The sequence below is a fragment of the Aquarana catesbeiana genome, linkage group LG11 (assembly GCF_042186555.1).
Source record: "Aquarana catesbeiana isolate 2022-GZ linkage group LG11, ASM4218655v1, whole genome shotgun sequence".
Lineage (NCBI taxonomy): Eukaryota > Metazoa > Chordata > Amphibia > Anura > Ranidae > Aquarana > Aquarana catesbeiana.
The window spans coordinates 80,951,180-81,095,358 of record NC_133334.1 but is presented as its reverse complement, the minus strand read 5'-3'; the positions used below and the strand labels follow the sequence as shown (position 1 = coordinate 81,095,358).

At 44.3% G+C, this 144,179-nt stretch overlaps 1 protein-coding gene and 1 pseudogene across 1 annotated transcript; both read left to right on the top strand.

The window, feature by feature from the left end:
* Positions 1-29,570: 29,570 nt before the first annotated feature.
* Positions 29,571-129,891, top strand: LOC141112117 (PRKC apoptosis WT1 regulator protein-like). The gene is made up of 7 exons (XM_073604584.1): positions 29,571-29,730; positions 84,050-84,457; positions 87,765-87,836; positions 89,791-89,825; positions 94,602-94,689; positions 115,126-115,230; positions 127,865-129,891. The coding sequence occupies exons 2-7, from the start codon at positions 84,059-84,061 to the stop codon at positions 127,949-127,951; spliced, it is 786 nt and encodes a 261-aa protein (XP_073460685.1). The 5' UTR covers positions 29,571-29,730; positions 84,050-84,058; the 3' UTR covers positions 127,952-129,891.
* LOC141113118 (5S ribosomal RNA) lies at positions 71,200-71,318 on the top strand (annotated as a pseudogene).
* Positions 129,892-144,179: the final 14,288 nt, after the last annotated feature.

Genomic DNA, 144,179 nt, shown 5'->3' with positions numbered 1-144,179 from the left:
CCTAGGACTCTTGGAGACACCCAGGGTTATAAATTCCACTGTTTCCCCACCCTCAGGTGCTCATGCCTGATGGGACAGCAGGGACTGGACATGTTTGATTTCACCAGGTGGGGGGTCCTCCTTCATTTTTCCTGGTGTTCACAGTCTGCAGGATGAGAGTGCAAGAGCATGCAGCTCCAACATAAGCCTCGGTCACTTTGGTAGGCTCTGTACTAGCTGGCCCCAAAATACTTTGCTTCCAGTGGGGTGACCTTGTATCTTCAACTACTCCTTGTACACCCATCTTTGGGATTTCTGCCACTCCCTGGAAATCCAGACTAGAGACACTCGCATTTACATTGTGCAGCCTTTCTGCAGATCCCTGTGGTACCAGCTACCACCAGCTATCTTGTGAGAGAGGTGTTACTCCTGCCCCCCTCCCCCAGGGAGTTGCAAGTAACTGTTTGCATCAGACGGAACTGTACTGTGCTCTTACTAGTCATTTCTTCTTCTACTCTGTTCTTTTAGATCCTGTTGTTCTGTATTGTGCTTCCACCTCCCAGCCTTTGTGGGAAGTATCACTACGCAACCCTGCACTACAATAATTACACTGCCTGTTATACTTTTTCTTTTGCTTATTACATGCTTTTTTACCATTTTTTTGTTGACATTGTCAATTTATCTTTTTATCATATAGTAAACTTCAAGTTACACATTACTGTTTGCTGATGATTTAGGTGATACCTCTACATAACTATAGCATCCTGCCCTAGTTAAGTTAAATTAAGTTTTTGACTCTGCTGTAGTCATTTCAGCAGCAATCTGTTTCTATGTCTGATCAGGTTTCCCTAAGTTTGGTGGCTGATTGCTCCTGTCTGCCTCTGGAGGAAGCTTCCAGCGATAGAGTAGGAGGGCCAGTCACTGAAGTTATAAATATCTATCTGACCTCATCCTATCCCTGGGAGGGGAACCCAGAAGATGGCTGAGGGAGAAGATACATGTTTAGGAGGCATCCTCAGAGTGTCTTTTGTTCTGGGGCTGCTGCCCCTAGGATGCAGCCTGTGTACTGAAGAGCTGAAATTAAGGCCCAGCATGTTCTTGGCTGATAGACTGATGGAATCTAGATTGAAAGATATTTGCTGGAGGGCATCATGTTTGGAAGCTGGCCTAAGGTGAGATCCTTTTACAACAGAACAGTGCTGCTTGGAAATTTGGGGGGCGACAGTTGTCCTTGGACATTGTGAGTAGGACCTATGTGTTTTAGGCTTCATTTACACTAGCAGCTCCTAAACTTGATTTTAGGAGCTTTTGGTGTTTTTTTGCCAGAGCTCCTAAACTCAACTCCATAAAAGCCTATGTCTCAATGTACATATAGGCTTTTAGCAGAGTTTAGGAGCTGCTGTGGTTAGGTGAGGTTCAAACTCCCTCTCCTGAACATGGAAGATTCGTGTTCAGGATAGGAACGTTTCGACTACTGGCCATGGGAAAACGCAAAACGCGGCAAAGCTGTGGATGCGGTAAATGGTGGCCAAGTGTACATGAAGCCTTAGAGGTTGAATGCCAGAAGTTGTTGCAAGGACTGGAACTGCTTATAAAGAGTTTCAGAATAACTGACTATGCCCTCTACCTCCTACAAAGACTGCTGCTGAGGGATTTGTGATTAGGAGACTGTTCTCCTGTTTGTTGTTTTGGAGTATCCTGCACCTGCATCCCTCTCTGCTGTTTGAAGAACTGCAAAAAATCTACAAAAAGACCTTAATTCTCTGGATTATGCCTGTCTTTGTTAATGTGCTTGTGTAGCGGTAACCCCGTAAGGGCTGCTATGTGAGCAGGTTAACAGGAGAGTAGACACCTGGCACAATATCTTAGGTGTCAGATCTTTCCCTTCTGCCTCCTCAACTCACAGGCCAGCAATCCTGCACAATATGGAAAACAGTATAAACAATATTATATTCAATAGGATGGCTCCCTTTAGCAGTTCAATGCAATTAGAACAGATGAGAGAAAATTATAAAAAGGTGAGAAATGGTATTTCTTGAAATCCATATATCTTCAGCTAGCCTCTTTTATGTTGTAAATAAAGTAATCCAAAATGGCAAGGTGTAGCAAAGTTGGCAAAGTTGTGATTTATCCTGGTAGTAGTAGAACTTCCTTCTTTTATAATCCTAAAGCTGTCATCTAAAATGGCTACTGAAATCAGTAATGTGTACTGAGCATAGGCATCTGCTTGCTGTGTCTGTTATAAACAGAGGGTTTAACTTCTGTGGGACTACCAGCTAAACTGCGTGGGTGTTATTTAACAGCACTGTCCTTAACTATAACATGGGCTATGCCCACTCACCACTCCCAATCTCAGATGGATTAGATAACGGTGCAGATGATGAGAAGACTCCAGCCGGAACTCCCTCTCTGTGTCTTGGCCCCTGAAAATGGCAGCTGCCGTGCTACGCTGCAGCTCACTGGAATCTGAATTGCAGGCGCCTCTGGATGAACTGAAACACCCCCCCCCCCCCGGTCCACTGCACTGAAGAAGTGATGCTGTCTGCAGAGATCCCTCTGGGTATAGCTGTCCGGCTCCCGCTGTGTAGGCCACAAATTGTCAGCAAACTCCCTGTCACGCAGATCTCCTGTTGGCAGAGTCAAAACAGCGTCCAGAGAGGCTGATCTAGGCTACGCCAGCCCTTTTTATACCCTCTCCCTGCAGTCTGTTCTGTGCACTCAGCATTCTGTTCCTTGTAGTTCAGATCAGTCCTTCTGGCAGAATCACTTCAGCATTCTGAACTACACGTCCCATGATTCTTTGCTCTACATCCTCTCCCAGGAAGAGAGGAAATTCACAGAGTCCAGCAAACACTAGAGGGAGCCAGCCCTACATTGACAACACAGAAAGTGTCTCTAACTTATAAGCATAATAGCTGACCTTGGCTACATTCTCCCCCCACTTGAACTCTTTGGTCCACAAAGACATGGAGATATCCACCCTAATAACTTGGTGAGAAGAAAAGGTTACTAACAAATTTATAATAACATCAACCACAGTATAAATTCAACAGGTATTGACACACCTTTGGATTTTGCTGAAACCATTTATATACACCCAGTTAACTCAAACTCAGTTTTTGAACAGGCCAGGGCAATTGCCGTGTCCCACCCACTGGTGTCAGAGGTCAGAGCAGAGTTGCCCCCTACCCAAATAACAGTAGGTGGTTTAGGCATGGGAGCTTGCCTGCCAATAGTATGAATCAATTCATCAGCATTCTCTCCTAAAGTATCGTAAGCGAGTCTCTTGGGAGGATGTACATCTCGTCTCAACCGAACTGGTGAATACTTCTCAGCAGGTTGAACAGGATTCTCTGTTGATCCCCTGGTATGATAAGGGCTGCAAGGCTCCAAAGGAAGATCCATGACTGCAGATTTGGAACTTGGCAGTGGGGAGGAAATATTAACCTCCTCAAGAGAAGCAGAAGTATCTGACATTCTCAATTCTCCACACCCATGCAAGGACCTCCAACCTCAGCAGGGCAACTTTCTTCAGGTACAGGCAAAGGCTCATCGGAAAAATGTATAAAATCTCTAGTTTCCTTCTCAGAAGTTGGTAAAGAAGTATCCCAAACAGAGGGGGAAAAGAAAAGCAGGGCTGAATGGAATAGCAATGACCAAACTTAAGTAACAAAAGGTAACAATTTATTGGCATGAACACATGTGACAGGCAACAGGGTGATGACCTAATACAGTACTGTAACTATTAAAATGACACCGACCACCTGTAGGGGTAGGTCTGTCGCGTCCACAAACAGGGGGAACAGAACAACATTAGACAGAAACATAAAACAAAACAAAAACAGCGTCCGGACGCACAGTGAGTTGATGCCAGTCCTGCTATCCAATAGATTATGGGAGAGCAATTGCTCAGTAGGGCTACAGGGCTGACATCAATCCCAAAGGTGGAGGGGCTCAGGGGAGGGGCATGGGCAGGGAGCTGTGGAGGGGGTCATGGAGAGTCCATAGGGCATCGGGGAGCTGAAGATTAATGACAATTGATGAAAATGTCTCACTGATGTCCGCAAGGCAATGTGTCTGGGCAGTCTGAAGTGAGGGGGCAAAGTATACCGGGGTATAGTGCTGTGTGGAAGTGCATCACTAATACAGCAGGTAGCCGGTAAAGTAGAATGCCCTGGGCTGAAAGTGATCTCAAAAAGCCGGTAACGGTCATCAAAATGTAGAAGTATCAAGAGAGTCAATAAATCAAGCTTTGTCAAAAGCGGTAAAAAGACCAGGCTACATTACCATCCCGGAAGGATGCCGTCATGCACTACAGGAGCTGACGTCTTCCCAGCAGGATCTGCTGCCGTCCGGAAATCGCTGCACCGCTATGCGGTATTCAGAGTCCTTACCCTGTATGAAGGATGTACGTGAATTGGCATTCCTGAGGGAATGGGATGGCCATCCCGGTATGGTCCACACAGCACTATACCCCAGTATACTCTGCCCCCTCACTTCAGACTGCCCGGACACATTGCTTGCGGACATCAGTGAGACATTTTCATCAATTGTCATGAATCTTCAGCTCCCCGATGCCCTATGGGCTCTCCATGACCCCCTCCACAGCTCCCTGCCCATCTCCCTCCCCTGAGCCCCCCCACCTTTGGGATTGATGTCAGCCCTGTAGCCCTACTGAACAATTGCTCTCCCATAATCTATTGGATAGCAGGACTGACATCAACTCACTGTACATCCGGACGCTGTTTTTGTTTGGTGGTCGGCGTCATTTTAATAGTTACAGTACTGTATTGGGTCATCACCCTGTTGCCTGTCACATGTGTTCATGCCAATAAATTGTTACCTTTTGTTACTTAAATTTGGTCATTGCTATTCCATTCAGCCCTGCTTTTCTTTTTCCCTCTGTTTGGGATACTTCTTTACTGTCTTATTTTGCGGTTGGAGTGCAATCACTGCAAATTTTTTTAGGCATTGAATGCTCACATAGGAGCCAAGCCTCTTCTTTTTCATTTATTTTCATATATTTTTTCTTCTCAGAAGTTGGGCTGATACTCTCCATTTTTATATCAGCTTCTCTAAAAGATGGTAGAATTTCCCATTCCCAGCTGAAAGATCTGCGCGTAGTCTTAGTCACTCCAATTGTCCCTCCAGGCAACACTTTAGTTAGCCTTTTTTTTCCCCTTCTCATTCATAATCCTGGCATCAGGTTAATTCTCTGCAAGCCACACCCAAAAGGGCACAGCCACTACATCTTCTTCCTCATCTTCTTCCTCATCTCTCCTTTTTCCTGATGATACAGTGGAACTAGGAACTCGCAGTGGTACATAATCTTCCTCATCTTCATCCTCTTCTGACAAGACAGGAGGAATAGAAACTTGTTTCTGTGAGCGATAACTGGGTGGAATTGGCTTTGGAGGAAACAAAAAAGGTACTTGAGGTACTCTAACTGCAGCAGACAATGGAAGCAGATGGTTTCGATGCCACATCTTCAGAGGCCCTTATTCTCCTTCAGGTCTGATTTCGTAGACTGGTAGCCCAGGAAGCGCTTTACAAATAACATACAAATAACATAAGGTTGCGGTCGCCATCAATTGAACAGCTTATTTTTCCCTGGTACCCCCAAGTTCTTCAACAACACACGATCTCTGGGTTGCAAATCATGTATTCTCACTTTTAAGTCAAAGTTCCTTTTGTTTCTTGATTCCCTAGCTGAGGTATGTTCCATAGCTTTCTCATATGCTTGCCGCAGGTTCTTCCATAATCTGTCAACATAACCTCTGTGAGAGGTCAAAAAAGTATTATCAATTGAGGTGCCAAAAAGTCAACAGGAAGACGGGCTTCTCTCCCAAACATGAGGCGATATGTGGCGTCACTCACAGTACTTTTGTAAGCATGTACCATGGTTGCAATATGATTTCCCCAGTGCTGCTTCTTTTTTCCGGGGGTAGCATCCCCAACATATTCAACACAGTTCGATTAAACCTCTCAGGCTGAGGATCCCCTTGTGGGTGGTATGGCGTGGTTCGAGATTTTTTTATGCCCAGCAGGGTGCAAATCTGATGGACTAGTCGACTCTCAAAGTCTCTTCCTTGATCGGAGTGAATTCGGACAGGCAACCCATAATGCACGAAAAACTTTTCAACAAGGACTTTAGCCACAGTGCTCACCTTCTGGTCTTTGGTAGGATAGGCCTGTGCATAGGAGTGAAGTAATCAGTCACCACCAGGATGCTATTTCTTCCACCTGTATCAGGTTCCAAGCACAGGAAGTCAATGCAAACCAACTTTAAAGGCTATTGGCTCTGCAAATGTCCCATAGGAGCAGCCCTGATTGGTAATGACTTACGCTGAATACATGCTAAACAGGAGTGACAATAACTCTCTACCTCTCCTCTCATATTAGGCCAGTAAAACCTCTGATTAGGCGGAAAGTCCTCTCTGACCCTAAATGCCCATGATCATCATGCAAAGAGGTCAGAACGATGCTTCTCAGGAAAGAATAACTGCCATTTCTCTTCTCTGTTTTCTGAAGGGCCTCGTCTATACAACACTCGATCCCTTAACTGCAATCTGTTCCATTCCCTATGTAGAACCTTCGCTCCATTCACAGGACTTTTCAACAGTAATCCAGTGTCCTGCTTTTTCAGAGCTTGAATAGCCAGATGGCATAGCAGATTCTGGTCCTGATCCCTCATTAAATCTCTTTTAGACAGCTGAGGTAGGCCCTCACCTCGGACTTGCGTCAGCCCACAGTAGCGCCTGGCTATCCCAGAGGGGCGAACTCCAATAGACTCAGCGGCAACACCTCCCTTTATCTTCTGAGCCATGCCCCGGCACAAGGCCCGCACACCTTCTTCAGTCGAGTAGGCCCAATCCTCCGACATTTCTTCTTTCCTATGAGGTCTACGAGACAAAGCATCTGCATCTCAATTTCCTGCACCAGGTCGGTACTTCAGACTGAACTTGAACCCAGTCAAAGCTGTCAGCCATCTGTGCCCTGTAGCATCCAATTTGGCTGATGTCAAGAGGTATGTTAAGGGATTATTATCTGTCTGTAGCGGTACTCCCGTGAGGGCTGTTGATTGACTCTATACCTCACTGGCTACCCCTACTCTGCAGATCCTCTCTTACCTCTGACACCTTGGGTTCCATTCTGTAATGGGAGGTTATCAATGAGAAACTCACACAATATCACTGAACCACTCAGAAAGTTTAGTAGAGTGAATATTAAACACAATGAACAATGTAATTAAACACAAACAAAAAATGACAGTTGATAACAATCAGTATAGATATGAAAACTGGATTCAATAACCACCGTAGGGAGTATATGTAGACAGGTGTACAATGGAACAAGTGGTCAATATACTCCAAAACCTATATTAAACACCTTCCCACTGAAACCTCAATACACACATCAAGTTGCAGAATAATGCTACTTACATTCAACAATGCAATATTTAACCTGTACTCAAGGGCTCCCCCTAGGTTGTAATTCAATGTTCAAACTACAAAATAGAACCGCAATTCTTTGCAGAAAATGATAAAAGTTCCTTGACTCCAGATATCTTCAGCTAGCCTGTAGTTTAAACTGCAGTATTTGTAATCCAACAGAGCAAATAAGAGAAAACAAACCGTATAATAAATGGTACATTGATAACTGGTTAACTGAAGAAATATGGCACTTGTAACTTCCTCTTTATGCGTGCGTGTAATACAGTACTGACCTTACAGCACAGGGAATAACGAACCCCAGAGTTCAGCTGTATGTTGCTTGTGAATAAGTACAAGCACTTCTGTGGAACTACAAGTCTCACCAGCAGTCTGTAAGTAACTCACTCAGCAGCATACTGAAATGGGCAGGTGCCCTCTCACCACAATAGACTCAGAGGCTGTGAGGCTCTGTCCAGACTCCCCTCCTGATGTCTCAGTCTGATGAAATGATGGCGCCGCCACGCGGTACCGCTTTTTCAGTTGGATGATGTCTTGGCACTGCAAACCGATCCGCTTGCTAAGCTGGCAGGGCTGTACTCTGAAGCACCTCAGAGGCTGGCAATCCCGCTCCGCGCTGCATAGGCTGCAGTCTCCTGGTCACACACACAGCCCTCCTGCTGGCAGGCATTGAATGGCGTGCAGAGAGGCTGAAAGATGGCTGCACGTTCCTTTTATTACTGCTCCCAGCATGCAGTGCTGCGCACTTTGCATTGTGTGTATTGTAGTTCAGGGCTGATCCAGCTAACAGAGTCACTTCCTCCTCCAAACTCTATCTCCTACAATGCTTTGCAGCACTGCTTCTCAGGAATTAAAAAAAAGTCCTAACAGCATTAAAAGGACACTAGGAGGGAGCCAAACTCATTTGCAACCATAACAACTGTAATACCTTATATTAGCAAACCCTTGGCTACACACTCCCCCCACTTAAACTTGCTGAAAAAAAATAGTAAATTATTGATGATTTCTTTCTAATCACAATCCAAATTTAACAAATCCTGACACACCTCTGGGTTTCTTTGAAACCATCTGTACACACTATCAGTAAATTCATAATCAGTTTTTGAACAGGCCAGGGCAATTGCCGTGTCCCACCCATTGGTGTCAGAGGTTAGAGCAGAGTCGCCCCCTATCCAATTAACAGTGGGAGGCGTAGCTTCAGGGGCTGATCTGCGCATAGTATGAATAAGCTCTTCAAAACTCTCTCCCAGGGTGTCATATGGGAGTCTCTTGGGAGGGTGCACATCCCGCCTCAACCGCATGGGTGAATATGTCCCAGCAGGCTGTGTTGAGTCCTTGGCTGCTTACTTGACATCAGTTCGAACACTTAATTTGATGGAGGGGTCTTTAGTTGCAGTTTCAGGAACTAATGATGGCTCCTCAACATCAGGAATTGGCAACACTTCACTGGAGAAGTCTATCAAATTTCTAGTCTCTTTCTCAGGAATAACTTCTACAGCCTTGGTTCTTTCTACATCCTGCCAAGGTGACATTGTCTGAAACTCTGGCCCAAGGGACCTACAAACCGTCTTATGTATCTCCATTTGCCGTTGAGGTACCATATTGCCTGTTTCTTTTGATTGTTGGGGTACCATTCTGACTGTTTCTTTTTGCTGTGGTGGCAATGATCTAATAGTTTCAATCTCTTTGATTCTCACTCGTATTCTCTTCAAAGAACTTTCTTCCACAGGCCAAAACCAGGCAGGCACTGTCACCATCTCATCCTTCTCAATCCTCCTTCTTCTTGATGAGGAAGAGGACTCCGGACTAGGAACTCAGGAATACACATAATCTTCCCCACATTCCTCATCTTCTTCATCAACCCCTTTTCCTCTAGTAAGGACACTGGAGTAGAAATTTGGGAATACGCATAATCTTCTCGAAATTCCCAATCTTCTTAATCCGTTATATCAGCTACAGTCGGCAAGTCCTTCTGTGAGCGTGTGCGAGGTGGAGTCGTCTTTGAGGGGGGTAATTGAGGTGCTCGAGGTACCCTCACTGCATCTGATATTGGTAGCAAGTGGTTCCTGTGCCACATCTTCATTGGTCCCTTCTCTCCATCAGGTCGGATCTGATACACAGGTAAACCAGGAAGTTGTTTGCACACAATATAAGGCTGTGGTCTCCACCGATCTGCCAGCTTGTGTTTCCCGGGTACTCCTAGATTTTTCAGTAGCCCCCGATCACCTGGTTGCAAGTCCTGAATCTTTACTCTTGAATCAAAGTTCCGCTTATTTTGAGACTCTCTAGTAGAAGCATGTTCCATGGCTCTCTCATAGGCTTGTGGCAGGTTCTTCCACAGTCTATTCACGTATCCCTTGTGTGATGTTAAAGGGGTATTATCAAGGGAGGTGGCAAAAGCCAGGTCAGCGGGATGTCGAGCTTCTTTCCCAAACATAAGTCGGCAAGGAGAGTAACCAGTGGCATCACTCTCGGTGCAATTGTAGGCATGCACTAGTGCTGCTATGTGATTCCCCCAATGATGTTTCTTGTCTGGGGTCAACTTTACCAACATGTTTAATAAAGTCCTATTGAATCATTCAGGTTGAGGGTCACCTTGAGGGTGATATGGAGTAGTACGAGACTTCTTGGTACCCAGTAAGGCACACAGCTGGTGGACTAGACAACTCTCAAAGTCTCTCCCTTGGTCTGAATGAATTTGCACAGGTAGTCCAAAGTGCACGAACAACTTTTCCACAAGCACCTTGGCCACAGTGCTAACCTTCTGATCCTTAGTAGGGTAAGCCTGTGAATAGCGAGTGAAGTGATCAGTCACGACCAAGATACTGTTTCTTCTACCTGTATTGGGTTCCAGGTACAGAAATTCAATGCAAACCAAATCTAACGGCTCCTGACTTTGCAAGTGGCCTATTGGGGCGGCCCTAACTGGTAGGGTTTTCCGCTGGATGCAAGTTAGACAAGAATGACAGTAACTCTCTACTTCTCCTCTCAAATTGGGCCAATAGAATCTATCTGTAATCAATCGAAAGGTTCTGTCTGTTCCCAGGTGGCCATGTTCGTCATGTAATGACACTAGAACAGTAGAACAATGTTTTTCTGGGAGAAACAGCTGCCACCTTTCCTCCTTGTCTCCAGTCGGGCAACGCCTGTACAGCACTCCATCTCTGATTTGCAACCGATCCCATTCTTGATGCATGATCTTTGCTCCCTTTATGTGGCTCTTCAGCAACAGCCCAGGATCCTGCTTGTTCATGGCCTGTAACACCAACTGACCCAATAGGTCCTGCTCTTGATCCCTCTTCAAATCTCTCTTGGACATTTGGGGTAGGCCTTCTCCTCTTACTTATGTCCATCCACAGTAACGCCTTGATATCCCAGATGGATGGACTCCCAGGTATTCGGCAGCCACTCCTCCTTTCATCTTCTGGTCTAGGCCCCGACACAAGGCCCGCACTCCTTCTGTCACATAAGCCAATTCCTTTGATTCCTCTTCTCTTCTATGAGGCCTGCGAGATAAGACATCCGCATCCCGGTTCCCAACTCCAGGCCGGTACTTCAGGCTGAACTGAAATCCTGCCAAAGCTTCTAACCACCTGTGCCCTGTGGCATCCAGTTTTGCTGTGGTCAGAACGTAAGTTAAGGGATTTTTGTCCGTCTTGACAACAAACTTAGTTCCATACAAATAGTCTCTTAACTTATCCACCATGGTCCACTTGAGTGCCAAACATTCCAGTTTGTGTACAGGGTAGTTCTTCTCTGATGGGGTGAGACTTCTACTCACATAGGTCACTGGTCTCAATCCCCCTTTCTGTTCCTGATACAGCACTCCTCCGAGACCTTCTCCACTAGCGTCTACATGTAGCTCATAAGGCAGGCTAGGATCAGGGTAGGCCAAAACTGAAGCCTCTGTGAGACTTTTCTTCAATTGCCAAAACGCTCTTTCACATAGAGGAGTCCATTGACTCTGGACAGACTCTCCTTTCTTACGAGCGCCACTGTTCTTGGGTTTCACTCCTTCTCCCTCTCCCGTGACCGCTTGCAATAATTCATTAAGAGGCCTGGCAATCTTAGCGAAGTTGGCCACAAATCTTCGCTAGTAGGAGCAGAAACCTAGAAAAGATCTCAACTCTGTTACAGTTCTTGGTCTAGGCCAGGTAGTGACAGCCTCCAACCTCTGAGGATCTGTGGTGACTCCTCCTGCAGAAACCACATGACCCAAGTAAGTAACAGTAGTTCTGTAAAACTGGCATTCCTCTAGTGACAGCTTCAGTCCTTCCTCATGAAGACGAGAGAATACATTTACCAAATCGGGCCTCATGCTCTTCTAGGGTCTTTCCGAACACAATGATGTCATCCAAGTACACCAGGACTTCTACAAGATTCATGTCTCCTACCATTCTTTCCATCAGGCGTTGAAAGGTAGCAGGAGCCCCCGACAGGCCCTGGGGCATCCGACTAAACTCGTAGAATCCCAATGGGCATATGAATGCCGTCTTCTCCTGGTCTTCTGGGTGCATGGGAATCTGGTAATACCCGCTCTTCAAATCAAGCACACTAAACCACTTAGCTCCAGTAATACACTGCCGAGCATCTTCAATACGAGGTGTGGTGTACTCGTCTGGGATGGTGCGCCGATTCAGGGTTCGATAGTTGATACACATGCTCAACGACCCATTCTTCTTCCTTACTACCACTATGGGAGATGCATAAGGACTCAGAGATTCCTTAATGACTCCTGACCTTTTCAACTCTGCCAGCTGCTCTCTTAAGTCTTCCAGGTCACAAAGGTATTCTCCTGGCCCGTTCTCGGAAAGGTTTGTCTTCCTGAAGGCGATTTCTGTGTTTGGCACTTTTTGCACATCCTACATCAAAATCGTCTTTGGAAAACAGCTTCTCCCATCTCATCAGCTGGGTCTTCATCCTGCTCTGCCAAACAGGAGACAGGACCTCTGTAGATCGCTGGAACTCTGCCTGTAACTGTCGGCCATTCTTCAAGTCCTTAACTTCTTCAGGGATAACAGGAGTGGCAGCACTCACCTGCCCCACCAACATACGGGCTCCCAACGTGATAGGCTGATCAGTCACATTCTTCAGCTGTATGGGCACTTTCCTTCCTGTTCTGTGCAGATTTTGGGTCTGGAACCAGCTCAGGGACAATTTCCAATCCAGCTGCTCTGGCCTGCTCATCCATTTCCAACACCACAAACGGGCCTGGTTGATCCCAAATCAGCTTGATGGTGGCCTTCACATGAGCAACCTCCCCCGGCTGTAGTACCCTCTCTTTAGTCTCCAACTTCCACAACCGCCCCACTCCTCCTTTCGGGGCCTTCTTCTCTCTTGCCACTCGCCGGCAAGCTTTCAGCAACTGCGGGTGAATCTTATTGTTAGTGGACCCATCTCCGTTCAGTACTGAGGACAGCAGTCTTCTCACTAGGTCATTGTTAGTTCCCACCAGTATGGAATTTTGCCCAGCCCCAGGTGGTCTGGGGCACACGACAGCCAAAGTGTCAAAAGCTTCTTTTTTTCCGACAGCAGCTGGCCCAAAGGATATCTGGATAGGAATGTAGCTGTCATATGGGCATCTGGTGGTTCCAATTCCCCAGATCTCAAGCTCTTCCAGCTTGCAGAGAGGAATGTGACTCAGGTGTTTGTCATAGAAGTCCCGGTATAGTAGTGTGACCTGAGCCCCTGTGTCCAGCAAAGCTTTGGTATAAACTCCCTCGATCTGTACTGGCACAATCGGGGACGGCCCCACTAGTTTTTCCGGGAAACTGGCAGTGGTATCCCAAGTGTGGTTAGGGTTACGGTTCTCCTTCTTCTTGACATTCTGTGAAGACCTAACAGTAACCCTAGATGGTGTTGCCAGACCACGTTCAATAGGACCAGGCCGACAATCTGTTATAGGGGTGTTCTGGTAGGAACTGACTGTGGCCCTGAGTGGTGTCCCCAGACTGCTTTGAATTGGGCCAGTCTGACAACCTTTGCTAGGGGTGTTCTGGTAGGACCTAACCGTGGTCCTAGAGGACGGTAAAGCATTGACCCTCTACGCCTGGCTCCCTGACCCCGGTGCCGGGTTACTTGACCGCCGGTATGGCCCAGGTGATTGAACCACTCTTCCTTTCTGTGGCCTCTTTCTGGCCCCTCTCTTCTTTTGCTTCCTGGAGCTCTGTTTCTCATTGGGGTTCTCAGTTGGCTCCCTCACTGAGACCCCCTGGAGTTTTCCACCGGTTGATCTTTCAGTAATGTCTTTAATGTTTTCATAACTCCTCCAATAGCTCAGCATTCACTTCCTTTTGTGGGCACTGGGCCTTGAAGTGTCTTGGATCACCACACTTGTAGCACTTCCAAATGCCTGTCCGTTCAACCTGATATTTGGCCTGTGCTTCCATCACTTGTAACAAAGCTTGCTGTACCTGTTCTTGAACTTGAGCTCCACCTTCTGGCAACTTGACAGGAGTGACTTTTGGAGTGGATTGCACTATAAGAATCTTGGTGTGCTCCCCTCACTCAGATTCCTCATTGCTCCCTTCCACGCTGCCATCGACCTGAACTGATTGTGCAGCGATCTTCTCGTTCTTCTGAAGTGCCCTTGCTGCCAGTCCAGCCTCCTGATTCTTCTCATCCAGAATGTCCTCCTCTTCTCTCACCAACCCCATCAACTCTGGGTAAGAAGGGACCTCTCTGGTGCCTTTCAAGAGCAATCAGAGCACGATGGGATGGTTCAGCCTAGCTCCTTGTAGGGTCCGATCCAACCGGACTTTGTCTGCCTCTCTTTTTTTAAGATGATCTGGTGAAGGATTTGGTCTTTTCGGACGATATATTCCGACAACTTCTCTCCTCTCAACTGGTGGGTATGCTCAAACTTGTACATCAGATCAGATAGCTTCTCTACCCTTCCGTAAATGGCATAGAGGGCCTCGATATAGTCCCTGGCCTCACAATCCAGTTTCCCCCGCTTTAAGCTCCTGATGGCTCTCGCCGATTCGCCGTCTTTCCACCGATCCTGACACATTCCATTCCTCTATGGCTTGCATGGCCTGATCCACCCAGCTATCCAATTCTTCTTCTCCATCTGGTCTAGGGACACGACCCGAGAAGGTTGGTAGCTTCCGATATCCCTCATTGGTGAATGTTTTGTGACTCTGTATCAGCCTGTCGACTAGGCGACTCATGTCCAGATAGAATGATGAAGGAGGTATCCCGGTTCCTGAGCTTTCCACTGCTGCACTGGTGGTATTTGGATTACCAACAGTTGGACTGCCTGTAACAGGGCTCCTTGGTGGTGACTCAGGGGACTTCTCACCCGCCTCCTCCGGCAACTGTACTGGGATCACATGGCCATCCAGGCCTTCTGCTAGGCTCACCATTTTTGGAGTTCCTTTTTGGAACTCTGCCGGGACATCCTCTTTCCACTCTAGAAGGGCATAGGTGCAATCTTCCTCCAAGTCATGTTTCAGGTCCAAGAGGTAGGACCCTTGTTCTGGGACAGCCTCTCTCATCAACTGCCGTACCTCTTTATCGAACAACTGGACTCCTGGTAGCCTCATAACTGTGGTTTTCTTCAACCGGCTCCCATACTCCTGGCTCCATTCGGTGGCCGTAACTGAGTCCATGACTTCTTCTACTCTGGACTCATCAATTGATCTGCTCGGGCACCCCAGATGGGATATCTCGGTGGGACCTCCAGCTGGCCTGTAGTTTAAACTGCAGTATTTGTAATCCAACAGGGCAAATACGAGAAAGCAAACTGTAGCGTAAATGGTATGTTGATAACTGGTTAACTGAAGAAATATGGCACTTGTAACTTTCTCCTTATGTGTGAGTGTAATACAGTACTGACCTTACAGCACAGGGAATAACAAACCCCAGAGTTCAGCTGTATGTTGCCTGTGAATAAGTACAAGCACTTCTGTGGAACTACAAATCTCACCAGCAGTCTGTAAGTAACTCACTCAGCAAACAGTGCACTTTCTTAAATGGGCAGGTGCCCTCTCACCACAATAGACTCAGAAGCTGTGAGGCTCCGTCCGGACTCCCCTCCTGATGTCTCAGTCTCATGAAAAGATGGCGCTGCCGTGCTGTACCACTCCTTCAGATGGCTGAAATGCAGGAAACTTCCAGATGTCCTTGCACTACAAACCGATCCGCTTGCTAAGCTGGCAGGGCTGTATTCTGAAGCACCTCAGAGGCTGGCAATCCCACTTTGCGCTGTATAGGCCACAGTCTCCTGGTCACACACAGACCTCCTGCTGGCAGGTATTGAATGGCGTCCAAAAAGGCTGAAAGATGACCGTGTTGTTCCTATTATTACCGCTCCCAGCATGCAGTGCTGCTCGCTTTGCATTGTCTGTTTTGTAGTTCAGGGCTGATCCAGCTAACAGAGTCACTTCCTCCTCCAAACTACATCTCCCACAATGCTTTGCAACGCTGCTTTTCAGGAATTAAAAGAAAGTCCTAACAGCATTAAAAGAACACTAGGAGGGAGCCAAACTCATTTGCAACCATAACAACTGTAATACCTTATATTAGCAAACCCTTTTTTTAGAACTAGATGTGTACCTCAAAATGGGATTTTAAGGGCAATGCAGAAATTGGCAGTGTTGAATTATAGTTAAAAAGAAGTTTATTGATACAAAAACGAATAGGATATACATGAACATACACATTGATCTAGTTAAGAATAATTATAAAAACATCAGATATATGGAAACATATGATGCATCCTACTGCTAGTTACAAGTACCACCCCCGATAGGTGTGATGGCGTCCTGATAGCAGATTTCCAACGCGTTTCAACTTATTGTAAGGATAAAGTCTTCCTCAGGGAGGGACTGCATCACATTATTTGCATTTAACTGTGAAAAATCGCTTTCCCAGTGCTGGCAGGGGTCCTAACACGTGATTGTCAATGCTGCTCAAATATCCTCTACGGGATGGCCTGGTATATTGTGAAGAAACCAGTATTTGGCAGTCGTGATAATTAAACAACTTAAATTGATTGTGTCAGGTGTATTGTTCCAAGTGGCAGGGAGCTCTGGTCCTGGAGTACCTCTCTGTAACAAAGCCAGTTGTGGAATGCATTCTTCGTCCTGACTCTGTCCTCTCCTTCTCCCATGGCCAGCTCATTAAGGGGCCAAGGAATCTTGGCGAAGTTTGCCAGAAATCGCCAATAAGAACAGAACCCCAAGAAAGATCTTAGTTCAGTCACAGTCCTTGGCCTGGGCCAGGTGGTAACAGCCTACAACTTCTGCGGATCTGTGGCAACCCCTCCTGCGGAGACAACATGACCCAGGTAAGTGACAGAGGTTCTGTAAAACTGACACTTCTCCAAAGACAACTTCAATCCTTCACAGAGGTGTGAAAAAACATCCTCTAACCAAGCTTCATGTTCTTCCAAACACAATGATGTCCAGATACACTAACACTTCCACTAGATTTATGTCTCCTACCGTTCTCTCCATCAGTCGCTAAAAGGTCGCAGGGGCCCCTCACAATCCTTGAGTTATTCGGCGGAACTTGTAGAATCGCAGAGGGAAAATGAATGCACTTTTTTCTCGATCTTTTGGATGCATGGGTATCTGATAGTACCCGCTCTTCAAGTCAATTACAGTGAACCATTTGGCCCCAGTAAGACACAGAAGGGCATCTTCAATGTGGGGAGTTGTGTACTGATCAGGGATGGTGCGCTGATTTAGAGTCCGGTAGTCAATTCACATGCGTAGTGATCCATTCTTCTTCTGCACCACCACAGAAGGGGATGCATATGGGCTTCTGGATTCCTGAATGACCCTTGACCTCTTCAGTTCCGCCATCGCTCTTAGCACATCCCACTTTAAAATCATCCTTCGAAAAGATATTCTCCCATCTCATTAATTGGGACTTCATTCTTTGCTGCCATACAGGAGGGTAAGACTTCAGCACAATGCTGGAACTCCTGCTGACCATCCTCTTGACCTTTGGTCTCTTCAGGAAACACAGGAGTGGCAGCACTCACTTGCCCCACCAACATGCATGCCCCCAATATGATTGGATGATCCGTAACATTCCGAAGACTAATTGGCATTTTTTTTACAGTTCAGGGCAGATCCCTGGTGTGGACCAATTCAGGAACCATATCTAAACCAACAGCTCTACCTTGTTCATCAGTTTCTAACACAACAAAGGGGCCTGGTTGGTCCCAGGTCAGTTTGACTGTAGCTTTCACATGAGCAACTTCTCCTGGCTGCAACACTCTTTTCTTGGCTTCTAACTTCCACAAGCGTCCCACCACTTCAACAGGGTCGTTCTTCTCTCTCGACAGGCCTTCAGTAACAGAGGGTGGATCTTGTTTGGAATGGAACCATCTTCTCCCAATACTGATGACAACAATCTCCTTACTAGGTCAGTATTTGTCTCAATTAGTATTGAATTCCATCCAGCCCCGTGGCCTGGGGCACACGACCGCCAAGGTGTCAAAGGGCTCCACTTTCCCGACAGCTGCTGGCCCAAAGAATATTTGAATAGGGATGTACCCATCATATGGGCACTTGGCAGTTCCAATTCCCCAGATCTCCAGTTCTTCAAGCTTGCGTAGAGGAAGGTGACTCAGGTACTTGTCATAGAAGTCCCAATATAAAAGTGTGACTTGGGCCCCAGTGTCTAAAAAGGCTCCTGTGTAAATGCCCTCTATTTGTTTGGACACAATCGGGGATGGCTCAATTAATTTCTCTGGAAAGCTTTCTAAATTGTTTCTGGTAGAATTGGGTTTGCAATCTCTCTTAGGTGTTTTCTGAGAGGACCTAACAGTAGCCCTAGGTGATGACACTAGGTTGTTTCTAGTAGAGTTGGTTTGCAATCTCTCAGGTGTATTCTGAGAGGACCTAACAGTAGCCCTGGGTGGTGACAAAACATTGACCCTCTGTGCCCGGTGACGGGTTACTTGGCTGCGAGAGTGATGAAGGCATCGATGCCAGGCCCTTCTTCTGAGACCTTCTCCTGACCCTTTTCCTCCTTCCAATTTTGGAGCTCTGTTTCTTGTCGGGGCTCCCAACTGGCTTCTTCACTGAGACTCCTGAAAGTTTCCCACCTTCTGATCTACGAACAGTTTTAGTAATATCTTCACAAGCACCGCCAACAGCTCACACTTACTTCCTTCTGCGGACACTGTGCCTTGAAGTGCCCTGTTTCTCCACACTTATATACTTCTGGATACCGGTCCTATCGGCCTGTGCTTTGGCCTGAGCCTCCATAACATGCAGCAAAGCTTGTTGCACCTGCTCTTGAACTTGGACTCCTTTCTCTGGTGACTTGACTGGAGTAACTTTTGGTGTGGATTGCGCCAGAGGAGCCTTGGGGCACTCCCCCCACTCAGATTTCTCGTCACTTTCTGGCACACTTTTTCTTCCCTCACCAACTTCATCAATTCTGGGTAAGTAGGGGCCTCTCATGTTCCTTTCAGTAGTAAACAAAGCACAATTGGATGGTTGGGCCTAACCCCTTGCAGGATTCTTTCCAATCTGGCTCTGTCCGCTTCCCAAGGATCAATCCCCTTTTTCAAAATAATTTGATGCAGGATTCGATCCACTCCAACAACATAGTCCAATAACTTCTCTCCTCACCACTGGTGAGTATGTTCAAACTTGTACATTAAGTCTGGTAATTTCTCCACTCCTCCATATACAGCACACAGGGCCTCAATGTAGTCCATAGCCTCACAGTCTGGTTTTCCTCTTTTTAGACTTCTGATGACATCCACTGCTGGACTCAGAAGACTTTCACTGATCCATTGTTTCTTTACGGCTTCAGACACATTCCAATCCTCTATCGCCTGCATGACTTGATCCAACCAACTGTCAAACTCTTCCTCGCCTTCTGGGATGGAGGCATGGCCTGAGAAAAATTGCAACCTCCGATACCCCTGATTGGCAGAGATGGCATGACTCTTTATCAGGCTCTCAACCAATCGACTCATGTCTGTGTAGAATGAAGCAGGGGGCATTCCAGCCATTGGACTGCCTACAGCCGTAGCTGCCAACTGTCCCGGATTTCCTGGGACATTCCCGGGACTTGGACTCCATTCCCGAATTTGTGGTGTCCCGGGAAATGTCCCGAAAAATCCGGTTCCCGTTTTTGAAACCACCGCCGCCGCCGCCGCCGCCGCCGCTAGAGGTTGGCGGCCGGCGGAGACATTGTCTCCGCCAGCCGCCATTTTGTGGAAGTTCAGGAAGACGGCTGGGGGGGCTAGACAAAGCTTCTGCGTCACCGCCCACCCCCTGCCCCGCTCCGCCTCGGCCCGCCTCGCCCCGCTCCGCCTCGGCCCGCCTACCCCCCGCCCCGCTGAGTGTGAGTGGGGGGGCACTGGGGACACCTGATGTGAGTGGGGGGGGCACTGGGGACACCTGATGTGGGGGGGGCACTGGGGACACCTGATGTGAGGGGGGGCACAGGGGACACCTGATGTGAGGGGGGGCACTGGGGACACCTGATGTGAGGGGGGGGCACTGGGGACACCTGATGTGAGGGGGGGGCACTGGGGACACCTGATGTAAGGGGGGCACTGGGGACTCCTAATGTGAGGGGGAGCTCCGCTGGGGACACCTGATGTGAGGGGGGGCTCCGCCGCGGACTCCTGATGTGAGGGGGGGCTCCGCCGGGGACTCCTGATGTGAGGGGGGGGCTCCGCCGGGGACTCCTGATGTGAGGGGGAGCTCTGCCGGGGACACCTAATGTGAGGGGGGGCTCCGCCGGGGACTCCTGATGTGAGGGGGAGCTCTGCCGGGGACACCTAATGTGAGGGGGGGCTCCGCCGGGGACTCCTGATGTGAGGGGGGCTCCGCCGGGGACTCCTGATGTGAGGGGGACTCCTGATTGTGAGGGGGGCTCCGCCGGGGACTCCTGATGTGAGGGGGGCTCCGCCGGGGACTCCTGGTGTGAGGGGGAGCTCTGCCGGGGACTCCTGGTGTGAGGGGGGCTCCGCCGGGGACTCCTGGTGTGAGGGGGAGCTCTGCCGGGGACTCCTGGTGTGAGGGGGGCTCCGCCGGGGACTCCTGATGTGAGGGGTGGCTCCGCCGGGGACTCCTGATGTGAGGGGGTGCTCCGCCGGGGACTCCTAATGTGAGGGGGAGCTCCGCCGGGGACACCTGAAGTGAGGGGGGCTCCGCCGGGGACTCCTGATGTGAGGGGGGGCTCCGCCGGGGACTCCTGATGTGAGGGGGAGCTCCGCCGGGGACTCCTGATGTGAGGGGGAGCACCGCTGGGGACACCTGATGTGAGGGGGGCTCCGCCGGGGACCCCTGATGTGAGGGGGGGCTCCGCCGGGGACCCCTGATGTGAGGGGGGCTCCGCCGGGGACTCTTGATGTGAGGGGGAGCTCTGCCGGGGACTCCTGATGTGAGGGGGGCTCCGCCGGGGACTCCTGGTGTGAGGGGGGCTCTGCCGGGGACTCCTGATGTGAGGGGGGGCTCCGCCGGGGACTCCTGGTGTGAGGGGGAGCTCTGCCGGGGACTCCTGGTGTGAGGGGGAGCTCTGCCGGGGACTCCTGATGTGAGGGGGGGCACCGCCGGGGACTCCTGGTGTGAGGGGGGGCTCCCCCGGGACTCCTGGTGTGAGGGGGGCTCCACTGGGGACATCTGTTGTGAGGGGGGGCTCCACTGGGGACATCTGATGCAAGGACGGACTCTGCTGGGACACCTGATGCAAGGACGGATTCTGCTGGGGACATCTGATGCAAGGACGGACTCTGCTCGGACATCTGAAGCAAGGACGGATGGCTGGTGGCAGGCGACGTGGCTGGTGACACGCACAGGGATCCCACTGATTCTGCATTATGGTAAGTTGAATGATTTCATTTTATATTACAATGTAATAATAGAAATAATGCGCTTCAATCATCCTGACACCATAACAACCATGGTGCCGGGATGATTGAAGTGCTAACACCAGGTGTTTGGAGTATCTTTATCTGCTGATTGTTAAACTTTCTAGAATACACATATTTCTATTGTGTAGGATCTGGGGCTGCTGTCCCGTCATTTCCCTCTCTCTCCCCCTCTCTCCCCCTCTCCCCCCCTCTCCATCCCTCATTCATTTCAGACTCTAACCACACCCTCTAGAGCCACTGCCATTTAAGCCACGCCCACAATTTTGCGTAAATCATGCCCATTTTTCACCGCGACGCGCTGCGCGCGCCGCACTTGTCTATTTTTGCTAGGCCACGCCTGCTGACGAATGCCCCGCCCCCTAATTATTGGACAGCTCCGCCTACAGCCACAAAAGTGTCCCACATTTTTTTTTTACAATGTTGGCAACTATGCCTACAGCTGAGCTGTCTCCAACCAGACTTCCTTGTTGCAACTGGGAGGAGTCTCCATCCAGATCACCTGTCAACTGTAATGGGATTACTTGACCATCAAGGCCTTCCACCAGGCTCACGACACTCTTCTGAAACTCAACTGGAATACTCTCCCTCCACTCCAAGAGAGCAAACGTGCAATCGTCATCATAATCATGTTTTAAGTCGGTAAGACCCTTGTTCTGGGACAGCCTTCCTCATCAATTAAAAGTGAAAGTCTATCAAGTGAACTAATACTGAAAAAGTCAATAAACTTACAAAACTGTGATAATCAGAAACTCAAAACTAGCTGCAAAACCTATTTGTGTTCACAATACACAGATAATAAAATAATAATAATAAAGTGATCTTGCGCAGTAATAAATTATCACAAACAATAATATAATATAAATGTGCAAAATTTGTGTACTAAATCAAGTCCCCAAAACATCTAATCCACATAGTTCTTCATGCTAGAAGTGTATATAATATGTATTCATTTCAAGCCTTCACACAACTGCTATGTGCTCTTAGTACCCTCTCACCATAAACCAGTGAATATCCAGCCTCAAATTATAAAGGAATATCCAGCTTTCGAATATATCACTCATAGATCCTCTTATGCCGTGTACACACGAGCAGACTTTCTACGGACTGAACTCCGAAGGACTTTTTGATGGACTTTCGACGGAGCTCCGACACAACGGACTTGCCTACACACGATCACACCAAAGTCCGACTGATTCGAACGTGATGACGTACGACCAGACTAGAATACGGAAGTTCATAGCCAGTAGCCAATAGCTGCCCTTGCGTCCCTTGGGCTTTCACACTGGAATGAAAGGAGCCGCTTTTTTCAGGCGCTATACAGGCACTATTTTTAGCGCTGTAGCGCCCGAAAAACGCTGGCAGTGTTAAAGGGGTCTAACATGGGCTATGCTTGCTCACCACTCCAAATCTCAGATGGATTAGATAATGGTGCGGATGATGAGAAGACTCCAGCCGGAACTCCCTCTCTGTGTCTTTGCTCTGGAAAATGGCGGCTGCCACACCACGCTGCAGCTCACTGGAATCTGAATTGCAGGCGCCTCTGGATGACCTGAAACACCCGCTGGTCCACTGCACTGAAGAAGCGATGCTGTCTGCAGAGATCCCTCTAGTTATAGTTGTCCGGCTCCCCTCTGTGTAGGCCACCAATCATCAGCCAACTCCCTGTCACACAGACCTCCTGCTGTCAGAGTCAAAACGGCCAGCAATTTTTATATCCTCTCCCTGCAGTCTGTTCTGTGCACTCAGCATTCTGAACTACATGTCCCATGATGCTTTGCTCTACATCCTCTCCCAGGAAGAGAGGAAATTCACACATAGAGTCCAGCAAACACTAGAGGGAGCTAACCCCACATTAACAACACAGAAACTGACTAACTTATAAGCATAATAGCTGACCTTGGCTACACTTGGAACCCATGTCTAGGCATGGCAACCTCTGAACTGGTGAGGGAGACCTGGGGCATTTCGAGGGGAAAGCACTACATAACAGATCTTTTTTTTAAATAGTGTTATCTGAACTTCACACATCATTCTTCATTCACAGCTTTTATTTGTGAAAAAAATTATATATATATAAAAAAAAAAATGTTTAAACTAAACTTAACCACTTCAATACAGGGCATTTTCACCCCCTTCCTGCCCAGACCAATTTTCAGCTTTCAGCGCTGTTACACTTTGAATGACAATTGCGCGGTCATGCAACACTGTATCCATATGAAATTTTGATAATTTTTCCCCCACAAATAGAGTTTTCTTTTGGTGGTATTTGATCACCTCTGCGGTATTTATTTTTTGTGCTATAAACAAAAAAAAGAGCGACAATTTTGAAAAAAAAACACAATATTTTTTACTTTTTGCTATAATAAATATCCCATTAAAAAAAATTTTTTTTTTTCCTCAGTTTAGGCCGATATGTGTTCTTCTACATATTTTTGGTAAAAAAAAAAATCGCAATAAGCGTATATTGATTGGTTTGCGCAAAAGTTATAGCGTCTACAAAATAGGGGATAAATTTATGGCATTTTTATTGTTATTTTTTTTTTTTTACTAGTAATGGCGGCGATATCGTGACTGCGAACACTTCGGACACTTTTGACACTATTTTGGGACCATTCACATTTATAAAGCGTTAAGAGCTATAAAAAATGCACCGATTACTGTGTATATGTGACTGACAGGGAATGGGTTAACACTAGGGGGCGATCAAGGGGTTAAATGTGTATCCTAGGGAGTGATTCTAACTGTAGGGGGAGGGGACTCACAAGGGGAGGAGACCGATCGGTGTTCCTCTGTACTGGGAACACACCATCGGTCTCCTCTGACAGGACGTGGATCTGTGTGTTTACACACACAGATCCACAGTCCTGCTGTGTTCACAGGCAATCACGGGTGCCCGGCGGACATCGCGGCCGCCGGGCACGCGCATCGGGTGCCTAGTGATGCGGCGGGCGTGCCCCCTAGAGACTCAGAAAGTAAAAGACATGATATGATGGTGGCCCGGAGGGACAAAGGGTTCCTGTCACCATCATATGACTATGCGCGGTATGGAAGTGGTTAAAGTGATTGTAAAGTCTTGTTTTTTTTCTTTTTCTTTAAATAACAAACATGTTATACTTACCTGCTCTGTGCAGTTGGTTTTGTACAGAGCTGCCCGGATCCTCCTCTTCTCGGGTGCCTCTTTGCTGCTCCTGGCCCCTCCCTTCTGTCGAGTGCCCCCACAGCAAGCAGCTTGCTATGGGGGCACTCAAGCGGAGCTGCAGCTTCATGTGTCCATTTAGCATGTGTCCATGCAAAACCATTGAACAGATCAGGTAATTATAACATGTTTGTTATTTTAGAAAAAAAACCTTAACAAATGCTCTAAATAATAGTATTAGGGGTCAATTCACTAAGAGTTAAATACCGGCCAAAAAAATGTGGTAAAATAACGCTTGCGGTAAGTCAGTTTTGACTTACCAATTTACCACATGCAATAATTTATGCAAATGAGTGACGTGACCATGTTATTGCATGCAGTAAAAGTCAGTGAATTTACCCCGCCTCCCCCCCCCCCCGTGTTGTATTTTTCTTAGAAATCCTATGTATAGTTCGGAATTAATAATGTACAGTACATATTTGCTTATGATATTTGCAGCCTTTGCTTCACAGTGGTTTTGCTTTACTGCTTCTCACTATGCAAGTCTACAGGTCTGCTGGCCCATTAAAAATAATTTTCATTCTTTATGTTGCTTATATTTTATCTGAATGGTCATTAGACAAGTGAGTGAGTTTTGTGAAATACAGAGCTCCCTCTTGTGGCTGTTTTGCAAATTCTTACATGTAAAGTGCTCCAGCTAAAACAGTTTTTTTTTCTTTTTTAATTTTGAGTAGCATTGAGATAGGTTGGACCCTCTTTCAGGTTCCTATTTCTGTCTGTGCCCTCATTGTGGATAATTCTCCTCAATTTATGTCCCAGCGACACAAAAGGAAGCAAATGGAAATCCCTACAATGTCAGAAAATGGGGTCATCTATTTGGGTGTGTCTGGTTGGGGTGCATGAGTCAAAACAGTCCTGATGAATGTATCAGTTAATGTACCAGACTGTGTATGACAGAAGGGTGTGGGAGACTGCTGCAGGTATGCACACCTCTAGGGGTTTGCGCTTTATACCTGGAGCTACGTTCCCTATGACAGAGTCTCTTTAAGCAAGATAGCTTATTTGCTATTATTATAGCAAATTATTTGCTCTGTTTCTTCGGTGCACAGAACTAGTTTAGGCTGTTACTAGGAGGCACATTTTTCTCACAAAAAACACTGGAAAAGGTACTCATGCTGGCAGGTATGGTATCATTTGAGACACAAGCACCAATACTTTGATTCAAACTACTAAAGTTTGCCATACATGGGCAGAGCAAGCTTCCCATCAGTTCTTCTTCTTGGCAGCAGATGGCCTTGCTTATCCATGATGATGGCCAAATATGACAAATAGTGTGAATACCAAGTGCCCACATAGCCTGAGGAACAAACATGGTCTATGAAAATTGTGGTGTCCCTGTATAACTGTAGCTTCCATCCGGGCCATTTCATTTCTAAGCAGATATGTATGATGCACACCTGGGCCAAATATCATCAGAAAAAGCATTATCTCTTATCTGTTATCAATTAGCCCTCCCTCTAACTTTTAAATATAGCAGAGATGTGAATAAATGTTCCTACAGTAGCTGCCAGCTGGTGTAACTGCTGAATGTTGGGTAATGCTGCTCGATGATGACATTAAAGTACAACTTTTGCCTACCCGTTCTAACTGTGATGATCAAATATGACAAATAGCGTGGGTGCCAAGTGATCACATTGCATGAGAAACACACAAAATTGCCTATGAGAAGTGCGGTGCCCTTGTAATATTACAGTTTCCATCCTGGCCACTTCTTTTCATATGCATGGAACATACCTGGGGCAATTAGCATCAGAAAGTACCTATGGTAAGTACTAGCTGCTAACTGGTGTAACTGCAGATTGTTGGGTAATGCTGCTTGATGACACTGAAGTGCAACTTCATTAAAAAAAAAAAAAAAAATCTAGCCCAAACTAATTCCTAACCTAAACTGACCAACAAACTTTAATGGGAACATTCCTAGAGCATCTCTAATCTCTTAGACTGGCCATACAAAGAACAAATTTCTTTCCTGTAGGCCATTGTCCGAAAGCCATTCCCCCCGGGAGAAGACAGTGATTATCACTAGCAGCTATAGCAGCCGCTAGCAATAATCGCAACAGAACCCGGCAGGCTGGTTGTACCCAAGTTGATCAACTTGGTACATTCAGCCTGTCCATCGGCCAAGATTCAAACCATGTATGGTGAGCCTTAAGGTATGATCTACATGGACTGTTCCCTCCCCAGACTTGCCAGTAGCCAGGCCGAGTGTTGAGAAGTAGTGAGCTTGGCCCAGGGCTATGAGTGACTCTTCCACCCTTGGTAGGGGGTATGCATCCTGGTGGGTGCAGGCATTCAGCTTGCGACAGTCTGCAAAAATCTGCAGGCTTCCATCTTTCTTCTGTACTAAGAGGACAGGAGCAGCCCACGGGCTGTGGCTCTCCCAGATTACCCCACTCTGTAGCATGTTATGGATCAAGTCCTTGACCTCTTGGCATAGGGCAGGAGGAATATGATACCACTCCTGGATGGGCAGAACATCCTCCTGTGTGAATTGGATGGTCTATTGCCTCAGTGCAGCCATAGGCCTCAGGGCTAGTGGCAAAGACCAGCAGGTGTTTCTCCAGTAGCTGATGGAGAAGAAGATGTTGCTGAGGCAGAGGATAGTGCCAGAAGGGAAACGCCAGTTGTTCCAGCAGCTGTCTGTATTGCTCATCATTCAGGGAGGTCATGGCAGCTTGTAATGGGGCATAGACAGCTTCCACTCCTGCTTGGGCCTCTGAGATGCAGTGGCCCGGTACCACATAGAAATCTGCAATGGTGGTGTGATTGGGGAGTGGGACTGGGGACGTTCCTAAGTTGATAAGCTGGACTAGCACCTTACCCCTGTGGGCTTTGGACAAGGTGTGGGCTGCCAACCACTCCCCCGGTATCCTGCTGCTCCACCATTATCGTGGCTCCTTGCAATTTTTTGTGAACCCCAATAGTCAGGGACAAGACTACCTCTTGGAGGGCAGGAGTAGCTTTTGTTTGGCGGGCATAGGGACAATCCTCACCAGTTCTATCTGATGTCTAGCTGCTCGCTGGTAGGCCTCAAAGGCTCGGATCACATTGAGCCATATAAAGGTCTCTTCAGTCACGTTTAGTGGTTCATGTCTCTTTGTCAATGCTCCAGTTGCTTCAGCTTCTTCTTGTTGCTGCGCAACCACAACCACTACAGTGTCATTGAAAGAGAGGGAGGATTGCGCCTTTAATCTTTCCTGCCGGGCCCTTCTGACGGGGCCGGCCTTCATCCTCATCACAAACTGATCCCTCAGTAACTTATCTATTTATTATTTATTTATTTATTTATTTATTTATTTCAGGTACTTATATAGCGCCGTCAATTTATGTAGCGCTTTACATATACATTGTACATTCACATCAGTCCCTACCCTCAAGGAGCTTACAATCTAAGGTCCCTAACTCACATTCATACATACTAGGGACAATTTAGACAGAAGTCAATTAACCTAGCACCATGTCTTTGTAATCTGAGGTGCTTATGTTGGCACAGCCGTGAAGATTCTTCTTCTCCAGGTGTTTCCACAGGTTCTGGAGGGCTACCGCAAAGTGGGTGGGGTGAGGCTTTCGACAGCCCTGGGACAGTTACATTTTCCCCAAACTGGCCTTTGAGGTGTGCAACAATTTGTTCTAGGCTGGCCAGGGAGTCCTTTGGTCACTGCTCGATGGGCATCATCCCTGAAGGAGTTAATTGCCTGGATCCCCTAGGCGGAGACCTGGTACAGGTGGGCAGCGCTCTCCAGCCTTTCCTCCCATTCTAATAGAAAGATGTTAGACAAATTAATCGTAGTCACCAGGGCTAATGGCGCCATAGTGGTCCCCATTACTCCTTCTGCACCAGCTGCAAAGAGAGGCATATCCTGCTGACTGCCACCAAGTGTGGACTAGTTGCAGCTTTATTCAGTGGGTAGTGAGCACATGAAGTCCAAGTTTGGCAATAGCAATATATTGTAGAAGTGTTCAGCAAGTACATACAGGCTCAGTGGAGAGTCACACCTACAACTGTAACAGTGGCGGAACAGCGGTTTGAAGAGTGACTGACAGCATCTGCCACAAGAAGCCGAAACCTTAAATAGACTCTGTCTGACCCAGGATGGCCACCAAAGACACGTGGGGCGCCAGCATCCAATCGGATAGCTGCCACCATGTGACTGAGGAAATCATTGAACCACCATCTGCATTGCCGCTGTGATCGAGCACCACCTGCAGTGGAGAATACAGACTGAACCTGCCTACAGGGAAGTTCATTAAAATGAATGGGCTGCCGTAACTGCGATGTATGGAAATGTGCAAAAACCTAAGGTTTAGGTTTTTGTGTGAATGGAGCCTTAAGTAACGCTTACAGGCCCTGTCCCTTCTCCAGCCTTTGATTAGACAGTATAAAGAGGAACAGCAGACTGATAAGCTGATCTTTCTATTACTCTGTGCTCTCCTCCTATCAGCATGCTCCATGCACTGAGCGGAATGGCTCCTTGTGCTGCTTCTACCTGTGCCAGTTTGAGCTGTGCTGCACTGAGTGTACAAGAGGTTGAAACCAGGTTAAATGTAGGTAATCACACTGCGGCCTGTAATAAAAAATAAAATTATTGATGTATTAATGAATGCAGAGCTGCACAACGTGTGTATTTTATACTTCCTTTGAATTTCACCTTTAAAGGACGGACAGAACACTGCGACAATCACAACTGTGCTAGAAGAGACCCAGAAAGCTGAGGTTCCAGAATGCCATTATCCAGGATGATGATGAGGTTAATGACTGTGTCAAGCGGGGGAGCTCATACACTGCCTATAACACTGCCTATAATACTGCCTATAACACTGTCTGTCCTCTGTGCTTCCCACAGCAACCTCCTCTAGAAATTCACATCCTTCAAACACTTGCTGGCTTCTGGAACCACAACAATTTATTTTTATATACATAGCTTTTTTTTTTTAAACCGAATAATCTGATTTCATTTTCCACAGCAAACCTAAGAAGCTTTCTCCCATTTTTGTGAAGTGGAGGAAATGATTCATTGCCTTTGGAAGTAGAGTATGCCAAGTTGCAGGCACTTTGCTATAAAAGGAGTCTGGGGTGTGCGGGAGGGGGAGAGGGGCTGCAGGCTCCTCCTGTTGGGATCACAGGGTTCTGCTCCTTTGGGAAGCAGTGTCTGTTCTGCACAGCTTCGGCCAGGGGGTCTCACTCCTCCCCCAGGGAGTTCCCACACTGCAGGCGGAAGCCGAGGAATCCTCTCTCCAGCAAGGAGGTATCAGACATGGGGGTCATCTCCCCCCCATTACTGGACTCATCTGAACACCCCATCAATCACATTATCTCAGCATCAGCCACATGCATCACATTGCAGGCATCTACATGTGTGCTATCATCACCCTCTGCTTACTTACTCTATGTATTCACCTCATACACTTCACCACTACACCTGTATACTGACATCACTGCACCTGTATGCTGACATCACTGCACCTTATGCTGACATCACTGCACCTGTATACTGACATCACTGCACCTGTATGCTGACATCACTTTATCTGTATACTAACATCATTGTACAGTATCTGTATACTGATATTACTGCACCTGTATACTGACATCACTGTATCTGTATACTGACATGATTGTACCTGTATACTGAGATTACTGCACGGTTTTACTGACAATAATGACATCACTGCACCTGTATACTGAGATTACTGCACCCCTGTACCGACAATAATGACATACTGCATCTGTATACTGACACCACTGCACCTGTATACCGACATCATTGTACATGTATACTGACATTACTGTACCTTTTTATTGACAATAATGACATCACTGCATCTGTCTTCTAACATAACTGCACCTGTATACTGATATTACTGCACCTGTATACTGACAATAATGACATCACTACACATGTATACTGACATTACTGCACCTGTGTATTGACAATAATGACATTACTACACCTGTATGCTGACATCACTGCACTTGTATACTGACCTCACTACACCAGTATGCTGACATCACTGTATCTGTATACTAACATCATTGTAACTGTAGAGTGACATCACTGCACCTGTAAACTGACAATAGATACATCACTGCATCTGTATGCTGACATCATTGTACCTGTATACTGACATCACTGCATCTGTATACTGACATCACTGCATCTGTATGATGATATCACTGCACCTGTATGCTGACATCACTGTATCTGTATACTGACATCACTGTATCTGTATACTGACATCACTGCACCTGTATGCTGACATCACTGCACCTGTATGCTGACATCACTGTATCTGTATACTGACATCACTGTATCTGTATACTGACATCACTGCACCTGTATGCAGACATCACTGCACCTGTATGCTGACATCACTGTATCTGTATACTGACATCACTGCACCTGTATGCTGACATCACTGTATCTGTATACTGACATCACTGCACCTGTATGCTGACATCACTGCACCTGTATGCTGACATCACTGTATCTGTATACTGACATCACTGTATCTATATACTGACATCACTGCACCTGTATGCTGACATCACTGCACCTGTATGCTGACATCACTGTATCTGTATACTGACATCACTGTATCTGTATACTGACATTACTGCACCTTTTTACTGGCAAGAATGACACCACTGCATCTGTATACTAACATCATTGTAACTGTATTTTGATATCACTGCACTTGTATACTGACATTACTGACATCACTGCATCTGTGTATTGACAATAATGACATCACTGCACCTGTATAATGACATCACTGTGCCTGTATATTGACAATAATGACATCACTGCACCTGTACACTGTTATTACTGCACCAGTGTACTGACAATGACATCACTGCATCTGTATACTAACATTATTGTACATGTATACTAGCATTACTGCACCTTTTTACTGACAATAATGACATCACTGCATCTGTCTACTAACATCATTGTACCTGTATACTGACATCACTGCACCTGTATACTGACATCATTGTACCTATATACTGACATCACTGCACCTGTATACTGACATCATTGTACCTATATACTGACATCACTGCACCTGTATACTGACATCATTATACCTGTATACTGACATCATTGTACCTGTATACTGACATCACTGCACCTGTATACTGACATCATTATACCTGTATACTGACATCATTGTACCTATATACTGACATCACTGCACCTGTATACTGACATCATTATACCTGTATACTGACATCATTGTACCTATATACTGACATCACTGCACCTGTATACTGACATCATTATACCTGTATACTGACATCATTGTACCTGTATACTGACATCACTGCACCTGTATACTGACATCATGATACCTATATACTGACAATAACGACATCACTGCACCTGTATACTGACAATAACGACAAACATAATTACACCCATACAATAATACACTGTAATATTACCCATGTACTGACATTACTGCACTTATATATCAACATCAATGTACCTGTATGCTGAGATTGTTACGTGTCTGTACATGGCTCTGTTTGTTTACTAATAATACTGTACCTGTTTACTGACATCACTACACCTGTATACGCAACTACACCTGTATACTGACATCACTGTACCTTTATACATAATTATATATTGACATAATTGTACCTGTATACTGACATCATTGCACCTGAACTGTATATCAACATCATTGTTCCTGTATACATACTGACATCACTATCTATAAACTGATATCACTGTATATGTATGCTGACATCTATGTGCCTGTATACTAACATTAGTGTACCTACCTTACATTGCTGCTCCTGTATACACAACTGTATCTGTATACTGACATCACTGCGTCTGTATACATAATTACACATGTATACTGACATCACTGCACCAGTATACTGACATCATGGCACCTATAAACATAATTACACTACCTGTTTACTGAGCTCACTCCACCTGTATACCCAATTACATTTGTATACTAACATCACTGCACCTGTATGCATAACTGTACATGCATACTGACATCACTGCACCTGTTTACTGACATCACTGCGTCTGTATACATAATTACACCTGTATACTGACATAACTATACATGATTACTGACATCACTACACCTTTATTGTATATTAACATATTTGTACCTGCTTACTGATATCACTGTATCTGAATGCTTTTTTCATTGTACTGTACTTGTATATTGACATCACTGAACATGTTTAGTAACATTACTGTACTTACAGTATCTCACAAAAGTGAGTACACCCCTCACATTTTTGTAAATATTTTATTATATCTTTTCATGTGACAACTCTGAAGAAATGACACTTTGCTACAATGTAAACTAGTGAGTGTACAGCTTGTATAACAGTGTAAATTTGCTGTCCCTTCAAAATAACTCAACACACAGCCATTAATGTCTAAACCGCTGGCAACAAAAGTGAGTACACCCCTAAGTGAAAATGTCCAATTTGGGCCCAAACTGCCCCAAGGTGTTAATATTTTGTGTGGCCACCATTATTTTCCAGCACTGCATTAACCCTCTTGGGCATGGAGGTCACCAGAGCTTCACAGGTTACCACTGAAGTCCTCTTCCACTCCTCCATGATGACATCACAGAGCGTGGGGATGTTAGAGACCTTGCGCTCCTCCACCTTCCGTTTGAGGATGCCCCACAGATGCTCAATAGGGTTTAGGTCTGGAGACATGCTTGGCCAGTCCATTACCTTTACCCTCAGCTTCTTTAACAAGGCAGTGATCATCTTGGAGGTGTGTTTTGGGTCGTTATCATGTGGTAATAGTGCCCTGCGGCCCAGTCTCCAAAGGGAGGGGATCATGCTCTGCTTCAGTATGTCACAGTACATGTTAGCATTCATGATTCCCTCAATGAACTGTAGCTCCCCAGTGCCGGCAGCACTCATGCAGCTCCAGACCATGACACTCCCACCACCATGCTTGACTGTAGGCAAGACACACTTGTCTTTGTACTCCTCATCTGGTTGCCGCCACACACACTTGACACTATCTGAACCAAATACGTTTATCTTGGTCTCATCAGACCACAGGACATGGTTCCAGTAATCCATGTATTTAGTCTGCTTGTCTTCAGCAAACTGTTTGCGGGCTTCCTTGTGCATCATCTTTAGAAGAGGCTTCCTTCTGGGACGACAGCCATGCAGACCAATTTTATGCAGTGTGCAGCGTATGGTCTGAGCACTGACAGGCTGACCCCCCCACCCCTTTAACCTCTGCAGCAATGCTGGCAGCACTCATACGTCTATTTCCCAAAGACAACCTCTGGATATGAGACTGAGCACATGCACCCAACTTCTTTGGTTGACCATGGCGAGGCCTGTTCTGAGTGGAACCCTTTCCTGTTAAACGACTGTATGGTCTTGTCCACCGTGCTGCAGCTCAGTTTTAGGGTCTTGGCAATCTTCTATTGCCTAGGCCATCTTCATGTAGAGCAACAATTTTTTTTTTCAGTTCCTCAGAGAGTTCTTAGCCATGAGGTGCCATGTTGAACTTCCAGTGACCAGTATGAGAGAGTGAGAGCGACAACACCAATTTAACACACTTTCTCCCCATTCACTAACAAGTCACATGACACCGAGGAGGGAAGATGGCTAATTGGGCCCAATTTGGACATTTTCACTTAGGGATGTACTCACTTTTGTTGCCAACGGTTTAGACATTAATGGCTGTGTGTTGAGTTATTTTGAGGGGACAGCAAATTTACACTGTTATACAAGCTGTACACTCACTACTTTACATTGAAGCAAAGTGTCATCTCTTCAGTGTTGTCACATGAAAAGATATAATAAAACATTTACAAAAATGTGAGGGGCGTACTCACTTTTGTGAGATACTGTATATACTGACATCACTGCGCTTGTATACTGATATCACTGCACCCGTATATCTAGCTACAGCTGTATACTGACATCACTGTGCCTGTATACATAACTGTATCGCTGTCCTGACATCAATGTACCTGTATACATAACTGCACCTATACTGTATACAAAATTACACCCTTATACTAACATAAATGTACCTGTATACTGACATCACTGTACCTGTATACTTAACTGCATCTGTGTACTGACATCACTGTTCATGGGTACTGTACTCTTTACATCTGTATACAGACATTGCTTTCCCTACATAGTGAAACTTCAATACTTACATGCTGGCATAATCATACTTATATGATGACATCGTCTTACCTACAAGCTGACATAACCTTCCTTATATGAGAACATAATCATACCTACATGTTAACATTACAATACATATATGCTGATAGTACTATACCTACATGCTGGCATCACAATATCTAGATGCTGGTATCACCTTTCATACATGCTGACATCACCTTCAAGATGACATCATCATTCCTACACCTTACGATAACCATGCCTACATACTGACATAATCATACTTGCATGCTGATATCACCTTTCCTACATGCTGATATCACTATTCCTAAATACTGGCATCACCTGTCCTACATGCTATCCCAATTATACTTATATGATGACATCACCTTTTCTACATGCTGAAATCACTATTCCTAAATACTGGCATCACCTGTCCTACATGCTATCCCAATTATACTTACATGATGACATCACCTTTTCTACATGCTGAAATCACTATTCCTAAATACTGGCATCACCTTTCCTACATGCTATCCTAATTATAATTACATGATGACATCACCTTTTTTACATGCTGGCATCATCAAACCTATGTGCTGACATCATCATACCTACATGCTGCTATCACCTTCTCTACCTGCTGACATCATCATACCTACATACTGACATAATTAATCATACTTACATGCTGACATCACCATACCTTCATGCTATTATTACAATACCTGCATGCTGATGTCAATATACCTACATACTGGTATCACATCATACCTACACCTTAAAGTGACACTAAAGGTTTTTTTTTTAAAATAAACATATCATACTTACCTCCACTGTACAGCTCGTTTTACACAGAGTGGCCCCGAACCTGCTCTTCTGGGGTCCCTCGGTGGCTCTCACAGCTCCTCCCCACATCAGATAACCTCCTAGGAGAAGCGTTCTCCTGAGGGGGTTAACTTGCGGGGCGCTCCCGAGTCCAGCATTCAGCGTCCATAGAGGCCAAATGCAGCACTCGGCCCCGCCCCCCCGGCGCCCTCATCATTGGTTTTGATTGACAGCAGCGGGAGCCAATGGCTGTGCTGCTATCAATCTATCCAATCAAGAGCCAAGAACCCCGGGCAGAGAGACAAAGTGTCCCAGTGGGTCAAGTTCCAGGGCTCAGGTAATTAAAATGGGGGGGCTGGGAGGCTGGTCACTGCCAGGTGTTTTTTCACCTTAATGCATTGGATGCATTAAGGTGAAAAAACACGTAGGTTTACAACCACTTTAAAGTAGAAATATAGGCATTTTTTTTTCATTTTGGATAAAGTAAGGGAAGATTATAACCCCTGTCAGATTTATTTTTCACCATCTGTGTCCCATTAGGGAGATTTCTCTTCCCTTCCTGTCCCATAGCCAAACAGGAAGTGAGAGGAAATCCTTGCAAATTAAGGGAATTCCTTGGGAACCCCAGGTCACCAGATCTAGTGTCCCCATTGGAAGATTTCCCCTCTATTACTTTTCTTGGGGCAACCCAAAGTGTGGAATTTTCTTTACTTTCACTTTCAATGATAATGGTAAACATGACAAATAGAGAGGGTGAATCTCCCTAACAGGACACAGACAGCAGTAAAAACTGACAGGTGTTCTAATCTCTCTCCACTCTATCCAAAACTGAAAAAAAGTTTTGCCTTTAGTTATACTTTAAGATGAACACACTTACATGCTGACATCATCATATCTACACCTTGAAGGGGTTGTAAACCCTCAATGTTTTTCACCTTAATGCATTCTATGCATTAAGGTGAAAAATCTCCTGTGACGCAGCAGACCCCCAGAGCCCCCCTTTTACTTACCTGAACCCGATTGTTCCAGGGTCGGAGGCGAACACACCAGCTTCAGCTGGTGTGTCTTCGGTCCTAATTGGATAGATTGATAGCAGTGCAGCCATTGGCTCCCACTGCTGTCAGTTAAGTCCAATGATGTGAGAGCCGGGGGGCGGGGCGGAGTCCTGCTGTCTGTTTCAAAGGACGAAGCAGGACACGGGAGCGCACCCGCACGAGTGCCCCGAGGGAGAGCGGCTCTCCAACGGGGCACTCAAGAAGAAGAGGAGCCAGGAGCACCGTTGAGGGACCCCAGCAGAGGAGGATCGGGGCCACTCTGTGCAAAAACAACTTCACAGAGGAGGTAAGTATAACAGGTTTGTTATTTTAATTTTTTTTAAAACGAAGCTTTACATATCCTTTAAGATAACCATGCTGAGATTATCATACCTACATGCTGACATCGCTATACATACATGCTGATATCAACTTACTTACATGCTAACATTACAATACCTATTGTACTTGCTGATTTTACTATACCTACATACTGGCATCACAATATCTACATGCTGGCATCACCATTTCCACATGCTGGTATCATCATAACTACACCTAAAACCATACCAACGTGCTGACATAATTATATCTACATGTTGACAATGATATCAACATACTTACATGCTGACATCATAATACCTAGCATGGTGACATCACCATACCTACATGCTGACATCATCATACTTACATTGGGACATCACCATACCTACACGGTGACATAATCATACATGATGGCATCTCCAAACCTACATGTTGGCTTGATCATAACTACATGCTGACATCACCTTACCTACATTCTGACATTATAATACCTACCTGCTGACATCACCATACCTACCTGCTGACTACAGCTATCTTCATGCTGAAATCAACCTCCATACAAGCCAACATCACTTTGCTACCTGCTGACATATCCATACGCAAGTTGCAAATCTCATTTTTCCTATATGCTATCATAATCATACTTACATGGTAACATCACCATACATACATTCTGACATCATAATATCTACCTGCTGACATCACCATACCTACATTCTGACATCATAATATCTACCTGCTGACATCACCATACCTACCTGCTGACAATAGCTATCCACATGCTGACATCAACTTCCAAACAAGCCAACATCACTTTTCCTACCTGGTGACATATCCATACTTAAGTTGCAAATATCATTTTTCCTATTTCCTATCATAATCATACTTACATGGTGACATCACCATACCTACAAGCTGGCATCATCATACCTAAATGATGATTTCACTATACCTACATGCTGCCTATATGCTGAGATCACTATACTTATGCTGCTCATAGCTTACTCGTTTTTTGTCGATCAGTCAGCGGGTAGATTCCCCCATTCACACAAGTGAAGTGGTAGAGGAATCCTCTCCATTCTGCCTTTGTATTCTGACAGTGGAACTCCACCACTGTCAGAATGCACTGATCAGCGGCTGCAGCCCATTAGCTGTACTTTACATCCTCAAATCATTATATCCAATTCTTTTCATACCTAGATGATGATGTTATCATACCTACTGTACATACTGACATACATATCTTGCTATATATAGGGATCTGCCAAGGTGTGATTTGCTAAAGATTTGGTGAATCCTGTTTGAAAATTCAGCAGACCCAAACCTAATGGAAAATCCCATTGAAGTCTGTAAGGGATGAATCTTGTTAGTAGATCCTGACAATTTTAGGGATAACAGGCAAAAAGGTGTAGGGAGCTAGGACATGTACCAATGGCAAAAAAAGGGTTAAAATACTGTACAGCAGGAAGGGTGCCTTTTTATGAGGCTTTGAGGGCAACAATATAAAATACACAAATTCTTCAAATAACATGCTTGGTGGATGACTTAAACCTGTATGAAACAATATGATGTCATGGACAGTCTCAGTGACAATGTGCACCAGCAGTGTATATTTGAATGAGGAAATAATTTTTTTGGTTTACAATTAGTTTGACTTGGATGGAGGGGGGGGGGGGCACGCTGTTTTAAAGAAAAAAAAATGTAATGCCTGCTCTACTTTTATTTACATTCTGCTGTCAGCAGGGAACTCCAGCTGACAGCAAATAAGTTATGGTTGCTAAGAACGCGGCTCGTACAGCGTCCTTAACAACCAGCTATTTCCAGGTTCCCTGGTTGTTAATGTCGTTGATATGTGTCAGTGTAAAAATACCACACGTTTTCACTACTAAAATACTGCATCACTTCAAGAAATTGCGCATGCGGGATTTTAGTAGCATTTTTTAGGGAATTGCAAAAAATTTCCTGCTGATCTTAAAGCAGTAGATAATGTTTCATGAATTGAGCCCACTGACTCTTTAATCATTAAAACTGGCTTATATACTGGCTTATATACTGTACATCTTTAGTTAGGTCATTCGACAATGGCAAAAAAGAAGAGACATCCTCCTATATAACCCCACCCACTTCCAGGTAGAATTCATTTTTTTGCCAGTGTCCTTTGTTGTGGAAAATTAAGTTGGACCTATTGTCTACTGAGAGAAGCCTACCTTCTTTTTAGTTATTTCTCTCTCCTCTTGGATGGGCTTCTACTTTTGAGGCTGGGAAGGATTTTTTTTCCTCCTTCCCAGTCCTCTGATGCAAAGTATAAGTCTGGGACATACTTTCTTAAGTAGACATGGCCCTCTAAACCAATCAAGACTGGTTACAAGAAGGCTTCCCAGTGATAGGGTGCCCACACTTCTAAAAGTGGGGTGATGTCTGTCAGCCTTCTGGTCCCAGAAAATCTCAGATGCCTGCGTTCATAGACTATAATAACTTTTCCAGGGGCTACAAAAAGGCAGAGTTTTGCACTCTACTTCCTCCATGCTTCATGCTGTCAAACTTTACCTGGCACAGTGGAAGGATCTTCTTGCTGCTGTCTGACAGCTCGTATCTCAAGGGATCGTTTTTCCTGTACCACCAGAAGAACACTTTTAAGGTTTCAAACCTTTTTATGATTCCCAAACTGAATGGAGGAGTCTGGCTCATTCTGGATCTGAAGACTCTCAACGTTTAACGGGTTCAAGAGTTCTGCATCAGAATGTTCAGGACGGTCATAGCCTCCCTACTTCCAGGAAATTTTCTGGCCTCAGCAGACATCTGGGATACCTTTTCTCACATTCTCATCCTTCTGTTGCATTACCGCTATCTGCGCTTTGCTGTGGGTGATTGGCATTACCAGTTTGTTGCTTTCTCCTTTGGCTTATCCATGCCCCCCTCCCTCCAGGTTGCTTGCCCTAATTTTGGCTCTGCTGTTTGCTCCAGGGAATAATGTTGTGGGATACCTGGACAATCTCTTGTTAAAGGACCTGTCCCCCTGTCCCTGTTAGACAATATCCAACAGACAGGAAAGGAAGAGATTGCTGGACCCATCTTACAGATTAGCATCAGGCCCAGGTACTCCAGACACTGCCCTGTCCAGGTTCTTCCTGCCTTGGGACAAACATCTGTTCATTTCCTTTCATACTCAGGGGAAGCCCTCAGTTTATCTCTATCTGAGGGTCTTGGATACAGTGATTCCTTTGAAGCAGTGCCCTACACCCAGTTTCACTCCAGACCATTGCAACTCAACTTTCTGGCATGTGGGCCAAACAGACCTTGAACCACCCCATGCATCCCATGCATCTGACCTTCAAGACCAGAATCTCCTTAGACTGGTGGATTTCCAAGTCAGTGATGAAGTTAGTTCCTCAAAAATCATATAAGGATCTCATGATTAATGCCAGCCTGTCGGGCTGGGGAGCAGTTCTGGATGCCCTCTTGGTGCAGGGGACTTGGTCATGGGAGGAAGCTTGCCTTCCCTTCAACATTCTAGAACTTGGGGGTGATTCGATTGTCTCCTTAGTGCTGGACTCCAGGCGGATTTTCTCAGTTGTCTGCATCTGAATCCAATGGAATGGGCGCTCTATTCGCAGTGGGTTTCAGCTTTTTTTCACAGGTGGGGATGCTGGATTTTTTTGGATCTTCTTAAGATTTAATAACAAACTAGACAAGTTGTTACCAGGTCCAGGGAACCTCCGTAATTTTCAGTGAACGCTCTGGCAATGCCTACACCTACTTCGCTGGACCAAGATGGAAGCCATTCCAGTGATTCTCATTGCACCGAATTGGGTCAGGAGAGCATGGTGCTCAGACATGCTCAGACTGTTGGCAGACACTCTGTGGGCTCTTTCAAATCTTCTGTTCCAAGGGCCAAGGTTCCATCCTGTTCTGGTTCATTGGTTTTCATGGCATAACTGTTGAATCCATGGTCCTGAGGGATGGGGCCTTTGGGATTCAGTCAGCCCTACCCTCTTGAAGGCTAGGAAGTTGACTTCTTGTAAAGCCTACCATCACACCTGGAAGGCCTATTTTGCTTGGGGTGAGTGGAGGATCTTTAAACCTAGGGATCTTTAAACCTAGAAACTATGCGTATTCTGTCTATCCTTCAGTCCAGTCTGAATAAACATCTGGCTTTAAGGACTATCAATGGACAAATCTCGGCCTTGGCCATTGTGTCTCAGAGACATGGTTTCCCACTCCCTAGTTAATGTTTTTGTTCTGGGCATGGCTCACAACTCTTCCCTGTGTACTTCCCTGTGTCCCTTCTAGGCCTCAGTCTGGTTCTTTTGGCTCCGCAGAAGCCGCCTTTTGAATTAGTGATATTACATTATCTGACCTTAATTGTTAGGTGGTCTTTCTTGTTGCTATCACCTCTGCTCCGAGTTAGCAGCTTTATTCTGTAAAGAGCCTTTCTCAGTGTTGCACATAAACAAAGTTGTCTTTAGGCCTAAGGCCTCATTTCTCACGTAGGTGGTCTTTGCTTTCACCTTAACCAGGACATTGTTCTTCCCTCTTGAAATATCCCAAGGAAATTTTTCTCCACTGTCTGGACCTGGTTCACGTTGTGAAGCTATACCTCTCAGCTCCTTTTGGCATTCGGATTCACTCACTATTTGGGCGGGTAGTGACGTCACCGCCCAGGCTCCCTCCTCCTCCCTCCTCCTCCCTCCTCCTTCCCCGGCCGCCGGGCCAGTAGGAGAGAGGAGCAGAGCCTCGCACATGCGCAGTAGGCTTCACTGCCGGGTTCCCTTACTCGCAATGGAGGCAGCATTCACCTGACAGCTGATGGAAAAATCAGCTGCGGTACCGACATCGCTGGACTCCAGGACAGGTAAGTGTCCGATTATTAAAAGTCAGCATCTGCAGTATGTGCAGCTGCTGGCTTTTAATTTTTGTAGCGGTGGGCGGACCTCCGCTTTGTGACCCTAGGGGACTGGTCACAAAGATGGAGGAAGCCAGTTGGGGCGAGGAATAAGTTACGTATTACACCTTATCCCCTATAGTTAACAAACATTTAACCCTTGCAATGCTGGGGCATGGGAAATTGCACATGTCCTTTGAACAAATGAAAGAAAACTGGAGCTTTTTGCCACCGTATCAGTTCTATGTTCACAGATTAAAAAGCTTTCAAAGAATGGAACAGTATATCTACTGTGACACATGGAGACGGCTTGGTTTTGTCTTGGGGCTGCTTTGCTGCATCTGGCATGGCTTGCTTTGAATCTGTACAGGATACAATGACGTCTGAAGACTATTAAGTATTTCTGAAGTGAAACCTACTGCCCAGTGTAAGAAAGCTCTGTCTCATTTGCAGGCCAAGCATCCTCCAACAGTATAATGACCCAAAACATGCAGCTAAAAGCCAAAGGATGGCTATAATCAAAATATTTGACTATTCTGAAGTGGCCTTCTATGAATTCTACTCTGGATCCTATTAAATATCTATAGACATCTATAGAAAGAGCTGAAATGCAGTCTGGTACCCTTTAAACCTGAAACAGCTGGAGCAGTTTACTCAAAAGGAGTGGGGCAAACTACCTGTTGGAAGTTGCAAAAGTCCCACTGAGAGCTACAAAAATCGCTTGTTTGCACCGATTTCCTCTAAAGATAGCAGAATAAATATTAGGTTAAAGTGGTTATAAAGGCTGCATTCTCTGAATTAAGGTAAAGACCTTCTGAGTGCAGCTCCCCCCAAGCCTCCCCTTATACTTACCTAAGCCCGATGTTGATCCAGCGCTGTGCACGAGAACAAAGGCTCTCTCCCCTCTCCCTCCTCATAGGCTGAGATACTGTACATCAGTGTGAACTATTGGCTCCTGCTGCTGGCAATCGCAGCCATTGAGGAGGGAGCGGGGAACAGGGCCGAGATGCACTCTGCCAATGGAAACACAAAGCACGGTTGGGGAGCGAGCATGCACGAGTGCCACCATAGCAAGTGGCTTACTAGGGTGGGCACTCGGTAGGGGTAAGGAGCCAGGATCGCTGGCGAGGGCTCCTATAAGAAGAGGATTGGGGATTCTCTGAGCAAAACCATTGCACAGAGCAGGCAAGTATGACATATTTGTTGTTAAAAAAAAAGTTTACAATCACTGTAAAGGGTTTATAAGCCCTGAAATGTTATAAGGCCATAGCAAACCTTAGTACTTAACATGTTTGCTCTGTTGTTTCCATTTTAACTCTGCAACTTTGCAATCCACCTTGAAAAACAGACTGTCCTCCAGTTCTTTCTTTAGGGTGGCTCCATCCCCCTGCTAGATCCCATGGAGCCACCGCTGCGTGCATTCCTCCATCTGTGATGATCATCCACACATTGAGTACTACAAGTAGCCTACAGCGGCAGGCCTATGCCGCGTACACACGAGCGGACTTCCCGGCAGACTTGGTCCGGCGGACCGGACTCCGTCGGACAATTCGATCGTATGTGGGCTCCAGCTGACTTTTTTCCCCAAAAGTCCGATGGACCTAGAAATAAAACATGTTTCAAATCTTTCTGACGCACTCGAGTCTGGTTGAAAAATCAGCTCGTCTGTATGCTAGTAAGACGGACTTAAACTGACGCTAAGACAGCTATTGGCTACTGGCTATCAACTTCCTTATTTTATTCCGGTCGTACGTCATCACGTACAAATCCATCGGACTTTGGTGTGATTGTGTGTAGGCAAGTCCGTTCATTCGGAAGGTCCGTTGGAAGTCCGTCGGATAGTCCGTCGGACCAGTCCAGTTGAAAAGTCCGTTCGTGTGTACGCGGTATAATTCCTTGTTCCACCCTCCTCCAGCAGCTTGATGGACAGCAGCACAAGTCTGTGCTGTTCAATTAAATAGTACCTATTGCTGTGACCTATCACAGCGATCACATGACAGTTGTACACAATGAATGGCTTTCATTCATAGCCTTTTATTGTATAGTATTGTGTTGATCTCTGTGATTGGTCACAGTGGTACAGACAGGACCAATCACAGTGCATCTGTATCATGTGCCCAGATAGCAAGGATAACTTGCCACAAATTTGTGTCAGTGTTGAATTGTAATGCCCTGTACACACGGTCGGATTTTCAGACGGAAAAAGTGCGATCGGATTGTGTTGTCGGAAATTCCGATCGTGTGTGGGCTCCATCTGACTTTTTCCGTCGGAATTTCCGACACACAAAGTTTGAGAGCAGGCTATAAAATTTTCCCACAACAAAATCCGATCAGTTAAATTCTGATCGTGTGTGCACAAATCCGACGCACAAAGTGCCACGCATGCTCAGAATAAATTAAGAGATGAAAGCCATTGGCTACTGCCCCGTTTATAGTCCCAACGTACGTGTTTAACGTCACCGCGTTCAGACTGATCGGATTTTCTGACAACTTTGTGCGACGGTGTGTAAGACAAGTTTGAGCCAACATCCGTTGGAAAAAATCCATGGATTTTGTTGTCAGAATGTCCGATCAATGTCCGACCGTGTGTACAGGGCATAAGTCTGTTAACTTGCTGCACATTTTCACTGGCAAATTGTACACTTGCAGAGCACTTGAAGCACAAATTTGCGTGGCAAGTCTCTAGTAGACATGTGCAGTTAGTTTCGTTCCAAAATAAATTCGGACAAATTTTCGGACAAATTTTTTACAATAGTACCAAATTTCAACAAATCCGAAATAACGGAGAAAAAATTTGGACGGTATTTGAATCGATTTGAATAGTTTTCAAATTCGAATAGTTTTCAAATTCGAATTCTAATATTTTTCAAATTTGAATAGTTTTCAAATTCAAATTCCAATAGTTTTCAAATTCAAATTTGAATAGTTTTCGAATTCGAATAGTTTTTAAATTTCCAAAGAGAATAAAATAGAATAGAAAATAAAGGAATAGAATAGAAAAAAGTAGAATAGAATAGAAACGAATATAACAGAAAATAAAATAATATAATATAATAGAGTAAAACAGAACAAAATAGAAAAGAAAACAATAGAATAGAATAGAATAAAAAAGAATTGAATAAAATAAAAAGAATATAACCATCTTCTGAAATTCAAATTTCAAATAGAATAAATTTGAATACATAGGAAAAAAACAGAATAGAATAGAAAAAAAATACAATATGGGTCAGCAACCTTTTCCACTTAAGGGCCGGATTCAATGTATGTGAATGCATGGAGGGCCGCAATCAACCTGCTAATAAATGAAGATAATAATAATCCTAACATAGTAATAATAACATTACAGGTTTACCTCACTTTAAGGTGTTTCACTAATACAAAGCTAGTTCACACTGAGGGAGCATGTGTCTGGGGATTCGTATTTTACTGCCCCCTCCCCCATCCTGGCACCCAAGGCTGGCTGACGCCAGCCCCACCAGCCTGAATGGTCTGGAGATGGGGGTTCCTGTCCCTAGGAAAAATGGGGTCCCTGTCCCTAAGGGAGATGGGGGCCCCGTCCCCAGGGGAGAAGGGGTCCCTGTCTCCAGGGGATGTGGGGTCCCTAATAGGGTCCCCCCTATTGCAGTGTCCTCTGTCCCCCTTCACATCACTCCCATAGTGTCCTCTGCCCCCTCCCCCCATAGCAAGTTTCCTGTGCCCTCGAAAGCAGTGTCCTCTGTCCCTGCACCCCCCATTGTAGTGTCCTCTGGCCCCTGCATCCCCCATTGTCGTGTCCTCTGCCCCCTGCATCCCCCATTGTAGTTTCCTCTGCCCCCTGCATCCCCCATTGTAGTGTCCTCTACCCCCCTGCATCCCCCATTGTAGTTTCCTCTGCCCCTTGCATTCCCCCATTGTAGTGTCCTCTACCCCCTGCATCCCCCATTGTAGTGTCCTTTTCCCCCCCTGCATCCCCCATTGTAGTGTCCTCTGCCCCCTGCATCCCCCATTGTAGTGTCCTCTGCCCCCCTGCATCCCCCGTTGTAGTGTCCTCTGCCCCCCTGCATCCCCCATTGTAGTGTCCTCTGCCCCCCTGCATCCCCCATTGTAGTTTCCTCTGCCCCCCTGCATCCCCCATTGTAGTGTCCTATGCCCCCCTGCATCCCCCATTGTAGTGTCCTATGCCCCCCTGCATCCCCCATTGTAGTGTCCTCTGCCCCCCTGCATCCCCCATTGTAGTGTCCTCTGCCCCCTGCATCCCCCATTGTAGTGTCCTATGCCCCCCTGCATCCCCTATTGTAGTGTCCTCTGCCCCCCTGCATCCCCCATTGTAGTGTCCTATGCCCCCCTGCATCCCCCATTGTTGTAGTGTCCTCTGCCCCCCTGCACACATAAACAAACACTGTGTAGGATGGTAGAACTCTCCTACCTCTCTCCACACAGGTGCACAGCAGAGCAGAGATCGATATCACAGGTCTGGATGGGGCGGGAATTGCTGAAGTAAACTTTTCACATTAACAGGCTGATGATTAGTTGCTAGGATTGCTCAGCAACCAATCAAATGCTGTTTAATGTAAAAAGTTAACTCCAGCGGTTTCCGCCCCATACAGCCTGTGATACTGGCCGTTTGCCACTGCCCAATGAAGAGGACAGCGGTAAACATGTCCGCGGGCTGGTGAATTAATCACGGGCACTGTCGGGCCGGACAATATGCCATGGTGGGCTGGGTGCGGCACACGGGTTGCCGACCTCTGGAATAGACTATAATAGAATAGAAGAGTTAGAAAAACAATAGAAAAGAATAGAATAGAAAGAATATAATCATTTCCCAAAATTCAAATATAATAAATTCTAATTTGAATAGAATAGAAAAGAATAGATTAGACTATAATAGAAAATAACAGAATAGTATAGAAAAAACAACAGAATAGAAAGAATATAACCATCTTCCGAAATCCGTATTTTGAATAGAATAAATTTGAATTTGAATAGAAAAGAATAGAATAGAAAAGGATAGAATAGAATAGAAAAAATAGAATAGAAAGAAAATAGAATAGAATAAACAAATAGAAAAATAATAGAATTAAAAAACAATAGAATAGTATCGAACGAATATAATCATTTCCCATTATTCAAAAAGAATCAATTAATTTTGAATAGAATAGAAAAGAATAGATTAGAATAGGAAGATGGTTATATTCTTTCTATTCAATTCTGTTGTTTTTTCCTATAATATTCTGTTATTTTCTATTCTAATCTATTCTTTTCCATTCTATTTAAATTCTAATTTCTATTATTATTATTATACAGGTTTTATATAGCGCCAACAGCATGGGAGGAGGTGACAAGGGAGCTAGAGAGCAGGAGGTCTTGGAAGGACCAAAGAGAGTGGCTTGGCTGGTATTTTGGGACTAGGTTAGTGATATAGCTGGGGGCAGAGTTATGGATGGCTTTGTAAATTATTGTTAGTACTTTGAATTTTATTTTTTGGGTGAGTGGAAACCAGTGGAGGGATTGGCAGAGAGGGGTGGAGGACACAAAATGGTTGGTAAGGTGGATGAGTCTTGCAGCGGCATTCATTATGGACTGAAGGGGGGATAGTCTATGTAAAGGTAATCCAATGAGGAGGGAGTTGCAGTAGACGAGGCGAGAGATAACCAGGGAGTGAATTAGAAGCTTGGTGGTGTCATTAGTTAAAAAGGGTCGTATTCTGGAAATGTTGCGGAGGCTAAGGCAGCATGATTTGGACAGGGATTGTATGTGGGCCTGAAAGGACAGTTCAGAGTCTAAGGTTACCCCTAGCACCCTGGCATGTGGGGACGGACTGATAGATGTGCCATTGATCTTGACAGAGAAATCAGGTGAAGGGGCACGTGGGGGAGGAAATATAAAGAGCTCAGTTTTAGATTAGATTCAGTTTGAGGAAGTGGTTTGACATCCAGGCTGATATGTCTGTTAGTAAATCAGTGATGCGTGAGGAGATTGATGGGGTGAGCTGAGGGGCGATGGAGACCAAGCAAATTGAGTTTTTTGAGGAGGAGGGGTGGTCAACTATATCAAAGGCAGCGGAAAGGTCCAAGAGTAAGAGTACGGAATAATGACCGTTGGTTTTGGCTGTTAGTAAGTCGTTTGTGAGTTTAAGTGCCCTTTCACACTGGGGCGGGGGCGGCGTCGGCGGTAAAGCGCCGCTATTGTAAGCGGCGCTTTACCATCGGTATGCGGCCGCTAGCGGGGCGGTTTTACCCCCCTGCTTAAAACCTCCGCAAAGCGCCTCTGCAGAGCCGTCCCATTGATTTCAATGGGCAGGAGCGGTGAAGGAGCGGTATACACTCCGCTCCTTCACCGCTCCGAAGATGCTGCTAGCAGGACTTTTTTTCCCGTCCTGCTAGCGCACCGCTCCAGTGTGAAAGCCCTCGGGGCTTTCACACTGGAATTAAAACAGCGGCACTTTCGGGTCGGTTTGCAGGCGCTATTATTAGCGCAATAGCGCCTGCAAACCGCCCCAGTGTGAAAGGACCCTTAGGAAGGCAGTTTCTGTGGAGCGCTGTGGGCGAACTCCAGACTGAAGGGGATCAAGAAGGGTATTCTTAATGATGTGGTCGCTCAGTCGGTTGTAGACTAAACGTTCAAGGAGTTTGGAGGCAAAAAGGAGTAAAGAGATGGGTCTTAGGTTGTTAAGATTGGTGGAGTCTAGTGAGGCCTTTTTTGGTATGGGAGTGACTAGCGCATGTTTTAAAGGGTTGGGGAAGATGCCAGTAGAGAGTGAGTGGTTGAAGATGTGAGTTAAGGAGTGTAGGATAGAGTCAGATGGTGACCGTAGTATTTGAGAAGGAACAGGGTCCAAGGGGCAGGTGGGCATTAGAAAAAAGTTTAGTGACTTCCTCTATAGTAGCTGGGTTAAAAGAGGGAAGTATTGATTGTTCTATTCTATTCTATTGTTTTTTTGAATTATCTTCTTTTCTGTTCTATTCTTTTCTATTCAAATTTCAGAACATGGTTATATTCTTTCTATTTTATTCTATTCTTTTTTTAATTATACTATTCTATTCTATTCTATTCTATTCTATTCTATTCCATTCTATTCTATTCCATTCTATTCTGTTCTTTTATTTACTATTCTATTTTGTTCTGTTTTATTTTATTATATTCTATTCTTTTATTTTCTGTTATATTATTTTCTATTCTATTCAATTTTTTCTTTTTCATACATCATGGGACACAGAGTTAGGCTAATATTCATTACTTACTGGGTTATACTTCATCTCCAGGTGAATGGACACTGGTAGACCAAAGGTCTTTAGACAGGAAGTGATTCCCTATATAACCCCTCCCATACAGGAAGTACTTCAGTTTTTTACCAGTGTCTGCAAGGTGGATGGCATAGTTGTTTGAGCTCTCTGAGCTCCAGGTCTCTAGTCCCACAAACGGTTCTTAAATGAATCAAGGGATTGACCGATTGGATCCATTTCACAGGCTTTATATGCTTAGATAAGCAAAAGAAGACTCAAGATCCTGCAAGCTTTTGCCTGTAATGCGGCCTCTGGGCTCTGGACCCTGCGCAGTGGAATCCTGGACATTACAGCTCTAAGGCATTCCTGCAGGGTGCTGTACAGGTACAAGGGAGTGGCTGTAATATCGTAAAAAATACTGCGCTATCCCATAAGTGGAAATGATCCCCACATGTGTGTGATGAAAAGACAAATATCTCAAACCAAAAATTGAAATGTAAAATGCTGCTGCAACCTTAGATGTGAAACAACCTCCACCTTACTAGCTATACAATTTAAAGGCTGCGCTGCTAGTGCAAATACATGATCATATTAACTGAAAATACCATAATTATGAATGAACACAAGTGAATTGTTTCATAACACAAAAAAAAAATGCACATAAATCGCATGAAAAAAAAAGAATCGCATGCAAAAAAAAATGAGTGGAACATTCAGTAAACAAAAACGATTAAGTAGAGTCCATTTAGTCATAGATTGAAATGAACTGTAGGTCTTGTGGGTGTAGAAAATGGTTGGATAGAGGGAGAAAGACACCCTTCCTTCAAGTGATATAAAGATTATCTCCGTAGGGAGCGTGATGTTAAAATAGAGAGAAGATCCTCCACCTCAAGTAAGGTAAGCCCCTTACCAGATCCAAAGATCTCCTGTCACAGAGATCATGCACACATGTGGCTGTGTCCCCCAGCCACTGGGTCTCTGTCAGTGCGCAGATCGGAAGCCACCTCTCCAGGAAATCAATCCAAACGTGATTTATCCGCTCACAGACCATGGATAAATAGGAAAGAAATGCTCCATAGCGTAATACAGTTAAAATCCACTTTAATTTATAAAAGAAAAGCACTTACAATTTGTGCAGTAAAGATCGCTTATAAAAACATGTAGCGCCGGCCGGCTTCAGCTGCTGCCCGTTTCTTCCGGGTTCAGCGTGGTATGGTGGTGACGTCAGCACGCCGCTCCTCCCTACGCCGTTTCGACAAATCTGTCGTCTTCCTGGGGTACGGGCGGCATGCTGACACACCACCTATATGGGAACTCAAAGCAGAGGAATGCCCCCTTCTGTGATCAGGGCGTCCGAGGCCGCTGCCGCCATCTTTGTATGGGGCAAGCGGAAACTGTATGTTGTTGATTCACTACCATGTATACCGTCACAACCCGGGCAAAAAGGGTTATAACAGGGCGAATAGGATTATACGCTCCATTGTTGCCAACAGCGTATAGACCACAAAAAAATGGATGTCAAAGGGATGCAGAAATTCAGATCGGAAAATACCGCATCTGATATTAGATGCATAATAAGCAAAAAATGAAAACAAAAATACAAACTATCTGTTAAATAAATAACATCTATTTAAATAAAAAAATCTATGTAAAAATGCCCAGGTGGCCTGATATTATCATTAATTGGGGCTGAAACTAGGTAGATTCGCCACTGGGGACCCTAGTGAGCTAATGCAACATCAAGTCAAGGAAAATTTAACCCTTAGGTTCCAAGGTTTTCTTGTATAGAGTAACCCTTTGTGTTCTAATAAAAAATTAAATGAATAATAATAATAAAACTTAAAGACGATCACACCGTCAGTGTGTACCTATACATATTGGTCCATCTCTGCAACAATGGAGCATAGAATCCAAAGAGAAGTTTGATTGTAGAATGCCCTATGAAAGTCCAAATGTAAAATGAACATAGAGAATGGTGCTCTATAAAAAACACAGCCCTCCATGTCCCAAATTTCATTAATAAAAATAAATAAACAGAAAAAAGGAAGAATGTGCTATGGGGAGTTTTTCTTTTCCCATACCTCATTAGCCCACCTCCGGACACCATGATCTCAGATGAAGGTTACACACATGAACAATCAACCATTATCAATGAAGGCGTTCACATCAGTGTCTATATTCAAACCATAAGGGGTGTAACACCGGACACGATGGATCCAAGTCATTTCCAATCTAGATAATTCTCTGACTAAGGATCCACCCCTCCAGTGTGCACTGTACCTATCTATCCCCAAAAATAGAGTGTTAGCAGGGTTCCTATTGTGATGTAAAGCATAGTGTTTTGATACCGAATGGTATTGATATCCATTCTTGATATTAGTAATGTGTTCTCCTAAGCGGACCTGCATGGGGCGTTTGGTACGGCCTATATATTGCAGCCCACAAGGGCATTGCAATAAATACACCACCCCTTTAGTGCTACAAGTGACAAAAGGTTCGATCTTATGGACCCTAGAGGTACTGGAGGATACAAAGGATTCTGTTTTTCTCTGTTTGCTTCTGTTGAGTGAGCATATCTGACACCTTCGACATTGGTGCCAGTGTTTTCGCAAGATCCTCGTGATCAAATCTATGTATATCCATATAGGTTTGAAACTTATTTAACTTTTTAGGGGGTGCAAATTTCAAACCTTTACTCAACAAGGAGGTCTCTGCGGCAGTGAGAGCTTGAGAACTGAGATTAAAGATCCCATCGCTATTCACTTCCTTGATTTTTTTTGACTGTGCTCTCCTCCCCCCTCTGGTTCCTCTTTGTTTTCCACCGGTCTTCCCGGGTGGGCAAGTATATAGACCATTTCCTCCAACCATTGGTGCACACCATGCCCTCATATGTGAAGGACACCCGCCATATAATTAATTTACTGTCGGAACAGAGGCCTAATGACCAGACATTGTTAGTGACTGCGGATGTCACATCCTTATACACCATCATCCCTCATCATTTAGGAGTGGCAGCCGTGGAACACTATTTGAAGAGGTTCTCTACCCTACAGGCACAACAACAGACATATATTTTGGAATTGCTTGAATACGCAGCTGGCCATAATTATTTTTGGTTTAGTCATCAGTTTTATCGCCAACAACGTGGCGTGGCCATGGGGGCAAAATATGCCCCCAGTTTGGCCAACCTATTTATGGCCAAGTGGGAGGAGGACGTCATCTATAAAGACCGAAATCCCCATCTTAAGTTTTGGGCTAGGTATATAGATGATGTCCTCCTCCTATGGGATGGGTCCACCTCTCAGCTTGAGGACTTCTTCTCCGCAATTAATGACAACAATAGGGGGATAAGGTTTGTCCATGAGAGCAGCTACGAGAGGATTAATTTCCTCGATCTCACCATCTCTAAGGAGGGTGATATGTTTACAACCATTTCCTTTTTAAGAAAACGGATCGGAACTCCTTTATCCCCATTGGGAGCTGCCATCATGATCCGTGGCTTAAATCCATTCCGAAGAGCCAATTTACCAGAATGAGGCGTAATTGCACTGACATTAAAGACTACAGGGTACAGGCTGATATCATATCCAAAAGATTAGAAGAAAAAGGATACGATAAAGAACTTCTAGTTAGAACTAAGCAACAAGTTGAAGCCCTTGACAGAGCCTCACTATTGAATGAGGCCCCCAAGGCTAATTTGGGGGGACCGTCATTACCGTTCATTACGGGCTTTTCCACTCAACATTATCAGATCACGAGGATCTTGCGAAAACACTGGCACCTTCTAGAAAATGACAGGATCATTAAAACAATCTTGCCCCATAAACCACAGATTGTATTTAGGGGGGTCCCTTCGTTGCGGGACAGAATTGCCCCTAATGTTGTGGACCCACCCACTCAAAAGGTATCCTTCTTCCAGAATTTATCCGGTTACCACCAATGTCGAAGGTGTCAGATATGCTCACTCAACAGAAGCAAACAGAGAAAAACAGAATCCTTTGTATCCTCCAGTACCTCTAGGGTCCATAAGATCGAACCTTTTGTCACTTGTAGCACTAAAGGGGTGGTGTATTTATTGCAATGCCCTTGTGGGCTGCAATATATAGGCCGTACCAAACGCCCCATGCAGGTCCGCTTAGGAGAACACATTACTAATATCAAGAATGGATATCAATACCATTCGGTATCAAAACACTATGCTTTACATCACAATAGGAACCCTGCTAACACTCTATTTTTGGGGATAGATAGGTACAGTGCACACTGGAGGGGTGGATCCTTAGTCAGAGAATTATCTAGATTGGAAATGACTTGGATCCATCGTGTCCGGTGTTACACCCCTTATGGTTTGAATATAGACACTGATGTGAACGCCTTCATTGATAATGGTTGATTGTTCATGTGTGTAACCCTCATCTGAGATCATGGTGTCCGGAGGTGGGCTAATGAGGTATGGGAAAAGAAAAACTCCCCATAGCACATTCTTCCTTTTTTCTGTTTATTTATTTTTATTAATGAAATTTGGGACATGGAGGGCTGTGTTTTTTATAGAGCATCATTCTCTATGTTCATTTTACATTTGGACTTTCATAGGGCATTCTACAATCAAACTTCTCTTTGGATTCTATGCTCCATTGTTGCAGAGATGGACCAATATGTATAGGTACACACTGACGGTGTGATCGTCTTTAAGTTTTATTATTATTATTCATTTAATTTTTTATTAGAACACAAAGGGTTACTCTATACAAGAAAACCTTGGAACCTAAGGGTTAAATTTTCCTTGACTTGATGTTGCATTAGCTCACTAGGGTCCCCAGTGGCGAATCTACCTAGTTTCAGCCCCAATTAATGATAATATCAGGCCACCTGGGCATTTTTACATAGATTTTTTTATTTAAATAGATGTTATTTATTTAACAGATAGTTTGTATTTTTGTTTTCATTTTTTGCTTATTATGCATCTAATATCAGATGCGGTATTTTCCGATCTGAATTTCTGCATCCCTTTGACATCCATTTTTTTGTGGTCTATACGCTGTTGGCAACAATGGAGCGTATAATCCTATTCGCCCTGTTATAACCCTTTTTGCCCGGGTTGTGACGGTATACATGGTAGTGAATCAACAACATACAGTTTCCGCTTGCCCCATACAAAGATGGCGGCAGCGGCCTCGGACGCCCTGATCACAGAAGGGGGCATTCCTCTGCTTTGAGTTCCCATATAGATGGTGTGTCAGCATGCCGCCCGTACCCCAGGAAGACGACAGATTTGTCGAAACGGCGTAGGGAGGAGCGGCGTGCTGACGTCACCACCATACCACGCTGAACCCGGAAGAAACGGGCAGCAGCTGAAGCCGGCCAGCGCTACATGTTTTTATAAGCGATCTTTACTGCACAAATTGTAAGTGCTTTTCTTTTATAAATTAAAGTGGATTTTAACTGTATTACGCTATGGAGCATTTCTTTCCTATTTATCCATGGTCTGTGAGCGGATAAATCACGTTTGGATTGATTTCCTGGAGAGGTGGCTTCCGATCTGCGCACTGACAGAGACCCAGTGGCTGGGGGACACAGCCACATGTGTGCATGATCTCTGTGACAGGAGATCTTTGGATCTGGTAAGGGGCTTACCTTACTTGAGGTGGAGGACCTTCTCTCTATTTTAACATCACGCTCCCTACGGAGATAATCTTTATATCACTTGAAGGAAGGGTGTCTTTCTCCCTCTGTCCAACCATTTTCTACACCCACAAGACCTACAGTTCATTTCAATCTATGACTAAATGGACTCTACTTAATCGTTTTTGTTTACTGAATGTTCCACTCATTTTTTTTTGCATGCGATTCTTTTTTTTTGCATGCGATTTATGTGCATTTTTTTTTTTTTTTTTGTGTTATGAAACAATTCACTTGTGTTCATTCATAATTATGGTATTTTCAGTTAATATGATCATGTATTTGCACTAGCAGCGCAGCCTTTAAATTGTATAGCTACAAGGGAGTGGCCCCTAAACATGAAAAGGTACCCAGTCCTTGAAGGTCCTCGAGTGACAGGAACCCGCCGTGAAGGGTGAAGATTAGGCTCTTAGTTTCTCAGCTGCCCTGCGCCTGGACAGGTAAGTGAAACCCCTTTATTATTATTGCGGGGTGTCCCAGTGATTGTAACAATCAGTCAAGCTAGCTAGAGGCTGGACACCTGTGTGCTGTGACCATATGGGGAGTTTTGGGCTAGCTGTGGGTGTTGGCAAAGTGTACCTTTTTTGCTTGTGTCTTGCTGTTATCACCTGTATGATGGCGCACAACAGTGCGCCATTTTACCTTGGTTTGCCATGGCGTACGTGCATTCGCAAGAGCGCCACTGGGCTCAGCAGTTTGTTTGGCGGCCATGGCACACGCGTCTTCGCCACACATGTGCCGTAGCCTTTATCTGGGCGCATACAGATTTGCGTTATACACAAATACAGCCATGCCCGTTCAGGGGGACCGCGCACGTGCATGTGCACGCGTGCGCAGAACGTTCCTGCGCACAGCCAGCTTATTTAAACTGTGTATGCCAAGCATGTCGTGCTTCCAGAAGGCAGCTGTGGGACACAGAGCAGGCTCTGAACCAGGTACCTGCAGCAGTTCATTTCTCCTTACCCGGGTCATGTGAGTCACCAGGTGTTGCTTGGCAGGCTAAAGGTGCTTAGCAGGATTGTTGCATAGGGGCTTGGTGAGCCCTATTAAAGGGTCTCCCTTCAGAGGTGTGTTACTACTACACCCAGGTACTCCCTATGTCATCAGTAGGGAAGGGCACACCTATGTCATCAGTAGTTCCTGATGAACCTAGTCGTATCCCTAGTGTTGTATCCCCTGAAGGATCAGAGGCTTCCGTGCAATCTGAGACGCTGCGTCTATCTGGGATTGTGCCTACAGTCAATGCTGCTGCTTCATCCTTTATCACTAAGGCTGCTTTCACACTGAGGCACTTTACAGGCGCTACAGCATTAAAAATAGCACCTGCATAGCGCCTGTAAAGAACCTCTCCTGTCTCTCCAGTGTGAAAGCCTGAGTGCTTTCACACTCGAGCGGTGCGCTTGCAGGATGGTAAAAAAAGTCCTGCAAGCAGCATCTTTGCAGCATTGTAGGAGCGGTGTATACACCGCTGCAGCTGTGCTTTGCGGGCGGTTTTAACCCTTTTTTGGCCGCTAGCGGGGGTTAAAAACGCTGAATAGCGCCGCTTTACCGCCTATGCCTGCCAATCCCAGTGTGAAAGTAGCCTAAGGATGAACTGTCCTCAGCCCTAGTTAGAGCACAGGATTGCTGGCATGATTGCCTCCATCCCGCAGGGTGGCAAGGAGCGTGACAGACCTCCTAGTCTGGAGCAGAAATGGGTTGAGGATGGGGAAGAGCTTAAAGCTCAGGATTCTGTGGATGACCTGGTGGATGAGTCTGCTTCTGAGCAATCTCGACAAGAAAATATCCAATTAGTGTCTGCCTCTCAATCACAGAGGCTTTTGATCCTGACTCTTACCGAAATGGTTTAAGTTGCCTCTTGCAGAGGTTACTGAGCCTCCCTGGTCCTCTTTGGCCTCTTCAGGTCACACAGGCTTTCCCCTTACACCCTCTGTTGGAACAGGCGGTGTATGCTGATTGGGAACACCCTGACATAATTTTTGTTCCTCCTAAGAGGTTTTCCCTTTTGTATCCCATGGATGAAAAGTTTGTTAAGAAGTGGAGCATGCCAGCCGTAGATTCAGCAGTCTCTTCCTTAAACAAGACCCTGACTTGTCCGGTAGATAACGCACAGGGCTTGAAAGACCCTGTTGACAAGAAATTGGAGTCATTGTTAAAAGGCTTCCTTTTCTTTGGCCAGTTCAGCTATTCAGCCAGCTGTTGCAGCAATTGGTATCTGCCAGTCCATAAAGGATCAGTTCAGACGGCCTGACAGGCCTAACCAGGAGGATGATCTGCCTGAAAATAAGCAGATATTCCTCGAGCGCTGTGTTTTGCTCTTGATGCCTTAAAGGATTCAATACAGCAGGTTTCTCGTTTGGCTCTCTTGTCTGTACAAGCCGAGCTTCCTTGTAAGAAGCTATTGGCAGATTTCGCCTTTCATGGGGAACGTTTATTTGGTGAAGATTTCCGGAGGGATGAGTTCTCTACTTCCTGTGAAGAAAAGCACCAGGTGTCCCTCCTTTTAAAACCTCAGGGACTGCTCCCTCAAATGTCCCAACGCCACCAACAGGGCGCTAGGGCCAGGGGCAAGCCGCAAGGCCGGGCCAGAAAAAGCCCTGGGTCCAAATTTCTTCTAAACCCAACACCAAGCCCTCCTTTTGAGGAGATGCCCCCACTCCATAGGGTGGGGGGAAGGCTGCTGCAGTTTGCGGACATTTGGAGAATAGAAAATTCAAAAGTGTGGCGCTATAGGCTCCGTAAATAAGTGATGAATAAATAAATCAGAATGGTGAAAAAATCTTAAATATTAAGTGACTTCAAAGCAAACATTTCAATGTGAACCAAAAAGTGCCACGTGAATGTATATAACTAGTGAACAAAATAATAACACTTATGAACATTCACTAAATCAAATGGTAGGTGAAAAAAAACATCACAAAATGGTATTAAATATAAAGTCCATATCACAATAAGTGAAAAAAACAAAGGCAAAAATTCTGTGGTAACGGTGCATAGGCGATGGTAAACAGGTGTCTCCTGAGCATGCAGAGGGATTGTTTAGACCCGGCAACCTGGTAGATAAATGGACCGTAGGGAGACCAGAAGTGCACGGAAGAATGAATTCAGTGCCAGGACCATCACCAGGAATCATGGAGGCTTACCAGAAATAGTGGCCTGAAATAGCATATGCCATACAGGTCAAAAGGGCTTGATGACCAACAGGTCTGGGTATTATGTCTGGTCAGATGTCATCACCACACAGAAAGGGGGGAGAAATCAGCACGACTTCCTCATCAATGGATACACCATAAGCCAAGCGAATAGTTTGTGTTGCATGTGAGGGATACAAACACTCACATAGCGTGATAACGTTTAAACTTGGATTTATTTAAAATAAAGAATAAAAACAAACTCACATTGTCAGAAGATAGGAATAGCATGTAAATCGTGTAGTGGTAGTCATGAGGGATCCACCCGACATGTTTCAACTAAACAGTCATCATCTGGGGTGTGGACCCCCTCATCCCACTGCTCTATATATAGATAAATGACGACCCCCACTGGAAGTGTCCGAAACCGGAAGTGCTTCGGATGGCCTTTATTTCCGGTTCAAGGGGGCATATAATACAAATGTGCTAATAATTCCCTATAATCTGAAAGGGACTGTGTGTATAGGGACCTATAATTTATTATAAGTCCCGATTTACATTAAAAAAAGTGCAGATGCAGCTCGGCACTGGTCCGGTTATTTAATCTGGAAACCAAGCCTCACTGTCAATGCCTCATATCTGATGAGTGGGAGCGCAGCGGCGCCGCCGCGCTCCACACTCAAAACCAAGCCTCGTTTTCATGACGCGCATATCAGAATAAAGACGGCGATGACATTTGGAGAACAATAGTTCAGGACGAGTGGGTCACCTCAACTATATCCCGCGATTACAAGCTGGAGTTGGGGGGGTTCCCCACCAGAGGTTTTTAAGATCCAGCGTTCCCTCGGATCCTCCAAAAAGAGACTTATTGCTTCAAGCACTACATCATTTAGTGCATCAAGGAGTGATTGTAGAGATTCCTGTACCCAAAAGGGGTGCGGGGTTTTACTCAAACCTATTTACAGTTCAAAAACCAAACGAAGACACAAGGCCCATTTTGGACCTAAGATCCCTGAACCAGTATCTACTGATCCAGTCGTTTCGGATGGAGTCTGTCCCCTCAGTAGTAGCCTCACTCCAAATGGGAGACTTTCTAGCCTCCATCAATGTAAAGGACGCGTATTTACACAGACCTATCTTTCAGCCTCATCAGAGGTTCCTGCGATTTGCAGTGGAGGAACTTCATTTTCAGTTTCTGACTCTACCCTTCGGGCTTACTACAGCTCCCCGGATGTTCACAAAGGTCCTAGCACCAGACTGGGTCTTTTAAGGGCCCAAGGGATCCTGGTGCTCGGGTATCTGGATGACCTCCTTCTCAGAGATCACTCGCTACAGGCTCTAGAACAGAGCATAACATGTTACAGTGCGGTATTTGGAAAGCTTAGGCTGGATCATAAATACCGAAAAACCAACCTTGAGACCAGCTCAAAGTCTAAAGCATTTAGGTCTGATCCTAGATACGGTCCAAGCAAGAGTATTCTTGTCACCTGCAAGGATCTGTGCCCTGAAGGATCAGGTGCGTCAGATAAGGGGCACCAGATAACCCTTCATTCGGCTCTGTATGAGTCTTCTAGGGAGGAAGTTATCCTCCTTAGAGGTGGTGTCCTATGCCCAGTTCCATTCCAGGCCTCTACAACAAGACATTTGTTGGCTTGGAACAGAAGAGGACAAGCCCTGGATTATCCAATGTTCTTATCTCCTCGGGGACACTTAAGCCTAAACTGGTGGTTGTAGGATCAGAACTTGCAAAAGGGAAAATCCTTCCTCCCAGTAACTTGGAGAGTACTGACTACAGATGCCAGTCTCTCAGGCTGGGGAGCGACCCTAGAGGGGCTCACAGCTCAAGGGAAATGGTCAAGAACAGAACAGATCCTGCCCATCAACGTCCTGGAATTACGAGCAGTACGACTGGCCCTACGGTTCTGGATGGTGGAGCTTCAGGACTGCCCTATCAGGGTTCAGTCCGACAATGTCACTGCAGTGGCCTATATAAAACACCAAGGCGGTACCAGGAGTCATTCAGCTCTAAAGGAGGCGAACCACATACTAGCCTGGGCAGAGGGACATATGCAGATTCTATTGGCAGTCCATATCCCAGGAGTAGAGGACTGGAAGGCAGATTATCTCAGCCACCAGCAGATCTGCCCGGGGGAATGGTCCCTACACCCAGTAGTGTTCCAGGAAATTTGCCAACGTTGGAATGGCCAAAGGTGGACCTACTGGCGTCCAGGTTCAACAACAAGCTGCAGCAGTTTGTGTCCCGAACAAGAGATCCTCTGACAATCGGAGCAGATGCTCGGGTAGTTCCATTGAGCCAGTACTCCCTGGTTTTTGCTTTCCCTCCAATCCCTCTCCTTCCACATTTGTTACGCAGGATTCTGTGAGAGGGAGTTCCAGTAATTCTGGTGGTACCAGCCTGGCCCAGGCCCTGGTTCCCGGAGATTGTGAGACTGACAATAGATGGGCCATGGACGCTTCCACGTTGCCCTGATCAACTGTCTCAAGGTCCTATATTCCACCCCAATTTACTGTCTCTAAATTTGATGGCATGGCTATTGAAGCCAGGGTGTTAAAGGACCGTGGCATCTCGGGAACATCTGTGTCTACCCTAGAAAAGCTGTCACTATGATGATCTATCATAAGGTCTGGAAGACTTATATTGCTTGGTGTGAAGCCAAAAAATGGCATTCTCTGAAATACGTGATTGGGAGAATTCTCTTTATTCTACAGTCATCTGTGGAAATCAAATTGGCTTTGAGTACAATCAGAGGTCAAGTTTTGGCCCTATCAGTATTCTTCCAAAGGCCTTTAGCCTCCCATTCACTGATTCAAACCTTTATGCAGGGGACAACTCGCTTGCTTTCCCCATTAGGTCACCTATGTGTCCTTGGGACTTGAACTTGGTGCTGTCTGTGTTACAGAAACAACCATTTGAGCCTATCAAGGAAATTCCATTAGACTTGCTGTCACGCAAGCTAGCCTTCCTGATGGCTATCACCTCGGCTAGAAGGGTGTCGGAGTTGTCGGCCCTTTCGTGCAGGGAACCATACTTGATCCTTCACCACGACAGGGTCATGTTACGACCTGTTCCATCCTTTTTGCCAAAAGTGGTGCCGGCCTTTCATTTAAATCAGGACATTATTTTGCCTTCTTTTTCTCTCTGCTTCATTTGGCAGAAGAGAGAAGACTGCATTCATTGGACGTTGCCTGGGGAGTCAAGGTTTATTTGTCTAGATCTGCAGAGACCCGAGGATCAGACTCCTTTTTTGTTTTACCAAAAGGACCCAAGAAGGGGCAGGCAGCTTCCAAGGCTTCCATTGCCAATTGGGTCTGTCAATTGGTCATTCAGGCCTATGGTCTGAAACGTAAAGCGTTACTCCCTTTAGGGTGAGAGCTCATTCTACCAGGGGTGTAGGAACCTCGTGGGCTTTTCGCCATCAGGTATCTGTGGCTCAGATTTGTAAGGCTGCCACCTGGTCTTCAGTGCATAGGTTCACAAAATTTTATCAAGTGGATGTTTGAGCAGCCGAGGATTCGGCTTTCGCCCGCAGTGCACTGCAGTCTGTCGTATAAGGTCTGATGGCTATTGTTTGGCAGGGTGTCTCCCTCCCCTCAAGGCTATTGCGCCGGGACGTCCCAGCAGGTAATGAATATTAGCCTAACTCTGTGTTCCATGATGTATGAAAAAGAAAATAGGATTTTTTCGTCATATTTACCTATAAAATCCATTTCTTTGAGTACATCATGGGACACATAGGTCCCTCCCCCTCTTTTTGAGGATTCAGTGCTTGTACAAAACTGAAGTACTTCCTGTATAGGAGGTGTTATATAGGGGATCACATCCTGTCTAAAGACCTTTGGTCTACCAGTGTCCATTCACCTGGAGATGAAGTATAACCCAGAAGGTATTGAATATTAGCCTAACTCTGTGTCCCATTATGTACTCAAAGAAAATGATTTTACAGGTAAGTATATGACGAAAAAATCCTATTTTTCTATTCCATTCCTTTATTTTCAATTCTATTTTATTCTCTTTGGAAATTGGAAATCTATTCGAATTTGAAAACTATTCAAATTTGAAAACTATTCGAATTCAAAAAGTTTTCGAATACTATTAGAAATGAATTTGAAAACTATTCAAATAGATTCAAATTCGAATTCTAAAAATTTGAATCGATTTGAATCGTATAAATGGACTTGCTGCAATTGTGCAACAAACTTCTGAAGCCTGGCAAGTCTAGCAATAGCTTAGCAAGTCATTTTCAAACTTTCAGCACAATTGCTTGCTACAGTATCTGGGTGATAGCTGTGGCCAGGGCCAATCCTAGGCGGGTGCGTCGGGTGCACCACACACAGGCACCACAGACTTGGGTGCGCCGAAGTGCCATAGTGCTCCCCTCACTCCTTCTCTCCTTGTGTGTGTCCAGAACACCGGCGCGAGCATAAGGCAGCCTGTCCAACCTGGCAGTGCTAGGGGGAGGAGCTGCTCCTCTTCCTGACATGAGGGTTCTTTAGTTTTTTTTTTTAGTGGCTGCTGATGTGCAGGAATGAATTCCTCACACTGTCTCTCTACCTCCACCTCTAACTCCAGCTAGACTGCCTCCCCTCCCATCTCTATCAGTCAGCTGTGTGCTGGAGGATGGAACATGGCATCCCCAGCATCCCTTTAGACCTGCTCTAGGCTGTCCCTGCTCTAGGCCACCCCCTCTGTGTATAATGGATAGATTCATGCATTGCCCTTTTTCAGATGCCGGGCGCCTGAATTACAGCAGCGGGGAGGTGTTTTTGAAGCACCTGATTAGAGCCATAGGCTCTAATAGGCTTCAAAAAAGGTAACCTGCGAGCGCAAAGCATTGCACTTGCAGTTCACCAAGGTGTGTTAGAAAAGCGAATGAATATTTGCTTTCCTATCATTGAACCACCTCTCAGCCAATCCGGTGCGCAGGTCTGTTACCTGTCACCCGATTGGCTAAAAGGACAGGCGCTACGATTGGACAGCTATTGGAAGGAGGGGAGGAGATCCACAGAGGACACGGGAGCTGCTGTCCCACTGCTCGCCACCATCACCTGCTGCCTGACCAAGGCGAGCGGGCGGGGGGGTGGGGGTCACAGTGGCTGCATTTGATGGGGCACAGTGGCAGCATTTGATGGGGCACAGTGGCAACATTTGATGGCACAGTGGCAGCATTTGATGGTTATAGTGGCAACTTTGGTGGGGCACAGTGGCTGCGTTTGATGGGCATAGTGGCAGCGCTTGACGGGCACAGTGGCTGCGTGTGATGGGCACAGTAAGGCTGCAATTGATGGTTTTTTTCCAGAATTTTTCAGTTTGTTTGCGCCCCCCCCCCCAAAAAAAAAATTTGATCTCCAGCCACCACTGATCTACAGAACAGATGTACTAATGGGCCCCTTTCACATGGGCAGACAGACTCCAGATCAAATCCACCTGCTCAGTGGGGAATTTGTCCACTGATCCCTAATGAGCACACGGATGACAGGTCCGTGTCTACTCCCCTATTCAGAGCGGACACAGATAGAACTCGCTCTCCTCTATGGGCAGTTGGGTGTAAACGGACCTCATGTCCATTTACATCTGATTGTCACTAGATCCAATCCACTAGACAGATGGGGAATCCATCTGTTTTTACCAAATCCAATTGGATGCAGGCAGGTGTTTATTGACACATGTCCATTTACAGCATCTCACAAAAGTGAGTACACCCCTCACATTTTTGTAAATATTTTATTATATCTTTTCATGTGACAACACTGAAGAAATGACACTTTGCTACAATGTAAAGTAGTGAGTGTACAGCTTGTATAACAGTGTAAATTTGCTGTCCCCTCAAAATAACTCAACACACATCCATTAATGTCTAAACCGCTAGCAACAAAAGTGATTACACCCCTAAGTGAAAATGTCAAAATTAAGCCCAATTAGCCATTTTACCTCCCCGGTGACATGTGACTCGTTAGTGTTACAAGGTCTCAGGTGTGAATGAGGAGCAGGTGTGTTAAATTTGGTTTTATCGCTCTCACTCTCTCATACTGGTCACTGGAAGTGCAACATGGCACCTCATGGCAAAGAACTCTCTGAGGATCTGAAAAAAAGAATTGTTGCTCTACATAAAGATGGCCTACGCTATAAGAAGATAGCCAAGACCCTGAAACTGAGCTTCAGCATGGGTTTAGCCTGTCAGTGCTCCAACCATATGCCGCACACTGCATCAAATTGGTCTGCATGGCTGTTGTCCCAGAAGGAAGCCTCTTCTAAAGATGATGCACAAGAAAGCTGCAAACAGTTTGCTGAAGACAAGCAGACTAAGGACATGGATTACTGGAATCGTGATGTCTGATGAGACCAAGATAAACCTGTTTGGTTCAGATGGTGTCAAGCGTGTGTGGCGGCAACTAGGTGAGGAGTACAAAAACAAGTGTGTCTTGCCTACAGTGCCTTCATGCCCAAGAGGGTTAAGGCAGTGCTGGAAAATAATGGTGGCACACAAAATATTGACACTTTGGGCCCAATTTGGACATTTTCACTTAGGGGTGTGCGCACTTTTGTTGCCAGCGTTTTAGACATTAATGGCTGTGTGTTGAGTTATTTTGAGGGGACAACAAATGTACACTGTTATACAAGCTGTACACTCACTACTTTACATTGTAGCAAAGTGTCATCTCTTCAGTGTTGTTACATGAAAAGATATAATAAAATATTTACAAAAATGTGCGGGGTGTACTTACGTTTGTGAGATACTGTACATCCGCTTCTCTATAAAGGAGAATAGATGGTCCAATCATGTCTGCCTGAAAAACGGACAGGCGGACTCCTTCGGAACATCTGTGTGAAAGGGGCCTTAAAGCAGTAATAAAGCACAGCAGTTTAAAAAAAAAACACCTGTAAGGCAATGGCATAATGTGCTAGTATGCATGGCATAATGTGCTAGTATGCATTGCATACTAGTACACTATGATCTATGATAAACTTACCTTAGAACGAAGACCTCCAGCGCTGCGCTGTCACCACTGACAGAGCTTCCACCCCGCCCTCCCCGGTCTCTCTTCTGGGTTTGCGGCCTTTGGCTGTGATGACGTCACTCCCGCACATGCGCATAGGAGCCCTCTGGCACAAAGTTTTGTAGGTCCGGTACGGTATGCCGGACCTTCAGAGCACATGCACCACTGGTGATGTCACAGGCTGCATCCAGGGTGAATATCTCCCAAACAGTGCAGGTTTAGGAGATATTCATTTTACCTACAGGTAAGCCTTATTATAGACTTTATTACAGGCTTACCTATAGGTAAAAATCACAAAGCTGGCTTTACTTCCACTTTAAAGGTAAACCTTGTACAACGTGTACAACACAGTATCATACTACACATCAATCAGAACACTTTTGGGGCTTTAAGGTAGAACTAATGGCAAAAAAGGAGCGTTCTAACCCCTGTCAGCTTCCTTAAAAACTTTTTTTGCTGTTTGTAGAGGAGGGGGGGTGTTGGGACAATCAGGGGTCGGAAAAGTGCACCTTCGCCTATGTAGGCAAAAATCCTTGCACCAGCTCTATATGTGTCACAAACACTACACGAGCTTTAGTCTGAAATGCCTGGTGGCACTGTAACAAAGTCCCGCCTCCTAGACGGCTCCTGTGAGATAGACAGAACACTGATCCAGTGCAGTGAAATTGAATCAGTGTGACGTGTATCATAGGAGCCATGAGCTGGTCTAGGAGCCAGGACTTTGTTACAGTGGCTGCCCGGGAGATTCAAATCCAAGCTCCGTGACAGCAGGAGATTGTCGCCGGCGTCGCTTTGTGTGATCAAGGGACACTGGCAGGCTGCATTTGGTGGGCACTGGTAGGCTGCATTTGATGGGCACTGGTAAACTGCAATTGGTGGACATTGGCAGGCTGCATTTGGTGGGCACTGATGAGGCTGCATTTGATGGGCACTGATGAGGCTATATTTGATGCATTGATCTCTTGTATCATTTCCACAGTCTCTGGCCATCTCTTGTATCATATCTGCATTCTCTGACCATCTCCTGTATCATGTCTGCAGTCTCTGACCATCTCCTGTAGTATGTCTGCAGTCTCTGACCATCTCTTGTAGTATGTCTGCAGTCTCTGACCATCTCTTGTAGTATGTCTGCAGTCTCTGACCATCTCTTGTATCATGTCTGCAGTCTCTGACCATCTCTTGTAGTATGTCTGCAGTCTCTGACCATCTCTTGTATCGTGTCTGCAGTCTCTGACCATCTCCTGTACTATGTCTGCAGTGTCTGACCGTCTCCTGTAGTATGTCTGAAGTCTCTGACTATCTCTTGTAGTATGTCTGCAGTCTCTGACCATCTCTTGTAGTATGTCTGCAGTCTCTGACCATCTCTTGTATCATGTCTGCAGTCTCTGACCATCTCTTGTAGTATGTCTGCAGTCTCTGACCATCTCTTGTATCGTGTCTGCAGTCTCTGACCATCTCCTGTACTATGTCTGCAGTGTCTGACCGTCTCCTGTAGTATGTCTGAAGTCTCTGACTATCTCTTGTAGTATGTCTGCAGTCTCTGACCATCTCTTGTAGTATGTCTACAGTCTCTGACCGTCTCTTATATCGTGTCTGCAGTCTCTGACCATCTCCTGTACCATGTCTGCAGTCTCTGAGCATCTCCTGTACTATGTCTGCAGTCTCTGACCATCTCTTGTACTATGTCTGCAGTCTCTGACCATCTCCTGTATCATGTCTGCAGTCTCTGAGCATCTCCTGTACTACGTCTGCAGTCTCTGACCATCTCTTGTACTATGTCTGCAGTCTCTGACCATCTCCTGTATCATGTCTGCAGTATGTCTGGGGGCTCTTTCTAACAGACTCTCTAACAGAAGCCCTCTCTGTGTCCATCAGAGATGCCCCTTCAGGTCCCATTAGAGTACTCTGCGTCTCTTCCTGTATTTTGTTTATCATTAAGAGATCATGGGAGGATCCCAGGGTAATGCAGACTCCTTAGGGGAGCATCTCTGTGGGTTGTTGCCATAGAAACGTATGTAAAGGGGAGGATTTAGTAAGATGACCATGCCCATGTGGGGGCGCCAGAAATATTTTTGTGCCCAGACGTCCGTGACCCTACGATCGGCCCTGGCTGTGGCCATTCACAGTTTCACAATAGTATACAATGAATGAATGGATGCCATGCACAAAAAAACGATTGCTTATAACAGTGATCCCATCTTGGGCATGGAGTTCACCAGAGCTTCACAGATTGCACTGGAGTCCTCTTCCACTCCTCTATGACGACATCACGGAGCTGGGGGATGTCAGAAACCTTGCGCTCCTCCACCTTCCATTTGAGGATGCCCCACAGATGCTCAATAGGGTTTAGGAGACATGCTTGGCCAGGCCATCACCTTTACCCTCAGCTTCTTTAGCAAGGCAGTGGTCGTCTTGGAGGTGTGTTTGGGGTCGTTATGTTGGAATAATGCTTTGCTTCAGTATGTCACAGTACATGTTGGCATTCATGGTTCCCTCAATGAATTGTAGCTCCCCAGTGTCGGCAGCACTTATGCAGCCCCAGACCATGACACTTCCACCACCATGCTCACCTGGTTGTTGCCACACACGCTTGGCACCAACTGAACCAAATACATTTATCTTGGTCTCATCAGACCACAGGACATGGTTCCAGTAATCCATGTTCTTAGTCTCCTTGTCTTCAGCAAACTTATAGCCTAGGCCATCTTTATGTAGAGCAACAATTCTTTTTTCGGATCTTCAGAGAGTTCTTTGCCATGAGGTGCCATTTTGAATGTCCAGTGATCAGTATGAGACAGTGAGAGTGATAACACCAAATTTAAGACACCTGCTCCCCATTCACACTTGAGGCCTTGTAACACTGATGAGTCACATGACACCGGGGAGGGAAAATGGCTAATTGGGCCCAATTTGGACATTTTCACTTAGGGGTGTACTCACCTTTGTTGCCATTGGTTTAGACATTAATGGCTGTGTGTTGAGTTATTTTCTTTAATCGTACATCACGGGACACAGAGTCATAGTAATTACTATGTGGGTTATAGTCCACCTTCAGGTGCTGGACACTGGCACACCCTAAACAGGAAGTTGCCTCCCCATATAACCCCTTCCATACTGGGAGTACCTCAGTTTTTTCGCCAGTGTCTAAGGTGTTGGTCACGAGTGAAGATGTGCTGTGCTGAGCTCCACTGGAGCAATCCTTGCTGGGGCTAGCTATGCAGCCGGATCCATTCAAAGTGTCTTTTTTGGGCCAAATTGAACGGTACCCAAGCCTCGTGTCCGAAGAAACGAGGTCTTTGCTTGTAAACGCATCTCTTTTTAGAGAGCTGGACCCCAGGATCCAGTTTTTTTGGTATTTTAAGCCATAAAGTTTTACTGGCGGGGTGCTATTACAGGTCCAGGATTGTGGGTTCCCTTAGTGTCCCCAGTTCCTGAAGGTTTGTTAACGGAACCCACCGTGAAGGGTGAAGATTGGGTCTGTTGGTTTTACCACAGAAAACCCTGAGGCAGTAAAGGTAAGTGGAGTTTTTCTAAGGAATTTTTAAATTTTCTTATGAAATGTCTCCTATAGAAAAGTAAATGTTGTCATGCCTAAGTGTCACCACTGGGGGCTGTATGGAGCACGTACCTTCTCATGCTTTCCTCAGAGATCATGCTGTGTCACAGAAGCAGCAAGCTTTTTTCCTCCGGCTAACAGGCAGACCTCTGGAAAGTTTGGGGGGCTTTGCTTTCACCCGGCACCCCCCCACCCTGGCTGAACTCTCCCCCTCCTCACGAGGCTGAGCATTGAGGGAGAGCAAAAAAAAAAACAATTGGCGATGCTGTTTCCCTTCTCCGCCCCTACACGGCGGCCGCTTTCAGGTCTCCTCCATGCCATCTCTCCCTCACATACAAGCCGATCCCATCGGATCAGAGGCTTGCGCTTGTGAGGGAAAACCCTTTTTTTTGAAAGAGGAAGGAGGGGCGGCGTGATACAACGGAGGGGGCGGAGCTTAACGCTGCGTTGGCTTCCTCCAGTGCGGGAGTGTGTTTTAAAAAACAAAAAACTCTATTTGCGCTGGATGCAACAATTGTCAGTGGGACACAAGAGCAAAGAGGGGCATGAAAGATGTTTGGTGACACAGGCATTTCCTATTTGATACATTTACTATTTGCATCAGGCTGAGCATTAATAGCAGCGGCAGTGGCTGACTATTGCTTAAGCAGTGGATGCGATTTCTTCTGGTAGTACCTCTGCTTTGTGCATCGGGCTAAGGTCAGAAGGGGGGGGTGAAACTCCCCCAAAAAAGAGCTAAAAGGGTCTCCCTCAAGCTCTGAAAAGCCTACTCATCTCTACAAATGGCATCCTCCCCTGAGAGGGTGTGGCTGGTCACAGTGAGCATCGGGGCCATTAAATGTTTGCAATTGTTTTCAACACTGCAGCCCCTGTTTATGTTATTAAAAACATCTTTTTTCCTCAGGGATAGGATTGAAAAAATAAAAAAGGTTAGCGGCTTTAATTGCATCCCAGTGTGGGACAAGAGGCGACAGGTTCTCTTCCATTACCCAGGACCCTCAAACTGAGGAACTAGGGGCAGGAGAAGATGAATTCCCTCAGGGGACCGTGGTGAGGCTGATGACTCCTCTTCTGAGGTGTCAAATGCAGGAGGATCAGCGTTTTACAATCTGTAAGATTGATGGTGCAATTTCTTGCTGAATGGTCCGCTCCACATTTATGTACCCTCAACTGAGTGTTTAGGTTCGCTAAAGCCTCCTAAAGCTGTGCATGCCTTTTCCTGTCCATTCATTGCTGGAAAAGTTTTTTTGTATCTGAGAGGATCACCCAGATAAGCATTATTTTCCCTCCTAAAAAGTTTTCACACTTTATCCTAGGGTGGAAAAAATTCACTAAGCAGGATATACCAGCAAATAACGCTGCTATATCCTCTATGAATAAGAGTTTGACTTGTCCGGCAGATAATGCTCAAATGCTTAGGGATCCAACGAAAAAAGTTGAAATTCCTATTAAAAAAAAACAAACACTTTTTTCTCTGGCAGATTGAGTGTCTCAGCCTGCGCTGACAGTAATTGGTTAATCATTGAGAGACCAGTTCAAACAGGTGTTCAAGGTTATTATGCTCAGCAGGCCCAGGATCTGGCAGCTTTATGTTTGCAATAGTCGCTATGAGAGATTTTATCCTTCAGGCCTTGCACCCTTTGCTAAGCGCCATGCAAGAAGCTCCTGGCTAGTCTTTCTTTTTGCAGTGAAACAGCTATTTGGGGATGTTTTGGATAATACATCCAAAGAAATTCTAGCGGAAAAAGTACCCCTTTTACCATTTAAGAAAAGGAGTAAATGTATTTTCGTTTTAAAGCTCCTTCTCCTGTGCCAGGGGCATCAGCCTCCAGGCAGTCACGACGGCTTCCTCCGTCAGGTTCAAAAGGTAATCCTCAGAGTTAACCCCAGGGACAAAAGAGGTCTTGGGGAGGAAACCTACAAGATACTGAAGCCTCCTTATGAGGAGGCGCCTCTACTCACTCGAATAGGGGGAATTCTTCTGCAGTTCTCAAGGATCTGGCAAGGTACAAACTGGAGTTCTAAGAGTTCCCTTCTCCTTGTTTTCTCAGATCAAACATTCCTAAGAATTCATAGAAAAAGAAGTATTTCTCGCAAGCATTGGACCATCTTTTGGCAAAAAGTGATCATGGTGGTCCCCATGTAAGAGCAGAGGTTGGGGTTTGGTTCAAACCTCTTTTTCACGGTACCAAATCCGAATGGACATTCTGGATCTCAAAAATCTAAATTCAATTACTGAATATAACCACTCTTTTTTCGCATGGAGTCAATCCAATCAGTTATCTCCATCCTACAAGGAGGAGAATTTCTGGCGTCAATCGACATCAAAGATGCATAGCCCCATATGCCTATTTCCTCGCTCACTAGTAATATCTACTTTTCAAGGTGGAAAATCTTCATTTTCAGTGTGTAGCTCTGCTTTTCGGTCTAGCTACTGCATCTTGAGTGTTTACAAAGGTTCTGGCCCCTATTCTAGCCAGATTAAGGGCCCAAGTTATAACGATTATGGTTTACCTAGACTATCTGTTCTTCATAGACCTTAGGCCAAAGTATGGTCACCACATTCAACTACCTGGAATATCTAGGTCAGATTCTCAACCTAGAAGAAATCTTCTTTAAAACCATGAAGAAGGCTAAAATACTTGGGTCTGATCATAGATACACACAGAAAAGGGTATTCTTGCCCCAGGTAAAGATCAGCGCCATAAAGGAACTGATTCAGGTGGTCGAAGCAAGATGATTCTTCTATTCAGCTTTGCATGAGGTTGTTGGGAAAGATGGTGGCTTCATTCGAGGCCGTTCCTTATGCTTAGTTTCATTCGAGACTGCTGCAAAACAGTATCCTGTCGGCTTGGAACAAAGGGTTCAAGCTCTAGATTCCCAATATGTCTGATTCCAAAGCCTATGGCCGTATCACCCTGAAAGCGCCCAATCTTGTTGGATTTTGGAGGCTAAGCAGGGTCAGGCCTGGTTAGTGCCTGGATGGGAGACCGCCTGGAAATACCAGGTGCTGTAGGCTGGGTGCACCGGAGCCTCAATTTATGGTTGATAAGCAAAAATCTGCTGGGGAAAATCCTTCCTTCGGTTACCTGGGAAATGGTAACAACATATGCCAACCTTTTTTTTTGGGTTGGGGAGCAGTACTGGAAGAGGCAACTGTCCAAGAGAAGTGGCCCTGATCAGAAAGGATCTTGCCCAATAACATTCTAGAAATTCAGGCAGAGCACTTGGTCCTGAGGGCCTGAATGTTTAGTTTACAGAATTGTCCTACCAGGATTCCACCCGAGAATGCCACAGCAATGGCCTATATTAATCTCCAAGGGGGCAGAAGAAGTTGTGCGGCCCAGAGAAAGGTGAATCATATCCTATCTTGGGCAGAAAATAATGTACTTTTCCTATCGGCAGTCTTCATTCTAGGAATAAAAAATTGGTAGGCGCACTAATTGAGTCGCCAGCAGTTGTTCCCAGGAGAATGGTTCCTTCACCCCGATATCTTCCTGTCAATATGTCAAGGTGGGGGATCCCAGACGTAGATCTGTTTGCGTCCAGGTTAAAAAAAAAAAATCGTCAACTTTGTGTCAAGAACAAAGGATGCCTTGCTATTCCCGTGGAATCGGTTCTCACTGATTTATGCATTCCCTCCTATTCTGCCTGCGTCCACAACTTCTTCGCAGGATCAAGCAGGTAGGGAAGTTGGTGATTCTTGTGGCCCCCAGCAGGGCCCAGAAAATCTTGGTATACAGGAATCGTAAAGATGGCAGTAGGGGACCCATGGACCCTACCGCCACGGCCAGACCTTCTTTTGCAAGGTCCGGTGTTCCATCCTACTTTACAAACGCAAAATTTAACGGTTTGGCTGTTGAGACCCACACTCTGAAGAAGCATGGGCTGTCAGGTTCAGTGGTGTCTACCTTGGTTAATGCAAAGGAGCCGGCCTCCGTAATGATATATTATGGAGTCTGGGAAGCATACAGTCAGGTCCATAAATATTGGGACATCAACACAATTCTAATCTTTTTGGCTCTATACACCACCACAATGGATTTGAAATGAAACAAACAAGATGTGCTTTAACTGCAGACTTTCAGCTTTAATTTGAGGTTATTTACATCCAAATCAGGTGAAGGGTGTAGGGATTACAACAGTTTGCATATGTGCCTCCCACTTTTTAAGGGACCAAAAATAATGGGACAGATTAACAATCATTCATCACAGTTTCACTTTTTAATACTTGGTTGCAAATCCTTTTCAGTCAATTACAGCCTGAAGTCTGGAACGCATAGACATCACCAGACACTGGGTTTCATCCCTGGTGATGCTCTGCCAGGCCTCTACTGCAACTGTCTTCAGTTCCTGCTTGTTCTTGGGGCATTTTCCCTTCAGTTTTGTCATCAGCAAGTGAAATGCATGCTCAATCGGATTCAGGTCAGGTGATTGACTTGGCCATTGCATAACATTCCACTTCTTTCCCTTAAAAAACTCTTTGGTTGCTTTCGCAGTATGCTTCAGGTCATTGTCCATCTGCACAGTGAAGCGCCGTCCAATGAGTTCTGAAGCATTTTGCTGAATATGAGCAGATAATATTGCCCGAAACACTTCAGAATTCATCCTGCTGCTTTTGTCAGCAGTCACATCATCAATAAATACAAGAGAACCAGTTCCATTGGCAGCCATACATGCCCACGCCATGACACTACCATCACCATGCTTCACTGATGAGGTGGTATGCTTTGGATCATGAGCAGTTCCTTTCCTTTTCCATACTCTTCTCTTCCCATCACTCTGGTACAAGTCTTGGTCTCATCTGTCCATAGGATGTTGTTCCAGAACTGTGAAGGCTTTTTTAGATGTTGTTTGGCAAACTCTAATCTGGCCTTCCTGTTTTTGAGGCTCACCATTGGTTTACATCTTGTGGTGAATCCTCTGTCTTCTCTTGATTGTTGACTTTGACACACATACACCTACCTCCTGGAGAGTGTTCTTGATCTGGCCAACTGTTGTGAAGGGTGTTTTCTTCACCAGGGAAAGAATTCTTCGGTCATCCACCACAGTTGTTTTCTGTGGTCTTCCGGGTCTTTTTGTGTTGCTGAGCTCACTGATGCGTTCTTTCTTTTTAAGGATGTTCCAAACTGTTGATTTGGCCACACCTAATGTTTCTGCTATCTCTCTGGTGGGTTTGTTTTGTTTTTTCAGCCTAATGATATCTTGCTTTACTGATAGTGACAGCTCTTTGGATCTCATATTGAGAGTTGACAGCAACAGATTCCAAATGCAAATAGCACACTTGAAATTAACTCTGGACCTTTTATCTGCTCCTTGTAAATGGGATAATGAGGGAATAACACACACCTGGCCATGGAATAGCTGAGAAGCCAATTGTCTCATTACTTTTGGTCCCTTAAAAAGTGGGAGGCACATATACAAACTGTTGTAATTCCTACACCGTTCACCTGATTTGGATGTAAATACCCTCAAAATTAAAGCTGAAAGTCTGCAGTTAAAGCACATCTTGTTCGTTTCATTTCAAATCCATTGTGGTGGTGTATAGAGCCAAAAAGATTAGAATTGTGTCGATGTCCCAATATTTATGGACCTGACTGTATGTCTCCTGGTGTGAAACCAGGGGTTGCACCCCAGGAAATAGGTCAAAGGTAGAATCCTTGACTTTCTGCAGATGGGGTGAGAAATAAAGCTGGCCTTGAGTGCTTTCTAAGGACAGGTCTCGGCCTTATCGGTATTATTTCAACGACCACTTGCTTCGCATTCTTTGGTTCGTAACTTTATTCAGGGGGCAACATGGCTTAATCTCCGGTTAGGTCACCCCTGAACCCTTGGGACTTGAATTTAGTTTTGTCAGCATTACAAAACAGCCTTTTTTTTGGGGCCGATACAACATATTCCCTTGGTCCTTTTTGACAAGGAAGCTATTTTTTCTGGTAACCATATCTGCTGCAAGAAGGGTATCAGAATTGGCTGCTCTTTCTTGTAAAGATCCTTATTATTATTGTTCACAAGGATAAGGTAGTATGGCGTCCTCATCCTAACTTTTTACCGAAGGTAGTATCAGGTTTTTATCTAAACCAAGATATTGTTCTACCTTCATTTTTTTCCAGAACCCTGTTCTATGGAAGAAAAATCACTACATTCTCTTGATGTGGTGAGAGTAGTCAAAGTCTAGTTAAAGGCGACTGCTCAGATTCGGAAAACGAATGTTTTGCTCGTGTTGCCTGAAGGTCCTAAAAGAGGACAGGCAGCATCTAAATCTACTATTTCTAAATGGATTCGACAAGTATTTGTTCAAGCTTATGGTTTAAAGAGGTAGTTTCTACCCTCTCAAATCAAAGCGCACTCCTCTAGGGCTGTTAGTGCTTCATGCACAGTGCATCGCCAAGCCTCCATGGCTCAAATCTGCAAGGCCGCAACTTGGTCTTTAACCACTTGCTTACTGGGCACTTAAACCCCCCTCCTGCCCAGACCAATTTTCAGCTTTCAGTGCTCTCACACTTTGAATGACAATTACTCAGTCATGCAACACTGTACCCAAATGATTTTTTTGTCCTTTTTTTCATACAAATAGAGCTTTCATTTGGTGGTATTTGATCACCTCTGGGTTTTTTAATTTTTGCGCTATAAATGAAAAAAGACCGAAAATTTTGAAAAAAAATGCTTTTTTCTTCGTTTCTGTGATAAAATTTTGCAAATTAGCAATTTTTCTTCATAAATGTTGGCCACAATTTATACTGCTACATATCTTTGGTAAAAATAACCCAAATTAGTGGATATTATGTGGTCTGTGGGAAATTTATAGAGTCTACAAGCTATGGTGCAAATCATAAAAAAATGATCACATCTGATGTACTGAGGCCCATCTCATTTCTTGAGACCCTAACAAGCCAGGAAAGTACAAATGCCCCCCAAATTACCCCTTTTTGGAAAGCAGACATTCCAGGGTATTTAGTAAGAGGCATGGTGAGTTATTTGAAGTTGTCATTTTTTCCCACAATTCTTTGCAAATTAAGGTTTTTTTTTATTTTTTATATTTTTTTCAGAAAATTGTCATTGTAATAGCTTATTTCTCTCACATGGAATGTGCATACCACAAATGACACCCCAAAATACATTCGGCTACTCCTCCTGAGTATTACAATACCACACGTGTGGGAGTTTTTCACTAACTGGCCATATACAGAGGCCCAACATGCAGGGAGCATCATCAGGTGTTCAAGGAGCATAAATTACCCATCTAACTTGTTGACTACCTATTACACTTTTGAAGGCCATAGAGCACCAGGATAATGGAAACGCCCACAAAATGACCCCATTTTGGAAAGCTAACACCCCAATGTATAATCTATGAGGCATAATGAGTCTTTTGAACGGTTCATTTTTTTCCAGAAGTTTTTGGAAAATGTGGAAAAAAATAAAAACGCATTTTTTTTTTTACACAAAGTTGTCCGTTTATAAGATATTTCCAACACATAGCATTTACATAGCAAAAATAACACCCGAAATACATTCTGCTACTCCTCCTCCTGAGTAAAATGATACCACATGTCTGAGACTTTTACACAGCTTGATCACATACAGAGGCCTAACACTGAAGTAGCACCTTCAGGTGTTCTAGGAGCATAAATTACACATCTCATTTCTCACCCACCTATTACACCTTTGAAGGTCCTGGAGCACCAGGACAATGGAAACGCCCACAAAATGACCCCATTTTGGAAAGCTAACACCCCAACATATAATCTATGAGGCATAATGAGTCTTTTGAACGGTTCATTTTTTTCCAGAAGTTTTTGGAAAATGTGGAAAAAAATGAAAATGCATTTTTTTTTTTACACAAAGTTGTCGGTTTATAAGATATTTCCAACACATAGCATTTACATAGCAAAAATAACACCCTGAAATACATTCTGCTGCTCCTCCTGATTAAAACGATACCACATGTGTGATACTTTTACACAGCCTGACCACATACAGAGATCCAACATGCAAGGAACACCATCAGGTGTTCCAGGGACACATAGCATGCACATACCAAGAATTACACCCCAAAATACATTATGCTGAGCAAAGAGAAACAAAAGATTACCTGTGGCTTTAGTAGTAGAGTTGTCCACAGGAGGATAGCACTGGTCCAGGCAGCAGGCAGGGACTTGGTCAACAACAGCGAACACAATTTTTCAGGCAGCAGGCAGAAATACTGTCCATAGTCAGTACAGGCAGCAGGCAGGGATACTGTCCATAGGTCAGTGCAGTGCAGGCTCAGTGCAGGCAGAGATTGTCAGCAGTGCCAAAATATTGGTCTTGGTAGTAGGCAGGAACATGGTCCATGTGCTGTGGTCAGTGCGACAAACAGAGGCATGACCGCAGTAAGTCCTACAGGCAGCAGGCAGAAGTAGGGCCTCGTTCAGGACAGAATGGGGACGGGGTAGAGGCTTCTCCCACCCAAATCTCTTTGAAGCCTCCGAGTCTCCAGACCCTAATCTAGGAATGAGAAAACAAAGAAAATTGTTTTCTTCATCCAGAAAAACTATTCTGGAGCCCCTCACATGTGTGAGACCCCTGTGTTGAATCCCACTAGTCCAGTTGCAGGGTACAAGATCAGTCCAAGAGGCAGGCAAGAGGCATGGTCAAACAGTCCAAAGTCAGTTCCAGATCAGGCAGAGGTATGTACAGATTCGTTAGGCAGAAGCATGGTCGAATAACAGTCCAGGGTCAGTTCCATATCAGGCAGAGGTATGTACAGAATCGTTAGGCAGAAGTATGGTCGAATAACAGTCCAGGGACAGTTCCAGATCAGGCAGCGGTATGTACAAAATCAGCAGGCAGAAGCGTGGTCGAATAACAAGCCAGGGTCAGTTACAGAGCAGGCAGTGGCATAAGGGGTGTGAAGGCAGGAACTGAGGATTACGTTTACCATACTTCACTAATAATTTAGTGAAGTATGGTAACGGTGGAAACATTCACCTATGCAGAGGCCTGGTTGGGAAGGACATTGTGCACAATAATAAGATGTGTCTCTTCTGACTCCTGCTCTGGTACACACCTTACATCTTTTTTGACGTCTTTGGCCTGTTGGTTTGGGAGGGAGTTTATCTGGAAAGTGGCGTTTGGAGAGTCGACTAACAAAATCTGATCGGATGTTTTCTGGTGGCCCACGGGGAATATAAGGGCAGTGTAAATTTCCTCCTAGTAGCCAAGGAAGGGTTGGGGGTTTTGGGTGGAGTTGCGGTAAATGATATAGGAATGGCCAATTGAAAAAAATAAATTGCTACTTTTTTGTACCAATGGTGTGTCCGTCTTGTGGCAAGGTATGGTTCCAACATTTGATCGCTGAAGTCGACTCCCCCCATAAACGAATTGTATTCATGGATGCATGTGGGTTTCTGGATAGGTGTTATTGTGGATGGAAGACAACATGTACACATCCCTTCTGTCCCTCCACTTCACTGCCAGAATCTCTTTGTTACGCAGACTTGCTCCTTTTCTCAACTTCTTATTAACAAGACTTTGAGGAAAGCCCTTCCGATTCTTTTTTACGGTGCCACATGCTGGTGTCTTCTTCCGATGAAGGTTGTGGAACAGGGGCAGAGAAGTGTAGAAGTTGTCTACATACAGGTGGTATACTTTGTTGAGTAGGGGGTATATGAGGTCCCAAATAACTTTCCCGCTGGATCCCAAGTAGTCCGGGCAATTAGGGGCCTGCAGCTGGGTGTCCTTCCCTTCGTACACTATGAAGGAATATGTGTACCCTGTGGCTCGGTCACATAGTTTGTACACCTTCACCCCATAGCGGGCCCTTTTGCTGGGGATAAATTGCTTAATTTTAAGCCTGCCGCTAAATTTAACAAGGGACTCATCCACACATATGTATTGGTCCGGAGTGAACAGCTGGGGGAATACTTCAGAAAAATAATTTAATATTGGCCGAATTTTGTAAAGCCTGTCATAATTTGGATCATTTCGGGGAGGGCACTGGGTATTGTCGCTGAAATGTAGGAACCTCATTATCATCAGATACCTGGTTCTGGGCATTACCGCGGAGAAGAGCGGCATGTGGTGGAGGGGGTGGGTTGACCAATAGGAACGGAATTCTTTTTTCTGGTGAGCCCCATATTAAATGCGAGGCCCAAAAAAAACTTGAACTTCTCCACTGTCAGGTCTCTCCACTCATAGGGACGGGCATAATATGATGTGGGATTTTGCAAAATAAATTGCTGTGCATACAGGTTGCACTGGGTAACAATTGATGCCAACATGTCCTCCGTAAAAATTAAATTAAAAAAATTAATTGGGGTAAAGTTCTCTGTATCCACCTGGATTCCTGGCTGGGCAGTGAAAGGGTGAACACTAGCTTCTGAATTAGGAGGAAGCCACAAGGGGTTCTGGAGGGCATAGGGAAGGCTGGCATGGGACCTAACCCTTTGGGGCTGAGGTGACACCCCACTGGTACTTGGCCTTTCTTGCCGAGGTGCTGCAGTGCTGGTGGATGACACTGCGGTGCTGGTGGATGCCACTGTGGTGCTAGTGGATGCCACTGCAGTGCTGGTGGATGCCACTGCCTCCTCACCAGAACACCTTCGTTTGGCGGGCAGAGTTTCTTCCTCCTCTGAGTCTGTTAGTGTTCCACTGCTGAGGACTGGCTCGTAATTTACGTCAGAATCCGAATTGGAAAGGGAATCCGAAAAAGAGCTCCCCGTTGCTCTCGTCGGCCGTGGAAAGAATTTGGTATGCCTCTTCAGCGGAAAAGCTTTTTTTGGACATGACTGCTGGTGGTTATGAGCTTGCACAGGTGTGTGCTAAGCCTGCACTGATGAGGTGGCACTGATTGATGGCACAGATGTGCACTGATGAGGCGGCACAGATGGGCACTGATCGCACAGATGGGCACTGATGAGGCTACACAAATGGGCACTGATGAGGCAGCACAGATGGGCACTGAGGCAGCACAGATGGGCACTGAGGAAGCAGCACAGATGTGCACTGATTGATTGCACAGATTTACACTAATGAGGCGGCACAGGTGGGCACAGATATACACTGATGTGGCACTGGTGAGGTGGCACTGATGAGGCGGCACAGATGGGCACTGATAAGGCAGTACAGATGGGCACTGATAAGGCGGCACAGATGGGCACTGATGAGGCGGCACAGATGTGCACTGATTGCACAGATGTGCACTGAGGCGGCGCAGATGGGCACTGATTGGTACAGATGGGCACTGATGAGATGGCACAGATGGGCACTGATGAGGTGGCACAGATGGGCACTGATGAGTTGGCACAGATGCGCACTGATTGCCCAGATGCGCACTGATTGCAGATGGGCACTGATGGGCACAGACGGGCACAGACAGGCACTGATGGGCACAGACGGGCACTGATGGCGCAGATGATGCACTGATGGCACAAGTGGGCACTGATGCGCACAGGTGGGCACAGATGGCACTAGATAGATGTCACTGTGGGCACTGTTGGGCACTTTTTGGGCACACTTCACTTTAATACTGTCACAAATTTACTCACAGAAGCTCTCTCTCCTCACACGCTGTCTCTGTGTGAGGAGAGAGAGCCAGGAATGAGAGATGATCTCAATTGTTTACATTTCAGATCATCTCTCATTGGAGGTGGTGATCGCGCTGTAAACGGCCGCTGTGATTGGCCGTTTACAGCGATCTGTGATTGGCTGTGTCCAAGGGACATGGCCAACACAGATTTTCCCCAAGGCGCGCTCATGAGAGCATGCTGGGAACGAGGAATAGACGTCGTCCCGGTAATTTAGATCCGTGCTGTTGCCGTCATTTGGCAATGGCCCGGATCTGAAGTGGTTAATCCATACATTTACCAAATTCTATCAGGTAGATGTAAAAAGACATGAGGATGTCGCCTTTGGGTGCAGTGTGCTGCAGGCAGCAGTATAAGTCCTCTGATCTCATGGTGCCCTACTTTTGTGTCTCCCTCCCCTCAGTTGGCATTGCTCTGGGACATCCCACATAGTAATTACTATGGCTCTGTTGCCCAGTGATGTACGATTAAAGAATATAGGATTTTTATAACAACTTACCTGTAAAATCCCTTTACTTTTGAAGTACATCACGGGACACAGAGGTCCCTCCCCTCTTTCTAGTATACACGTGTATTGCTTTGCTACAAAACTGAGATACTCCAGTTATGGGAGGGGTTATATAGGGAGGCAACTTCCTGTATAGGGTGTGCCAGTGTTCAGCACCTGAAGGTGGGCTACAACCCACATAGTAATTACTATGACTCTGTGTCCCGTGATGTACTTCAAAAGAAAAAGATTTTACAGGTAAGCTGTTATAAAAATCCTATTTTGAGGGGAGAGCAAATTTACACTGTTATACAATACAAGCTGTACACTCACTACTTTACATTGTAGCAAAGTGTCATTTCTTCAGTGTTGTCACATGAAAAGATATAATAAAATATTTACAAAAATGTGAGGGGTGTACTCACTTTTGTTAGCTACTGTTCATATATATATATATATATATATATATATGAACAGTAGCTAACAAAAGTGAGTACACCCCTCACATTTTTGACCATATATTTATGGTCATGTCCCTAAGACTGAGACAGATGTTGATCACATAAACACGCGACAAGACTTACATCATAAATAGACCTGAGGTGTGGCTTTTGGTCACCGATGCGACTAGGTTCGGTGTGTGATGCATGTTTCCGCTGACACGATCCGAATCGGTCAGAACAATGATATGAATAACGAATCGTAGGGTATGGTATGGTGTGTGATGCATGTTGCCGCTGACATGATCCGAATCGGTCAGAACAATGATATGAATAACGAATCGTAGGGTATGGTACGAATACTACGAATCGGTGCGTGGGATGCGAGTGATGCGATTTGTTGTACTGCTGGTGCGACTAGGTTCAGTTAGGAGTGTGATGCATGTAGCTGCTGACACGATCCAAATCAGTCAGAACAATTATATAAATAACGATTCATAGGATATGGTACAAACCGCTACGAATCCGTGGGTAAGAATGCGAGTGATGCGAACTGCTGTGCCGCCGATGCGACTAGGTTCGGTTTGGAATGTGATGCATGTAGCTGCTGACGTGATCCGAATTGGTTGGAAAATGATATGAATAATGAACCATAGGGTATGGTATCAACCGCTACAAATTGGTGTGTGGGATGCGACTGATGCGCAGTGTTGTGCCGCCAAGGCAACTAGGCTCGAATCTGAGTGATGCGTGTGGCACGAACGTGATAGATGACATAACAACGAATCGTTTGTAGGGTATGAGGGTGAGCGGTATGACTTTGTGCGAGATGTATCCAATGCGAACCGTAGTGCCGCTGTTGCACCTAGGTTCGGATCGGAGTGTAATAAACATAGTTGCTGAAGCAATCCGAATCGGTCAGAGCAATGATATGCATAACAAATTATAGGGTATGGTACGAACCGCTACGAATCAGTGCATGTGATGGGAGTGATGCGAACCGTTGTGCCGCCGGTGCGACTAGGTTCGGTTTGGAGTGTGATGCACGAAGCTGCTGACACAATTCAAATCAGTCAGAGCAATGATATGAATAACGAAATTGGAAAAATTCTGTGAGCCACAATGATCTTATGCCTTACTTGTGCTACCTCCAGCTGCATGCGCTAATCACGCTTCATATAACGTGCATAGGATAAATTTACAAGTTATGCGCTGCGCTTGGGTGACCCCAAAAACAAAATTAATAATAACCAACTCTATGCTTACTAGTGCGATAATATTAAATACAAATAATATGAATGTTGAATAAATAAACAAGGTGTGAAAAAACAAGTGCTTGTTACACCATAAATTAGTGCTTAATAGTGCTTGTTACACCATACATGGTGTCTTAATCAACATAAAAAGTGCTTGGTGCTCAATATAAAGTTTCCTGCTATTTTAAATGAAAAAATTAATAAATAATAAATAATGAAAAAAAGTTCTCTTTGGCACTCTAAATAGTGCGTGCAAATAATGTTCAACAGTGATAATAAAACAATGTGTGCAGGTGGTGTTCAGCTGTGACAACAATCCAACATCATGCCGAAGATATCCTGAGTGCTGCAAAACATGCTCCTGTGCTCCTTCGTGACCCCCTTAAGCTAATGTGCTCACCTCAGAGCGTGTGACTCAGCTTCTACCCTGAGTCCAAATACGCTTTGAAGCCACCCCTGGGCTCAGTCTCAGTGTCTGCTGCACTCCTCCAGCTGGAAACAATGTGGCTCCATACATATAAATGAAAAGGAAACTATATAGTGTAATATAGTCAAAATACTTTTATTAAAAGAAAATGCTCCCCACACCGGGGTACTCACATGGCACTGGTGCGTCAGTGCACCATACTATAACGGCTTTCTATGCAAAATCACTGGATGTTTGGTGTGGTATGCTGTGCTGGGACAGCGCTGGTGTAAAGTCCGTGTCAGTCTCTCCGTCCTGGCCCCTCCCCTACACGTCTTCGACACAGGGATCACGTGTCATCATCGGGGGGATATATCGTTTGTGGCATGGGATGACAAGCAAGGCTGAGGGGACATACAAATCTACTACACCTGTACTGAATGATGCCAGGACACGACCGACAACAACTCCGAGGCAGCTAAGAACGAAAGGGATGCAGAATAGGAAACATAACAAATTGTAACATTGCGTATGAACGAAAAGGTACAAACGAAACCTGCAACAGCTAGCGAGATGAAGCCGATGAAGAGCACGTACGTGGAAGCTGCAAGACATGTGTAATAGAACGAGCACAAGGTGAACTGGGAAGAGTCGGCTCAGCGACGTGTAGTATCGTGCACTGGAACCGTCAGAGAGCAAGGGCGAACAGCCAGCATAAATATCCACCGGGCTCCTCACATAAATTCAGGCCACCATACTGGCCTTCTAATATATATATTTATATTTGACTTCGTTAGACTAGGGGGAGAGTAAAGACATTTTTACTTACCTAATCCTCTATTGGGTGCAGGTAAGTAGCAGGTGCTCCCTCACGCTCCAGCTATGGACTGTCCCTCAGCATCATCACGTCCAGCATAAGGCTATAGACCCTGCATTGGTCTTGATGAAGTCAGGACCTTAGACTGCTGTAGCATGGGGGAGATGATTCTTTTGGGACCCTTCTAGCAGCATAGAGGATTGGATAGAAGTAGATCTCCTTTTTTATGTCACCTAGGTCTAAAAAAGCAAATAACCCTTGTAGTGCAGGTGCAGCCCACAGGTTCCCGGAGTTGGACTTTATATTGTTTCATAAGGTCCTTATAAACAAAACATTTTTAATCACTCTAGGTTCACTCTTCTGTAACCTCATTCATATTTCTCTCCATGCCTAGTTGAGTTAGAACCTGGTACCTTAATAAAGATTTCTTAAACTTTACAATCTGAACATTTTTTGATCTTCTAGATTTCCCTATTTCTAGCAAAAAAAACTGCAATGGCTCCTAGCCTTCCTTTACTCTACCGAGAAAAAAGGATTGTTATTTCTGTCTGTTTTGCTGTTGAGTCCCCCTCATTTCATATCTGATGAACAATGTCACTGGGACATTAACTAAAGGGAGATCTCTCTATCCCCAGATATCAGTACATAATGATAGGAGTTCCAAAGATAGTGGACATACACTTTAATGTTGATGTACTCTCATAACTTTCAAAACGTTATCAAGTACACCATGGACCTTCGTATGTAATTATGACATTCATGGTTCTGTTGCAGAATTCAAAGATGTCAAGAGATGCTAGATGTAACAGTTCAGAGCAAGTTCCATTTATGGAAGAATGGAAGGCACGAAGAGAGAGAATAAGGTTACGCTCCTCATCCTCCAGTTTTGGGAGTAAGTCCATAGACATCCAGATCCAGCAAGAAGGCGATCTGCAATCCAAGTCCTGGTCTTTACACTCTGCTCAAGATCATGAGAAAGATATGGGAGGAATAAAAGCAACTACATCGTCTTTCAAAATCCAGTCTCTAGTGACCGCAGAAGTTGAATCTCATGAGCCAGTCACTTCAAAAACCAAGGAGAAGACAGGGAGCCCTCAGAAGAAACATCGGACTCAGATAGAGAAAAGGAAGCTACGGGAGAAGAGGAGACCTACTGGAGTAGTAAATATGTTTCCATCTGAGGCAAGTGAAAACCTGTGCTTACAGCACAGTCAACCCTATGTCTTGTTTCTAAATATGTCCTCAATGTAGATAACTACACAGAATTGTATCCTTCTATTAGAGCTGTTCTAATCAAGCAGCTTTTTTTAAAACTAGTTCTTAAATTCAATAAAAATGGTAAGGTGTTAATAGAGTCTTGAAGTCCATCTCCAGGACACAACACAAGTTAAGACCTATCTCAACTATTCATTGTAGTTTCTGTTCCCCAGTGGATTTTTTTCCCACTACCTGTCCTGGCGAAAGCTAGTCAAAGTGAAAGGAAGTGATGAGAAAACTTTTCAGTGGGGATAGAGATAGCAAGAAAGACTTTTTTGGACAGAGCGGGAAAGAGTAAGAACTTCTTTTAAGATTTATTGCTGTCTGTGCCATCTAGTCCCAGTGACACTCATTCCAGTCATTTGATGTTTTGCTGTTATAGGAACAAAGTGTGAAGGAAAACCTTTCTAATGGAGTCAAAAATAGCACACAAAAAATGTGACATGTATTCCAAACCTTTTCCACTCTGTTCAAAATGTAAAAAGTTTTTACTAGAGTTGGGCTTTAAGTTGTAGCTAATCCTTTGGTAAATTAGAACATGATGTGTATTTTGGTCATTTGTACCTTACTGTAAATAGCAAACTGTGATACACGTTAGAGAAATGCACAATATTTTTTATGTGACTTTTCCACTATGTTTGCATTTAACAAATGTCCTAACCTAGATCTGGTGTATTTAAGGTGGGTGTTTCAAGTTTCACTCTTGATTAGTTAGGAAGTTATACATATATCTGCAAAATTTTCAAAACAACAAACTGCGTCTAATGCCGTGTACACACGACCGGACTTTCCGGCAAACTAGGTCCGACGGTCTTCCTTAGAGGCGGCTCTCTAATTAGGCAAATTAGGCGGTCGCCTAAGGCCTCGCACTCACAGGGGCCTCGCGGCCGCCTAATTTGCCTGTTCTCAATCACTGAAGTTGACGCCGGCGGCTCCGCCTACCCCCACTGGGACTCTGTGGCTTAGGAGCTGACGGACAAATCAGATACTGCCCGCAGCCTGAGGAATAGCGGCCTTATCACGGAGCGTCCCAGTCCGTGGGGCCTCATGTGTAAGTTTTGCCTAAGGCCTCACAAAGCCTAGAGCCGCCTCTGGTCTTCCTGACGGACTTTCGGCGGAATTCTGACGGACTTTCAAAACTAACGGACTTGCCCACAAATGAACAGACTAAGTCCGTTCGTTTTGAACGTGATGATGTAAACAGGACTAAACAAGGAAGTTCAATAGCCAGTAGCCAATAGCTTCCCTTGTGTCATATTTGGTCCGTTGGACCAGCACACAGATGACTGTATTTTCAGATTTAAGTCCGTCGGAATTGAGTCCATCGGATAAATTTGAAACATGTTCTATTTCTAGGTCCATCGGATTTTTCCCACGAAAAATGAACGGATTAACCCACATACGATCGGATTGTCCGACGGACGAATCCGGTCGGACCTAGTCTGCCGGAAAGTCCTGTCGTGTGTACGAGGCATTAGAATTGCAAGTTTGTATTGATTTCCGAAACATTTGTTTTTAGGATGAGACAATAAATAGTTTAACTCCAAAATAAGACAATGAAGGACCTGTAGTCCAACAAAGTTTTGTCTTGCCGACTTTATTTCAGCTTAAATTTAGCTTGGTCGCTGTAAAAAAAAAAAAAAAAAAAAAAAAAAAAAATCAAAACAGAATGTTAGACTTTTTATTGTCTAATAAGATTTTTGTGTGTGTCCCTCACATAAGATTGTTTAGGTTATACAAGAGTAATCCATTGTAGCAGTTGTGAATCTATTTTGTAGTTCCCTAATAACAATTGTGTCACGTTATCAAACAAAGAAAGGTTCAGTTAAAATTTCAAGCCATACCTTGCATACCAAAGTGTTTTGCTCATATTTTTTATAAGCATGCTTGTCCCCAGAGTGTTCCGGATCAAAGAATCAAGAAAGTCCATCTGTTTTCGTGTTTTACTTGGTGGGTGAAAGTGTAAGCAAGGATCAATAGAATAACAAAGCCCAGCAAGCTTGGTGGGGATTCACTCTTTGAGTTGTCTGAAGATACTAGAGGCTTTTGAGGTCTTTTCAGCCATTGTGACTGAAAATAATAACTCTAAATGCCTGATGAACTAAATTTTTTTCTGCAGTAGGACATTTTCTGAAGTAGGAGTTGAAAGAACAAAATGTACCAAACTGCAAGATAAATGTGCCCACCTAATTCATAGAAGCATTACAGTTTGTCTGAAGCAGTGCATAAGACAAGAAGCATGCAGAAGCCATTAAAAAGGCTATTGCATAGCATCTTCCATTTGCTATTCACTGTAATACAAATCGAATTGTAGGCTGGCCATAAGTTTAGTTTAGTAAAAATAGCAGATGCTAAAAATGATTAAATATCTGTTATACCAGTGGAAGCGGACATTCATTACTCACCTTTATTTTATTTATGTTATGGTAATATACTGTATATCTTGACAGAGACTGTGGTCCTTTATCTCTCTGTAGTGAAGCTGGCTGATCATAAGCAGTCTTATGAAAGGAAAAAAATAGCATGAAGGCCCACACAGGACAACAAAGAAAAAATATAAGTGGCTTGAGTGGATCTGAGAGATCTGAGAGGAAATTCTGTAGTTCAAGCTGTGTCAGCCACTAACTGAACAAACTTCTAAGCCCAGGCCTTTGGGTTTATGTCAAGAAGCATATTGTTTAGGGAGTGTAGACACAGGAACCTCCAAGCTAAGCTTTGTGCAGACGTCTGAGAGAGAGAGAGTCATTTATTAAAGAAGCATGGAGATATGGATTCTGGGAACATCCCATCCACAAAGAGTACTATAACCATAGATGCAAAAAAGTGAACATTGAATATTTGGCAGTTATGTGGCCTAATGGCTGGGTGAAAACTGAAGTGTGATAATTATTTTAAAACAACAGCATAGAAATCTTTTGCATAACAGCTATACATGTTATTTCCGATTTTTATGAATCAGGAAATTTCCAATAAAAGAATCAGGAGACCATGAATGTTTGGTTCTTGTTCAAAAACATGTTGTCCCAAAGTAATTCATTGAATTGATGCCTCTCCTATAGTAGTCTGGAGGGTCCTCATTCAGCCCAGAAAGTGGGGATTTAGGCAGGAACTACATTCTTTACCCCTCAACAGCATTAAGTGAATGGCCGTATGTAATCACAGAATACAGTTATAAATACAATGTGTGGTGTATCAGTTCTTCCACTGCTATACAAATATCATTAAATTTTAGGATCCTGATGAGAATGAAGACGTTAAAGAGAATGAGGAACATAAGGAGCAAGAAGTGGTCATCCAGAGTCAGGTGAGAAACTAACTATCCAGTGGATACCAGCTAGTAGCTTTTGGGCCTTATGTGTAGCTTTCATGGCAGCCTTTTAACTGGTGCTTGGATTTGAGCACCTGTTACATTATAAATCTCAGAATTTATGTAATTTATGCAATTCACATAATTTAATTAAAGCCGTGTTCCGCCTGGGGAAAAAAAATTAAAAGACTTTTAATATATGGACATTTACCTGTCCAGGGAGCCCCAGATGTCGGCCCCCCAAGCTGATTTTCGTATCGGCTCTTGGGTGCTTCCTCCGCCATTCATAGAAAGGGAAACTGGCAGTGAAGCCTTTCGGCTTTACAGCTGGTTCCCTACTGCACATGCACAAAGACACTGCGCTTTCTAACTGGCTTGGCAGCGGAGGAACGAGGAGGGGGCTGAACTTCTGAGGGATGGAGCCGCGGGGCAGTCTCCCGGAAGTGGGGAAGGTTACCTGTCAAAAACAGGTACCTGTTCCCCCCAAAAGGTGCCAAAGGTGGGGAAGATTTACTAAAACTGGTGCACACAGAATCAGGTATAAATGTACATAGTAACCAGTCGGCTTCTAACTAAGTTTGATAGGACCTGCTTAGGGGAGGAGGTTTGGAGCATTTTGATCTTTTGATTATCAAACCACTTGGATTTAATATATTGCTGTTGTGGTTAAAGAAATGGGTGTGTTGGTGCACCCCTTCTATGGATGGTGGGATTCAACTCTAGACCAGAATAGCTTTGATTTTTTATGAATATATTGTTCCTTGCCTCTGAAGCTATTTTGGTGTAAAAATTAGAGGATTATCTTGAAGAATCAATACATTTTTTTTGTCCATTATCTTTATCTCCCTTGGAGGTGCCCTTTTGGAATTGAGAATTTCCACTTCAACAAACTGTATAGAAATGTTTAATTTTATACTACTGGGTTTCCTTGTGCAGATAATGTTCACATGTGCTCCCAATGAAGACGTTTGAAGCATTCAAAACGCATTGAGCTAACATATGGGTGTTGAATTGAAATACGATCTGTAAACTTGCCTTTCAAATACTGATTACGGTGCTATATACAATTTTAATATTTGTACAAGAAACTTTATGAATTTAGTTTGTGGTACCATTTCCTATATGCCCAGAAAAAAAAGCCATTGCTACAAGAATCTTTTCCTCTTATACAGCTTCTAACTTGTTCAATTAAGCTTTGACAATAAAACCTAGAAGCTGATAAGTTACCATGCACAGCTGCACCAGATTTTGTGTGCACCTGTTTTAGTTAATCTCCCCCTATGTTTGTACATCGCAAGCTAGAGTTAATTCATTTTGCATTTCAGATAGCATGGGGTGACACACAGCATCCATTTTCACTCATTGTTTAAGGATCCATCACTTCACATCACTGGAAAGCCCACACAAACTCACCTTTACAAAGCAAGAACTAAAGCAGGGTGTATATGCATAGTGGGTTGAACAAAAAACCTACAGATCCCCCCCATCCCCACAAACGATGTGGATGCAGGGATCTTCCCCACTGCACTATTGTATTCTAACAATGGGAACTCCTTCCCTGTCAGAATACACTGATCAGTGCTGCAGCCCTTGGCTGCATGTGCTGATCGAATGCTGGTTTGTTGACCAACTTCTGTTCAACAGACAGGGGTACACACGTACCAAAATGAGTCCGGATCAGCAATTTCTTACCTAGTTTTAGGGTCCTGCACAAGACAGCCAGCTTCACTGAGCTTTGGAGACAATCTGGTTCTTAAAAAGCAAACAAATCACAGATCTGAGCATGATATGGTTGTTAAACCCATATAATCTTTGATGCTCAGTAAAGCTGGTAAAATCAAATGCCTTTATACTTAGGTAATCACCAGTTTGACATTTTTACAGCTTAACAATATAGATAATATTTTACGTTGCATTGCGCTCCACTGAATTTCATTGTCATATTTTCCAGGATTTGAGAATATCTGAAGGAACTTGCGCAGAAAGGTATGTTCTGGTCAGTCCGGTGTTGTGATATAAAAAATGTACATACTCATAGAATACAATGTTTGTATGATTTCAGCTGTTTTAAGTTGGACTGATTCTTAGATTTTAGGCTAAGGATCTCTTGTACTCTATAAGATTTCTCTCATTCAGCCTCTCATGCTGAAGGAAGGAAATCTATTGACTTAAACAGCATGAATGGGGAAATCTGCCCTACCTGCTTTTGTATTTTAAAAGCCTACACCAGTGGCTGTCAGAATACCCAAACAGTAGCTGTTCAGCCAAGAATTTTGCACCCAGCTCTTTCGATTTTAATTTCCAAGGATGTCGGGTGTGCGGGTGCTGAAAGGGCCACCCATGGTTTAAATTTCATCTGCTTCATCCTGATTTGCTTCGTATGTGGCCAGCTTAAAGGTAATTCTTTCCATTGTTCTCAGACCATACTTTGAAGTTAAAGAGCTGAGGGCTCTATATCTCTGAGCAGCTTTCGATTTCAGTAGAGGGAAAGTGAAGCTGGTAATACACTGAGTAAATTTTGAACAAGTTGAAATTCCCTCAGTGGGTGGCCCTACCTGCCCCTGCTTGCTCAAATTACTTTTGTTAAAGGAGCCTGCCAGTTGTGGCTGGGAAAGGTGAGTCTGGCTAAGGTTTTAGGTGCCTGTGAGTCAGTTCCATGGAATGAGAGTCCAGTGGGTTGTGGTGGGCTTGTCCCATACAGATGCTTACAGGACCTATTTGGAATTGATTTCTTCTTCCTAGTCTGGGGGGGATTGGGTTGGAAGGGGAGCAGTTGTAGGACAAGGTGGAAAGAAGTAGAGGGGGATGTGAAAGAAATGATGTGTATAGGTGCTACAGAGAACCTGAAAAGAATAGCAAAATGGAGTGAAAAAAATTATAATAAAAAGGGATGGGGCTGTGGACAGCCCAGGGGTAGTGGTCTCCTTAGATGCTTAGAAAGCTTTTGATTCTATTTACTGGATCTACCTCTGGGCTGTCCTTCGTAAATTTGGGTTTGGTCCCTAACTAATCGCTAACTAACTGGTCCCTAATTTGGTTTCATTGCCTAACTACATATGCTCTCCTTGGCCCGTGTGGCCAAGGTGTGTACTAACAATTCTTTGTCCGCTCCCTTTCCTCTTTCTAGGGGGATGAAGCAGGGCTGTCCCATTTCCCCCGACCTATTTGCTCTTACTTGGAGCCTTTCACCAAGCTGCAGGCTTGGTGAAAGGAATTTAAGTGGGTGGGACTTAAGACAAATTATCCCTGTATGCTGACGATAATCTACTATATACTAGCAACACATTCTCCTCACTTTAGGCCACTTCAGGCCACCTTGCAGATAAGTGACAAGTTTATCACCTTTTCTGGAATTAGAGTTAAATGGGAGACATCTCTAAACTTCCCTTAGCCCTTCTCATCCCAAACCGGCTATGAACACTGTGCTTTGCTGGGTGGATGGGTTAAGATACCTTGGGATACAGGTTGGGAGCTTCCTGGCTACTTATATGGATCTTAACCTATATCCTTTACTTAGGCTGTTTTCCCAGAGATGTGCATCTTGGAAATTACTCACACTTACTCCAAGAGGCAGAGTTAATCTTATCAGGATGGTTTACTTACCAAAATATCCTTATTATTGCAGAAATATCCCATTATCCATACCAAACACATTTTTCAATAAATTGGCCAGTATCACCTTGTATTTTGTGGGAGCTGAGTAAGTTCCTTGTCTTGCTAAGTAGACATTTCAACTCCTTTTTATCACAAGGGGGACTGCCCTTCCAAATTTTCAGCTGTACTTTTGGGAGGCGGCGCTAGTTACGGTCCCTGGTTTTCAGTGACCTAGCAACAGCCCTGCAGTTACCCTAGAGGCAGTCCTCTTAGGGTTGTATGGTACTTTAAGTAATTTAGTTTTCAAGGGCTACAGGTATGATCCACCTTTTTGCCACATATACCCCTAAAGGGTAATCCCACCCTCTCTCACCTGCACAGTATCTAAGGTCTGTGGTTGTGGAGTGATTGGCCTGAAGAACATTACTGTATGTCATACAGGAGACTGATGGGATTCTCTGATCTCAGGACCAAATATAATCTTCCTAATAGTATGTTCTTCAGGTATTTGCAGTTGCAGATATTTACAGACATGCGGTTCAGGTGCAATTTCCCTCCCCTCTTACTTCGAAGTCTAAACACATTGATGCTCATCTTGTGCATGATGGGGAAACAGTTTTCCTCTTTGTGCCTTAGACTCTCCCTGGCCTATGCCACTAACTCAGCTCATACCTATCAGAATTGGAACACTGACTTGCCAGATCTGGGTGTGGAAGAATATAAGATCTGCACCAGCTATTATGATCTCCGCTAGAGACCAGTTTATACAACTGAAGTTTCTCCATAGAACTTATTTTACCCCTCAATGGCTGGCTGCTATTTCCCATTGGACTAATCCTTCTTGTACAAGTTGCCACTCCTCTGTAGGCCCCTTCCTACACATGGTATGGACATGCCCCTCCATCAGATCTTTTTAGTCAGCAGTAGTGGCTGAACTTAATAGGCTGTGTGACTCAACCATCGGTTTGGACCACAAAATACTCCTGTTGGGCATCTTAGAGAGATTGGATTTAGGTCATCATGTTAAAGTGGTTGTAAAACTCAGTCATTGAATCTGAGCAAAGCACATATATCTGTAGTGTTTACTTATCTCTCTGCAAAGTGTCATTTCTCTCTGGTGCTTCGTTCTTCTGTTTTCAGCATGAGTCACTTCTAAAAAGTTATCCGGACAAATGAGATACATTTGTGTCGGGAGGGGAGGGGGAGAGCTCAGCAGACAGCGTGTCTATTTAGAACACAGTTCTTCTGCTGTGTGGAGGGGGTTGTGTGCCTTTCCTCCAATCACCTCTCACACACTGTTACTGCAGCCCTTCTGCCCCCTCCTCTGTACTCCTGACAGATGAAGAAAGATTTTAACACTTTTCTGCCCTTTTGAAGAGGTGTAGGGAAGAGAAGACTGCAGATAAACAAGTAAAATCTATGTAGGAGGATTTGTTTAATTTCTGTATATCATCTGAGGCTGTTCACTTCACTGAGTATATGTGAGGGTTTACAACCACTTTAAGTTGTTTATTTTCTTTGCTGCTTTCTATGCCCACAGAAAGATTATTTTAAAGCCACCTCACCCTCCTACTCTGACTTCATAGTGTGACGCGATTGATAACGCTTTAGCGACGTATAAATTAACCTACGCAAGCAGGAACTGCCCTAAAAAGTCTGATCAGATATGGTCAACTATAGATAGACTCCTGGGCTTCTGGTTACCTAATTTATCCAGGGCTGTGGAATTATACTGCCTATAGGCTGTTTAACTAGTGGATATCGCGACATTCCTTTTCTGTGTTACCTCTCTCATCTTTTCTCCTCATTGCGCCTCTCCTTCCCTCTGCTTTTTTTTTTTCCTCCATCCCCTATTCCCTTTCCCCCCTTCTACCGCTCTACCTTTCCGCAGCTGTGAGAATGTACCGATGTCACCTCACAATTTTCCATGCGGATTGTCTCTTTCTGTACTTGTCTTACATGGCTTCTAATATGTCTGCTCATAGTTTGTATTTCACGGTTTTGGTTAAAACTCTTACTAAAGCTTTTTGGGCGTAGCCCTCTCACAAGTGATTTTTGGACATGGTTAAGGTGGTCTTAATGTCTCCCCCTTTGTTTACAATTGGATAATATGCTGCATTGTTTGTATTTGTCTGATTTATTTTCTCACTAAACATTTTCTAGAAAAAAAAGAAAAAAGGAATATGGAGGGGTATGGGTAGAAATGTGACATGCAGGTTTTCTTCTATATTTTTAACTGGTGATCCTGCCAGGAACTCACTTCCTTTTCTAGGGTGACGACTGTATTGTATATAGGAGGAGCATGGTTGTCACGCTAGGAAGGAAGTGTGTTAGGGCTATATAAAATCTCCCCCTCTCCAGAACATAGGTGGAGGTGTTTTGTAGTCAACTGAGATAGCTGGGAACAATGCTGACAACTTTCCACAGAAGAAGAGAGCACAGGAAGCTGTTGGTGCACCAGGTTTCTGGCTGGATGGATAGCCTTTTTTTGCACATGTTGATCCAATATACCAAACCTTTTCTTTTTTTATATTTACCAGACCATAAGGGGGCAAATAATAGAGATGTATTGTTAGAGTTTACGTACACTTTAAGTATAGGTAAAAAGATGATTGCACAGTTAAAATACATATGTATGAACTGTGCGGCATTCAATAGTTTGTATGGTTTACAGCACTGCCATTTTTATTCCCAGCTTAAATGCAGATGTGCAGGGGGATTGCAGGAGGTGAACACAAAGACAAATATTATTATCGTAAAATGGACAAATGCAAAAATAATATATATATACTGCAGTCTGTAATTAGCATTAACACAGTGCTTTTTGTTGAACCCCACTCTAGTATAATTGTGTTACCCGTCGAGCCTACCAGTAGATCCATTTATTTTTCACTTCCTGTAAAAGGGTGACAACACCGTTCACTTTATAGTGAAATCACCATAGTATTGTCACAAAAATTACAATTAACCTCATACAGTTATCATAAAACTATATTTTTCACTGTTCCTTGGGGAAAAACAAAACAAAAAAAAAACATAATTAGATCAAATGGAGGGTGATTTACATTTGCCTACATTTTACTTATGTTACCTTTGGCACTCTAAAGCCCCCCAAAAGCTTTCCCATGTGTTCCTGGAACACACATGTAATCTGCTGTATCATTTCAGGACAGATGTTCATTCACTTGGTTCTGCTCCAGACAGTAGGGATAACAACCTGAAAGAAAGGCAGTCATGGATGGAGGAACTGCAGAAGGTATGAGCCTGGGGCTTTGATAACCTTAGAAAGAAAAATTGGGATGGTTCCACGCTAAATGGCTAGGTATTATCTATTTTGATGAGAACTGCTACCCCTACTAATACAGCTACCTAAGAAGAATATACAGTGAGGACTGATTGGGATAGTAGGTGTGGCGCTGTTCTATTGCTGTAAATGAATGTGTCCTTTTAAAAGGTGAAATATTTGTGCTCAATAAGGTCTTCTTTATATTGTAATAATCATTCCTGAAATGTGTGTCAAGTATTCTTAATCCACAAGTAAAATTATTAAGTGAAACAGAAATCAATAGACCTTAAAACATGCAAAAAAAGTGAACCGTATTGCGAATAAAGTGACTGGTGCTCTTTTAAAGCCTCATGTACATTGCTGCTGGTAAACAGACGTTCAGAGGCAGTTGAATGCTTTTTTCAGCTGCCCCTGAACTCATCCAATGTTATCTTATGTGTACATGTACACAGGTTTGTTTAATGTCATTTTTAGGCAGTTGAGTTTAGAGGCCTTTTTTGGAAAGGAAAAAAATTAGTTCAGAAGCTGAGTCTAGAGGCATTTCAAGCGCAAAATGCTTCTAAATGCGTTTCACCGCGTTTAGTTTACAGGCGTTTTTCATTTTTGGATATTTTGAAAAAGAAAAATATTTTTTTTTCAAACGCGGCATGTAAACGCAGCAAAATGGACGTTTTAAATGTGGGTTACTATCTGTCAAGTTAAATCGTTCAGGAGAGGTTGTAAAAACATCCCGTGTACATTAAGCCTACGCAGTTAATTGGGACTTCTTTATATTTGTAATAGTTATTCTTAGGACATACATCAAGTGCTCGTATTCCTCAAAATAAAAAATAAAGATGAAAGTAAAAATAAAAATTTCAAATCAAATATACAGTTGTGCTCATAAGTTTACATACCCTGGCAGAATTTATGATTTCTTGGCCATTTTTCAGAGAATATGAATGATAACACAAAAACATTTCTTTCACTCATAGTTAGTGTTTGGCTGAAGCCATGATTGGGGTATTGCCCACATTATCGGCTGTATGCCATCACCCAATACCCAATTACCACCTTACCAAATTACAATAATTAAGCCAGACAACTTGTTTTTGGGTTAAAATGGCCATAGCAGCCTCTTTATTACACAAAAAACAAACCATAACACAACTTTAATAAACTAACTGACTTGAAAAAACTGCATAGCATTATTAAAGGCACCCTTGACTGCTCAAATTTCTGTATCTGGCACTACCTCGCCTGTTACGGCCCCCAGCCGTGCTTTACGCCAGCTCTGGGACAAATTTAGGCAAATTCACCAGCCAATACAGCCAACTATTACTCCCGCCCTTATTAGGGCAGGTACACCCCTACCATAGATGGGCCCAACCCATCTTTTTCCAAAGAAATTTACTATCCCCGCCTTCAAAAACCCTAGACCTCTGCCATCTGCTATGACACTATACAATCCCCGCAAAAATTACCCACACAAATAAACATCACATTCCCCCAATAGCATACGAAAAAATTAGGGAGGGAGGGTGGGAGAATCTCCTCAGTTGCTGTCCAAATTCAAAGTGATACTGACAGACCAACACCCACCTAGCAACTCATTAGGACCACCCAGCCACACCCTGCCCCACCCTATGATCCTCCAATGGGTATCTCTTATCATATCTCTCCTGATACTTGACCCTCCGACCAACTGTATCACTTTCTTAACAACCCCCACCTTGCTAAAGCCTTATAGGGAAAACCCCATCATGCTGGCCCTACTCTTATGCTGCGCTTCAGCTCCAGGCCTATACTTGATTGGGGTATTGCCCACATTATCGGCTGTATGCCATCACCCAATACCCAATTACCACCTTACCAAATTACAATAATTAAGCCAGACAACTTGTTTTTGGGTTAAAATGGCCATAGCAGCCTCTTTATTACACAAAAAACAAACCATAACACAACTTTAATAAACTAACTGACTTGAAAAAACTGCATAGGATTATTGAAGGCACCCTTGACTGCTCAAATTTCTGTATCTGGCACTACCTCGCCTATTACGGCCCCCAGCCGTGCTTTACGCCAGCTCTGGGACAAATTTAGGCAAATTCACCAGCCAATACAGCCATTACTCCTGCCCTTATTAGGGCAGGTACACCCCTACCATAGATGGGCCCAACCCATCTTTTTCCAAAGAAATTCACTATCCCCGCCTTCAAAAACCCTACGACCTCTGCCAAGACGCCCGGCGTGAAACCTTACGCCTGGGCGGCCCGCCACACCCACAGAGCTCTTTGAATGCCGTCTTGCAAGCCCAGGAACCAAAGATCAATCCCTACTGCATTCAAATGAACCCCGTCCCCTCTCAAGTACAACCATGGATCTTGCTTCAATTCCCTGTGGCAAATCACCAAACTGTCGTTGCGGACAAAAAATTTTGCTACAGCCTTATTGATCTTGATCCTGGCTCTATTAATCCGCTCCACAGATGCAGCCAAACGCCAGGAGGCCCTGGCCAGCATGTCCGACCACACTACAATTGTGTCCGGGAACAGGGTACGCAATCTTAACAGATCATATTTAATGTCTCTGCATAATTCCCTGGACGCCCGGAGCCCCAAATCATTTCCTCCCACATGAAGTAGAAGCACGTCAGGGGGCCTGTCAAGCCTGGCGTAATGGTGCACTTCTGGAAGAACCCTTGACCACAACATGCCCCTGACCCCCGATCCACCTGGGAGAATCCCAACTGACGACCATCCTGCCTAACCTCGGCCCTCTTAGCCCCCCAGAAAACGTAAGAATGGCCCAGGATCCACACCAAACATTCCGAACCTGTAAAGTAACACAAAACATAAACAACACAAATCCCCAGCACCAACACACACGACAAGAAACCAACAATTGAACACCCACAACATGTAAGAAAAACACAAGAAACAGAAACACACGTAAAACATGATCTCCTTCCCCCACTTAACCGTGCTTACCTACGACCTATCCAATCTCACAATAGATGAAGCCGCACATACAGTCGAAAACATTGTGACTCCCATCTACCAAGTTGGCGCACCAGCTTGTCTTCCAGGCCCCATCGGGCCGCTTTGGTGGCTGCTCCAATTCTGAAAGAATGGGAGGAGTAATTCTGTGTCGAAAAACCCGCAGCCAGGAGACACTTCTTGAAAACAGACCCAAACTGAAACCTAGACAATGCAAACCCATTACTATGTTGGAGCAAAGGACCGCGGTCCATGCCCCTGACCTCCAACCATTCCCGAACTGCCCTAACAGGGCACAAGGGCGAGCCCCTCACCTCCCCCAAAGTAACCCATGCACCTTTACCACCTTGGTCAGTTTTGGACCTGCGAATGAAAAGGGGACACCACTTTACCCCTAAGCACCACATCAGACCAGTCCAAACCACCACCACCCCGTTAAAAACGCCAAAATAAATGCCGTTCTAAAAAGCGCAGCCTCGTAAGGCGAGGAACAAACCTCACCCATGACACCTATGATAGCCCCTAGCATGCTAAATGAAACCGGGCGGCGGGAATCCCTTGTATTCTTACCCCGCCTGTAGCCCCGCAAAACCCGTTTTACCAAAGCATGCTTGGTAACATCCCCAACCCCAGACAATTGAAACCAAACAGCCAAGCCCGACATTTTCTGACCCAATTTGGATGCAGAAACTCCACCTTCCACATTCCTGCCAATGAATTCCAGCACCAAGCACAAATAGTCACCTTCGCTAGCACATCCACCTACCTCCAGCTCGAGTGCAAGCCACTCCCCCCAAACCTTCTCATATGCGGTCCACGTAGCCGTGCACACAGAATCCTTGATGAGCCTTGTTACCGTTCGAATGCAATGTCCCATAAGCGGTCTGGGCAAAGCCTGCCATGTCGCTCCGCTCCCGGCGCCAACATTCTGAATCTGTCCCACTGTAAGCGAGACAAAGCATCAGCCACATTATTGGTCACACCCGGCACATGAACAGCACGAAAGTAACAATTCAGACACAAACATAACAGCACTAAATGCCTCAGAAAACGCACCACCGGTGGGGAAGAAGCGGAAATTTTGTTAATAGCCTGTACAACCCCCAGATTGTCACAGTGAAAAAGAACCCGTTTGTTCCTAAATTCCTGCTGCCAAATTTCCACTGCCATCACAATGGGAAATAGCTCCAACAGCACCAGATTACCCAGGAAGTCCGCCTTGCGCCATGAGTCCGACCATTCACCAGCACTCCACTGACTCCCCAAGATTGCTCCGTAACCGACTGCCCCGGCCGCATCTGTATAAAGCTCCAAGTCGCACGCAGAAACCATTTCATCCATCCACAATGACCTACCATTGAACTATGCCAGGAACAACTGCCATACCCGCAAATCGTCTTTGTGTGCCTTAGACAAACGCACAAAATGGTGCAGTGCCTTGACCCCCGACGTGGCCGAAGCCAAACGCCTACAGAAGATCCTGCCCATGGGCATAATGCGGCACGCAAAATTCAACTTGCCCAACAATGACTGCAAGGAACGCAAGCGAATCTTGTTGCTGCCGAGGGCAAAGGACACTGCTGCCTGCATGTCCTCCACCTTATCAAAGGGGAACCGGCATTCCATGCACACCGTGTCAATCACAATCCCCAGAAATTTCAGCGTGGTGACCGGCCCTTCAGTTTTTTCTTGCGCCAAAGGTATACCGAATAACTCAAAAACGTATTGCAACGTGGCCAACAGAACATGGCACCCCCTGCCCGTCGAAGGTCCAATCACCAAGAAATCGTCCAGGTAGTGAATTATGGAATGCAAACCGGACACATCCCTCACCATCCATTCCAAAAAGGAGCTGAATGTTTCGAAAAGTGAACAAGATATGGCACAACCCATAGGCAGGCAGAGATTGACAAAATAATGACCCTCCCACATGCAGCCCAACAAACGGAAGCTGTCGGGATGCACCGGAAGAAGGCGAAAAGCCGATTCTATATCTGTCTTCGCCAACAGATCCCCCTTGCCGAACTTCCGAACCCAACTAACCACCTTGTCAAAAGATGCGTAAGAGACCGTACAAAACTCGCGGTCAATGGCATCATTAACCGACAGACCATGCGGATATGAAAGATGGTGGATCAACCGGAAAGAATTGGGTTCCTTCTTGGGAACCACTCCCAACGGAGAGACAACCAACTCAGCTACAGGGGGCGTTTCAAAAGGGCCTGCCATCCTACCCAAAGCCACTTCCTTAGCCAATTTCTCCGACACCACCGAATGGTGTTGTCGTGCCGACAACAAATTAGCAGGGACAGGAGGAACACCGGATAAAGTGCAAGGGATCCTAAAACCTACAGAAAAACCATGTAAAAAGAAGCCATGCCGCCGTTTGATCAGTATACCTACTTAGGAATGGAGCCAGTTTTTCCACCTTCACCGGCGTCCTCCCTCTTGCCAGTTTCACCAGACTTACCTTTGTTTTGTTTGAAGCATTTCACAAGTGGATGAGATCCCCCGCAGCCTGAGCATTCATGTCAGAACCCGCATGATCCCCCGAATCTACAGTTCCCTTCATTGAACTGCCAACAGAAACCTTTCCGCTTTCCGGCCGATGGTGACGCGGTTCCTGCTCCCACACCAGCCCCCCCTGAAAAGGGGGTGTTTGTTGCCCTCGCCTGGGTCATCAACTTCATCCACAAGCTGATATCCTTGTGGTCCCACCTAATTGATGGACTGAGCGCCTTATGTTGACGGAATTGTTCATCGTAACGCAACCAGGACACTCCCCCATACACCCTCTGCACCTCACCAATAGCACCCGCGTAACAAAACAGCGCGGAGCACTGATCTGGAGACTTCTTGCCGATGACACTGGCAAGAATATTGAACACCTGTAGCCAATTCCCAAAAGTCCTGGGAATAAGCCGGTATCGCCTCTTCTCCTCTTCCTCCTTCTTACTCTCATCCGGCTTGACCTTGTCCAGGTTAAACTTTTCTAGGGGTAACAGGGAGAATATCTCCACGTACTTACCTTTCCAAATCCTATCACGCACTTCCTGTTTCAAGTGAGATCCCAGCGGTCCCTCGAAGCACACATATACTTCGCATTTGCCGTGTCCGCTAAACGCACACCCTCGGTGTCCCCCGTGGACTTCTTACCCTCCTCAGCCGCCTTGGCTGAGCTCTGCGGTGATGCCTCTGCAAAAGTAAAAAATAAATACTGCACTTACACTAATTTACATGAGCTGCGACTAAAAAGTAGTAAACCATAAATCTAATAAGAATCAAAAAGTCGCGCTAAAAACTGAGAGTGGCAACAAACAAGTGCCTAAAAAGCCTCATAAAAATATGAGGATAGGTAGTGGTCACTGAGCAAATTTTTAAATACTAGTCGGTGTATAAATGCACCATAAAAATAAACAAAAAATTTTATTTGGTTGGTGGGACACAGATAATGCTTCCTATGTCCGTGAGGAATACTCAATAATGCGTGACTATATAAACAACAAGTGAATATCTCAAAATACCAAAGAAAAATATAATAATGTGACAAGTCTATAACTGTAGAAGCTATACCAAAGCATAAATTAAATAAACAGTGTAGAGATGAACAAAATTAAACCCAAAAAATGTCCATGGCTATACAAAAACGATAATGATTATAGTCCATCCATGTTATGTAACACGCATGCAAATCACAATGATAAGTGTCCCCAAGTGCTGAGTGAATACTGTGACAAAAACTTGTTGTAGTGAAATAGGGTGCGTAGACAGACCTCCACCTCTCAAAAAACTGCTGCCTCTTACCAGAGAAAATTGGTCTCTTAGTTATAGGAGACCTGAAAGGGCAGATGGCTACAACCCCAGCCAGGGATCTGTACAACAGGCACTTAACATCCGAATCCAGGAACTCTCTCCACCACTCACATCAACATGGATAGGATGTGTCCCCATGGAAGAAATAAAGTGCTCCACATAGCATAAAATCCAGCGTTTTATTGAATAAAAAAATGTAAAGATTGCACTTACAGAATCAATGACATAAAAAGCGTATAAGAAAAGCCGGCCGGCTCCAAGGTAACCCGTGTCTTCCGGGTATTCGAATCGCGGTGTCGTCGGGACGTAGCTCCTCCTCCCTACGTCGTTTCGTCACAACAGGTCGTGGTCACGGCTCAGCCGTCACTCCGTATCCCTGCAGCTGATCATTCTCTCTTCTCCTCGGGCCGGCATCCGCCCCCTCCTCTCTTTCCTCAGATGCTGACAGTTCTCCCTCTGACCGCTCTGCCTCTTCATGTATCACGCCCGTACTGTGCTCCGCTGACATGCGACGGCTGATGACGTCAACGGAGGCCGCCGCTCCGTTCTCCTTTGAGTTCCTCCTCCCCCGCTGCGCTCTCTGCCTAGGGCCTGTGACAGAAGCTGTGTGCAGGTCCCGCTGAGCTGTAGGCTCGGCGCCGGCTCCCCTCTGGTAACCTCCGCTTCTTCTGTTGACAGTCCCGGCCGTCCCAGGCATCAGGCCGGCACTGGGTGAATGCACTCTCCCCCGCAGGGCTGCTCCAATGGCGGGCGTAGCACCCGCAGAGGCAGCCGTATGGTCCTGTAAAGCTGTAGAAGGGGGGTGGGATCGTGTGGCTGACCCACTTCTTACCCCCGGGGGATGCCTGTAATGAGGATTCCTCCCAGCTCCGTTAGCCTGCTGAGAAGGCGTTCTCTTGGCTGCGGAAGCTGAAGGGTCCATTACTGGGCTCCCAGTGTGGCGACACCCCTTCGGAGTCATTTCAGGGCTCAAACGCTCAGGAGGCCTTGACCTCCTAGCGCGTGTAGTAGAAGGGGCAGGTGTAGCAATTACCTGCCCCGACTCCGGCAACAGTCCAGACAATTGATCACGTAGCCATTGCGGTCCATTGGCAACCGCCGCCGTGCGAATCCTGGCCAGCATATTGTCAAGATCATCCATCTTAATTCAGTTAACTGCCAGACACAGCTAAACACTCAGAGAATCTCCTCGGTTGTTGTCCAAATTCAAAGTGATACTGACAGACCAACACTCATCTAGCAACTCATTAGGACCACCCAGCCACACCCTGCCCCACCCTATGATCCTCCAATGGGTACCTCTTATCATATCTCTCCTGATACTTGACCCTCCTACCAACTGTATCACTTTCTTAACAACCCCCACCTTGCTATAGCCTTATAGGGAAAACCCCATCATGCTGGCCCTACTCTTATGCTGCGCTTCAGCTCCAGGCCTATACTTTTATTATCAATCAACTGTGTTTACTCTTTTTAAATCATAATCACAACATAAACTACCCAGATGACCCTGATCAAAAGTTTACATACCCCAGTTCTTAATACCGCGTATTGCCCCCTTTAACATCAATGACAGCTTGAAGTCTTTTGCGGTATTTGTGGATGAGGCTCTTTATCTTCTCAGATGGTAAAGCTGCCCATTCCTCTTGGCAAAAAGCTTCCAGTTCCTGTAATTCTTGGGCTGTCTTGCACAAACTGCACGTTTGAGATCTCCCCAGAGTGGCTCAATGATGTTGAGGTCAGGAGACTGAGATGGCCACTCCAGAACCTTCACTTTATTCTGCTGTAGCCAATGACAGGTCGACTTGGCCTTGTGTTTTGGATCATCGTCATGTTGGAATGTCCCAGTAGGTCCCATGCGCAGCTTCCTGGCTGATGAATGCAAATGTTCCTCCAGTATTTTTTGATAACATACTGCATTCATCTTTGACCAAATTTCCTGTGCCTTTGTAGCTCACACATCCCCAAAACATCAGTGATCCATCTATGTGTTTCACAGTAGGAATGGTGTATCTTTCATCATAGGCCTTGTTGACTCCTCTCCCAATGAAGCGTTTATGGTTGTGGCAAAAAAGCTCAATTTTGGTCTCATCACTCCAAACGACTTTGTGCCAGAAGGTTTGAGGCTTGTCTCTGTGCTGTTTGACGTATTTTAAGTGGGATACTTTGTGGCATTTGCATATTAATGGCTTTCTTCTGGTGACTAGACCATGCATCTTTCTTCTGGCGACTAGACCAAGCCCATCTTTCTTTAAGTGCCTCCTTATTGTGCATCTTGAAATTATATTCGCTCCACAGCTCCAAACAGGAAGTGACGCAATGGCGCTGGAAGCTCCGCCCCACGTGCCTCATCAGCACAACGTTATCAGGAGCGACCGCTTTCAAGATCCATCTATATTTGGTTTGGAATTTTTACTTTTCATCTTTATTTTTTATTTTTATTTTTGAGCACTTGATGTATGTCCTAAGAATAACTATTACAAATATAAAGAAGGCCCAATTAGCTGCGTACATACTAGAGACTAAAGCCGTGTACACACGACCAGAATTTTCGACCGGACTGGTCTGACGGAAAGAATCCGTCGGACAATCCAACCATGTGTGGGCTTCATCGGACCTTCAGCTGATTTTTTCTGTCCAAAATCAGACGGACTTTAGATTTGGAACATGTTTTAAATCTTTCCGACTGACTCGAGTCCGGTCGAAGAATCCGTTTGTCTGTATGCTAGTCCGACGGACAAAGAAGGATGCTAAGGCAGCTATTGGCTACTGGCTATGAACTTCCTTATTCTAGTCCCTTCGTACGTCATCACGTTCAAATCAACGGACTTTCGAACGGACTTTAGTCCATTCGTGTGTGGGCAATTCCGGTTGTTCGAAAGTCCGTCGTAACTCAGTCGAAAGTCCGTCAGAAAGACCGGCGGACCTTTGATGCTGAAAAGTCTGCTCGTGTGTACGCGGCATTACAATTAGTTTGTATATATCAAAGATTGATCAGGTGTTTAAAAGAGCACCAGTCACTTTATTCGCAATACTCGCTTTTTTTGCACATGGATTTCTGTTTCACTTATTAATAATTTTACTTGTGGATTAAGAATACTTGACACACATTTCAAGAATGATTATTACAATATAAATAAGACCTTATTGAACACAAATTTTTCACCTATTAAAAGGAAACATTTATTTATAGCAATATAACAGCTCCACACCTACTACCCCAATTAATCCTCCTTTTGATAACCTTAAATAGTAGGTGTACTTTCAGAGCAAGTACATTTACAGTGGCGAAAATAATTATTTGATCCCCTGCAGATTTTGTAAGTTTGCCCACTTACAAGGAAATGAAGGGTCTATAATTGTTATCATAGGTGTATTTTAAATGATAGAGACAGAATATCAACCAAAAATCCTGAAAAAACACACAATACAAATGTTATAAATCGAGTTGCTGTTCAGTGAGTAAAATACGTTTTTGATCCCCAAGCAAAACATGACCTAGTACTTGGTGGAGAAACCCTTGTTGGCAAGCACAGAGGTAAGACGTTTCTTGTAGTTGGTTACCAGGTTTGCACATTTCTCAGGAGGGATTTTGGTCCACTCTTCTTTTTTTTGTTTACAAACAATTTTTATTATTGTAAAAGGTCATAGTTTAGTAGTAAAAATGTGTAACAGAAACAAAGGTACATCCGATATATCAAGTATGTACTTAATATGAGGTGAATGGTACATATAAAAAGAACATGGCAATACAACATAAGAACAATAATAGTGCGATCTAAGTATGAATATTTCCTATCAGGTTATATAATTTAAAACACTGTTTTGTTTTATAATGATATGTATTATTAGGCTATATAAGGTGATCAGATATTGGGATGGGTTATTCCCGCGCTATCAAGTATGGAAGCGGCTAAAGATGGAAAAGCTGCATGCGCCGATTAAGGTAAACACCTGACCTTTTGGAGAAATATATAAATGGGTGGTGCTGCGCTAATCCTGAATACAAGGACCAGTGTGGCTTAGATAATAAATGTCACTTATGTCGTTAAGATAATAAATAGTGAAGATAGATTTCAATGGTGGTATTAGTGTTAAAGCTAATATAATAACTAAAAAATGCGTAAAGTATTCGGGATATAGATAGTAACAACCAAGGACGTGACAAAGGTTAATAAGTATGTAGTATAGCATAAAAGATAACAAAAATTAATAAAGTGAAACCCTTATACTTGGAGGGTAAATAACAGTGATAATAAAACTAAACATCAATAACTGACAATGGTCCTAAATAAAGTGCATAATAGTTGAAGCTGTGTGCATCCACAGCTCAAAAATTGACACTGTGTATGGTGCAAACATAAAGTGCAATGTGAAAGCCTTTTAGGCAGTGGAGGAGTGGTTCGCTCCTTTTTACATAAGGTGCATAATGTGCAAAACTTCATCAAAGGATGATAAGGTAAATGTCCCAAATCTTGAAAAATGAAAAAAGAAAAACAATGGAAAAATAAATGGAAAAAAACTTTCACAAGAAAAAAAGTCCTTTGAATTTAAATATGTGACAGCAACGTCCTAGCATGCACACGTTGCAGTTAGAGTGCTAAGGTGAATCACATCAAGTGCTTCTTCATGTGTAGACACTCAGGTGGGTAATGGCCCCTTACCTCAAGGTAATAGGGCAAAAGCATGTAACAGGGAGAGCTTTTGGCAGCATCCGCCTATGGGCTCCAGCGCGTCCCTCACCAGCCTAGGTCCTAGGATGGGGTTCCCTCAGATGCAATGCGGGGGGGATGTAAAAGATAATAGGCAGGAAGAAAGCCAATAGTGTAATCCCGTTTGATAGATAAAACCTCTTTTTAGTCAAAATTGTAGGTACTCACATTAAAGTTTAAAAAACAGCAGTTTTGGTCCGGCGAGCTCGTATGCCTCTGATAGTGTGTGCAACCTGTCTCGTCCCTACGCGTGACGTCACACCACACGTGACTTCATCAGGGGATCCCCTGATGAAGTCACGTGTGGTGTGACGTCACGCGTAGGGACGAGACAGGCTGCACACACTATCAGAGGCATACGAGCTCGCCGCTCGTCGGACCAAACTGCTGTTTTTTAAACTTTAATGTGAGTACCTACAATTTTGAATAAAAAGAGGTTTTATCTATCAAACGGGATTACACTATTGGCTTTCTTCCTGCCTATTATCTTTTACATCCCCCCCGCATTGCATCTGATGGAACCCCCTCCTAAGACCTAGGCTGGAGAGGGACGCGCTGGAGCCCATAGGCGGATGCTGCCAAAAGCTCTCCCTGTTACATGCTTTTGCCCTATTACCTTGAGGTAAGGGGCCATTACCCACCTGAGTGTCTACACACGAAGAAGCACTTGATGTGATTCACCTTAGCACTCTAACTGCAACGTGTGCATGCTAGGACGTTGCTGTCACATATTTAAATTCAAAGGACTTTTTTTCTTGTGAAAGTTTTTTCCATTTATTTTTCCATTGTTTTTCTTTTTTCATTTTTCAAGATTTGGGACATTTACCTTATCATCCTTTGATGAAGTTTTGCACATTATGCACCTTATGTAAAAAGGAGCGAACCACTCCTCCACTGCCTAAAAGGCTTTCACATTGCACTTTATGTTTGCACCATACACAGTGTCAATTTTTGAGCTGTGGATGCACACAGCTTCAACTATTATGCACTTTATTTAGGACCATTGTCAGTTATTGATGTTTAGTTAGTTTTATTATCACTGTTATTTACCCTCCAAGTATAAGGGTTTCACTTTATTAATTTTTGTTATCTTTTATGCTATACTACATACTTATTAACCTTTGTCACGTCCTTGGTTGTTACTATCTATATCCCGAATACTTTACGCATTTTTTAGTTATTATATTAGCTTTAATACTAATACCACCATTGTAATCTATCTTCACTATTTATTATCTTAACGACATAAGTGACATTTATTATCTAAGCCACACTGGTCCTTGTATTCAGGATTAGCGCAGCACCACCCATTTATATATATAAGGTGATATTTAAGGAAGTGGTATGTCCCAAGGGGACCTTTTTTTTTTTTTTTTTTTTGAAAATGTGCACGGTGTCAAAGAGTGTATGGGATACGCTCTGAGAGTTTTATTTGATCCATTCTACTCAATACCTGGGGCCAAGGGACTGTTGATTAATGCCAATTAAAAGGCTACCATCCAATGGATGCTGTGTGGGTACATTAGGTATAGGTGCAAACAATATACACATCTTAGGGGAGGGAAATTTTTTTGCCTATAATAAGTTCAATCTTAGCAGCTGCTTGTAGCCATATGTGTTTACAAATTCTGCAGTTCCAGAATGTATGTAAGATGGTACCTTGATCTAGGCATCCTCTAAAACATGAGGAAGATACCAATGGATAAAATTAGTTTATTTTATTCGGGGTTAAGTACCATCTGGTGTGTAACTTGATGGCTGTTTCTCTCGCTGAAATTGAGCAAGTACATTTCAGTAGGTTTTGGATCATAGTGGTCCATTCCGGTAGTGTGAAAGATTGGTCCAAGTCAATTTCCCATTGAAGCATTGGTTTTGACTTTTCCTAAAGAGAAAGTTAATTTAAACAGCAGTAAATACAAGAGATCAATCCCCTATCTCTCAATTAGGGATGGGCGAACGGTCTGGCCGGAGCATAAGTTCGGATGTTCTGCGAACACCGAACAATATGCGGTGTTCGGGGCAAATTCGAAAGCCGCCGGAACACCATTAAAGTCTATGGGACACTAACATCAAAAATCAAAAGTGTTTATTTTAAAGGCTTATATGCACATTATTGTTATAAAAAGTGTTTGGGGACCCGGGTCCTGCCCCAGGGGACATGTATCAATGAAAAAAAAATTTTTAAAAAACTGCCGTTTTTTCGGGAGCAGTGATTTTTTTTTTATGCTTAAAGTGAAACAATAAAAATGAAATATTCCTTTAAATATTGTGCCTGGGGGGTGTCTATAGTATGCCTGTAAAGTGGCACATTTTTTCCGTGTTTAGAACAGTACCACAGCAAAATGACATTTCTAAAGGAAAAATTGTCATTGAAAACTGATCGCGGCTGTAATGAATTGTCTGGTCTCGGCAATATGGATAAAACTCATTGAAAAAAAGAGCATGGGATCCCCCCCAGTCCATTACCAGGCCCTTCGGGTCTGGTATGATTATTAAGGGAAACCCCAAACCAAATAAAAAAAAAAAAACTATTGCGTGGGGTCCCCCTAAAATCCATACCAGGGCCTTCGGGTCTGATATGGATTGTAAGGGGAACCCTGCGCCAAATTAAAAAAAAAATGGCCCCCTTGTTAAAGGGGGCTTCCAGATTCCGATAAGTTCCCCGCCCGCAGACCCCCACAACCACCGGGCAAGGGTTGTGGGTATGAGGCCATTCTTCCTTTTAACATGGGGACAAGGTGCTTTGGGGGGCTACCCCAAAGCACCCTCCCCATGTTGAGGGCATGTGGCCTGGTATGGCTCTCGTCCCCCCTCTTTTCCTGTGACCCCAAGCCATTTTTTTTTAATTTTGGCACGGGGTGCCCCTTAATATCCATACCAGACCTGAAGGGCCTGGTATCGAATTTGGGGAGACCCCCACGCATTTTTTTTTTTTTAATTTTGGTTCTGGGTTCCCCTGTGGAATCCCATGCCATTTTTATCAATGAACTTTTATGTGTATTGCCGGGACCGACCATTCATTATAGCCGCGAGTACTTTTAAATGACTTTTTTTCCTTTAGAAATGTAATTTTGCTCTTGGACTGTTCTAAACACGGGAAACATGCGCCACTTTACAGGCATACTATAGACACCCTCCAGGTACAAAATTTAAAGGAATATTTCACTTTTATTGTTTCACTTTAAGTATTATTAAAATTACTGCTCCTGAAAAAACGGCCGTTTTTAAAACTTTTTTTTGTATTGATACATGTCCCCTGGGGCAGGACCCAGGTCCCCAAACACTTTTTAAGACAATAACTTGCATATAAGCCTTTAAAATTAGCACTTTTGATTTTTCATGTTCGTGTCCCATGGACTTTAACAGTGTTCGCGTGTTCGAACAAATTTTTTGCCTGTTCACATGTTCACACCGGGGGGTGTTTGGCTCATCCCTAATAATAACACCATAAGTTAGGAAGGCTTAAACCACCATTTGAATGAGATCTGTGCATGAGAGAGTAACCAAACCTTGTTTTTTTGTTGAGCCATATAAATTTCTCTTTGAAGGGACTATAAAGTGCTTTTAGGGATCCGTGTGGGTAAAGCTCTAAAATCAAAAAGTAATTTAGGTAAAATCACCATTTTGGTAGCTGTTATTCTCCCCAAAAAAGATATGTAATAATTGGACCATAAATTTAGTAGTGTTTAAATATTTGTGAATAGTGGATAATTGGTTTGAAAAAGAGTTTTATAAGATGGGTAAGGAGGATGCCCAAATATTTAAAAGAGTGTGAGGTCCAAGTAAAAGAAAATCCCTCCTGCAAAGATGCCGCTAACAATGGTGGAAAATTTATAGGCATTGCAGTACATTTGGATAAATTAACCCCTAGGCCGGTGAGATTTTGAAATTATTCTAATTCTTTGATAAGGTTTGGAAGGGATATTAATGGGTCTGAAAGGAACAGCGAAATGTCATCGGCGTATAGGCTCAGTTTGAAATCTTTAAGGTCTTTGGAATAGCCTTTAGTATTAACATTATTAAAAATGGCACATGCGAAGAGGCACCTCTGTCTAGTTCCTCTACCTAATGCAAAGAACTCTGAGTTTTCACCTGGAAGTCTAATGCCGCGTACACAAAAGCGGAATGTCTGACAGAAAAAGTCAGATAGAAGCTTTTCATCGTATATTCTGATCATGTGTAGGCCTCATTGGACTTTTTTTTTCGAAAACTCTGACGGACCTAGAAATAGAACATGTTCTAAATATTTCCGACAGAACCAATTCCTATCAGGAAAACTGCTGGTCTGTATGCTGTCTGACGGACCAAACGACGCATGCTCTGAAGCAAGTAAGAGACGGAAGCTCTTGGCTACTGGCTATTGAACTTCCTTTTTCTAATCCCATCGTATATGTTGTACGTCACTGCGTTCTTGATGGTCGAACTTTGGTTTGATCGTGTGTACGCAAGACAGTTTCAGCGGAATTCCGTCGGAAAAACCTTCAGAGTTTATTCCGATGGAAAAAACGGTCGTGTGTACAGGGCATAATTCTAGTTTGAGGATTTTGGTATAAAGCTCTAAAACCATGTATGAATTCATTGCAAAGACTGTATTTGGGGAGCAGTAGTTCCAGGTATGACCAACTGACATTATCAAAAGCCTTGTGGATATCAAGGCTAAGAATAACTACTGGGTTTACATGTAAGTTCTACAATTCTATAATACAGCATCCTGTATTATATTTGTGACAAGCCTTAAATTGTCAGTAATCTGTCAGCCCAGAATAAAACCAGTGTTGTCTGGGTGGATTAATGAGGCGATGAGGCCACTCTGTCCGCCAGCACACGGCCAAAAATTTTGAGGTTGTTATTTATAACTGATATTGGGTGATAGTTCTGTGGTAAGGTGTGATCTTTATGGGGCTTGGGTAATTAACATATTGGCTAGAAGCATTTCTTCTGGGAATTTATTGCCTTGTAAAATATAATGGTATAATTTGGATACATGAGGGGCCAGAATATAGGAAAAAAAATTATAATATAAGGTAGAATACCCGTCTGGACCAGGTGCTGTGGAGGTTTTTAGGGCCTTAATAATCTCATTTATTTAGCGGTACATGGTGCGTTCAGTTTCTCAATTTGCTGTGTAGACAGTGGGAAGCAAAACGTCCCCAGGCCAATCCAAAGAAGACTCTCTTGGTGAAGATTGAGGAGTCAACAGTAAATTCTTGTAGAAGTCAGAGAAAATCTCCAAAACTTCTTTAGGGTGAGAGACTACATTTTCTTTTGGAATTGCATAATTTATAGACACGTGGGGGTTTGTAAATTATTTTAGCTTTCTAGCAAACATGGTAGAGCAGAGTTTCTATAAAATAGGAATTTTGCTTTGGACCATCTCAAGGCCTTTTCAGTAGACAACGATGTGTCAAGGGCTCTCCTTTTATCCTGGATTTGCTTATATAAATCTGGAGATGGGGATTGGGAATGTTTGTAATATAGTTTGTCTAATTCTTTAGTTAGGGTATTAATATCAATTAATTTTGATTTGTTTTTGGCTGAGGCGGTATCAATTAGGTGACCTCTCATAACTGCCTTATGTGCTGTCCATAAAGTGGTAGAAGGTATGTCTGGAGTTAAATTACGAGTAAATTAATTTCCTAATTATGTTGAAAGTTGTTGGGTAATAGTGGGGTCTGTTAATAGAGAGTCAAAAATACGCCATTTATATGGAGTAGGGGCCATGCCTATGTGAGATGTAGTGAAAGACAATGTGATGGTCAGACCAAGGGCATATATGGATGTCAGCTTTAGATGAGTTAGCTAAAATGATTGGGGTTCCAAAAATATAGTCTAATCTTGCATAGCTTTCATGTGGATGAGAATAAAAAGTATAAGCTCTTATGGCAACTTTATGAGCTCTCCAGGTATCTATTGATTGAAGGTTGTGTAGGGAATGGCAAAGCAATTTAGGGAACTCCTTTGACGATGGGACAACTCTACTTCTATCAAGTATGGAATTTGCTGTCAAATTAAAGTCTCCTCCTACTATTAGGTGGGGGGAATTACATATGTCATGAATATCAATTTTTTTTTGAAAAATGTAGATTGTGCCTCATTTGGGGCATAAATTGAGGCAGTAGTGATTTGGCGACCTTTAAGGATGCCTTTCAGGATCAGGAGTCTACTCTCTCGGTCCTTGTTTTTATTGAGTAATTCCATGACTAGTGATCTCCTTATGAAGATGGCAGTACCACGAATCTTGGAAATATAGTCTGTACAATAATGCTGGCTATAAGATTTGTTAAAATATTGCGGGTGATTATTGGTGGCAAAGTGGGTTTCCTGCAGTAAAATAATATCCGCACCTAATCTTTTATAGTTACGGAATGCTTTTTTTTACGTTTGCTGGGTGAAGTAAAACCCTGAACATTGTGTGATAATACTTTAAGTCCCATTGTAGAACTCATAGGTAGAGATTGTTTTGATATGATAGGAAGCTATATTTACTATAGTAGGGGCTACTAAAACTAGAATTAAATAACCAGTGTGTTTACTTATTATTATTATTATTCTTACAAAAAATGGAGATTAGAGTATCTATCCAGTAGAACAACAGTAATGATAATCTTAGAGAAAATATCAACATTGCATTGCATATGGTTACGCATATATAACACCTTAAGGAAAAAGATTTTTTGTTAGACCTTTCAAAAACTTGTAAAATTAGACTAACTTAATAAAACTCTGAGAAATAATATATATCAGGGTGTAAGACACCACCTGATCAAGAACCATTTTGGTGTGGACAAAAATGTCCAAAACTCACATAAGGAGCCCTATCTATTAAAACAATAAATAACGTGACCAGTCGCATAAGAATCGCTACAAACTGAACCATATTTTGGGATCCCATTGTGAGTAGGGAGACAAATGAATGGAGGTGGAGCAGATCAGTCTCAGCGAAGATTCTATAAGAAAAAAATGATGTGCATGCTGTATATCATATACTGAAAAAGTATAAATTCTTATAAAAGGTAATATGATATACCAACTAGTGTCCTTTTAAAGGAGTAGATCAGCTGTTTACTTTGAGCTGCCATTGGTCCACTCTTCTTTACAGATCATCCCTCCATAAATTTTCTATAGGATTAAGGTCTGGAGACTGGCTAGGCCACTCATGTGCTTCTTCTTGAGCTACTCCTTTGTTGCCTTGGCGGTATGTTTTTGGTCATTGTCATACTGGTAGAGCCATCCATGACCCATCTTCGGTGTTTTGGCTGAGAGAAGAAGGTTCTCATCCAAGATTTTACAAAACATGGCCCCATCCATTAACCCCTCAATGAGGCAAAGTGGGCCTGTACCTTTAGCAGAGAAACAGCTCCAAAGCATAATGTTTCCACCTCTGTGCTTGATTGTAGGCATGGTGTTCTTGGAGTCATAGTCAGCATTTTTCTTCCTCCAAACACGGCAAGTCAAGTTAATGCCAAAAAGCTCACTTTTGGTCTCATCTGACCACAGCACTTTCTCCCAATCCTTCTCTGTATCATTTAGATGTTCATTGGCAAACTTCAGATGGGCCTATACATGTGCCTTCTTGAGGGGGGCCCTGTGGGTGCTGCAGGATTTCAATGCATGGTGGCGTATTGTGTTACCAATGGTCTGTTTGGTGACTGTGGTCCCAACTACCTTGAAATCATTCACAAGCTCCTTTGGCATGATCCCTCACTTTTCTCATGATCATCCTTACCCCATGAGGCAAAATTTTGCATGGAGCTCCAGACCAAGGACGATTGATGGTTATTTTGTATTTCTTCCATGTGCAAATAATCACTGCAACAGTTGTATTCTTCTCACCAAGTTTCTTGCTGATGGTCTTGTAGCCCATTCCAGCCTTGTGCAGGTCTACAATCTCATCCCTGATGTCCTTTGACAGCTCTTTGGTCTTGCCCATGATGGTGAGGTTTGAAGGGAAGAAACAGATTCTGTGGACAGGTGTCTTTTATACACATAACGAGTTGTCATTAGGAGCACCTTCTTAAATTGACAGGACTAATCTGTGTACCACATGAGCCAGTCTGTGGGAGCCAGAATTATTGTTGGTTGGTAGGGGATGAAATACTTATTTTACTCACTGAACTGCAACTCAATTTATGACATTTGTATTGTGTGTTTTTTCTGGATTTTTGGTTGATATTCTGTCTCTACCATTTAAAATACACCTATGATAACATAGACCCATTATAGACCCTATGATAAACACCATAAAACCCATTATAGACACCTATGATAACATAGACCCATTATAGACCCTTCATTTCTTTGTAAGCTGGCAAACTTACAAAATCTGCAGGGGATCAAATAATTATTGTCGCCACTGTACCTACCCTGCAATCTTTAGAAATTGGAAGCAGTATAGTCAGATCATGTGATGATATTTTATAAGATGGTTTCATCATTTTTTATTAAGTAAGTGAAGTAAGGGTGAGGGTGCATTCACAACTGCAAATGCACCCTGCTTAGATGTGAGAACCTTAGTGGGGTACAGCTGCTAGAGCTGGCAGCCTCCCATTTCTTTCAATGGGCTGCCTCTCACAACCAATCACGGGAAATCCTTCTGGGGTTCTCGCAGCTAGTTGGATGCAGGGTACATTCACAGGTGTGAATGCACCCTAATAAATGCTTATATTGGGGGCTTATTTGCTGAAATATGGTACTGTATTGGAACCTTGATTTCTGCTTTAAATTGCAAAAGGCAGTTAATAAATCCATCAATCAAGTCAACTTTTTTCAAAACATGAACTTTATTTATTGTGAATATTAAGAGGAAAGCCATGTATTATCAGTAGCACCTGTGTTCGCTTCAGGTTGTATAATGGGAATAGCAGAGCTGATTGGTGCTGTGAGCTGTGTTTGTGTTTTATTAGGCAGTTAGAGGACAGAGACAAGATAATCATATATTGACCTCCCAGCTGAATGACAAGGAGGGATCGCTGCTCCAGCTGCAACTAGAAATGAAGACCTTGACTCAGGTGAGAATTCTGTAAAACCAAGTTTGGAAACATATTTGCACATAGGATAGAGCTAGGCATCAACCCCCCCCCCCCCCCCCCCCCCAAAAAAAAAACTTTTTTTTTTTTCTCATGCTTCTTCACTGCTTCAGCCATTAGAAGTAAAGGAGATGTTGATACTACTGGGTATGAAGAAGCACGTCAGTCCCTCCCATGTAATAGTACAGCTGCTAAGTGATTGGCAGAGCTTGGTCACATGGTCCTTAGCTGGAGCTTATAATGGGCATCTTTCTGTACTCTTGGTGGCGGAATGAGGCAGCGAGGAAGCAAAGGAGAGAATATGCTGCTGGAGAGAAATCTGCATTTGCATATCATAGGTCTGCTTTAAAATGCATTGCACAAAACTGTCAATTAAGCCTCATAATTCATAGGGGGAACATGGTCGTATTCTCCAGGTTTCTCTTTTTTAATTTGGACATAATGTAGCTATAGTGCCTAGAAATCCTTGGTAGAAATGTAAGGCCCAGTCAAACCTATGCATTATTGTAACATGGTAAAAAGTGCATTTTAGTGTAAACTACCACATCAAATGTGTTGCATTGCCATTCATTTTGAATGCCACCCCAATGCATCATAAAACATCTACAGAACACCACCATGTGTTGTGTTGCAGTGTGCTGCAGAAACCCATGAAAAATCCACTGAACACAAATAACTATAGAAACTGAATCTTATTTTTTTTCTATTTTTTTTCTAGCTTTTTTCAATTCCAGTTTGCTAGTTTTTTGGCATACGTAGCTAGGCACTGGCATGGGGGACTTGTATAAATGCAAAAAAAAAAAAAAAAAAAGTTTTAAAACACTGTTTAAGAGGAAGTAAACCAAAATGAGTTTTACTTCCTCTTTTGCTCCCGCAAGGCCTGCAAATTAAAAGCATAATGGGCTAGTATGCATCGCAAATACCTGCAAATGAAGCCCGAGCTGTCCCCTGTGCAGGCCGCATCCATCTTCGCCCCTCTTCCTTCTGGGGCTCTGTTACTGGCCAGAGCCGCGTGCCGTCACTCCCGTGCATGTGCGCGGGAGTCGTCAGTCACGACACGCGCTGGGGGGAAGAAACGGCACGGTGGTCCGTTTCTTCACAGCGCATGCGCCGATGACGACATTGGCACACTACAAGTGAACTATCTCCTAAACGCCGCACGTTTAGGAAATATTTCCATTATCCAATTATCTTATTATCTTATTCTAGGCTTACCTATAGATAAAAGTAAGACAAAAGGGTTTACAATCACGTTAAGAAGGGAGGGAGTCTTTTTCATGCAGCCACGTTAAGAAGGGAGGGAGTCTTTTTCATGCAGCCTAAAGGGCGCGATTTATTGTGTTTCATGGGAATGCATGCAATTTTATGTGTCACTGTAACAGACAGATGTGAACCAAGCCTAAAGAAGGTCAGAGAACACTACGGGAGCACTAGAATGTGAATTTGTCAGAGATTTGGACACATTGTATAAGGTGGTAGAGTGACTTTTCAAAGTGATTGAGAAATAATTTTTCACTTTTTTTTACCAACACAGATATTGTAATATATATATATATATATACACACACACACACACACACACACACACACACACACACACACACACACACACACACACACACACACACACACACACACTGAGCAAAATTATGAACGCAACACTTTTGTGTTTGCCCCTATTTATCATGAGCTTAACTCAAATATCTTTGACTTTTTCTATGTACACAAAAGGCCTATTTCTCTCAAATATTGTTCACAAATCTGTCTAAATCTGTGTTAGTGAGCACTTCTCCTTTGCCGAGATAATCCATCCACCTCACAGGTGTGGCCTATCAAGATGCTGATTAGACAGCATGATTATTGCACGGGTGTGCCTTAGGCCTGCCACAATAAAAGGCCACTCTAAAATGTGCAGTATCTGATGTGACCACTATTTGCCTCACACAGTGCAGCACATCTCCTTCACATAGAGTTGATTAGGATGTTGATTGTGGCCTGTGGAATGTTGGTCCATTTCTCTTCAATGGCTGTGCGAAGTTGTTGGATATTGGCAGGAACACTCTGTTATATACACTGATCCAGAGCATCCCAAACATGCTCAATTGGTGACATGTCCGGTGAGTATGCTGGCCATGCAAGAACTGGGATGTTTTCAGCTTCCAGGTATTGTGTACAGATCCTTGCAACATGGGGCTGTGCATTATCATGCTGCAACATGAGGTGATGGTTGTGGATGAATGACACAACAATAGGCCTCAGGATCTCGTTGCGGTATCTCTGTGCATTCAAAATGCCATCAATAAAATGTGCACCTGTGTTAGTTGTCCATAGCATACGCATGCCCATACCATAACCCCACCGCCACTTTGGGCCACTCGATCCACAACGTTGACATCAGCAAACCGCTCAACCACACAACGCCATACCCGCTGTCTGCCATCTGCCCTGTACAGTGAAAACTGGGATTCATCCATGAAGAGAACACCTCTCCAAAGTGCCAGATGCCATTGAATGTGAGCATTTGCCCACTCAAGTCAATTACGACGACAAACTGCAGTCAGGTCGAGACCCCGATGGGGACGACGAGCATGCAGATGATCTTCCCTGAGACAGTTTCTGACAGTTTGGGCAGAAATTCTTTGGTTATGCAAATCCATTGTTGCAGTAGCGATCCGGGTGGCTGTTCTCAGATGATCTTGGAGGCGAAGATGCTGGATGTGGAGGTCCTGGGCTGGTATGGTTACACGTGCTCTGTGGTTGTGAGGCTGGTTGGCTGTATTGCCAAATTCTCTGAAACGCCTTTGGAGACGGCTTATGGTAGAGAAATGAACATTCAATTCAAGGGCAACAGCTCTGGTGGACATTCCTGCAGTCAGCATGCCAATTGCACGCTCCCTCAAAACATGCGACATCTGTGGCATTGTGCTGTGTGATAAAACTGCACATTTTAGAGTGGCCTTTTATTGTGGCCAGCCTAAGGCACACCTGTGCAATAATCATGCTGTCTAATCAGCATCTTGCCACAAAGGAGAAGTGCTCACTAACACAGATTTAGACAGATTTGTGAACAACATTTGAGAGAAATAGGCCTTTTGTGTACCTAGAAAAAGTTGTAGATCTTTGAGTTCAGCTCATGATAAATAGGGGCAAACACAAAAGTATTGCGTTTATAATTTTGCTTAGTGTATATAGACTTTTTTAGTATTACTTATTATTCACGGTCATACTTTGTCTTTGTTTTTATGGCATGGTGTATACCATTAATTATTTAAGTTCTTTTTATTTAGTGGTTGGTAATATTGTCTAGAGATTGTAGTTAATTTCATTCTGCCAGTAAAGCATGGCATTTACTGGGGAAGAACAATTGACACCAGGCCACAAACACTGTCCATCCAACATTTACCTTTGGTAATGCTAACACAGGGTTTGTCAAATTATACTTAACTACCCCCTGCACATCTGCATTTGGGCTGGCAGTAAGGAAAATCAGTAATCTTTTTAGAATTTGCTCTATCCTTTAGACCAGGGGTTTCCAAACTACGGCCTATGGGTCAGATCTGGCCTGAAATAATATTTTATTTGCCCTTCGGCTGGAGTCAGTGGTATATCCTCAAAGTGCAAAGAAAAATTGAGGAATCAGATCAGCTGAGGCTGCCTGTGGTCTCTGCTCCAACCAAATGTAAGAGGGGACACTCATAAGGACCGTGATGTACAGGGGGACTCTGATGGGGGCCTTGATGTAAGGAGGGACTCTGATGTAAGGGGTGCCTGGTGTAATGGGAGGCCTGATGGGGACCCTGATGTAAGGGGGGACTCTAATAGGGAGCGTGATGTAAGGGGCACTCTGATGGGGACCCTGATGTAGATGTGGGGGGGGGGCTCTGCTGTAAGGGGACTTTAATGGGGACCCTGATGAAAGGAGAGGATTCTGATATAATAGGAAACTCTGATATAAGGGGGGCTCTGATGGGGATCCTGATTTAAGGGGGATTCTGATTGAGTCTCTGATGTAAGGGGGGACTTTGTTGGGGACTGTGATGTAAAAGGGGACTCATTTATTTATAAAACTGATTTTTTTTTTTCAGCCCGCAAATTTTAGTAAAAGGTATTATATGGCCCTCGTACTGTTATTACAGACCTTAGCTTAGTCTGATATTGTCTCAACAAATCACCAGTTTAGCTAAAAAGGAAGTAGGGTAGAATAGTGCAGCACAGCAAGGCCTGGAGAGAAATTAAAATGCTACAGTATACAAGTATATTTACAATTTTCAGTTTTACCGGAGTTTAACTTCTGCCTAAAAAAGTACCGGTAAATTCCAAATCCAATCTACTCATACCCTGCCCCGTATGTGTTCATATCTTCACAAATTCCAGACCTTGCTGTCCCAAACTGTTCTAGCCCAATATAAAATGCCATTTTGTTCAAATTCAAGACAACTCTGAGGCCTATTTTATCAATGCTATTAAAATAATTACCCCATGCCATGTTTCATATTAAATTGTCATTTCAACGAAAGTGGCTGCGCTGTCCCTTTAAAATTCAATAGTGCTTATTTAGTGACAAAGATTATAAAAGTGAATAAAGCAAAAAAAAAAAAAAAAAAAAGACAAATATATGTATAATGTCCGTACAGATGTAATACATATCCTGGTGAACAGTCCCAAATGAAGATGGAAAATCCTTCATTTGGGACACACTTCAAAGTGTGAGATGAAGAACATTCAGTGCAGCAGGAATAAAGGGTGCCAAGGAGTCACACCACCCACATGTAATGTAAACTCCTTACCAGAGACGCTGATCCCGCTTAGAGATTATGAGGCGCCTTGCTATCCCACAGCACCCAATGCCCAGACACACCACTCCATCTAAGAATAATCCTGTGTAAATGTGCTCAGCACAGAGGAATTAAAAGCAAGAAAGGACCACAATAGTGCAGTATTTTTAAAATCATGGACTTTTAATAAGGTCACAGGCATGTAAATGATAAGCACCACCGGATTCCCACCAGCGTGCATGCAGACGTCACCTGTTCAGTCCCAGCCAACGCGTTTCCCCTGTAAAATGCGTCTTCAGGGGATAGAGGCACAACACGGGACATGCATTACTCCCTTAAAATGGATGTAAATGCTCACATATACCCAGTGATGTGAACAGCCTCAGATGATACACAGAGATGAAACAAATCCTCCTACATAAGTTTTACATGTATATCTGCTGTCTTCAGCTTTATATACTGTTTGTGTGCACATTGTGTTAGAATTTTCACTTCCTCATTTAGCAGTAGCAGTGTAGTGTTGGATTACACTGGGAGACAGCTAATTGGAGGAAAGGCACACACTCCCTTCCACATAGGCAGAGACTTTCAGAGCTCTGCTGTGAGTAGAGCAGCTTTCTGCTAATCTATTTGTTGCACCCACCCTGACACAAAATTCAGGCTGGTTATATCTCATGTGTTCGAGAACTTGTCAGAAGTTACCATGCTGATAACAGAAGAACAGAGCAGGAGAAAGACACAGGACTTAATGCTTTGGAGAGAGATAAGAAAACACTGCAGATATATTTGCCCAGCTCAAATTTCATGAATCCTGTTTACATCCACTTTAAATACAGTCCAGGAAAGGGATACTCATTCACATTTTAGCTGCTTTTTGGGGAATTGGACACACATTGCTTGCTCCACCTGCAGTATCCCCCTCCTGGACTTTATTTAAAGGAGTAATGGATGTCCCCTGTTTTGCCTCTATCCGCTTAAGACGCTTTTTACAGGGAAACACGTGGGCTGGGGCTGAACACATGACATCTTTATGCAGGCTGGCGCTGGTGGTGCTTATCGCTAGTTTCATCCCTGTGATTGTCTTTTTATTGTAAGTACATTACCTTATTAAAAGTGTATGATTTTAAAAATACTGCACCATGGTGGTTCCTTCTTGCTTTTAATCCCTCTGTGCTTAGCACATTTACACAGGACCATACTTATATGGAGTGGGGTGCCTGGACATTTGGTGCTGTAGGACAGCTTGGCGCCCCATGATCTCTAATGCCGCGTACACACGGCCGGACTTCCCGACAGAAAAAGTCTGATGGGACCTGTGTATGCCCCATCGGACTTTTTCTGTCGGCATTTCCGACGGACTCAGATATAGAACATGTTCTAAATCATTCAGTCGGAAATGCCAACGGAGTTTAGCTCGTTGGCAAGTCCGGCCGTGTGTACGCGGCATAAGCGGGATCAGTGTCTCTGGTAAGGAGTTTACATGTGAGCGGTGTGACTCCTTGGCACCCTTTTTTCCTGTTGCACTGAATGCTCTTCATCTCACACTTTGAAGTGTGTCTTATCCTTTTCGGTTTTCCATCTTGATTTTCGACTGTTCCCCAGGATATTTATCCATCTGTACCGACATTATACACATATTTAAATTTTTTTTTTGTTGCTTTATTCACTTTTATAATCTTTGTCTTTGTCACTAAAAAACACACACACTCGTATATGCTTTTGTATTCATATTTTAATAGTCCATATGTATATTTATCCATCTGTATGGATATATATACTTTACTGTATATGTTTTTTGTTTTGTTTTAGGTTGAGGGTGAATTATCATATTATAATACATATACTTTAAGGCTTGAGTGTCTTTTGACACTTCTAAAATAATACTTAACTTCTTTATTGAATATTTATTTATTTATTTTTTAATCAGGTAATTTTTATTGAGAGATGTTTGCAATTTACAACAAGACTGAGACACAGAAAACATTTCCACTAAACATGCGGAAATACAAAACAGACATTTTGAGAAAAAGAAAAAAAAAATTCAAGTAAAATATACGAATTCCAGATTTTACAAACATTTTCATGTAAAACTTTCCAATATAGAAGTGGGTTGACAATGGCAATCCTTTTGTGCCTTATTGGTAACAATTTGAAGCAATAACCTATACTCAATTTTGCGACCGTACCAGGAAGGCATGTGCAAACCTTTATCCCAATTAAGGGACCTACACTACTTCTATCTTTCCACAGTATTATCTGCAAGCATGTTATGCCCCGTACACACGGTCGGACATTCCGACAACAAAATCCATGGATTTTTTCCGACGGATGTTGGCTCAAACTTGTTTTGCATACACACAGTCGCACAAAGTTGTCAGAAAATCCGATCGTTCTGAACGCGGTGACGTAAAACACGTACGTCAGGACTATAAACGGGGCAGTAGCCAATAGCTTTCCTCTCTTAATTTATTCTGAGCATGCGTGGCACTTTGTGCGTCGGATTTGTGTACACACGATCGGAATTTCCGACAACGGATTTTGTTGTCGGAAAATTTTATAGCAAGCTCCCAAACTTTGTGTGTCGGAAATTCCGATGGAAAATGTGTGATGGAGCCTACACACGGTCGGAATTTCTGACAACAAGGTCCTATCACACATTTTCCATCGGAAAATCCGACCGTGTGTACGGGGCATTAGAGTGAGTAGACAGATTGAAGTCCAGCCATAGCGACCACATTTTTTGAAATTTTTTGGGGCATTTCCTATGTTTGTATGTCAGTGATTATTTTTAATTAATTATTTATTTTCAGATTGTATGCACTAAGCTTACACTTTTGGTACCTTCTCATGGTAATAGTATATGGTATAACTTTATTGTATGCACAGTAGCACTTTGAATTTTAAAGCGTGCCCACTTTAGTTGAAATCGCTTTTTTACATCTAGTATCTTGATCGTGTAATGGATGCAGCAGTCCTTATTTATATTTTATTTGCTAGTGCAAGGAATTGATTTGGTTTGTCTTTAATATTAAATTGTCAACCTGTAAGATACCCCGTGTAGAAAAAGGGGTTTGTCTGAGGCCTGTAATTGTAGTAACTGTAGTTTGTCTGTGTTGCTCTTTGCAGCGTATGATAATGTCAGTAATCAAAACCAGCATATTGCTAAATTCAGAGCTAACTGAACAGAGCTCGAAGCATCCCAAATACAGTAAATGAACGCAAAGTTTAAATGATACCAAATATTCAACTGTCTTACTTTAAAGGCTGGCTAGATGATTGTTGTAAAGGCTGGCTAGATGATTGTTGTAATTGTTAGGAATCATAGCAGGCACTGTTAGTCTAACATCTAAAGGTTTATCTATATTATATGGGGCTTTGTATTTCTGGGCCTCCTGCCAGCTTGAAGGATAATCTGTAAAGGAAGAGCAGCATCCAGGCTGCCCGCTGGAGCAGGCAGTCTCCGGGGTCCTTACCATATATAGAAGAGAGCGGTCTGGGTGCCTAATTTTAGCAAAAATGCACCAGCTTACCTTTTAAATCAAGGTCATTGTGATGAAAGCCTAGTTTAATTGTTTAATTAAAGAAAAAAGTGGCAGCTCTTATCTGAGCTCTTGACTAAACTACTGCTCCTCTGATTTATTAGAAGCAAAGCTCTAATAAAGATAAAAAATGAAGAGATTTATCTATCTATCTATCTATCTATCTATCTATCTATCTATCTATCTATCTATCTAGTCTGTCTACGCTATATTACCAAAAGTATTGGGACACCTGCCTTTACACGCACATTTAACCACTTCAATACCAGGCACTTAGACACCTTCCTGCCCAAGCCAATTTTCAGCTTTCAGCGCTGTCACAATTTGAATGACAATTGCGCGGTCATGCTACACTGTACCCAAACAAATTTTTTATCATTTTGTTCCCACGAATAGAGCTTTGTTTTGGTTGGTATTTGATCACCTCTGCGATTTTTATTTTTTGCGCAACAAATAAAAAAAGACCGAAAAATGTTGAAAAAAAACAAGTTTTTCTTTGTTTCTGTTACTTTGTTTGTGAATAAGTACATTTTGTTCTTCAATGATGGGCACTGATATGGCTGCACTGACGGGCACTGATAAGGCGGCACTGATGGGCACCGATGAGGTGGCACCAATGAGGTGGCACTGATAAGGCGGCACTGATGGGCACCGATGAGGTGGCACCAATGAGGTGGCACTGATGATGGGCACTGATAGGCGGCACTGGTATGCGGCACTGATGGGCACTCGTAGGCGACACTGATGGGCAATCATAGGCAGCACTGATGGGCACTCATAGGCGGCACTGATGGGCACTTATGGGTGGCACTGATGGGTACTTATGGGTGGCACTGATAGGTGGCATGGATGGGCACTGATAGGTGGGCACTGATAGGTGGGCACTGATAGGTGGCACTGATGGACACGGATGGGTGGTACTGATGACACTGATGGGTGGCATTGCTGGGCATCCCTGTTTTGTAATGCACCACAGAGGTGCCAGTCAATGCCCATTTGTGGGCACTGATTGGCATATTTTGGGCATATTTGTTCACATGTGGATGGCCATGGGGGATGTACCTGGCCATCCACATGCTGGGGGATTCCCTGGTGGTCTAGTGTGGGCATCTGGGGGAGGGCTGCGCTGATAAACAATCAGCGCAGACCCCCCCTGTCAGGAGAGCCGCTGATCTGCTCTCCTCTACTCGCGTCTGTCAGATGCGAGTGAGGAAAAGCCGATCAACGGCTCTTCCTGTTTACCTCGTGATCAGCTGTGATTGGACATGGCTGATCACATGGTAAATAGCCTCCACCGGAGGCTCTTTACCGAGATCGGTGTAGCAGTGTTTCACACTGACACACCGCACCACCGATCGCTGCGATGCGTGCCCCCACGGGCACGTGGTGGCTGTTATCCTGAAGGACGCCTAGTCAGGATAACTGAACCACTGCCCGGCCGTCATTCTGCTCTAGGCCAGGCAGGAAGTGGTTAATGGCATTCCAGTCTTAGTCCATAGGGTTCAATATTGAGTTGCCCTCCCTTTGCAGCTATAACAGCTTCAACTCTTCTACGAAGTCTGTCCCTAAGGTTTAGGAGTGTGTCTATGGGAATGTTTGACCATTCTTCCAGAAGCGCATTTGTGAGGTCAGGCACTGATGTTGGGCAAGAAGGCCTGGCTCACAGTCTCCGCTCAGAATCAGATCACATTTTATGGCTAATTACTGCAGAAAATTTCAAGAGGTTTCCATACTTTTTCTTGTCACTATATATGAATTTTTTCACAGGCAAGTTATTGTATCTGTGGTGGGAGATCCGCATCAAAAATTGCTAGTGTCTATATCCTGACAGAGCAAATGAACATACAAAGTGATCATTACATGTTAGTCATGAGATAGTATTGCATAATTGCCTATCTATGAAGTACAGCACCCAGTAAAGTAGAACTCTAGGTAAAAAGAATTGAAATACATCACTATCTACTGTTACTAATACTTAATTTATTTGTAATTCAGGCATCCTTGTGATTTTCTAAACTCTGCCACACTACACAACCAGTTTTCTGAATCTCCACCTGTTAGCATTTTGCTTATATACACAGATGCAAGCACCATTCTCATATTATACTGTTGATTACATAGTTAACCCCTTCACGCCTAAGGGTAAAACAAATCTTAATGCCTAAGTACAATTTTGACACGTGTTGGTAAAGCCACACATATCACCACAACTACTTTGTGCATCCAGGTGGATTATACCTTTATTATACCTTTTTCAGAACAAGTTTTTATTATCGAAGGAAAACTGGCCCAAAATAGTGAAAAAAAATCTCTTTTTAATTTAGTTGTATATTTCTTGTTCTTGTACCATAACCTACCACCAAAGAACAACCCAAAATAAATTCTCCTTCTCCTGATAATCACAGCGATACCACATATGTGTATGTCAGTTGTTGTATGTACCCGTAGTACAGCCCAGAAGCAATAGTGCACTTTTTTTTTTGTCCTACCCAAAACACACCTTTCACTGATACTAATTTAAAAAGAAAAAAAAATCCTGCCCAAAATATACTGGCACTGACCTTTGACCCTCACTTGACCCAAACACTAACCCTGTCACTGTAAAGCAAACCTTGATCTAGGTATTTTTTCTTTATTTTTTATTCTTTATTTTGTTTAATTTTTTTTTTTTTTTTTTTTACACACACTGTTTTTTTGTTTTTTTTACCGCTCTGCAAAGAAACAGAAAGATACATTGCATCTTTCCTCTCCATTCACAGAGAGAGAAAAACACAGGGTCAGGCTACACAGTGACTGATCACTGCGGTAGCCAATCAGAGACTACCACAGCGATCAGGTGACCCGGAATCGGGAGATCCGAGTCCTGATCGTTAGTATGGGGCCCAGGGCTCTCAGTGAGATCGCGGTCTCTGTGCTGGGAGCTTGTTCCCAGCAGAAAGGGAGATACGCATATATGTGGCCCAACAGAAAAAAGCCCAGTGCAATGGGGTCCCATATATGTGTTACGTTTGCGGGAAGGGTTTAGATAGTTACATAGTTGGTAAGGTAGAATAAAAACACCAATCCATCCAGTTCAACCTGTGCATGTATGTTGCTACCAGTTTCAATATCATTGTACATTATGTTCACTAAGCAACAGAACTAGAAGATTTTTTTTAAATTAATTTACACTCTCTACTGACACCACCAGCTGCAGAAGGGAGTTCCACATCCTTACCACTCTAACAGTAAAGAACCTCTTGCGCAATTTAAGATTGAACAGTTTCTCATCCAGCTTCATTGTGTGGACATGTATCTTCTTTAGGGACCTAAGAAATCCTCCCAATACTAAGGGGAAACACAGAGGGGCCCCAGACTAAGTGCAGTATGATTAGAACTCAAAATTATTAAAAACAAGACAAATGGCAACTCACATCTTAGTTGATAAAAAAGGGCATGTAGGCCTCCGTAGTGACATCACTTCCAGTCCGGCACCATCTTGTGTTCCACGCAAGTTAATGCAGCGGTCGGCCGCTTCCTTTTGCTTTCCAGCCACACAGGCGCACCAACAGATGCTGCCAATCCACCAGGACCACTCAGGAGAGCCTGAGGACTGACCAGAATGATTTCCTACATGCCCTTTTTTATCAACTAAGATGTGAGTTGACATTTGTCTTGTTTTTAATAACTTTGAGTTAATTTTGAGCGTAGTAAACACAGTTTACTATGCTTCAGTTGTGAATGAACACAGTGAGTGATTGGTACCATTATGTTTATTTAGAAAAGAAAGGGGCTGGTAAATTACATATTTACTGGACCCTTCCTGCTCTCCATCCTGAAACAATCCGCCACAGCATTCTGCGGGAGAGGAGGGGAGGGAAGCCAGCAGCACTGCGGGGGGGGGGGGGGGGACATGGGGACACCCAGAACACCCTGTGCAAATGCCTATGGGCAGAGTGATGATGGTGCCTTATTGTCCAAGGAACAAACTGGAAGCAGAGAGGTGACACAGAAAGCTGACTTGCTGAATTAGGATAAAAATGTGTCAACTGTCTGTACAATGTGGCAGATGTGAGTATGTCATAAGACTGGCTGAACAGAATTCCAAATTCTTTAATATATATAACCATAAACATACTGTATATGTACTTAAAGGACAGTAATGCGTCTGTAACACTTAAGGGGAGGGATCGCTTACTTCCGACACTGTCCTTGATTTGTTGGCTTGTCATGTTGGACAGTGGGAAGGGCAGTCGGAGGCAGGCGAGCAGTTGATGTGCATGTGATTTCATGGTTTCTAAGCTGTACCAATTCTCATGACAGAAAATGAAGAAAGCCGGGGATGATAACATGAAACTGAAAGAAGAAAACCAAATGCTTCTTAAGATGATGGGCCAACTGAGCAGCTAAGACCATAGCCTGGGACCTCTCTCCAAATGGTGATAGAAAAAGCTGTTCACTCACTAGGTCCAAAAATTCAGTTGGCAATCAGGACAGGACTGTAATGAAATGATGAATCTGAAGGGAAGACACACAGGTTGTATGGTGAATGAGCTGAACTTAGGAGAACCCAGGAGACTCTTGGATACATGGGTTCAATGATGTTGTAGAAGAAAAACAAAGTTTCTGCAATTTGCAAAGTGCTGCTTGGTTTACACATTGCTATTGAGGTTTATTTATTTTCACAGGGCTATTGGTTTGTTCTTCCAGTCAAAGAGCAGTGCATTGCATAACAGTATAGCTAGAGCCTTTGCATAAGTGTCAGCACACACAGACATTCCCCATTGATGGGGTAACTGTACAATCATACTTTGTTGCTTTAGCAGTTAGGATATAGGCAGCATGAGGTTTGCCTAAATGCACTGATTCATATGCCATGTCTGTATCTTCACATGACTGGTTTATAGCTGATGTCCCCTGTGTTGCACCTACACAATAACACCTCCAACTACTTGCCTTACTTTACTTATTAAAATAAAACACACCACACCTTCTGGATTAAATGGCTATCAGGCCCCTTTATTAACAAATACCAAATTTACAAAAATAAACTCCATTTAAATATATATATACCACCTATATAAACCCAACTTTTAAACTACTGTTCTGTCTAAGGTTCGAGAAGGAAGGAAGGAAGGTATATCTACCGCAACGGCTGCACCACCACCATCTCAGCATCCTGGCCCCTATCCGTGATCCCACTAGCACAGGGACGAACTCTTGGCACCTTCTTGCCACTGCAGCCCGATGACCGGTAGCCCATTATTTCCATCTAGGGTACCCATACCGAGATAGGTCCAACCCATCCTTCCACCATTCTAACCTTCCTGAACCAGAGACCCATGCCCACATAAACCAATACACGCAACTTTACCCACAACCAAACAGCAGGGAGGGTGGGTGAAAAAAAAACCCTACCTATATCTTCACCTTTTCTCTGCTGCTCCTGAATGAATTAAACCCCTCCCTCTGCAGGGGTCAAAATTATCTCCAACCTCCCCTCCCCCTGACCAATGACCAGCACTCCCCCTCCCTTTTTCCTACCTCACTTCCCATTGTAACAACCTGGTGCTCACCCCACAGTTGTCCCCAGTCATGCTAGCCCTTCGCCCAAGAATCCCTTTAGCTATGGGCCTGTTCTTTAAAGAAGACCTTGTACTCCAAGCTAGGTCCACTCCTTTACTAAAAACTTCTCCTCTTTGCTAACATGCCCAAAACAGTTTGTTGCATAAGGTTCATTCATTGCATTTCAGTGCAAGGTCCACTTCAGACGGACACCATTTGTCATGACATTCTTGCATCCTTAGGCTACATGTACACTAGCCACTTAAGGACCGAGCCGCTTTCTGAGATTTGTTGTTTACAAGTTAAAAACAGTTTTCTTTTGCTATAAAATTCTTACAAGCGCACTTTTTTTTTAAAACATACACTTTTTTGAATTCAAAAATAAGACAACAGTAAAGTTAGCTCAATTTTTTTTTATATTATGAAAGATAATGTTACGCCGAGTAAATTGATACCCAACATATCACGTTTCACAATAGCGCCCGCTCGTGGAATGGCGACAAACTTTTACCCTTAAAAATCTCCATAGGCCATGTTTAAAAAATTCTACAGGTTGTGATGTTTTGTGTTACAGAGAAGGTCTAGGGCTAGAATTATTGCTCTCACTTTACCGATCGCGGCGATACCTCACATGTGTGGTTTGAACACCATTTTCATATGCGGGCGCTACTCACGTATGCGCTCACTTCTGCATGCGAGCTCGTCGGGACAGGGCGCGTTTAAAAAAAAAAAAAAATTTCTTATTTATTTTACCTTTTATTTTTTATTTTTACACTGTTTTTTTTTTTTTTTTAAATGTTGTCACTTTTATTCCTATTACAAGGAATGTAAACATCCCTTGTAATAGAAAAAAAGCATGACAGGACCTCTTAAATATGAGATCTGGGGTCAAAAAGACCTCAGATCTCATATTTACACTAAAATGCAATAAAAAAATAAAATAAAATTTGACATTTAAAAAAATAATTAAAAAAAAATAGCCCTTTAAGAGCTGTGGGCGGAAGTGACGTTTTGACGTCGATTCTGCCCTGCATTGTTATGGAGACGGGTGGGGGCCATCTTCCTCTCACTTGTCTCCATACCTAACAGGAGACAGGATGCGATCGCCTCCGCCGCTGCCGACAGCTCCGGTAAGCGGCGGAGGGCACCGGATCACGGCAGGAGCGGGGGCCCCTCTCCCACCGATAAAAGTGGTCACATGGCGAATCCGCTGCAGAGACCACTTTTATCTTGTAGCGGACCACCCGCTGAAGAAGAGGATACCAGGGTTATGGCAGCTAGCTGCTGCCGTAACAACGATATCCTCCTTCAAACAGCTGACTTAAAACTGCTGCAGGTGGTCCGTAAGTGGCTAGACTACCCTGACTGCGGTCGTGAGAAAACGCAAAATGCATTAAGCACTGCAAGCCACGTTTTTATTGCGATTTTTCTGCGATTTGCGGTTTCCCGCAGTGGGCGGTCAAAACATTCCTATGCTTACGCAAATCTGCATTCAGGAGAGGGAGGTTTAACCTCATCTCACCTCCTAAACTCTGCTAAAAGCCTATGTGTATATGGATACATAGGCTTTTATAAGGGTTGAGTTTAGGAACTTTGCAAAACAACTCAAGTTTAAGAGCTGCCAGGAGCTGCTAGTGTACATGAAGCCTTAGGCTGGCCATACACTAATAGATTTGCGAATTAATATTCCTACAAAAATTCTCAGCACATTCAAAGATTTGGCGAGTGCAATTCGCAAGTAATTTGCTGAATGAAAACTACATACACTTCTGAGAAAAACTTTCCATTTTGCATCCTGAATTTCCTTGTCACAACACTCAAAAACAAACATTGATACCATAGCTCCCAACTGTCCCTGATTTCAAGGGACTGTCCCTGATTTGGAGCAATGTCCCTCTTTCCTCTTCATTTGTCCCTCATTTTGGTCTGATCTATATAGTTGCATATAAAATGCACTTTTTATCCTTCAAAAAGTGTTTCCCAGTGCTAAACCTTTCATCCAATTTCTAAATTGTTGCAGTTTGTAGATTTAAAAAGCCAATATAAAGGAATAGTAGTGATAAATAAAGCCCTTGTGGATTTCATTAACCTTTTCTGGGGGTTAATTCTCCTTTAAGGGGGTGTGGCAGGGGTGTGTCCTATGCCTACATACATTTGCCAGTAGGTGTCCCTCATTCCCATCTCAAAATGTTGGGAGGTATGTGATACTAAGAATTCGAAAATCTAAAATTTTCAAGCAAAATTGTACTAGATAGTGACCAGCTTTACTCAGTAAGGCAGTGTACAGTGTACTTAAAATGGTTCTAAAGGCTAAAGGTTTTTTACCTTCATGCATTCTATGTATGAAAGCAGAGGCGTAACTAGAATCTTCAGGTCCCCGTTGCAAGAAACCATAAAGGGCCCCCACCAGGGGTGTTGCTGGGTCTACAAAAGATCTCGGGCTAGAGCCCATAGCAGCGAAGTAAAGAAAGTCATACACATATAATATACATGTGTGCGAGTGTATATATATGTATAAATATATATATATATGTGTGTGTGTGTGTGTGGATCCCCCACTTACACCAGGGTCCCCAGAGAGCCTCCCCTTACATCAGGGTCCCCGGAAAGCCTCCCCTTACATTAGGGTTCCCAGAGAGCCTCCCTACTTACATTAGGGTCCCCAGATCCCCCCTCCATACATCAGGGTCCCCAGAGAGCCCCCTTACATCAGGGTCCCCAGAGAGCCCCCCCTTACATCAGTGTCCCCAGAGAGCCCCCCCTTACATCAATGTCCCTAGAGAGCCCCCCTTACATCAGGGTCCCCAGAGAGCCCCCCCTTACATTAATGTCCCCAGAGGGCCCCTTCCTTACATCAGTGTCCCCAGAGAGCCCCCCCTCTTACATCAGTGTCCCCAGAGACCCCCCCCACATTAGTGTCCCCAGAGAGCCCCCCCTTACATCAGTGTCCCCAGAGAGCCCCCCCTTACATTAGTGTCCCCAGAGGGCCCCCCTTTTATATAAGGGTCCCCAGACAGCCACCCCCCCCTCCAGAGGTTCCCCTGTACCTGGCTGGTCTCCACTGTTTGTGCCAATCCCCAGCACATCTCTATGGGAGGTGACGATCGGCAGCTCTATGGTGTCCAAGGGCACACAGGATCTCCCTGGGGCTAGTAATTCTCTTCCTCAGTGTATACAGTGGAGAGGGGAGGGGCCTCTGACCCGGGCATGTATCAGTAACCGTGTACAATCACTTGTACACTGAAGAGTGAAACTGATAGATTCTCAGGTCTGAGGCCCCTCCCCTCTCCACTGTATAGACTCAGGAAGAGAACTACAAGCCCCAGGGAAATCCTGCCGCCCTTGGACACCATAGAGCTGCCGATCATCGCTTCCCACCTCCCCCCACTGCATTCTAAATGGACATCCAGAGGTGCAGGGGGAGAGGCCGGGTCCTGGGCCCCACCTACAGCGGCAGAACGGCAGGGCCCAGTCGCAAGTGCGACTGCAGTGACTGTGAAAGTTCCGCCACTGTATGAAAGGCAAAAACCTTCACTGTGTAGCTCCCCCTGCAGCCCCACCCTATACTCACCTGAGCTTGATTCCGACACAGTGATGTGCATTAAAGCATAAGCTCTTCCGGGTTTCTGACTCCTTATTGGCTGAGAGTCATTGGCTCCTGCTGCTGTCAGTCAGCAGGGGAGTGGGGCCGTGCCACGCTCTGTGTGTCCCGTAGCTCAGGAGTAAACACACACGAGTGTCCCTAGAGCAAGCAGCTAGCTATGGAGGCACTCAGCAGGGGACGGGGCCTGTAGGACCGGTGGAGGACCAGAGAACAGGAGGATCGGGGCTGCTCTGTGCAAAACCACTGCACAGAACAGGTAAGTATAACATGTTTTTTTTTTTTTTTTACAAACACTTTAAGTCGTGTAGACTTCAGTAACCAAAGGCAATTAGTAAGGAACAGTATTGCATCCAACCTAACAGTAGTGAACTAAATTTTGATGTTTTGCTACAGGTTTCCTTACTTTATGCATCATCATTGCTCTTGATAAATCATGGATTGCTCCCAAAGATTTAATATATTTCACCAAATCCTCCTGTAATAAAATTGATAAGGCCTTCACTTGTTCCTGATCAATCCAAGCAACGATTATCGAAGATAGAATGCAATTAAAGAGGAACTGCAGTCTGCTCATATCATTTTGCAATAAAAACATCTTTGCCATTCTGAAGCTTCCCTCCAACCACTTTGCATATTATTTTATATAGACTGTGATTCTGTACTTGCCAAATAGGCTGCAAAAATCTCCCTCCACTAAGTCTGGCTGCAACCATTTTAACCGTGGGCAGCTGAAGCTGCTGCATGTTCACTTCTTGGATTTACACAGACATACACCTCCAGATCTGCATCTCTCATTGGCTCTCTTATGACTCATCCCCCCTCCCTTCCTGACAAACTCTCACAAGAGTGAGAGAGAGAGAGCTGTGCATGATGTCATAAGCCTAGGCTAACGACCAGACAAGAAACAGGAAGTGGGCTGTATAAGGTATTTACTGGCAGGAAAAAAAATGTTTTACTATGCAAAGTTAAAACAACAAGGGCAGAAGATTTAATAGACGGAAAGATGAAAAATGACTGAAGCTCTGCTTTAAGCACTGTGCACTTTTTGCTCTGTCGCACTTATGGCATATTAATGTGTAATTTCTTGCTTTACATAGTTTACTGCCCCACTTCCAGGGATAATCCCCTGATTTGAATATGTGGAAATGTGTGTGATTTCAAACACTAATTACAATTTGCAATAAAAGACCATGTTTTTTTTCTGAATGCTAAACAGGTTTCTTTGTACTATTGATTTTCATGATCTTAGCACTTTATGCATTTATTCTCTAAAATAAAAACTCAGTAACCATTAAAGCCTAAGATTAGATAAAAACCAGAAGAACAAAAAATTAGCACAAGGGTCAGTACTTAAATTTAAACTGAAGTGTCCCTTGTGTTGGTGCTTGCTGTCATAGTTGCCCTCTGCCCCCTCCCATACCCCACAACCGCAATCTTCTGGTGCTACGGGGACTAACAGAGTGCCCACTATGTCTGCCCTTTCTGCCTCCCTCCTATATTCATAGGAACTGTACTTTCATCAATAAAAAGAAACGGAGGAGGCGGACCTTTCATTTATTTGCTTGTCCTCAATTCATAGAGCACTTCTCTTTCACAGAAGCTATAGTATAACATCTGTGAATGGAGAGGTGGGGCGGAAAGGGCGGGAATAGTCGTCACTTTTGATGAGTGCCTGTGACAGGTCCCTCAGCTTTACAAACCACCGCAGCTGTGGAAGATTATATTGGTGGAGGGAGGTGGGGGGTTGGTTGAGAGGGCAGAGAGTTTCAACTATGACAGCTGGCACAAACACAAGGAACACTTTAGATTCTATGTAAGTATAGTCCCTTGTGCTGATTTTTTTTTTTTTTTTACGTGTTATCTAAACAGAAGTTGTGGTCCTAAGAGGGGAGCGGGGGTACCCGGAATCATAGTGCTGGCAAGTTAAAGCAGCATGTAGGGACACACGATACAGTAGCACTTACCTCCCCCAGTGATGTCATAACACACGGGGCCCCTAAACTTTAAAGAAACTCATAACACACCTGCTTCCCATTCACACCTGAGACCTTGTAACACTAACGAGTCACATGACACCAGTAGTAGAAATGGCTATTTTGGCCCACTTTGGACATTTTTTACTTAGGGCTGTACTCACTTTTGTTGCCAGCGGTTTAGACATTAATGGCTGTGTGTTGAGTTATTTTGAGGGCTGTACACTCACTACTTTACATTGTAGCAAAGTGTCATTTCTTCAGTGTTGTCACATGAAAGGATACAATAAAATATTTACAAAAATGTGAAGGATGTACTCACTTCTGTGAGATACTGAATATATATATATATATATATATATATATATATATATATATATACACACACACACACACACACACACACTGGTCACCCATAACATTATGTCCACCCACCTATTATTGAGTTGCCACCAGAACAGAACACCCTTTTGCCACCAGAACAGGCCTGACTCTTCAAGGCACGGGCTCCTCTAAACCTTTGAAGGAATGCTGTAGTATCTAGCACCAAGTTGTCAGTAGAAGATCACTGCCTCCACCAGTTTGCCTTCTTCCCATAGTGCATCCTGGTGTCATCTCTTCCCCAGGTAAGCGACACACACACACTTGGTTATCCACATGATGTAAAAGAAAAGAAAACGTGATTCATCAGACCCGAAGACCTTCTTCCATTGCTCATTTGCCCATTGTAGGTCCTTTTGGCTGTGGACATGGGTCAGCATGGGCCCCCTGATTGGTCTGCGGCTACGCATCCCAATACCCAACAAACTGCGATGAACTGTGTGTTCTGACACCTTTCTATCGGAACCAGCATTGGCTTTTTCAGTAATTCGAGCTAGAGTAGCTCTTCTATTGGATCAGAATACACAGGCCAGCCTTCGCTTCCCACATGCATCAGTAAACCTTGGACCGCCCATGACCCTACACTGTATGTATATGTATAATTAAAATTCAGAAAATACAGTAATTGATAATACAATTTAGTAAATATTATATAATGGAATTGTAGCGTTCCACAAAAATCTGAAACACTATGATGAGGGACTAGGTTTCTGAAACATGATCTAATCCAATGAGGGTCATTTACTAAAACCGGAGAATGCAAAATCTGGTGCAACTATGCATAGCATCAGTTTCCAGGTTTTATTGCCAAAACTTAATCAAACAAGCTGAAGTTAGAAGCTCATTGGCTACCATATACAGCTGCACCAGATATTGAGTGTTCCAGTTTTAGTAAATCTCCCCCAATGTGTCTTGATAAAAGTGATCTAGCTACAAAAATGGAAAATTTCTTTCACTGAGCTGCTTAGGTGAAATTTGCTTGAAAGAAAACTATGATTTTTCTTTTTTACTTAGTGGTAGTATTTTTGACTTATTGTGTGTGTGTGTGTTGTTTTTTATTTTTTTATTTAGGATAGTTTTGTTTTTCATTTATTGTTCTTTTAAATTGTGTTTTTTCTTTTCTATGCATTTGATAATGCATGTACTGTTATGTTAACTTTTGTTCGTGCTAATGTTTTTTCACTGTTTGTTTTTGCTTCCTGTAAAAAAAACAAAAAAAAACAAAAAAAAAAAAAACCACACACACACACAAAAAAAAAGCAATACAATAAGAAGACTTTAAAGCCCACCACTGCACCCTTAAAAATTGCCTTCATTTAAATTTAACATTTTGCCAAATGTTCACAATTTTCACCCAAATTTAGGGGAAGGTAGTGACTTGTAGCAACACAGTGCACCTTTGAATGGCAGAAGGGCTTATATCTACAGGGACATTTTATTATATGCCAAAAAAAGAGGTCCACAGGTGCTGCAGCTAAAGTGTTGATGGGCAAGATCTGAGATCTGAGTATTCCTTTTGCACATGGGTTTAAATACAGAAATGGCTTTCATACCTGTGCTTTTCCAACAAGTAGGCCTGTCAAGTGAGCAATATTAGTATGCAGTGTCCAGTGTGACTTTAATGTCACATTCCTATAGTCAAGTCACAGCGTGAAGGGAACTGGGAAACTGTGAAATAAAAACACACATTCAACATCAAACTTTTCCAAATATTAAAGTGACCCTGTCAGGAGTGTTAATATCCCAAGAGAACTTACTTTTAAAGGCCAACTCTGAGCAACTAAAAAATGATCACTTACCAAGGGGGTGTACGTGGATTAATTGCTGATTTTGGTCTAGGGAAACAAAACAAAAAAATCCAAACCTCCGCCGCTCCCTGCATCTAGACTTCTTCTCCCCCACACTGCAGCAGTCTAGGGTCCTGATGTCAAGACCAAAGCAGGGTCTATTGCCGGGACTTGGACATGATGGGGCTTAGGGACAGTCCACTGCTGGAGCATAGGGGAGCACTATCTGCTGAGGGAGTGGAAGATCAGGTAAGTAAAATTATTTCTCCTCTCCCCTGGACAAAATGAGCTATTAAACCTTGCTATTAACCCGCACAGTGCGGGTGCAGCCCCATCGCAAGGGATCATTTTTTTAGTTGTCCAGAGTTGAGCTTTAAACATAGCCTTATCCGTCTGTCGGTCTGTTTGCTGAAATGTAACCCGCTGACAGGGGGATCATTTTGCTCTAAGCCAAGCTAGCATTAGTCAGTATCATATTAGTTGTGCTATTTTGGTCCTCAAGGGGGCACTGTAAGCCAGTCAGTGTCCTAGATTGCGTAACGTATTATTGACATTTACCAATTTATAGTAGGCAGTGCATTTTTAAAAGACTATAAGTAGTGGTTAATGTTAAATATAATTTTTATTAACATAATGTTTGGTGACTACATAGACTGGCACTCATAATGAGTGAATGCAAATACTCATGAAGATTTTAAACAAATCAGTAAGTAAATTGCAATATAAGAAATCACAAAAAAGGGTCAGTATCTGCAAAAGTGTACAGTTTGTGAGGGTAAACACAGTTATGGGCGAGCGGAATGAAACTTTTATATTTCTAAACAGAATTGCAAAGAGAATGGGCAAAGGAAATTTCCTTCGAGCAGCCCATGGTGCATATATTCACTGCGCAGTCAGAAAACCCATAAAGGACAAGTGCACAATAATATTCATGAAAAGAATTGTAAAATAAAAGAAGAGATTTTTTTTTGTTAAAAAGACGAAAGGGAAAAGTGTAGCAAGAGGTAAGAGAAGAAGGGATGGAAAAAAGAAAGAAGAAGGAGTAATAGTAGAGACGAGTACTCTTGGATTCAGATGTAAAAAGAACAAATGAGGATCAAAATTTATTGACCAAGTCTATTGCTCAGTTTCTCAGATGCGGAGTAATATATCCAAATGTACCAGAGACTAGTAGGTTAAAATCTCCTGTGTTTTCGACACTTCCAAAGCACTTTTCAGGTGCTTCGGAAGTGCTGCCCATTCATTTCAATGGGCAGGGCTTTTTGGGAACGCTAAATACAGTGCTCCCAACCCGCCCCAATCATGCTGCTTGAAGGACTTTTCGGAACTTCCCGCAAGCGCACCTCCCGAGTGTGAAAAGTCACACTTGAATGAATGGGAGGCGGTTTTCAGGCGCTTAGCAGAGGCTATTTCTAGCGCTAAAGCGCCTGAAAACCAGCCCAGTGTGAAAGGGGTCTTAGGGTGTGGCAGAAGTTCTCTTCCAGTGTTTGGAGATTAACTGTCTAGCTGCCGAGAGAAAGAATTTAAGCAGGCTAGTTCTCTGAAATGTAACCGTGCCTGGAAGGATAGACAACAAAGCTATGGAGGGGGAAGGGGTAAGGGGCTCATCGTAGATCTCTGTATATATCTGGAAGATCTGTAACCAGAAAGAGCGGATACATTCACACCCCCACCAGACATGCAGGTATGTTCCTTTCATCAGCACAGATCCGTAGCCGTTGGAAATATCCGGTTCATAGTGACCAGGTCACGATACCACCTGGATAGTAGTTTATCATTTTTCTGTCGAGCGTAATCTGAGATTGAGGATTTGTGGGTAAAGAGAAATGCAGTGTGCCAATCTCTGTCAGGAACCTCAAACCCCAGCTCTCTGGACCACACTCTAGTGAAAGCATAGGCGTGCGCAGGGAGTGTGCCTGGGCACACCCTAATCACCCCCTGCAGTGTAGATTCCCCTGCTGCCCGAACCCATGTCATTTACCGGCCGCTTCCTTTTCTGAATAAGCACAGTGAGTGATTGGTACAGATCATGCATTGTGTTCATTATTAACTGAAGCCTAGGCTGCAGTTTATGAATGAACAGGAAGCCACTCAGTACAGAGCATTTCGCATTCATTAACTGTCTAGTGAAGCTGACGCTGCAGAGAAAGGGGCTGTGGAATCTCTGTCCTCAGCCCCTTTTCTCTGCCAAAGGTGAGACAAAACCCCTGATATTTTACCAGAACCCCCAGGAGGGCTCCTAAGGCCCCTTTCACACAGGCTTGTCCGTGTACGGACTCCGCTCACTGTGCGGAGATGGACCTGTCAAAGCCCCACTGTCCTTCATGGAGATCGGATGAAAATGGACCGCCTGTCCATTTTCATTCGATCCTATCTGATCCGATTCTCCAGATGGTTGTAAAATAGGGTTTCCATCCGCTTGGATTTCATGGACAGGATCGGATAGCGGCGGATGTCAGCAGACATGTCACCGCTGACGTCAGCCGCTCCATAGAGGTGCATGGAGCGTCTGCTCAGCACCGCTTGAAAAACTGACAGGCGGACCTCATTGGAAAGCCATGTGAAAGGGGCCTATAAGAATTTACTGTAAAAAATTAAAATTAAAAACTACTGACACTGCCCAACTGACACCAATCAATTTTAAAATGTTTGTGTACATTTATAAGTGTGTGTCTGTCTGAATATACTATATAAATATATATATATATATATATATATATATATATATATATATATATATAGTATATACACACACGCATATGTGTTTAAGCTTTGGGGTGCACACCCTAATGCAATAGTCTGCGCACACCAATCAGTGAATGTAGGAGGTGTACTGTGAGTGTGAGCCAAAATTGATTTGTAGATCGCTGATAGAGTGTGGTGGGAACCTCTGGGAGGGTAAGCAGGCGATTAAACTTTAATAAAGGTCTGTGGGTTAAACCCAAGGTAAATATCGACTTGTGTTGACAGTTGAATTTTTTGTCTATTAGTAGTGGTTAAAAGCAATATATCAAAATGATATGTTAGAAGGCTGGTATTTGGCTAGCCTGAATTTGTAGGAGGAGTTTGGGGCTTATAATCCCCCCTTCTGCCCTACACTCTCATCGGCTAGCATTTCCGGGTTAGGATAGCAGTCGATGTGTCACTTCCAGTTCCGGTTCCAGTTCAGGCTCAGTGCGGTGTCTCTCACAGGCAGCATTCTCTGGGTCTGTATGCTTTCAGGCGGGTTGACAGTGAGGGTAGCACAGGTATAGACACTGCTTTATCCTGGATCGTACAGGTGACGGCATTTCTGGGTATTGGACGGTGGGGACCAGGGGCGTAACTAGAAATAACAGGGCCCCATAGCAAAATGTTGTATGGGGCCCCCCTGCAAACAGCCCCCCCCCACAGCTGCCCTAGTGTCAATGTAGCGTGACCTGTGCCACATATAGCGTGACCTGTGCACAATGCAGCGTGACCTGTGCCCAATGCAGCGTGACCTGTGCCCAATGCAGCATGACCTGTGCACAATGCAGCGTGACCTGTGCCCCATACAGCATGACCTGTGCCCAATGCAGCGTGACCTGTGCCCAATGCAGCGTGACCTGTGCCCAATACAGCGTGACCTGTGCCCCATACAGCGTGACCTGTGCCCAATGCAGCGTGACCTGTGCCCAATGCAGTGTGACCTGTGCCCAATGAAGCGTGACATGTGCCCCATACAGCGTGACTTGTGTCCCATTAAGCGTGACCTATGCCCAATGCAGCATGACCTTTGCCCAATGCAGCGTGACCTGTGCCCAATGCAGCGTGACCTGTGCCCCATACAGCGTGACATGTGCCCAATGCAGCATGACCTGTGCCCCATACATCGTGACCTGTGCCCAATGCAGCGTGACCTGTGCCCCATACAATGTGACATGTGCCCCATACAGCATGACCTGTGCCCCATACAGCGTGACCTGTGCCCAATGCAGCATGACCTGTGCCCAATGCAGCATGACCTGTGCCCCATACAGCTTGACCTGTGCCCAATGCAGCGTGACCTGTGCCCCATACAGCGTGACCTGTGCCTCATACAGCGCAACCTGTGCCCGATACAACGTGACCTGTGCCCAATGCAGCGTGACCTGTGCCCAATGCAGCGTGACCTGTGCCCCATACAGTGTGACCTGTGCCCAATGCAGCGTGACCTGTGCCCAATACAGCGTTGCCTGTGCCCAATACAGCCTGGTCTGCCTGTGTCCCATACAGCCTCACCTGTGCAGAGGAAGAGGCAAGCCACCTGGATCAGCAGAGAGCGGGATTTCCCACTGTAATAGCTTTCATTTGAATTTCCCGTCTTCCCGGGGCTCACGTCACATAGCCCCACCTCTTGGCCTGATGCCTTTAATGACATCACACGTCCCGCATTGGATTGGCGTTCTGTCTATCAAAGGCGCCGGCCCAAGAGGTGGAGCTATGTGACATGAGCCCCGGGAACACTGGAAGTTCTAATGAAAGCTATTACATCGGGCAATTCAGCTCTCTGCTGATCCGGGTGGCTTGCCTCTTCCTCTGCACAGGTGAGGCTGTATGGGGCACAGGCAGACCAGGCTGTATTGGGCACAGGCAACGCTGTATTGGGCACAGGTCACGCTGCATTGGGCACAGGTCACAGCTTGCCTCTTCCTCTCCTCTCTCTTCCCCTGGCTGGGAGACTGTGCCGGCAGTGCTCTCATCCTCACTGGGCCCCACTTGGCTGCGGGCCCCATAGCGCCCACATGGGTCGCTATGGTGGTAGTTACGCCCCTGGTGGGGGCTTTTCGGTGGGGACACTCCACTCATCTCCAGCTCTCCTCAGGTGGTGGCACGACTCCACCTGGTGGTGGTGGCTTGGCTGTCAGCACAAGTACCACTGCAGGTATTTCTACAAAGGACGCAGTATTCTGGTCAAGGTAGGTGCGGAGCCAGGATGTCGGGGGGGAAGGAGGCATGCAGGTAATTGCCATCAGGGGTCACATGCTCTGTATGGTGAGGATCTGTAAATTTGTGGCTCTTTTGGTGTCTGCTGCATTATTGCTTGCCAAGGTTTCACTTGCCACCTGTCATCCACGTGCAGGTTGAACCTCTGAGCCAGTACATGGGTTGCTCTGGGTTAGTTGGCTAGTCTCACCAGCACCAGAAGCCTCAGTTCAGGGAAGCGCACTGGCATTTCTCGAGCAGCCTGCAGAGTCTTTCAGTTCCACAGCTTGGTGGCCACGTCTTCAGGTCCTCACTGGGCTGCCACTATCACGCACGTTTTAGCACCTCTAACGTTACAGACGGGTCAGGGCACGTACAGCCTGGTTCATCCAGCCCATTTGGAAAAAAAAAAAATCTCTCACGGTTGCTTTTCCATCGCAGGTTCACCTTTATTTCTCCCACCACAGAGCACACGTTTCACTCTGTTCAGGTGGTTTTACGTTTTGGTCATTGCATTAATTTAAAAAAAAAAAAATGCTTGTATATTCCATCGCTTATTCAATGCATACGTCATGATGTTGTTACAGGTGGATTCTTCATTTACATTCAGGAACGGCAAGGTGTGTTCTGTGTGTCTCATGGTCATGGGTCGTATAGCTAGTTACATCACATACCAAGATCTGTCACGTCTTCAGATCCGTACGGGCTAAGATTTTATTTTTAAATGATTGTAATAGTTACAATCTTCTTGCCTGTACATCATACGTCATACGTTGCATGTCACTGCACATTCTTATTTTCTGCCTATCACAATCTGTAGGTTCCAAGCTCTGAGTGTTCGTTTTTAATTGTCTGTCTTGGCGCAGCAGGTTACTCGAGCTTGCTTACTGCATACACACAGGGGGTTATGGTCACTAGGTGCACCCTCACGCGCTGTTCCTGTTTGCTTTGTTTACAGCACCTACATTCTTCATACAGAGTTAGGCCCGGTAGGGTATCATTGTCAGGAACTCATTTTGGTTTGGTCTGATGATCTCTAGTTGGTTTATCTACAGATTTGGACATGTTGCAAGTATCGGACAGCGATGAATTTGACTTCATCCCTCCTACTGCAGTTAGGAATTCAGAGCATGGCAGCGCTCCATCCCTAAGGAACTGGACTATACTGAAGCTCACAGCAGAGCTCCAAGCCCGTCCCAGCCTCAACCATCCACTAGTGCAGAGCATGTCTCCTTGCTCACGTCACTAACCCAGATTCATACAGTTCTAAACACTCTCTCTACTTCAGTACAACTGCTGTAAGATAGGATGGACTTGTTTGATGCCTGCCCAGCCACAGTGGAAGTTTTAGCTGCTCCCATAGCCTCTGTGCAGGCTGGCATCTTGCCAGGTAATACCAGTGTGCCGTTGCCTGTAGCTGTTCCTTCACCACTAGCAGTGCTGCCTTCCGTGTCCCCTGAGCACTTCATCCCCACTAACCTCAAAAAAGACATCTTAGAGGGGAAGGACATAAACCTGGTGTCCCTGCTCATAGCTTCACAAGACATTGTTGAGAACAAGTCTTATGCCGCGTACACACGATCGGACTTTACGGCATACTTGGTCCGGCGTACTGGATTTCGTCGGACAATTCGATCGTGTGTGGGCTCCAGCGGACTTTGTTTTCTCAAAAGTTTGACGGACTTAGATTTGAAACATGTTTCAAATCTATCCGACGGACTCGAGTCCGGTCGAAAAGTCCGCTCGTCTGTATGCTAGTCCAACGGACAAAAACCGACGCTAGGGCAGCTATTGGCTACTGGCTATGAACTTCCTTGTTTTAGTCCAGTCGTACGTCATCACGTACGAATCCGTCGGACTTTGGTTGATCGTGTGTAGGCAAGTCCGTTCATTCGGAAAGTCTGTCGTAAAGTCCGTCGAAAAGTCAGCCGGGCAAAGTATGCCGTAAAGTCCGGTCGTGCGTACGCGGCATTATGCTTGCAGGGAAGTCTCTGTGGTTCTCAAAGCTAGGGATCCGAGACTCAATCGTAAACTTAACTTAGCAGAATGTGTTCTTTCCTTCGGCATTTATAGAGATGTCATTTGTGCTGTCAGTCCCGGTAGGAGAGAGGAGTTGGACCTGTATCTCCACAAGGTGGTGGACCTAGCTCACAAATATGGTGGCTCCACGTTCTATGACTATCACCGGTCTTTTTCGGTGAAAGTTGCAGCTACATGGGCACAGTTTCAGATGGTCACATGTTGGAACAATATTGACATGGAGCTTTTCTGTAGGCACTTTGCCAATCAGAAATCTCCAATATGTGGCAATTGCCAGTCATCAGCTCACACAACTAATTGGTGTCCCAACTTGGAACATTCCTTGCCTACAGGTTCTAGGCAGGTGTCCAATGGATCCTCCA

Coding starts and splice junctions, on each gene's coding strand:
- LOC141112117 (XM_073604584.1), top strand. CDS start 84,059: ATGTCAAGAGATGCTAGATGTAACAGTTCAGAGCAAGTTCCATTTATG. Junction 94,690..115,125: donor GGATGGAGGAACTGCAGAAG/GTATGAGCCTGG, acceptor GTGTTTTATTAG/GCAGTTAGAGGACAGAGACA. Junction 115,231..127,864: donor AAATGAAGACCTTGACTCAG/GTGAGAATTCTG, acceptor TTCTCATGACAG/AAAATGAAGAAAGCCGGGGA.